The sequence below is a fragment of the Staurois parvus genome, unplaced genomic scaffold, assembly GCF_062004578.1.
Source record: "Staurois parvus isolate SC_StPar_1 unplaced genomic scaffold, SC_StPar_1.0 ptg000015l, whole genome shotgun sequence".
NCBI classification, from domain to species: domain Eukaryota; kingdom Metazoa; phylum Chordata; class Amphibia; order Anura; family Ranidae; genus Staurois; species Staurois parvus.
The window spans coordinates 6,419,023-6,563,201 of NW_028317811.1; the positions used below are offsets into that span (position 1 = coordinate 6,419,023).

The 144,179-nt window shown below is 41.7% G+C and overlaps 1 protein-coding gene across 1 annotated transcript; it reads right to left on the reverse strand.

The window, feature by feature from the left end:
• Positions 1–13,723: 13,723 nt before the first annotated feature.
• CLUL1 (clusterin like 1) lies at positions 13,724–60,897 on the reverse strand. Its single transcript, XM_089678572.1, has 8 exons — positions 60,791–60,897; positions 59,273–59,388; positions 52,588–52,736; positions 37,482–37,655; positions 35,075–35,504; positions 32,339–32,458; positions 19,732–19,946; positions 13,724–15,498 (listed from the first exon to the last, which is right to left on the reverse strand). The coding sequence occupies exons 1-8, from the start codon at positions 60,895–60,897 to the stop codon at positions 15,322–15,324; spliced, it is 1,488 nt and encodes a 495-aa protein (XP_089534698.1). The 3' UTR covers positions 13,724–15,321.
• Between the last annotated feature and the right edge of the window lie 83,282 nt (positions 60,898–144,179).

Sequence of the window (144,179 nt, forward strand, 5' to 3'; positions counted from 1 at the left end):
CATTCATTCCACTGGCCAGATTAAATTAATATTCTAGACAATCGAATGAATGAACACCCAGATGCTTGATGTGCCTAAATGCACCAAAATACGCTTGCAAAATACAGCTTTATCTGCAATTTTACTGCTGCTTTTTCCTCCCCTGAAGCAAAAGCGTCCAGTGGAGGAAAACAAAAGTCTCGTGTGCATGAGGCCTTAAACTAGACCACCAGTGATGCTACAGTCATTTTGAGTAGGTGCAACTAAAAGGGGAGGCCTGAAGAGGGAGACAAATACTCAGAATATGTTACAGTATCAAAAATGTGGAATGTTTCTTTTTAGCAGTGTGAGCATATTGTTAGAAATGTATCATTTTTAAAGAAACTGCTTTTTTTCAAAATAGTTTTTGCTATTTTCATATCTCACTATAAACCGTCACTTTCTCAATAGTTCCACTACTAGCAACTACATTTCTCATGCATTTTTCACAATATAATTGACAGGAAATGTTATTACGGAAAATGTTGCCATATACTTATCCTCAGTTTTCTTTCTTAGATTATCCCATGTCAGCATATAGCAGGTCAACCCTTAACCCCACTGGTCCGCTTCTTAATATAGTAACAGAAAGTAAGACCCCCCAAGAAGAATGCTCCATAACTAGCACACAATAATACAATGGAGAGGGCAATTATGTTGACATGAGATAGGAAAGGAAAATGATAGTAGGTATAAGGCAACCATTATCTATATGCTTTGCTAATCTTATATCAGCATACCTAGGATGTAAGTAGCTAAATCTTGGTGGGAAAAAGAAAGCATCCAAGTACATGCTGAATAAAAAAATGTAATTCTTCATCAAGGCTGCGGAGCCAAATCGAGCAAAGCTAGTCAAGGCTACATCCAACTTGTACTGGTGCACAAAGGTGGGAAAAGAACTGTCTGTTTTGCAGATGCATTTGCTGATATCTTGGCATAGGCCTTGACCAAGTAGCTGAGATCCCTCTAGTAGAATAAGCTCACACTTCAGTTAAAGGAGTAAAGCCCTGCTTTACATGCAAGCCACTTTTGAGATCCATGATGATGTCACTCTAGAGGGGGGCATCATGCCCATTTTTTGGACCGGCAAGCAAAACAAAGAGTCTGTTTTTTGAAAATTCTTAGACTGGCTTAGATAGACTGATAGCAACGTCAATGTATGCAAGACACTGAAGTCTTCCTGCATGAGGCAGAAGGTTCTGGACAGTGTCCCATATACCATAAATATACGAAGGTACTTTAAAATGGAATTCTGAAGAAAGGCACAGAACCACTTTATCTGGAAGTAGAATTTAAAAAAAATCCCTGCATGACAGGACAGTAATATCTGACTTGAGGGAGAAGGTAGGAACTTCCTTCTTGAGACAAAGAAAAGAATTTTGCATTCTAACCCAGCTTCTGAATCAATGGCTTCTTTAACAGAAATGATAAATGGGGCAATAAGCTCGAAATGACATGAATGAGGACTAGGTTCCTTGACTTTTGATCAATTAGTGAAGCAGCAGATGGTTCTGGCTTAGGTTCACATTTAGCTTGTCCCTTGCTTGCTTCTGACTCTGCTATAGAAGGTAGTACAAACTGCTACATTATTATTATTATACAGGATTTATATAGCGCCAACAGTTTGCTCAGCGCTTTACAATATAACGGGAGACAATACAGCAACTATACAGTTCAATACAAGAGAGTTAGGAGGGCCCTGCTCCTTGGAGCTTACAATCTAAGAGGGAATATGCTCTTGAATATAACTTGCTGAATTTATGACTTACAGTAACTTTAACTGCCTAAACTTTTCTCAAACAGTGTGCACAGTTTAGCTTGCTGGTAAGGAACTAGTCAAACAAGCCCAACAGAGCCCATGGGTTAGGTTGATGAAGCTGTCTGCAGGTGGAGAGCTTGCTCTGACATAAAACAGACTGAACCCAAAGATCAATGTCTTCTAGAATCTGGAGAGGCAGAATGGAGTTATTATTCCTGGATTGTTTGCATTTTGGGCTTTTACACCAAAAAAAAATACAAAAAGTTGATACCCCTATAAGAAAGATGCCCTCTTTTAACTAAAACTATCCCACGACACCTCCTCTGCCCTTCTTTAGTCTTCAGTGATTCCAGAATAGAATATGGTGAATGCTTATCTGGAAATAATGAAAGAAACCATCAGCTGAGGCCAGGCAAACAAACAGCCTGAAGAGACACATTTTGGAAATCCTGAAGCCAAGCATAAGAAAAGAATCCAAGCAAGAGAAGGACCCAAGGCACCCCAGTGTAGCATGAAGCAAAGTAGCTGTACCTATCTACAGGAACACAGGCTTCAGCACAGACAGCTGCACCAGTGTTGCACATGTCCAGTGCAGGGGAGAGACAGAGAGAGAGAGCCTCTTCCCATTTCTGGTTATAAGATTGGCATGCTGACAAGCACAATATCAGGGAGGAGGAATGGAGAAAATGGCCAAAAACCATGACAGTGGTCTACCCCTATACACAAATCAAACTCTGCTAACTGGAAGTGAAGAAACAAGAACTGTGAGTTGTAGCAACACCACATACGTTAAACCAGTAGCAGCCCAGTGCCTGCAATCTGGCACCTAAAGATATCCTGGATCAGAAGGATTTACCTTCAACAATAGTGTCTTCCAACTCCAGGAGAGGCTTGAACCTGGATGGGAGATGTAGCAGGGAAGGAGATTCATATTTATTCAAAAGAGACAAAAAAGGTAAAATAAAAATCAATAAAAATGAAGCAAGGACCAAAACGAGGACTCTCTCTAGGTACTTTGGTACGTAGTAGCTGACATGAGGTGAAAAAAAACAATTCTTTCATCCTGTTAACATGACAAGTATTTCTCCTAGACTGATTTGATGAAAATAAAAAAGACATAAGCGCCTCTAAGTGCAGTATGTAACAACATTTATTGGGAAGCAATGTAAAAGCACTCACATTGTGTAATAAATAAGAAGGCTCAGGTAAGTGGAGTAATAGCTGAGTCCTCTCCACAATAGATCCCCATCCGTCTGTTTTTAGTGGATCGGCTGTAAGCAGGTGTAAACACATGTCTGTTTACACCTACCGCTCCATAGAAGAGACGGGAGAGTCCAATCAGGTCTGCCTGAAAAACTGACAGGTGGACCAATGGGTCTGCTCATGTGAAAGGGGCCCTAAATATATTCTGTCTTAAATGGTCAATAATTAGGTGAAATAGACAGCATATTTGAAAAGTGAGTGTGCCTTTCTGAGAATGGTCTCTATGACAGTCCTGGCTGCACCTTGTACTACAACACACTATTGGAAATGTTTTTGTAAAAACACTGCAGTATGCAGTTGTAGGGCTAAGCTGTCTGAATTTGTAAATTCCTTTAAATATATTATGTATACATTTCTGCCCCTGCTTGTTGTCTTTTAAATTCCAGAAGGAAGTAGGGAGAGAAAAAAATTCTTAGCCACAAGTTCTGTTAATGCTCTAAGCCAGGAGAGACTGGTATGCAAGTATTCCTATGATCTAATATTTTAACTGCAGCTGCTCATTGTATATCTAAATCTTTATGACAGAGTATCTCTGCCCCATCTTTGCAATTATTTTACATGCACAGTATCAGATAGCTAGGTCCTGTGCTATTGTATGTAGCATTTACCTTGCTATACATTGTTAAGTGACCCTGTTTATTAAAATAGAGTGTATATACCACTCTTGTAATTTTTAGAAATTACTACGGAGGGACTCCAGCTGGTGAGGAGTTCCATTCTAGGCTGGTTGGACAACAGTTGGAGGATACCCCCGTGACCACTGATTGTGGCTTTGGGTCTCTATCATAAAGACAGATGCTGCATCATCCTCAGGGGCCCCTACAACTGGTTGTTTGCTGCAACATTCATTTGGAGGTATCTCAATTAATAACTGTATACTAATGTATATGTGCAAAATTCCACCAGGACTCCTATTGGGTCCTTTGCTGATAATACCTGTTTATACATTGGATGTATTTACTATTAATAATCTCTTTTTATATAAGGCTTGTATTATTTCTATTCTGGTGTGCAACTATATACTTATGACTAACGGTATATGCTGGCTGCAGTAGTTTTTCTCCTCTCAATTACTTTGATTAGATTGTTTAATTTACCAGAAGAGGAATTCCCTCTGTTTTGGGTGGAAGCACTTCTAACATTATTATCAATCCCACTCTTCCACTTAGTGGAGGTTCTGGTTCCCTTATTTACCCACAGGTTTAGCGCAATATCCTGTTTTGGGGAGGGCCATTTCTCATAAACCCCCCAAAGAGGTCTACACGGTATACTGTAATCATAACTTGGAGCATCCTCAGCTGTAGCGAGAAAATGGACACTTTGCTGGTTGAGAGACTTTAAATCATATGTGTGTGTATGTGTGTATATGTATGTGTGTGTATACAGTTGCAAGAAAAAGTATGTGAACCCCTTGGGATTACGTGGAGTTTTGCATGAATTGGGCATAAAATGTGCTCTGAATGTCATCTAAGTCACAACAATAGAAGAACACAGTCTGCTGAACATAATACTACACAAATATTAGATGTTGCCATGGTTTAATTGCACATAACATGTAAACATTCACAGTGCAGGGAGGAAAAAGTATGTGAAGCCCTAGCTTAATGACTTCTCCCAGAGCTAATTGGAGCCAGGAGTGAGCCAACTTTGACTCCAATCAGTGTGATGATATTGGATGTGTTGCTGACAGCTGTCCTGCCCTTAAAAAACACACACCTGTTTTGGGTTTACTGGTTTTAAGAAGCACTGTCTGATGTGAACCATGCCTCGCAGAAAAGAGCTCTCAGAAGACCTACAATCAAGAATTGTTGACTTGCATGAAGCTGGAAAGGGTTACAAAAGTATCTCCAAAAGCCTTGATGTTCATGTGTCCACGGTAAGACAGACTGTCTACAAATGGAGAAAGTTTAGCACTGTTGCTACTCTCCCTAGGCGTGGTCGTCCTGTAAAAATGACTGCAAGAGCACAGCGCAGAATGCTGCATGAGGTAAAGAAGAATCCCAGAGTGTCAGCTAAAGACCTACAGAAATCTCTGGCACATGCTAACATTTTTGTTGACACATCTACAATAAGGAAAACACTAAACAAGAATGGAGTACATGGGAGGACACCACGGAGGAAGCCATTGCTGTCCAAAAAGAATATTGCAGCACGTTTGAAGTTTGCAAAAGAACACCTGGATGTTCCACAGCACTACTGGCAAAATATACTGTGGACAGATGAAACCAAGATTGAGTTGTTTGGGAAGAACACACAACACTATGTGTGGAGAAAAAAAGGCACAGCACACCAACATCAAAACCTCATCTCCACTGTGAAACATGGCGGAGGGAGCATCATGGTTTGGGGCTGCTTTGCTGCCTCAGGGCCTGGACGGATTGTTGTCATTGATGGGAAAATGAATTCCAGAGTTTATCAAGACATTTTGCAGGAAAATGTACGACCATCTGTCCACCAACTGAAGCTCCGCAGAGGATGGGTGATGCAACAGGACAATGACCCAAAGCATACAAGTCATTCAACAAAACAATGGCTGCAACAGCACAGAATACGCCTTCTGGAGTGGCCCAGTCAGAGTCCTGACCTCAACCCCATTGAAATGCTGTGGCATGACCTTAAGAGAGAGATTCACACTAGACATCCCAAGAATATTGCTACACTGAAACAGTTTTGTGAAGAGGAGTGGTCCAAAATTACTCCAGATCATTGTGCAGGTCTGATCTGCAACTACAGGAAATGTTTGGTTGAGGTTATTGCTGCCAAAGGAGGGTCAACCAGTTATTAAGTCCAAAGGTTCACATACTTTTTCCTCCCTGCACTGTGAATGTTTACATGTTATGTGCAATTAAACCATGGCAACATCTAATGTTTGTATATTATTATGTTCAGCAGACTGTGTTCTTCTATTGTTGTGACTTAGATGACGTTCAGAGCACATTTTATGCCCAATTCATGCAAAACTCCACATAATCCCAAGGGGTTCACATACTTTTTCTTGCAACTGTATATATATATATATATATATATATATATATATACATACATACACACATACATACACTACTCAAAAAATTAAAGGAACACTTTTTAATCAGAGTGTGGCATCGTCAATTAAATTCCTGGGATATTGATCTGGTCAGTTAAGTAGCAGAGGGGGTTGATAATCAGTTTCAGCTGCTTTGCTGTTAATGAAATTAACAACAGGTACACTAGATGGGCAACATTGAGGTGACCCCCAAAAAAGGAATGGGTTTACAGGTGGAGGCCACAGACATTTTTTCCCCTATTCATCTTCTCTGATTGTTTTTCACTGGTTTTGCATTTGGCTAGGGTCAGTGTCACTCCGGGTAGCATGAGGTGATACCTGGATTCTACAGAGGTTGCATAGGAAGTCCAACTTCTCCAGGATGGCCCATCAATATGTGCCATTGGCAGAAGGTTTGTTGTGTCCCCCAGCACAGTCTCAAGAGCATGGAGGAGATTCCAGGAGACAGGCAGTTATTCTAGGAGAGCTGGACAGGGAGGTAGAAGGTAATTAACCCATCAGCAGGACCAGTATCTGCTCCTTTGTGCACAGGAACAGGATGAGCACTGCCAGAGCCTTACAAAATGACCTCCTGCAGGCACTGGTGTGAATGTCTCTGACCAAACAACCAGAAACAGACTTCATGAGGGTGGCCTGAGGGCCAATATCCTCTAGTGGGCCCTGTGCTCAGCACCATAGAGCTCGATTGGCATTTGCCATTGAACACCAGAATTGGCAAGGCCGCCACTGGCGCCCTGTGCTTTTCATAGATGAGAGCAGGTTCCCCATGAGCACATGTGAGAGACGTGAAAGGGTCTGGAGAAGCCATGGAGAACATCATGCTGCCTGTAACTTCATTCAGCATGACCGTTTTGGTGGTGGGTCAGTGATGGTCTGGGGAGGCATATCCATGGAGGGACACACAGACCTCTACAGGCTAGACAATGGCTCCCTGACTGCCATTAGGTATCAGGATGAAAACCTTGGATCCACTGTCAGACCCTACGGTGGTGCAGTGGGTCCTGGGTTCCTCCACTACAATGCCTGGCCTCATGTGGCGAGAGTATGCAGGCAGTTCCTGGAGGATGAAAGAATTTATACCATTGAATGGCCCCCATGCTCGCCTGACCTAAATCCAATAGAACATCTCTGGGATATCATGTTTTGGTCCATCCGATGCCACCAGGTTGCACCTCAGACTGTCCAGGAGCTCAGTGATGCCCTGGTCCAGATCTGGGAGGAAATACCCCAGGACAACATCTGTCATCTCAATAGGAGCATGAGCCTGACGTTGTCAGGCTTGCATACAAGCATGTGGGTGTCATAAAAACTACTGAGTATAATTTTGATTTGCTGCAATGAGTGGACTAGCCTGCTGTATCATGTGTTCACTTTGATTTTCAGGGTGTCTTTGAATTCAGGTTGATAATTTTCATTTCCATCAAACGATGGGGCATCCTTACATTCCTAACACATTACCCAGTCCATACTAGCATAGGTATCTAGCAGAAGATTTTTCCCTATTGAGATCTGATGTGTTTTCAAAGTGTTCCTTCAATTCTTTTGAGCAGTGTGTGTGTATTTATATATATATATATATATATACACTGTATTTAAGTATTTAGAGATCATCACTTTACTATTAAAAAGGGTAATTAGCATAAAAACACATATCCCTGACAAAATTGTTGGCAATAAGTTTGAAGCAGAGCACAAATAAGATATTATTAGAATCTTGTTGCCAAGGTAGGTCAAAGCATAATTTCAGGATGGGCCCTCCTCCATTTCCCTAACCCTAGCATTGCTGCTGGGCATCATTAACGGCTGGATCACAGAGTTCTGAGTCTGCGGAAGACAGAGCTGGAGATAAGAGGAGTGTTCCAGCAAAACCCACTTCTTTTTTTTTTTTTTAATTTAAAATGGTGTAGGACAATGGACATTTTTCTGAACCAGGAGTTAGTATTTAACAGAAGTTTTATATATAATATATTATATATACAGTGATGTTGGATTCCTATCGCCTGACGCCTGGGACATGTAGTTCCGGGCACTGGGCCAGTAATTTATTTCTACCTATAGCCCTGCTGCGGGCAAGCAGCAGGGCTCACCTGTGAGGTAAAGCAGTCATCGGCAGCTCTGCCGCCGATTGCTTCACTCCCCTTCTTGTGCTGACCCGGAAGTGAAGTTAAAATGTCACTTCCGGGTCCCCGCTGAGAGATGGTAATGCAATCCTCGGGAAAGAATGTAATATGGTGCGATATGCACCACATTACATTCAGTGGAGCAGAAGAGGGTCTGTTAGACCTTGGATGTCTCAAAGAGAACCTGTTGCAAAAAAATGAAAGTTACACCCAAGGATATATCATCCCCCCTAAAAAAAATATTGAGGCCCCACCCTCACATATATGCACGTACAAACGTAAAAGCACACACTGGGGCACCTACGCATGAAAACGTCGATTGCGATAAACATGTTACAGATCGCCAGGATGAGAGCAATAATTCTAGCACCAGACCTCCTCTGTAACACTAAACTGGTGACCTATAAGGAGCTTTAAAAGTGTCGACCTATAGAAAATATAGGGTACTGAAGTTCGTCGCCATGTCATGAGTGTGCACAAATTTAAGATTTTACAAGTTGGATATCTATTTACTCGCTGCAACCTCATCTTTTATATTTTACAAAAAAAGAAGGCAATTTATTGCTTTTTTGTGCCTTAAGATTAACTGTTTCTACCGAAATTTTGCAGTAATATCATGCAACATAAGTAATTGGAACTACCACTGTTTTATTCTCTAGTGTCTCTGCTTTCAGAAAATATATCATGTAGGGGGTTTTATGTAATCTTCAGGCCTAAACTGATTTCTTAAACGTGTGCAAAAAACGCAAAAACGGCTCTGGCAGCAGAAATGCAAAAACAACTCTGGCAGCGAAAGGGATAAAGTATAAGCCCTGACCCACCCTTTCCTGAGGAGCAGCCAATCGGTGCTGATTACACTGCAGTGTCTCCCCCCTCCCTGCTAGTCCCTGGGTGCAGTGCTGGAGAGAGGCAGGGAGGGGAGGAGGAGCTAAAAAGCGCAATGTTAAAAATATTACACATTTATGTCACCATAAAGCCTCTTTTGTTTTTAAAAGGCCCCCCAACATTCCTAAAATCACCTCTGATTTAAATACGGTTTTGGTTATATATATATTTTTTTATCTGGACAAGTAGATTGGGGCCCCAATTTAGTCCCTGGACAAGTGGTTTTTTAAAAAATTTCCACACCCCTGTGTGTGTGTGTATATATATATATATATATATATATATATATATATTTGTGTATATGTTTGTGTGTGATGGAGGTGTGGGTGGGACCGAACACAAATGGAGAGCAGTGGCACACAAGGCTTTTATTGAGTGATTTGGGGGCACTTAATAGGTATAGCTAGGGTTAAGTTCAGGGGCACACAGCAGAGGGCAGTTCAGGAAGGCAATGGGTAAAGTCCGGGCACACAGCAGAGGGCAGGCTGGCAGGCAATGGGTAAAGTCCGGGCACACAGCAGAGGGCAGTTCAGGCAGGCAATGGGTAAAGTCCGGGAACACAGCAGAGGGAAGGCTGGCAGGCAATGGGTAAAGTCCCGGCTCCTAGCAGAGGGCAGACTGGCAGGCAATGGGTAGGTCCGGGCACACAGCAGAGGGCAGTTCAGGCAGGCAATGGGTTAAGTCCGGGCACACAGCAGAAGGCAGGCTGGCAGGCAATTGGTAAAGTCAGGGCACACAGCAGAGGGCAGGCTGGCAGGAAATGGGTAAAGTATGGGAACACAGCAGAGGGCTGTTCACAGGGTAGCAATTCAGAGGCTCACCAGCCAGCAGTGGCCTCAGCATAGGAAGTCTAGCTAGATAGGCACCAACTTCTCACGGGTCTTCAGAGGGCTGTGTGTCTTGGCTACAGCTTCAAGACTACACAGGCAATGTAGAACCACAAGTCCCAGCAGTGCACAAAGCAAAGCACAGTTCAATGCATCTCTTAGCAAAAACCTGCAGCCATGAGCTGCTCTCTGCATCCTGACTCAAAATCTGCCCCTTCTCCCCCCATAGGGACAATATATGGCCCTTTCAATTGACCAAGCCCCAAGCTCCCGGTGAAGACAAGTCACAGCCACAAGACATCATGCTGTCTGCGCTCCCTACTGGAATAACTCTCACCTCCCACCCCCTGAGGGGCACAGGAACTTCAAATTATAAGCAAAGCAGACAAACTGACTGTTGGCCACACCTGTTAACAAAACAACACAAATATAATAGACTTCAGTGATATATATCAACATCTATCTAAAAGAGTGTAGTTAAATTCAAAAGGATGGCAATGGCTTCCTAATTGGGAGTACAAAACGCATAGTTCTAAAAATGAGTTCTAAACAAAGCTTGGCTTCGTGATGCTGGGCATTTATCAACTTTCTGTCACACAGGAAAATTGGCTCTGTACTCCAGCACAACTACCAATCCAAGTCCAATAATTTTTCCATTGACAATATAATAACTAGAAAATAGTTCTCTTCCCCTTGAGCATAACAGGAATGCTAGGAGAAAGCACAAAGTAACAGAAAACACATCCTATGGTAATCCTGTGGATACAAAGCAACATTGCCTTCAGTATAGGCTGTGAAGACTGATTGCTTATATACAGTATGTGTATGTGCCAAGTGATCAAGTTTTTATTTTTGTGTGAGATGTATTGGAGGCTGTTGAAAGGAACTATGTCTTCCCATGGTCTTCTCAAAGGGACTGACTCAGGACTGTTACAATATTTTTTGTGCATCCTACTGAAAGATGTACAGTAGAAAAAAACATGACTTTTAGCTTAAAGGAGAGGTACAGCCAAAGCTCTTTTGTCTGTACTTCTGTGGATCACAAGAATACAGTTCGTTCTGCACTCCTGTGACCCGTTTTTAGCCGACAGTCGACTGAAGCTCACTGTCAGCTGATGTCACTCAGCCAGTCCAGGCTGGGGAAAGATCCCGACTTCAAGGTCGGGATCTACTCTAGAGTCTGGAGCAGCACCTGGCTCAGCCTCTCAGCCATCCGCTGAGAGCCTGAGCCAGCTGCTCCCTCCCCAAAACAGCCTATGAAAGGTACCAGGAGCATCTCATGGGGCCCCATACTGATCCCGGGCAGTGCCCGAGTGCCAGAATGGTCAGTCCGCCCCTGACCCATCCAGATCACCAAGGCTCTTTGCACCATAGACCTCCCCAGGTAGAGAAGCACAACAGGTAAACAGACCCCTCTGGTTCTCTACTTACTCCTGTGGTTATTATACCAAACAGCCCGCTGTTCCTCCACTCCACATTTTCCCCATAGGATGAATGCTCAAAATTAGAATGCTGTAGAATTAGAATTAGAATTAGAATTAGCATAGTGTAATATTTTAAAAGAAAAGTGCTTTATTTAAAATGATTGTGCTCACAATTCAATATAAAGATATTAGCCTTAATTCCACAGTGCAACGCCAGAACTTCTAGGTGTCTCCTGAGTCTGACTTCACTTCCACTTGATGCATTTCATCATCAAAGTCTTCCTCAGGATATGATGTCAGGACAGAGAGCCCAATTAACTATTCCTCCTCTGGCAGCCTGGTTGTAAACAAGTCACCAAATTGATAAGAGGAACCCCGGAAGATATGCCCATCAATAATAACAAACACTGTCTACCTATGAAGAACCGCAGTAACTCTTTCTCCACACAACACACCAACCTATGACTGTATGCTACATTTTGTACATTTGGAATGTCCAAGAACACATCCCTTTGGATTGGCTGGCCTGGAAATGTCACAATGTGGTTTCAAAATGAACCTTCACAGGAACAGACACAAACTGATTTGCTCCTCTCTGACAAGATTCGAAAATAGGTGATAGGACTACAGAGACAATGCCTCCACAGTTGTAATCCAAGGAAGTGTGCAAGCTCTGTAGAGGCAAGCTGTTTAAGCATCCACCATATGAAGCACTGCTCCAAACTCCACTCATCCTCCCCAGTCTAGGATAGGAAGGTTGCTGGCCCTAGAAGCCCATTGATGCACTGTAGTATCTTAAGTAAGCCACGCACTAATGATGTCAGTTCCTGGGAATATGTTTATTTAGGAGCTGAAAATTCCCACCTGTAGCAACACCCCTCAGATGCATTTTGCCCTGGCTAGGTTTAGCTGTAGACATGGGAGTAATCAGGATGGGTAAATATTTATATTGCAACATATAAGTAGAACCATCCTAAATCTGGCCATACATAGGTCCACAGGCTGAACAAGTGAAATTCCCATCCACATTAAACAACATGGATGGACAAATCTGCAGTGCCAGCTATTGTAGCTAGTGGCGTAGTGTGGGTGGGGGGGGCAGCAGGAGCCGTCATGCAGGTGCAAAATTTAGAGGGGCACAGAAATTAGTCCTGCCGCCCACGCCGTCCAGAGTGTGCTGAGTCAGAGGCAGAAAAAGAAATCAACTTTACAACCTCTGGAGAAGAGCACTGCACTAAGTGTCATGGAACAGACACCAGTCTTGTCATTGCTTGGTGGTCAGCTGGTGTTACTGTGCCACGTGTGTGTATGAGGCCGGGGGTGGAGAGGGGCAGAGCTGTGAGGGCAGGGGAAAGGAGGAGAGGGTTGGACTGTGATGGGTGGGCTAGGAGAGGTGCAGGGCTGTGGGGAAGTAGAAGGGGCAGGTCAGAGGAGGAATGAAACTGACAGGGGCGGAGCGGAACCTCTGGCAAGAAATGTCCCCTGTGCGGCTCTCACATGGTGGTGTGGACTCAAGCCTCCCACTCTAGGCTCCTGGTCCTTGAGCTCCACCTGCAGGATCGCTGTGTGCGGGTCCAGGCTGAACTATCAAGGAAGACTCTCAGCCTCTATGATTATACCCCATAGGTGGAGCGAAGCATGTCAGAGGAGCATACTGAGGAGGAGTTCAGGCTGAAGCTGTATTTTTACCTCTCTATTTAGTGGCTGGGTTCTGGTGTGCAGCGTTTCCACCTCTTGTCTTCCAAAGTTGATGAGGTTATTATAATAGGTTGTCTGGACCTCAGTTCTTGAAGACCCATTTTTTTGTAATTCTGTATTCAGCAATTAATAATTGACTAATGTTGAAGCACTAAATGATGAATGGTTAGTCTACCTAAAGTGCATTAAATATCTGTAATGAAAGACAAAAATAACTATTTATTATTCAGTGTAGTATTTACTTAAATTGCAGTCTCTATACGAAACAATGGTTCATTCGTTGTTACTATACAAATAGAGAATTTAGCTGTAGTACTATGATAAGAAGTTTATGAACACCAGAAAAAATGTGGGAAAAGCTGTACCTTTATTCACAGAAACTACTGGTGTTGTGTAGAAAAACAGTTCTGTGCTTTTTTATGTTGGTTAGTATTTTACTGTAGACTCTAGACCTATCCCTTAAGCCCCTCCCATTTTGGTGCCCCTCCAACTATTATGTCACCCCCCCACCACCATTCTGCCACACTCCACCCCCTACCCTGCTCCCCCATTATCAGGGATGCTGATTTTCAAGTTCCCAGGAATCCAGGAATGCTTATTGGATTGTTAAACATGGCAACCACCCCAATTTACAACTAACTGGAAGAGTAAGGTGCACATGAAAAGGCTTTGCACAGAGCAAACCAAAACAAAATATTATTTATTTATTACAGGTACTAATCAGGTAAGCCATCAATTTATGCAGCGCTTTACACATATATATTGTACATTTCACATCAGTCCCTAAACCTCAAGGGGTGTACAATCTAAGGTCCCTCACTCACATTCATACATATTCATCCTAGGGCCAATTTAGACAGGAACCTATTAACCTACCAAAATATATTTCTTAGCACAGCTTCCAGCTAGCCAGCAAAAAAACAAAAAACAAAAAAAAAAAACAAAGCCCTGTCTAACAATTTGCATTAAAACAGAGGTTTTAGCTGCACAACATTTACAAAAATATATAGAAGCCTCCTCAAGTATCCTTGTCATGGTGCAGTCCTAACTCTAGACTATGAGAGTCTCCATGTTGGAGCATTTGGAAAGTATGCCTGGAGGCAGTCCCTTCCTCCTTAATGGCACAGGGCCCACCACATGCCCAGCATAGCACAATGGCAACTAGTCTAGTGTGTTACCGAATTGCCCTGCATACCTCTGTCTGACATTGATAAAACCAGCAAGAATTACCAAGCACTATAAATAGATACATTTTTTTCCTTAATAATTTTCTGGAAGCTCAGTCATAGGCTCCTCAACAGTTGGGCTCTATGTGCCACGTGCAAACAAATACAAAGCCATTGTCATTATTTCAGTGATTAGTTTTCTACTCTGTTGGGTATTTTTGCTTTCAACCACATGTAATATGCACATTTGGTTCTTATCACAACTGCTCAATGTCGTAATACTTTTTTGGACAACACCTTTCGCATCTTTATCCATTTCAATATAAATATATTGTATATATCTGTACATAGGTTTGTTTAGAACAGACATTGCAGTTTGAGAGTTCTTAACCATGTCCAAGTATTTCACTGGACAAAAATGATATATTACAACAAGCCATGAAGAAGTCCAATCAGTTGCAAAACTTCACGCTAAATTGTTTTGTTATCCAGTCTACCTTTATTTGACAAATATTTTGTTTTCTGGTTGTTTAGGGCTGGATCACACCAGATGCAGTCCAGTGTGTTTTTAATCTGCATAAAAAAGCTTGCACAGTGTCTTCCATGTATTCCAATGATCCTAGTTCACACCAGGGCAGTGTGTTCCAATGCAGTCAACAAAACTAGAACATGCTGCATTTTTCTCTGTATAGAAGACATTTGGAACATAGAAAAATACATCAAACTGCAATAGAGTATATAAAATGCACTGGAGTGCACTTTTCCTGAATTAAGATGAAGAAAAAAAGAGGGGAAAATACGCAGCGGAACTCATAAAAAAATGCATCACAAAGATGCAAGCAGAAATGCATCCAGAATGCAGAAATTGTGAGGTGAACATGCCTTAAAATAGGATCTGAGGATGACTGCAAACATATACTTCAACCTCCAATACCACAGCACAACACTGCATTTCTTAGTTTAAAAAAAAAAAAGCCAATAGAAATTCTGGAGGGAAAAGCTACCAACAGATTAACAGGGCAACAAATCATGAAAAAATATAATTTCTTTCTGAAATGCTGCAAAGCATCCTATACAACAAAGTCTGAAATATTTACGGATGATTATTATAGTGTTTAAAAATTGTGTTTGTAAAGTTCCAATGTTTGCTTTGCTACATAAGGTATGAATTCCTGGCTATCAAAATCTACAGTGGCTGGAAGCCTGATCGCCACATTTGGGGAAGCAAAGATTTTCACTTCAACAACGGTGTCATACACATTCTGGTCTTTTGTACTTGGAATAAATGAAACCTACAAAAAGAAGAGAAGATTTTGTCAAAATAATTAAAACATTGCAGCAATAAGCCCAAGTGTGAAAATTCAGTAAATGGCAGAGCTTTCCCAGACAGGTAAATTGTTCCCTGTTTATGGTCAGACCACTTTTAGTAGTGTAATATACCTGGTGATCCTGCCAGATATCCAGACTGCACCTAGCTTCCTTCTATGGGCTGACAAAGCTGAGAGTCTTGTTACGAAGTCTGCTGCTGGATTACAAGACATTCTACCCATAATCTTACTAAAATATATTTATATTTTACTTATATATTTTATGCAAACATTCTTTCAATATTGCATGGTTTATTGTTTATAGTGGTTCATTGTATGTGACTTAGCATGTTGTAAATTAGTTAACAGTGCCTTGAAATACCCCTTGACATTTGCAAACCTACCAAGATATGGCCATCCACCTAAACTGACAGGCCAGGCAAGGAGAGCATTAATCAGAGAAGTAGCCAAGAGGCCCATGGTAACTCTGGAGGAGCTGCAGAGATCCACAGCTCAGGTGGGAGAATGTGTCCACAGAACAACTACTAGTCATGCAAATCTGGCCTTTATGGAAGAGTGGCAAGAAGAAAGCCATTGTTGAAAGAAAGCCATAAGAAGTCCCGTTGTTAGAAGCCATGTGGAGGACACAGCAAACATGTGGAAGAAGGTGCTCTGGTCCAGGGGTGGACTGACCATTTGGAAACTCGGGCACTGCACGAGGGCCCGGGGTCAGTAGGGGGGCCCATGAGTAGCCCCTGGTACCTTTTTCATAGGCTTTTTTGAATTTGGGCAAGGACACAGGGGCCCCATGATTCCCTGTTGCCCGGGGGCCCCATGAGTTGTCAGTCCACCCTTGCTCTGGTCAGATGAGACCAAAATTGAACACTTTGGCCTAAAAGCAAAACACTATGTGTGGCGGAAAACTGACACTGCACATCACCCTGAACACAGCATCCCCACAATGAAACATGGTGGTGGCAGTATCATGTTGTGGGCATGCTTTTCTTCAGCAGGGACAGGAAAGCTGGTCAGAGTTGATAGGAAGATGGATGGAGCCAAATACAGGGCAATCTTAGAAGAAGACCTGTTAAGAGTCTGCAAAAGACTTGAGACTGGGGCAGATGTTCACCTTCCAGCAGGACAACGACCCAAAATATACAGCCAGAGGTACAGTGGAATGTATAGATCAAAGCATATCCATGTGTTAGAATGGCCCAGTCAAAGTCCAGACCAGGGGCAGGCTGACAACTCATGGGGCCCCTGGGCAATAGAGGATCATGGGGCCACTGTGTCCTTGCCTAAACTCAAAAAAGACTATGAAAAAGGTACCAGGGGCATCTCATGGGGCCCCCTACTGACCCCGTGTTCTCGGGCAGTGCCCGAGTTTCCAAATGGTCTGTCCGCCCCTGGTCCAGACCTAAATCCAATTGAGAATCTGTGGCAAGACTTGATTGCTGTTCAGACGCTCTCCATCCAACCTGACAGAGCTTGAGCTAGTTTGCAAAGAAGAATGGGCAAAAAGTTTACTCTCTAGCTGTGCAAAGCTGGTAGAGACATACCCAAAAAGACTTTCAGTTGTAATTGCAGTGAAAGGTGGTTCTACAAAGTATTGACTCAGGGGGGCTGAATACAAATGCACTCCACACTTTTTAGATATGTATTTGTAAACATTTTTGAAAACCATTTATCATTTTCCTTCCACTTCACAATTATGTGCCACTTTGTGTTGGATTATCACATAAAATCCTAATAAAATACATTTATGTATTTGGTTGTAACATGAAAAATGTGGAAAATTTCAAGGGGGTGAATACTTTTTCAAGGCACTGCATATAAAGTAGTTGTTTGTTCATATGTTTTTATATGATATTTTTTATTTTTTTCAGTGATTTTTTTTTTTATGGGATCAAGGTGGCTTAGGTTTCAGTAGCAGAACTTTAGCTAAATGCTAGAAGGGGCATAAGGTATTAAGAAACAAGTTTGAATGTGTAGATATGATGCTGAGATTAAGCACCTGTGTGCATGAAACGGGTTAGAAATTCCTTTAATTCCATTGTATCCAAGTTTGTAAAGGAATAAAGAAGGAATAACGAAGTTGCATGCACTATCCAGCGTGCGGTCATCATTTACCACGTGTGTGCATTTGTCAGTGATGAGCTGGATGGCATGTGGACTGACTTAGAGCAGCACTGTTCTTAAATTTGTGTACCTACAATATTACCTACATTGGCACAGTATCCTCTCCTTATCTAAGTGTTCATGGCGAGTGTAGGTCTATGGCTGCCTGCAATTAAAGGCAGCATATGAAGTGCCTGTAAAACCACTGATGGATTCCAGGCAGGAGAACTGATTTTGTACATTGACAGGGAACTTTGAAGGAAAGCAGACCTGGTGTTTGCACTTGTATTTTAGAAAACATGGTACATATAAAAATTGTCAGAGAGGGTTCTTATCTACCTTACATTATAAAGAAACAGCCATTTTAAATATCTAAAAAGGTTCATGATGTATAAGGTATAAATCCATGCATGTACCTCTTAGGTATTGGTCAATGTACAGAAAAAAACAAACGCAGGATGAGAAAGAGATCAGGTGTTTCATTCCATGTAACAATGTGCACAGCTGGCACATTTATGGGCATGTTTCAGCAGAAAAATGCCATTATAAATAATAGAACTGGTATGGATCCACATAATGGTACATATCTTACAGTATAGTACATGTGCACAAATGGTAGGACATGTTTAAAAACAACAATTACAGCTGTATATCATATGCAACCTTGGGACAAATAAGTATAAATCAGAAACTTGCTAAATTTGCAACAAGGGAAATAAAACATAGAAAAGAAGCTGATAAACACAGAATGGGGTTGATTTACTAAAACCGGAGAGTGCAAAATCTGGAGCAGCTATGCATGGTAGCCAATCAGCTTCTAACCTCAGCTTGTTCAATTAAGCTTGGACAAAACAAACCTGGAAGCTGATTGGTTTCTATGCAGAGTTGCACCAGATTTTGCACTCTCCAATTTTATTAAATCAACCCCATAGGGTATTATTAAAAGGTTAAATTCTCTAAATCCCCCCAGTACCTGTTTGCTTTAATACGCTTGTGAGCACTGAGATAGTTTGCTCAAGCCTGACAGCTCTCTCTGTTGTAGGAGAATTCTGGCAATCATTTGATGTGTTGGGATCACTTGTGCAGTTATGCTCAGATGGCTAGCTATAATCAATGACTGTTACCAACCATATCTATGGAGTAAGGCTGGGTTCACATCTGTGCAAGTGGTGCCGCTGCGGATCCGCACACAAATCCGTGCAGCCGCACCACCCACACAGAGGACTGCGGACCCACGAGCGAGTGCCATTAGTTCTAATAGCACGTCGCCCACACTGCAAAACACAACCGCATGGGGAACCGAGGTTCCCGCGTGGGCTGCATTTTCCAAAGAAGTGCAGAAACTTCTTCCTTGTGTGTCACGGGGCACGGGAATCCATTCAAATGAATGGGCTCTCGTGCCCTCGCAAAACGCAGCCCACATGGCCACATATATGTGAACCAGGGGTTACAAGCTGTCCTAAACAGCCTTGAAACAAATAGGTTGTCAGCCAGAGGTTCACATGCAGATTCTCAACTTTACAAAAGTGATAGACGAGTGGAATGTATACCCCCCCCCCCCCCACACACATCCTACATAAAGCAATGCACAATAACTAAATAAATTTCAGCTTTTTTTTTTTTTCATTATGTTGTATTTCCTGTAGCCTCATTGTAGCCACTTTGCAAATCATTGGCTGCAAATCATTGCTCTAGACAGGTTTCCTGATGGTAACATTGGCCAAACATGCCTGCCCAATGCGTCATCCCATTTACTTGTAGTCTCCACCAGGAGCAAGTGTGGCAGGGTGACAATATAGAAGCAAAACTGGGAAACATTTATCACCTTGTGACAGGAAAATGATAAACAAGGACATTAATAATGACAGCATCACCAGGTAGTCTTTAATGAAAGCTGCAGTAATAAATAGATTGAAAATTACTTCTGACATTACATTAACATTCTAAAGGTCATATGAGAACTTAGTGACTAGGTTCAGATCTGTTTTAGGGAGCTTTCAAAATTGAAATTCCAGATAAACTGTGCTATCAAAAAAACTGTTAGATGCATTTAACTTAATTAGCATTTGCTTATGTGTTAATATAGTTTTTATGGTTTACCTTTTCTATGCTGAATAATGCCTTTGTGTCAGACGTCGTGTTGGTATGATCAGCCACCCATCCATATTTTTCTTTCATTTGGCTTACTAAGTTAAGCATGTCATCACTGTACTGCTGTGAAAGCTGTACAACATCTTCATATTGCTGTGAAGATACATTTACCAACTTCAGTGCAGACTCAGATTTCATCTGTAGTTCTATCACATCAGGACAGTCTTGTTTTCCAATGAAGCGATAATGAGGGAGACATGATAGAAGAGAATGTCACACTTGGATAAATAAATGTTTGCCTGATGCTTTAATGGTTATTAAGTGGCTCCAGAAAAAAAGCAAAACCTTGTTCTGAAAAGCTTATTACATGATGATTTGCCATATACGCGGGTTAATTTTTAGTTTTTAGTTGACTATTTAGAAGGAAAAGTTCTGCTTCAAGAGACTTTAGTTCTTTAGCAGAAACAGGAGTCTTCTTGTAGGGGAATGCACGGCCCAGGGGCGGACTGACCATTTGGGCATTGCCCGAGGGCCCAGGGTCAGTAGGGGGTCCATGAGAGGATCACTGTCCAGTGACAGTGTGGAGAGCAGAGGAGGAGGCAGTGTCAGATCCCGACCCAGAAGTAGCTCACCTGTCACTTCACGTGGTGGCAGAGTGAGTCGGGTGAAGGGTCCGAACACTGTGCTGGTGATGGAACCAATGGGCAGTGGGAAGGTGAGAGGCATATCATCCATGGGTGCAAGGTGTACACCGCACACACCTTGCACACTCCCTCCCCCATGGATGATATGTATCCGGAACAAAGTTGGAGGTGATTGGTGCAGGGGAGGGACAGTGACATCACCGATCTCCCTGAATGGATTTCAATGAAGCAGCTGAAAGCTGTGGGAGGGAGAGACTTCCAGCCGACTCGTTAAAATCCATTCAGAGATTGGTGCTGTCACTGTCCCTCAACTGCACCGATCATCCCTGACTGTGCATCGGATTTCCCTCCTGGGCCCTCCCTCTGTGATCCTCAGCCCTCGCAGGTCTCTGATGCCTCGTCTTCTCTGACAGTGTCCAACCCCTGCCCCCATCCTCCACTGCAGAGCAGAGGAGAGAGGATCTGCTCTGCCTCTCCTGTCCAGATCAGTCGGCAGCTCTGTGATTCTCCCCCTCCCCCCCCTCTCTCTCTCTCTCTACCTCTCCCCCCCCTCTCTACCTCCCCCCCCTCTATATATATACCCCCCTCTCTCTCTCTCTCTCTCTACCTCTCCTCTCTCTCTCCCCTTCTTTTCCTTCCTTCCTTCTTTCATTCCTTCCCTCCCTTTTCTTCCTTCCTTCTTTCCCTCCCTTCTTTCCTTCCTTCCTTCCTTCCTCCACTCCCTCCCTCCCTTTTCTTTCTTCCTCCCTTCCTTCCCTCCCCTTCCTTCATTCCTTCCTCCATCCATTCCCTCCCTCCCTCCCTCCCTTTTCTTCCTTCTTCCATCCCCTCCCTTCAGTATTTCCTTCCTTCCCTCCCTCTCTCCCTTCCTTTCGCTCTCCCTCCCTCCCTTTCTTTCCTTCCTTCCTTCCTTCATCTATTTCATCCCTCCTTTTCCTTCCTTTCTTCCTTCCTCCCCTCCTTTCTTCCCTCCCCTTCCTTCATTCCGTCCTCCATCCATTTTCTTCCTTCATTCCTTCCTTCCTTCCTTCCTCCATTCCCTCCCTCCTTTTCTTCCTTACCTTCATTCCTTCCTCTATCCCCTCCCTTCATTTTTTTCCTTCCCTCCCTCCAATCCTTCAATCATTCCTTCCTTCCTTTCTCCCTTACTCCCTCCCTTCTTTCCTCCATCCCCTCCCTTCATTCTTTCCTCCCTCCCCTCCTTTCATACCCTTCTTTTCTTCCAGCCTCCTTCCCCTCCTTCCTTCCCTTTCCGTCATTCTTTTGTCCATCCATTTCTTTCCTTCCTCCATCTATTCCCTCCCTCCCTTTTCTTCCTTCCTCCATCCCCTCCCTTCATTCTTTCATTCCTTCCCTCCCTCTTCCCTTCCTTCCTTTCACTCTCCCTCCCTCCCCTTCTTTCCTTCCTTCCTTCATCTATTTCATCCCTCCTTTTTCTTCTTTCCTTCTTCCCTCCCCTTCTCCATCCATTTTCTTCTTTCCTTCCTTCCATCCTCAACTTTTCTTCCTTGCCTTCATTCCTTCCTCTATCCCCCCTCAAAAAACCAACCAAACCCACCACCCCACTAACCCACAACAACCAACAATACTTCCAACCCAACCAACCCAACAACCACCCTCCCCAACAAAAACAATCCACCTCCCTCCCCCCACAAAACCCACCCACCCAAACCACCCAACCAACAAAAACCAAAAACAACCCAAAACAAAAACAACCACTACCCACCCAACCAACCAACCCTACCTCCACCCATCCAACCAACCAACCACCCACCCCAATCCCACCCACCCACCAAAAACCAACCACCCACCACCCACCAACAAACAACCCACCACACCCACCAAACCAAACCAACCAAACCCAACCCAACCAACAAACCAAACAACCCAACACCAACCAACCCCATCCATCCATCCATTCCCTCCTTTCTTATCCTTCTCTCCTTTCTTCCTCATCCATTCCTCCTCTTTTTCCTTCCTTCATCCATTTCTTCCTCCTTTTATCCTCCCTCCATCCACCATCCATTCCACCCAAACAACCCAACCACCCCCCCTTCCTACAACACAACCCCCCTCTCTCTACCCCCTCCCCCCCCCCCTCTCTCTCTCTTCTTTTCTTCATTCCTTCCCTCCCTTTCCTTCCTTCTTCCCTCCCTTCTTTCCTTCCTTCCTTCCTTCCTCCCTTCCTTCCTTCCTCCAATTCCTCCCTTCATTTTTTCATTCTCTCCCTCATCATCCTTCAATCGTTCCTTCCTTCCTTTCTCCCTTCATTCCTCCCTTCCTCCCTCCCCTCTTTTCATTTCCTTCCCTCCTTCCTTCCTTCCTTCCTCCCCCCCCTCCTTCCTTCCCCCCCTTTCCTTCATTCCTTCCTCCATCCATTTCCTTCCTTCCTCCATCCATTCTGTCCCTCTCTTTTCTTCCTTCCTCCATCCCCTTCCTTCCTTCCTCCATTTCCTCCCTTTCTTTTCTTCCTTACCTTCATTCCTTCCTCTATCCCCTCCCTTCATTTTTTCATTCCCTCCCTCCTCGTCCTTCAATCATTCCCTCCTTTCATTTCCTTCCTTCCTTCCTTCCTTCCTCCCCTCCTTCCTTCCCTCCCTTTCCTTCATTCCATCCTCCATCCATTTCCTTCCTTCCTCCCTCCATCTAGTCCCTCCCTTTTCTTCCTTCCTTCCCTTCTCCCTTCCTTCCCTCCCCTTCCTTCCCTCCTTTACCTTCATTACTTCGTCCATCCATTTTCTTTCCTTCTTTAATTCCTTCCTTCTTCCATCCATTCCCTCCCTCCCTTTTCTTCCTTCTCTTACTTCCTCCCACCCCTCCTTCCTTCCCTCCCTTTCCTTCCTTCCTCCATCTATCCATTCTCTCCTTCCTTCCTTCCTTCCTCCATCCATCCATTCTCTCCTTCCTTCCTTCCTTCCTTCCTCCATCCATCCCTTCCTTCCTTCCTTCCTTCCTTCCTTCCTTCCTTCCTTCCTTCCTTCCTTCCTTCCTTCCTTCCTTCTTTCCTTCCTTCCATCCTTCCTAACATCCTCCCTTCTCTCCTTTTCCTTCATTTCTTCCTCCAGCCATTTTCTTTCCTTCCTTCCTCCATCCATTTCCTCCCTCCCTCCCTTTTCGTCTTTCCCTTCCTTCCTCCATCCCCAACCTTCATTCTTTCCTCCCACCCCTCCTTCCTTCCATCCTCTTTCTTCATTCCCTCTCTCCCTTTTTATTCCTTCCTTCCTTCCTTCCTCCCTTCCCTTCCTTCCTTTTCCTTCATTCCTTCCTCCATCCATTTTCTTTCTTTCCTTCATTTATTCCTTCCTTTCTCCATTCATTCCCTCCCTCCCTTTTCTTCCTTCCCTTCTTTCCTCCATCCCCTCCCTTCCTTCCGATATAAGGGGGTACAGGTTCTGTTTATTCATCCCAATCTAATGACAGCCCAACATATACTAGCGCTCCCTGTTCACTCCCTACTGACACTGTCCACTGTCCCCACAAAATCATTGTGAAAAAAATAATACAGAAATAAATTGTAAAAAATAATTTAAAAATTAGATAATAAAAATGAAAACATTATAACACCCACAACATTGCTCTACTGACACCATCCACTGGCCACCCAAAAGAATTTTGAAAATAAATGATAAAAATAATAAAACATTAATTTGTAAAAAAAAAATCATAAAATTGTAAGAAAAAATAAAATAATACTAATTTAAATAAAGAACTACTGACACCATCTACTGACACCATCCTACACATACTACCCACAGCCATACACTCCGCACTCCTCTCCTTGTACATACTACCCACTGTCATACACTCCCCAGTGTACATTCCCCATTTAACATTACCTCATTCTGCACTATATAAGTCATCTCAGACACTATTTTACCACACCCCTTTTAAGCCATACCCAATTTTTAGCACAATTTAAAACACACCCCTCCTCTCTCATCGCTTCCTCTCTCACTCCTCCTTCTCTCTCTCTCTCTCTCTCTCACACATACTCCTCCTCTTTTTCACCCTCTCACTCCCCTCTCTCTTTCACTTCCCTCACATGGCAGCCATCTTTAAACGTGAAAGTGTCCAGTGGCTTCTACGGAAAGAAGCCAGGAACATTCATGCAGTCTTTGCTGCAGTAAATATGTAAATGCTCCTTCTATGCAGCTGAGCTGAAATATGTAGGTAGGGTGTTGTGTGGGTGTGCTTGAGTGTAGGTGGGGTCACAGGGGGCCCCATTAGCTCTTACTGCCCGGGGGCCCCATGAGTTGTCAGTCCACCCCTGGCACGGCCTTTTAATTGGGAGTCCCAAATTTAGATTGGAGTAGATTCAGTTTTATTGTCATTACACATGTAAAAATACAAGGCAACAATATGCAGTTTAGTATCCAGCTAGAAATGCAATAAGCAGTACAAATTATACAGTCCCTGCAATATTTATGAATATTATGTACATGTGGAAGTACTATAGACTAATATGTGGATGGAAGTACTATGGAGATAATACACTGCTCAAAAAAAAAATTAAAGGAACACTTTGAAAACACATCAGATCTCAATGGGGAAAAATATCATGCTGGATATCTATACTAATATGGACTGGGTAATGTGTCAGGAACGTAAGGATGCCCCATCGTTTGATGGAAATGAAAATGAGCAACCTACGGAGGACTGAATTCAATAGACACCCTGAAAATCAAAGTGAAAACATGATGCATCAGGCTAGTCCTTATTGCTGAAATTTAATTGCAGCAACTCAAAATGGTACTCAGTAGTTTGTATGCCCCCAGGTGCTTGTATGCATGCCTGACAACATTGGGGCATGCTCCTATTGAGACGACAGATGGTGTCCTGGGGTATTTCTTCCCAGATCTGGACCAGGGATCACTGAGCTCCTGGACAGTCTGAGGTGCCACCTGGCAGTGTTGGATGGACCAAACCATGATATTCTAGTGGTGTTCTATTGGATTTAGGTCAGGAGAGTGTGGGGGTCATTCAATTGTATCAATTCCTTCATCCTCCAGAAACTGCCTGCATACTCTTTACACATGAGACCGAGCAGTGTCATGCACAAGGAAGAACCCAGGACCCACTGCACCAGTATACGGTCTGACAATGGGTCCAAGGATTTCATCCTGATACCTAATGGCAGTCAGGGTGCCCTTGTCTAGTCCAGTGTTTCTAAACTTTTTTCAGTCAAGGAACCCTTTAAAAATATGGACAGTCCCGAGATACCCTTTAAAATTATGGACAGTCTTGAGGGACCTGATTCTAAAATGGGGTGCCTCAAGGCTGTCCATAATTTTAAGGCACCCCATTCCAAAATGTGAAAAACTATTCTAATAGTTTTATTTAATGCAGCAACATCCACACATGTAGGACACCCAACATTAGAGTGGATTTATTCTTCCAAAGAAAATACACTTTTGCACACTGGTACTGACTAGTATTCCAGTGTTTCTCTTCTCACTCCTTCTCCATCACTCAGCTAATGTGACCCCAGCTTTGATGGAGAGGGGCAGGGGAGGGTCAAACTAGGATGCTGTGCAGGCAGCTGACATCCTCTTTATCAACTGATGAAGTCATTGGTTGTCAGGATGCCGTGGCTAGAAGGTCGTAATGGTGCACAAAGAATACCTGTGGCTTTGTGTAACTAAAAAGCAGGCTTGTTCCACCCACTGGCTTGTATACAAGTTTTAGGCAATTTTTACACATTTTGCCAGGGCATCCCTGAAGAAACCTCAAGGCACTCCAGGGTGCCTGGGCACCCTGGTTGAGAAAGGCTGGTCTAGCCTGTAGAGGTCTATGTGTCCCTCCATGGATATGCCTCCCCAGACCATCACTGATCCACCACCAAAACGGTCCTGCTGAAAATGTTACAAGCAGCATAACATTCCCCACAGCTTCTCTAGACCCTTTCACATCTGTCACGTGTGCTCAGGGTGAACCTGCTCTCATCTGTGAAAAGCACAGGGTGCCAGTGGCGGACCTGCCAATTCTGGTGTTCAATGGAAAATGCCAGTTGAGCTCTATGGGGCCGAGCACAGGGCTCACTAGAGGACGTCGGGCCCTCAGGTTACCCTCATGAAGTCTGCTTCTAATTGTTTGGTCAGAGACATGTACACCAGTGGCCTGATGGAGGTCATTTTGTAGGGCTCTGGAAGTGCTCATCCTGTTCCTCCTTGCACAAAGGAACATAGACTGATCCTGCTGATGGGTTAAGGACCTTCTACAGCCCTGTCCAGCTCTCCTAGAATAACAGCCTGTCTCCTGGAATCTCCTTCATACACATGAGACTGGGCTGGGGGACACAGCAAACCTTCTCGCAACGGCATCTATTGATGTGCCATCCTGGAAGACTTGGACTGCCTGTGCATCCTCTGTAAGGTCCAGGTATTGCGTCATGCTACCAGTAGTGACACTGACCCTAGGCAAATGCAAAACTAGTGAAAAACAGTCAGAAAAAATTAGTAGGGAAAAAAATGTCACTGGCCCCCATCTGTAAAACCATTCCTGTTTTGGGGGTTGTCAAATTGTTGCCCTTCTAGTGCACCTGTTGTTAATTTCATTAACACCAAAGCAGCTGAAACTGATCAACTACCTCCTCTGCTACTTAACTGACCAGATCAATATCCCAGGAGTTTAATTGACTTGATGCTATACTCTGATTAAAAAGCATTCCTTTATTCATAATCAGTATACACTGCTCAGAAAAATTCATTACGAATAATGAATGTAAAGCTTATGCCATTGTGTAAAATGAATACAATTCAATGTTTGTAATTACAGGGGAAACAAGAAGGAGAAATAAGTGTATAAGGGATCAACGAGAAGCAAAGTTCAGTAATGTAACAACTGTAGGAAAGAAGCTGCTCCTAAGTCTGGTAGTTTTAGTCCAAAGGCTCCTGAAGCGCCTCCTGGAAGACAGGAGATTAAACAATCTATGAAAGGATGAGAGGAATCCTTGAGAATACTGCAAGCTCGGTGCAAACAGCGTTTCCTCTGGACATCCTCTATGACTGGAAGTGGAATCCCTATAATGCATTGGGTAGTTTTCATTACCCGCTGCAGTGCCTTATGCTCAGCGACAGTGCAGTTCCCATATCAGACTGCATACTGCTGGTGAGTATACTCTCTATCACACAGTGGTAGAAGTTCACCAAGATAGCTGAACTGAGGACAGATGGTTCTTCTTCAATTTCCTCAAGAAGAGTAGCTGGTGAGCCTTCCTGACCAGACTGGATGTACTGGTAGAAATGTGGATCCCCAGGAACTTGAAACTGGTGACACGTTCAACTGTCATCCCATTAATGTGGATGGGGTCATGCATGCCTCCGTTCTCCCTCTTGAAGTCTACAATAAGCTCCCTAGTCTTGGCGGAGTTAAGGAGCAAGTTATTGTCCACACAACATGCAACCATTTGTTGTACTGCCTCCCTATAGGCTATCTAACCGTTGTTTCTGATTAGCTCAATCACCATAGTGTAATCTGCAAACTTGATGATGGAGTTGGAGCCATACACAGGTCTGCAGTCATGGGTGAAGAGGTAATAGAAGAACAGGCTGAGCACACAGTCCTGTGTTTCACCAGTGTTGATGGTGATGGTGGTGGAGCAGGTGTAGCCTGACCTGACATACTGAGGTCTGCTTGTGAAAAAGTTCAATATCCAGTTCCAAACGGAGGTGCTGATGCCAAAATCTCCAAGTTTAATGGTTAGCTTGGAGGGTATCACTGTATTAAATGCTGAACTGAAGTCAGCAAACAGTATTCTTGCATATGCGCTGTTATTGTCCAAATGTGTGAGCACAGAGTGCACTGCTATAGAGACTGCATCCTCTATGCTCCTATTGCTATGATATGCAAATTGGTAGGGATCCAATGTAGATGGAAGGCTATCCTTCAGGTGTGCCGGGACCAATCGCTCAAAGCACTTCATAACTATGGATGTGAGTGCTACAGGGCGATAGTCATTTAGGCACTTCGGGGTGGAGTTTTTTGGCATTGGCACAATGCAAGTCGATTTTAAGCATGTAGGCACAGCTGCTTGGGCAAGAGACAGGTTGAAAATGTCTGTAAAACACTCAGCGAGCTTACCAGCACATGCCCTAAGCACGTATCCAGGGATGCAATGCAGGTAGATTTTAAGCATGTAGGCACAGCGGCTTGGGCAGGAGACAGGTTGAAAATGTCTGTAAAAACCTCAGCGAGCAGACCAGCACATGCCCTGTGGGTCCTTGGGCCTGCCCTGAAGTCTAGGGGGAGGATGTGTGGCCTTTTGGTTCCTTCCTCCCCTGATCCCTAGGGGGTTTTCTCTTCGGGAGAGCCCCCTGACCAAGTACTGGGTGTCCGGCTCTGGCTGGACACAAGGAACAGTGGTCCACCAGGCCTTTTGGCCAGGAGGACCAAATGGGAACCTTGTCCCTGTCAGGAGCTTCGTGCCCCGGGGGATCAGGGTAGTGGTCCAGCCCCTTTAGGGGTAGGACAAAAGCACACCCCTAAGTGCACTTTTTTGTGTGGTGTTCGCACTTGCACTTTTTTTGTGATCACTTACGGGTTTTTCGTTCTAGTTTGCACGTTTGCGGACTTAAAAAAAAAAAATCTGTGGAAGTGAGTATGAGGGGCTGGTGGTCTGCAGAGAGTGATCTTGATTGCTGTTTCCTTGTTATCCCAGTCAAAGCGAGCATAAAAGTAATTTAGCTCGTTGAGGAAAGAGACACCTGTGGCTGTCAGGATGGAGTTATTAGGCTTGTAATCAGTGATGGCCTGAATACCCTGCCACATATGTTGGGAGTCAGAGTTAGAGAAGTATTCCTCTACCTTCAGCTTGTAAGTGGTGCTTGGCCCTTTTAATTATTCTCCTCAGAGTAAACTTGCTCTAGATGTACTATAGGCCTGTGCATCACCGGATCTAAAGGCAGTGTCATGAAGCCTCAACAGGAGCCACACCTCCTTATTCATCCATGGCCTCTGATTTGGGTACGTGGTTATCTGTTTGTGTTGTGACACTGTCAATAATGATGCTGATATAGTCCAGCACAGAGGAGGTATAGGTGTTAATATCCGTATGAGAGCCACAGGTAGCCTGAGAGGCAAATATACTCCAGTCTGTGTGTTGAAACATATCCTGAAGTATGGAGTCTGTCCCCGCTGTTGACACATTAATGATCTTCACTTATGGTTTCACCCTTCGGATAAGTGGTAAGTACTTGGGTATGCAAACCAAGGAGCAATGGTCTGACTGTCCCAAATGGGGGAGGGGGAGTCACAATGTAGTCTTCTGATATGTTTATATAAACATGGTCCAAAGTTGTGTTCCCTCTTTGTGTAGCAGGAAACACGCAGGTGAAATTTGGGGAGCACTGTCTAAGTTTGAGTGATTAAAATCACCTGAAACAATAAATGCAAGTCTCCGGTTATGCAGTCTGTTTGCTAATAGCTGCATGCAATTCATTCATAACTAGCTTAGCATTAACGTCTGGGGGAATATAAACTGTGGTTATAATGGTGGACATAAATTCTCTAGGCAGATAAAAAGACCTACACTTTACCATGAGTCCATACACCAAGCTTTGTTAACATAAATGCACAGTCCTCCGCCTCTAGCCGTACCAGAGTCATCTGCCGTCCTATCAGTCCAGAACGTACAACGTTCGGCTAGCTCAATAGCATTGTCAGGTACGCCACCAAGTAACCATGTTTCAGTGAAAATCTTGACATGCAGTCCATAAGTCTCTTACTGTTAGTGATATGGAGCCATAATTTGTCCATCTTATTCCCCATTGACCGTACATTAGACATTAAACACTCTAAACCATTTCAGCCAAGGAAGCTGCCATCTTAGCCTGTTTGATCTGCAACTGCCATGATGCTGCACATGTGATCAGTTGACACCAACCATTTGATGGTTTGACAGTTTGACTGAGAACACAAACAAATGTGACAGCATTCCCAACATTCTGGGAATGAAACTGTTTTTGAAACCGTTAAATTGTTGGATTTAGTTCTGCTTTAAGAAGTAATGCTACTTATTCAGAGCACACTGATAGAGCCAAAATGTGAGTAAAACAGAAACTAATTAATAGAAAATTGGGATTTTTAAAACACCATAGATGATACAAAACTCCATATAATAAAATCCACAATATTTATGTTTAAAAAAAGGAATGAAATATAAAATCATATTCTAGATAATGGAGTAACCTCATGGGTATGCAGGGGTCAACTTTTTATCCCTTAGTGCTTTTAACAAAAATGTATATTTTATTCTTTTTGTTTTTGAATAAATATTATGGATTTTATTATATGGGTTTTGTTTCATCTATGGTGCTTTAAAAATCCAAATTTTCAATTAATTAGTTTGGCTGTCAAACAGGGCCCACTTTACATCCAGAATGTGAAAACTTAAGAGTACTGGTCTGTGTTGTCCCCTTCAAGAGCACATTGGGACTGCTCTGTGCTGGAGATGGGAGGAAAACGTTAGCCTCCTTTTTGGGAGAAGGGTGTTATAGGGATGCCTAATTGAACTATGTGAACATTGGGCTGACATTTGAAACTGTAATTTTGGAAGAAATAAAGTGTACGACTGAAGAAACGGCAACTTTTGTCTGATGTTGGATTTTGCAAACTTTATTTTACTCATATAAAGAATGCACCTTCCTTTGAGAGGCCTTTTCCTATGGATATTGATTTATTTATTGGGGGAGTTCTCTTGATGGAAGAACTTGTGTAAGGAGTCAAGAGGAAAGACACCTGTGAAGAGTTTTGGGCTGTTTAGGGCTGCTGCCAGATTGGATCCTGTGCAGTGTCCCAGAGGAGGTGCTTATTGTCTGGGTGATTACCTTCACATCCACTGGTGTCAAACTGTTTTGTGTGAGACTTTAGGTCCTGGTGTCCAGGATCTTGGAGAGCCCCAGAAAGATTAACGCTAAGCCATTGTGTGGTCCTGGGGTTGAAGCTTCCCCAGTTGCTTGTGTGGACAAAATAACCTGATGCTCAGGTGGCAGATCTCAGACTGCCCTGAACTGGAAAGAACAGGTCATGTGTGCCTCAAGGAGTTAACTGCTTTATGTAACCCTGTGTCATATGCTTTCTTCATAATAGTGCTTTTGTGTGTTTTGACACATATATAGCTGATACACACATGGGTAATCCCACTGTACATCCTTGTAGATATCACATTTTGCAGATGAATGGGGGCCTGTCTGGAAATTTTTTTCCTAACTTTCATGCAGGTACTTTTGTCTAAATAGTGATACTAGTAAAATATGATTTAAAAAACATGGGGAATGAAATGTACATTGATAATGCACTGTGACTTGTAGGGTGTACCGCTAGAACTTTCCGTAATCTTAGACTATCAACAGGGGCGGACTGACAAATCATGGGGCCCCCGGGCAATAGGGGATCATGGGGCCCCTCTGTCCTTGCCCAAACTCAAAAAAGCCTATGAAAAAGGTACCAGGGGCATCTCATGGGGCCCCCTACTGACCCCGGGCCCTCGTGCAGTGCCCGAGTTTCCAAATGGTTGGTCTGCTCCTGACTATCGATCATGTGTATAAACTAAATGTGTAGATTAAGGGTCCATGCACATTGGTTTAAAAAAACACCAGTGCTCTTGGCACAAAAAAACGCTAATTTTGAGAGTTTTTTATACTAGCATTTAGGAATGTTTAGCAATTTTTTCTGCCAGAATACCATTCTCAAAAATGCAAAACAGAAGGGGTTGAGCTTAAAGTATGTCTCTAAACAACCTAACCTGCATGAATACATGGAATAACAGTTGCTTCTACAGACAAAACGCTAAACTCCTCTAGGAGCAGAGTTTTTTTAAGCCAGAGTGCATGGACCTTTAAAGTAGATGTACACAGGTGTTTCTGGACCTCCTTTTACACAACTAGTCACAAACTTAATATAAGATACATCCTTCAATATAATGCTTACAATGACAAACACAACACAAACACACACTGCCCATTAAGTGACTGTACCTTTTGTCACAGTTTCAAAACATAGCTGACACCTTTCTTGAAATAGTGAACATTCAGTAGCATTTTGAAGTTGGTTGCATTTTGCATTCTCTGGTGTGGGTTTCAAATTAGCAGGAACCTCTGCAAATCAATAAAACCTTTAATGAGAGCAACATTGAAAATGTATATATTCAGAAGCACAGCCAAACAAAAATGATCTTTTAGGCATTTTTCACACAAAGCCTATACTCACCGATCCTTCAATCTTCAGGAAAATGAAGCTCCCCCACGTCCGGTGGTGGACTGTTCCTGCCATCCTCACGACCAGAGCTGGTCTATGGACATGATAACTTCAGGAATAGTCCACCAAACAATGCCACTAGACCAGGGGTGGGCAAACTTTTTGACTTGAGGGCCGCAATGGGTTCATATATTGGACCCGGGGGCCGGACCAAGAGTAGATGAATGATGTGTATGTGTCATCCATAGTAAGTATAGTAATATTCCCCCATAGTAAGCATAGTAATTAATCCCCCATAGTAATTAATCCCCCATATAGTAATTCATCCCCCATATAGTAATTCATCCCCCATAGTAATTCATCCCCCATATAGTAATTCGTCCCCCATATAGTAATTCGTCCCCCATATAGTAATTCGTCCCCCATAGTAATTCATCCCCCCTATAGTAATTCATCCCCCATAGTAATTCATCCCCCATATAGTAATTCATCCCCCATAGTAATTCATCCCCCACATAGTAATTCATCCCCCACATAGTAATTCATCCCCCATATTAATTCATCCCCCATATTAATTCATCCCCCATATAGTAATTCATCCCCCATATAGTAAGTCCTCCATATAGTAATTCATTCCCCATATAGTAAGTCCTCCATATAGTAATTCATTCCCCATATAGTAAGTCCCCCATATAGTAATTCATTCCCCATATAGTAAGTCCTCCATATAGTAATTCATTCCCCATATAGTAAGTCCCCCATATAGTAATTCATTCCCCATATAGTAAGTCCTCCATATAGTAATTAATTCCCCATATAGTAAGTCCCCCATATAGTAATTCATCCCCCATATAGTAAGTCCTCCATATAGTAATTCATTCCCCATATAGTAAGTCCTCCATATAGTAATTCATTCCCCATATAGTAAGTCCCCCATATAGTAATTCATTCCCCATATAGTAAGTCCTCCATATAGTAATTAATTCCCCATATAGTAAGTCCCCCATATAGTAATTCATTCCCCATATAGTAAGTCCCCCCTATAGTAATTCATCCCCCATATAGTAAGTCCCCCATATAGTAAGTCCCCCCCGTGTCAATTCACTTACCTTTGGTCCGCGCGTTCCTCTCGTATTCCCGCGCCGTTCTGGTCTTCAGGGAGGACTGTGAGAGGAGTTCGTCACGCTGCCCCGCCTACATCCTGGCTGCCCCGCCTACATCCTGACAGCTGCAGAGTCCTGACGTCCGAGAGGAGGGAGGGGGGCGGCCATCCGAGAGGGGGGGCGGCCATCCGAGAGGAGAGGAGAGGAGGGAGGGGAGAGGAGGGAGGGGAGCGGGTGCCCGGCACACAGGAGAGCCGCATCTAAATTTGTAAAGAGCCGCGGCTTGCCGACCACTGGCCTTGCGGGAGCCTAGCTCCGCGGGCCGGATTAAAAGGTCCGCCGGGCAGTATACGGCCCGCGGGCCGTAGTTTGCCCATTGCTGCACTAGACCATAGGGGGCACAAGTGTCAGGGACTGGTCTTGCACTGGGAGGATCAGTGGATTAGGTGAGTATATCTCAGTTCTCCAATCCCAAAGACAAAAACAAGCAGTCAATCCATGTAGTGTGGGCACAGTCCCACTACATGGGGAAAAAAATTCCTAGTGTTCTTCTTTAAACAACGGAGACTTAAATAAGCATGTAGGTACTCTGGAAATATTTAAACAAACTCAATCTTTATGAGCCTTCTCTACCTTTGCTGAGGACTTTTCTACCAGAGAACGCTTATAACAAAATAGAAATTGCTAATGTGGATTATTTAGACATAGCTTAGTATGATTTCTGGTCTAGTTTGCCGAACATTATTATTTTCTGGATGAATGTAAGATGGTTACTCTTTCAGTTTATATTGATCTGCCATGTCATTACAAGTTACAGAGGCAGATAGGAGACTCATTTAGTGTAGCAGTAGAGATCATAAAGTTCCAGACAAATCATTTTAAAATTAAACTGTGGTTTAAAGGTTTGAAATGCAAATAACATGTTATTACTATAATAGCAATATTAAGACTCTCACTGAGAACAAGAGTAGAATGTATACCTAACAAACGTACTTGTTCAAACAATTAGTGAAAGGGCTGATACTGAGGTTCCTACACTTTGCATAAAATTCACACTTACAATCTCTGAAGTCATGCAAGTTGGCTGTTTAAGACCTATTATATCCTATCCTATCCTATCCTTTCCCATCCGCCAATATGTCCATATACATTGTAGTTACCAGAACAAAATGCATATATAAATCCTTTGTACATCTAGTTACAGACAAATGTATTGGTATGCCTATATACAAACACAGTAAAAATGTTCTGTAACATTAAAGCATGGGCAGCCTGCCCCATCAGACTTTGCCGCCATGGACTGAGCCCTGTGTAGCATTTCCTCATATTCTGATTTTGTTTCTTGGTTAAGTAACAATTGTATACAAATTTAATTTTTAATGTATCCAATACAGAGTATTAACATTGTTTTACCTTCCACTGGTATATACAAATCTTCGGAATCACTGCTGAGTTTCTTGAACATCATAACAAGAAAGTCGCTCATCACTTCAAAAAAAGTTTGTCCACATTCATATAAACCTTGAACAAAGCTAGAAAATTCCCAATGTTCAAAATTGTTGGAAATTATGACAGGGTCCTTCTCAGGCATAGTAGTGATGGTCTCTGGGCTATTAATATCCGAGAGAAAAAGTTTCTGAAATGACTGATCAAATGTCTTCTGGAAGTCTTTGAAAAATACAATGCTTTGATTAAAGATAACGCCAACTTCAAATATTAGCTGATTAAACATGCCCTCTGCCTGGCTCAGTTGGGTAGCCATGTAATATTCACCTGTAGTTTTTCCTTCAGTGCTTTCAGTATTTAGATTCACTGGTGGCCACTCTTTAAAGAGCTCATAGTCCTATTCAAAGAGAATACACCATTTGAATTACAGCTGTAAAAGAATTTTGTTCTACCTGATCAAAAGTCCTTAAAAATGTCAAATTCAGAATGTATCACTGTTATGCTAGCAATGTTCACAATCACATACGCTCGCCAGCCACTTTATTAGGTACACCTGTTCAATTGCTTAGTAACACAAATTGCTAATCAGCCAATCACATGACAGCAACTCAAAGCATTTAGGCATCTAGACATGATGAAGAGGACTTGCTGAAGTTCAAATCGAGCATCTTTTATTCACAGTTTGAATTTATAGACAGTTACTGTAAATTGTATCTGTAGCACAAACCTGTTATTTTTCATTTTTAACAGTGTATGAAGCAGTTATATTATTTGCTGGGTTTTTACTGTCTGTGTTCCCACTGGTGAGATTCATCCTGTCTACTTGTCCTGGCGACCATTTTCAGAAGATAGAAAGTAATTGGAATTCCAAAATTTGAAGGTTGACACTAGAACAATCTTCCAGTGGAGATGGTTGTTACAGAAGGAATATTTCCTCTTACTTGTTGTGCCTCCAAGACAGGAAGCAGGGGTGGACTGACCATTTGGAAACTCGGGCACTGCCCGAGGGCCCGGGGTCAGTAGGGGGCCCCATGAGATGCCCCTGGTACCTTTTTCATAGGCTTTTTTGAGTTTGGGCAAGGGCACAGGGGCCCCATGATCCCCTATTGCCCGGGGGCCCCATGAGTTATCAGTCCGCCCCTGACAGGAAGTAAAGAGAATTCTCTCCAATGTGATACAGACAGCAAATAAAATTGAAAGGGTTGTAACCTTTCTTTACTGTATCCAAAAAAAAAGTTTTGGTTCGTCCTCACCTGATTGCTGATGTCTGAACAAACTAATCAGGACAGATTAAACTCAGTAATCAGCTCAGTAAAAAGCATATATTCTATGTACATGCTTACAGCTAGTACTATTTGCCCCCCTGAGGATTTACTTCCCCTCCCTGACCAGGCCTTTTATTGCATTACGGCGCTGCGTTATTTTAACTGACAATTGTGTGGTCCCGCAACACTGCGCCCAAATGAAATTTACATCCTTTTTTTCCTACAAGTTGAGCTTTCTTTCATTAGTATTTGATCGCCTGTGCAGTTTTTTTTCGCGCTATAAAAAAAGAAAGACCGTCAATTTTGAGAAAAAAAACAATATTTTTTACTTTTTGCTATCAAACATGTCCAGTAAAAAATTTAAACAATCAAATTTCGTCATAAATTTAGACCAAAATGTATTCTGCTACATGTCTTTCCTAAAAAAAATCCCAATACATGTAAATTAATTGGTATATGTGAAAGTTATAGCATTTACAAATGGCAGTAGAGAAAATGTTTTTTTTTTATTTTTACTAGTAATGGCGGCGATCAGTGACTGTGGTGGAAATTCTGACACTGGGGGGAACTGACTTGGTGTCACTGACGACCAATACAGGGATCAGTGCTAAAAAAAAGCACTGACACTGTACTAATGGCACTGGGCAGGAAGGGGTTAACATGAGGGGTGATCAAAAGGTTAACTGTGTGCAGGGAGTGGTGTCTGTGTGCTTCACTGTAAGCACACTGCTTTGGATGGCTGTGCTGTGCACAGTCATCCAAAGCAGTGAGCCCAAGCTGACAGGGAGGAAAACTGTTAATAAACAAAACAGTCCTCCCCGTCAGAGATCCTTGGTAATCACCGGGCACCGGCGAGTAATCACTGTCCGGGACCTGGTGATTGACAGTCGCTGCCGCGAATGGCGGAGCGGGTAGGGCACGTGTGCAACTTGCGCACGCCCCCCTACCTGGAAATGCAAAATCACATGTATATATACACATGATTTTGTGCACCCGTGCCACCCTGTAGCAGTATTTCTGCTATAGGGCAGTCGGGAAGCGGTTAACATATAAGTGCTTAAATAGCCATGGTTAAATACACAGTCTTTAAAATAACAATTTTATTTTACCTTGACGATAAATGCCTGTAAACCCTGCTGGGAACAGCTGTTTGTATAGAATGTTATGCAGGACTGTTCAAGGCAAACTTGACATCCATCCCACTGAGTTTTCAGCAATTGTTTGCATTGCATTTCTACTTCGCTCAGCTTTTCGCTGATGTCCTGAAAGAGCCTGACAGCTTCCTGTGCAAAAATATGGCACATTATTCAGAGCATATCTATTATCAATCAGACATAAAACATGATAACATTATATTATAAGATGAGTTAACACTGTAATAGGTTCACTGTCTTAGAACCAATTATGCTCTAAGTGCTGGTTCACACTGATGCGGTGCAGGAAACCACATGTAATTCAGACAGAAATTGCACCGCATTCCTGTTCAAATCTCATGTGATTCTTTGCTGTGCGATTTGAGTCCATTCACTTTGTATGGCTCAAATTGCACAGCACCTTCACAGAAAAAAGTGCATATACATTTTTTTGCCGCACTGGCATTGGATCCAAGCAATCCAATTCAGCCAATAACACTGCGTTTTGCACCTGTTTTTAGGGTGTTGGTAACTTAACATGGACACAGCAGCAGTGCGATTGTAATGTGGTGCGGGAAACACACAGTATCATTACGGAGCAGTGCAAACTAGCAAGTAAAAAAAACGTAAAATGCAGCGCTATACAATATTACAGAACCAAAAATGCTAATGAATAAAGTGACAATACTCAAAGTGAAGGTGCTGAAATGGCGCTAAAGTGAATAATATTGCACGGGTGTCCTACAGAATATCAGCAAGTGAGTGATATTTGCAGATAAATATAAAGCAAACCAGCAAGTGTCAAGGGGATCTGGCTCCTTTTTCCATCTGCTCTGTTCCTGCCCACCTAAATACAGTAGGCTTAGAGTGGAGTTCCACCTAAAAAAATTAAATAAATAAAACTCAGCAGCTACAAAAACTGTAGCTGCTGACTTTTAAAATACAGCCACTTACCTGTCCCTTGGTCCAGTGGTGTCCTTACCACTGCTGGTTTCACCGACCGTCTTCTCACCCTGGCAACGGCATCTTCAATGTGGGCACCCGGCTGTGACAACGTGCACCTTCACAGCCGGGCACCCACTGTGCATGCCCGAGAAACGCTGCGCTTTGTGAATGGCCCGTAGTCTTCTGGGACCTGTCACATGTCCTAGAAGACTACAGGGAGGGAGGGGGGAGGACAACTTCCGCTTCCGATCACCTAGGCAATCGCAGCGGAAGTGGGTGCAGTTACCTGTCAAATTCGGGTACCCGCTCCCCAAAGGTGCCAAGCCTTAATAGGGAGCGGGGGACAAAGGCTTAAAGCAGAACTTCTCCTTTTGGGTGGAGCTCCGCTTTAATGAAAGCTAATTATATCTTTCAGCATGATGTCTTGGGTTCCCCGGTACAAATAGACCCTCAGCTACACCTGCTGGATCCTCCTGACTCTTATGAATTAAACATTTTTGTGCACACTTTTGAGGTATTGTCTGCTGCCAAGATGATGATAACTAAGCTATGTATTCAAGCTGTGGTTCCAACCTTACAACAAGCAAAGATTAATAAAATGCTCCCACATAAGAAACCAATCTATGACTACAGGGGTTGCCCGAAAAAGAATCAGAAAACGTTGACATGCTGTCCATTACTTTCATTGGCTCTTGTGTATTTACTGTAAGGTCCAATGTTACTCAGGCTGCAGTGCCACATTTGTGATCTATTATGTATGTGGACATGCTACTAACTTAAAGGGGTCGTAAAGGCTCAAGGTTTTTAACCTTCATGCATTCTATGCATGAAGGTAAAAACCCTGTGTGCAGCAGTGCCCCCAGCCCCCTCAATACTTACCTGAGTCCCATCGAGATCCAGCAATGTGCATGACAGCCTCAGCTGTACCGGGTCTCTGCCTCCTCATTGGCTGACACAGTAAACGGGAGCCATTGGCTCCCACTAATGTCAATCACAGCCAGTCAGCCAATGAGGACAGAGATGGGGTGGGGCCAAGCAACGGCTCCGTGTGTGAATGGACACATGGAGTAGCAGGTGCCCCCATAGCAAGCTGCTTGCTGTGGGGGCACCCAACAGAAAGGAGGAGCCAGGCTGCTCTGGGCAAAACCACTACACAGAGAAGGTAAGTATAGACGTCTTTTATATTACAACAAAAAAAAAATGAACCTTTAGTATCGCTTTAAAAAAAATCTCTATGTTTGAGACAGCACACAGCACTTTGGTTTTCATAGTTTCTCAACTGAATAAACTCTACATAAAGATAAATTTTACGGGCTTTGCTATATTAATTTGCAATTACTCCTGATTCAAACAGTCTGATTACTCATTTCATTTGTCTTCAGCAATTTGATAACTTGCCAATTGTCTGTATAATATATTCCTTCTGTGTATGAATATTACAGACATCATATTTATTTCTTTTGACTGAATATGTACAACGTAGGTGCATGTTTTTGTCAGTATTTATGACGTTAGTTTATGCCCATTTCAATACTAATAAAAATGCTTTGGATGAAAAAAAAACATTGTAATTAGCTCAGTTGTGAATAAAAACTGTTGGATTATGCCTTTATTTACTGTATATTGTACTTGCTCTGATGAAAAGTGTAGCCCAGCCAGCAGTGCCTGTACCTACAGCCACAGGGCCCTGAGCTACTCACAGGGCCACACACACTGTTGTGCCACTGCCATTTCTTCCTCTTTTCTGTCATGATCAGACTACGTGGCTATGAAGGAAGACAGGGAAGGAATTGCAGTAGGCTGCAGGTGCAGCCAAATTCCACCCTTGCTGAAATGCATGTAAAGCCCTCCAGGTTAGCTAGATAGCTGTTTGTTTCTTTTTAATTTTTTAGACAGAGGCTGAGTATCAGCCTGGGGAAGAGTCAGCCCGTGAGTGAAGCAGGAGTTCACCTCAGGGCAGGCTGGGAGGCTCTAACAGGTCAGGGCTTCTGGAGCCCTCCCACCCTTCGAGAAACTTAGAGAAATTTCTTGAAGAAGGGGGGGGGAGGGGAGGAGGCCCAGGAATGTATGTTTGAGAGACCCAGGCCAATCCCCTGGCAGGAGGCTGGGCATGGTGTCCAGGGCAACCCTCAAAAATGGCAGAACCTGTGCAGAGTCAGGAGAGTGTTTGGTGGAAGATGGAGTCAGGAGCAGGGGCATTCCTAGGGTTGGTGTCACCTGGTGCCAGAACACTTGGTGACACCGCCTCCGACGATCCCCGCAGGGTGGATCGGATCTGCGGATTGAGCATAATGGATTGGAGTCCGATCCATTATCCTCCCCAATCCTCAAATCTGATCCATCCTGTGGGGATCATCGGCTTGCAACCTATAGGGGGATAACTGATCTCTCCACGAGCTCCACAAAAAGGTACGTTTTAAAGCAAGCCCCCCCCCTCTCTCCCCCCTTTCTCTTTCTCTGCCTTCTCCCTTTTCTCCTCTCTCCCCTCTCTATCTCTCTGCCCTCTCTCTCTCTCTGCCCTCTCTCTCTCTCTTCCCTCTCTCTCTCTCTCTCTGCCCCCCTCTCTCTTCTCCTCTCTCTCTTCCCTCTCTCTCCCCCCCCTCTCTCTCTCTGCCCTCTTTCTCCCCCCTCTTTCTGCTCTCTTTCTCCATCCCCCCTCTCTCTCTCTGCCCTCTTTCTCCATCCCCCCTCTCTCTCTGCCCTCTTTCTCCATCCCCCCTCTCTCTCTGCCCTCTTTCTCCCCCCTCTCTCTCTGCCCTCTTTCTCCCCCCTCTCTCTCTCCCCCTACCTACTACATGAAGCTGCAGTGCTGTCACCAGGGTCCAGGGATTACACACTGACCTGCTGCATACTCTGCCCGTCCCTCCAGCTCTCCGACTTCAGCACCCATGGCAGGGATGTGGACCCGCCCCTCTGCTGAAACTCCGAGGAGGAGAGGTGTCCGAAGTGCCTGCCTCACTGTCCATCCCCTCAATGCTTGCTTATTTTAGCAGAAGCACATACAGGGATGGACTGAGCCTCTCATGGGGCCCTGTAGTGACCCCGGGCCCTCGGGTAGTGCCCGAATGGTCAGTCTGCCCCTGGTGGGGCGGGTCCGGTGTCACCCCGTGCAAAAGGTGTCACCACGTGCGGCGCGCACCCCCCGCACCTGCCTAGGGACGCCCCTGGTGAGGAGCTGGAGTGTGAAGCCTGTAAGGGGGCCTGGGGAGTGGGCCTATCTACAGGCAGGTACTGGAGAAGAGGATCTCCACTGTACCACAGTCTCCAAGGGAGGACAATCCTGAGTAGCAAGGAAGGAGCCAGATCAGCAAAAGGCCTGAAGGCAGTAACCAACCCATTAAGCTATCAGGAAGGACAGTGTGAGTACTCTTACACCCCCTGGCTCACATAAGGGGAGAGGGCAGTCAGTTGAAAAACCCAACTAGCTTCTCATCTGGAGCTGCTGTGGGTCCAGTTTCTGGGCCCCCTTGCTCAGGGAATACCCTCAGTGCAGCTGGGTGAAGAGGAGGATTCACCTGGGGTCTGAGGAGGTATACCAGAGCTGGTACACCAGTAGGAGGTACACCAGAGAATGCTCCTAAAGGAGAGACTATTTTTGTCCACATCTGTACATATTTGTTAAGGAGTTTCTCCTCAAGTTTGCAGTTTCCTTGGGCATCCCATACACCCCTCATCCTCATCCAGATTCTAAACCCCTTAATAGAATAACAAAACCAAGCTCAATGACTGTTTACTGACTCTGAGTGCAACGTGTGGAAGAAAATGTATGTTGCCTGGCTGTGCAGAGCTGTAGTGCTACAGTACATGCAGAAAGAGGGGACATGTCATTGGCTACAGCCAGAGGAGGAGAAACAAAAAAAGCTGGAATATGTAAATATAGGGGCTGCAGGGTTATGTAGTCCCCTAAAAGAAGACCGTGAATAGAGAAAGGTTGTGTGGGACTTCAAGTGCCAGGGGTAATGTGCAACTGTGGGGGAGGGATAGGACTGGAAAGCTGGGTTTTGAAAAGTCTCACTTAGAGAGCTATGAAGGATTGCTATGTTGTGGGAAGCTGTTGTGAGTAGTTCTGCTGTGAGTGTTGCTGCAGGGGGACTGAAGTATGGCACCTGCTCAGAGATTGCTGCTGCCAGAGGGACCTCTGTGTGAGTACAGAGCATCATATGCAGAAACAAAGGGATCCAAAATGCAATGGGCAGAGAAGCGCATGCTATGATTGGAGAGAGACAGTTTTCGCATTCCCCTGCCTGTGTGGGACTGCGCTGAAAGTGCTGGTGTTCATATGTGTTGCTGTGGGATCCCAATGCTCTTCATGCTGAAAGAGAGAATGTCTGTATCAAGAATGTCTACTGTTTCATCTGAGGTGGCTGTTAGTGTGTGTAGGACTGCCATCATCACCTTCAAAAACATCCAAGAGACTGTCTGAACCTTCTATCCAGTAGCACTGTTCCAGACACCCCAGGAGCAGGAGGAATGCTCATGATGGACTCATTGATTAAAGGCCTTTGGTCACCATCTTAATTACATTCCTGCTTAAAGGGATAGCGCTACCCCCTTTCTTGAACCCCCAGGGATTTGTTCTGAAAGTGTTTCCCCTTCTTGTTAAATTACAAAGTGCTCCAATTTAGACTTTGGGCTTCAACGCCAGCCACCAACAGACACTTACCACTGACCATTTGGATGGTGAGAAGGAGGGGCTGTGTTTTATAGTCTCAGTCAGAGAATCTGTGGCCTACAATCCTCCTTGAGTGGGAAGAAGTATGTGGAAGTGTAGCTTGCAGTGTCTGCAGTTTAACTATGTTGTTTATACAGTAATAAATATATGACAGGTGAACACTAAAGGTAGGAGAGGAAGTTGAATAAGAAAACCGTGCTTTGTAAAATTTGCCCATCTGATGAATACCCATCACCTTTTGTCCTTATATTGATTGCTCTGCACAATCCAAGTTCAAGTATAATTCTAATGATATAAAAACCCTAATAGAGAAAAAACTAATGGGGCTGTTATGATCCGCCAGGTGGTGCCTCAGGCTGCCAACTGACAGACCTACTCAGAGCGTGGGGTCTAAGCCCGGGCTGTGCTTTCACCAGAGCCCCTGATGGTGGGGATGGACTTGAAACAGTCCCGGGCCAGGTCACGACCTCCGAGCAGGCCCGCCAGTGGCTGAGGAGACCCTTGGGGACAGGTACCGGGAGAGCCAGATATGAAGAGGATGGCGGCCCCAGCAGGGTAGTAACGGATTGTGGGCCCGTGGGGGTAAGCGGGGTACAGAATCGGTAGGCGAGAGTAGTCGGGTCACACGCAGGGTCAGCAGGGAAGTCAATCCGTAGAATGGTCAGGGCAATCCGGGTCAAACGCAGGAGCAGGCAGAATAGTCAGGACAATCCGGGTCAAAACGCAGGAGCAGGCAGAGTAGTCAGGACAATCCGGGTCAAACGCAGGAGCAGGCAGAATAATCAGGGTCAATCAGGGTCACAGGATAGGTGCAGGAACTCAGGATCACAGAAGACCTTGCGGCAATCTGTGACAGTGCAGGGCATCTTTAAATAGTGCGCCCTGCACTGTCATTGGCCGGCTAGGACGCGCCCCCGGCTGTCATTGGACGCCTGAGGCGCTCCCGCGGCTCCTACTGCGCATGCGCGGCGTCCTGTCATCTGCGGCTCGCCGGGACCTAGTGCCCGTGTCCCGGCGCGAGCCGCCGCCACCGCGCATGCGCGAGGGACGGAGCCGCGATCGCGGACCCTGGAGCCGTGGTCCCTGACAGGGGCTTTTAAAGCACCGTACCATATGAAAGTATAAAGATCTGTCAAGGTCCTACCTTTTCCCTGAGGTTATGTTACTCCATGTGCTGGCGTTCATCTTGGATTCTGCTGTGCATGGTGGGAATCCTTTTATGCCTTCAGGTCTCTGTGGTCCATCCCCCAGAGGGGTGTAGCTGATGACATATAAGCCTGTGGCCCGCACATGCTCTTTGCACTTGTGTCTTGTGTCTTTGTGTTGCTATTACTCTGTTCTGACTCTCGTGACTCTCCTGGTATCTGATTCGGCTTGTGACTTGACTATTCTTTGTATTCTCCTTTTATATGACCCTCTGTTGCTGAACCCGGCTCGTGACCTGTGATTCTCGTCTGCTGTCCTGTACTGTTTTGTCCTGTTGTTGTTGACCCGGCTTGTCTGACTACTCTTTTGTCTCTTCCACCAGCTACACGCCATTGGCGGTGGCCATTACCGCAGCTGAGGTGTCTCAGGGGCCGCGACCTGGTTCCTGGCTGCGTCAAGTCCATCCCCACCATCAGGGGCCCTGGTGAAGGGCAGCCTGGGACTTAGACTCCGCTCCCTGAGGGACTTCGGTCTGTGGGTGGTGGTTGTCGTCAGCCAGTGCGTTACATTGTTAGGCCTGCCTGTCCGTTCCTCGGCCCCTGCCCTGACAAGATGCACAGGGTTTTTATATCTTTTTGATTAAATAGGGGTGTGGCACCTATAAAACCAATATACAAGGACAGGTGAGATTATGTGTCTCTCCAGCTCCCATCCTATTCTTTATCTAACAATATAATTCTAAACTCTGACCTGAACAGAGTGAGTGAACCAAGCATGAGATTTACATCTATTTCTTTGGTTCATGTGTACTTCATAGAAAAAATGTGAGCCTGCAGTACATTTCCAAATGGTTTCTATAACCAGCATTTTCATTTACATTTTATTTATCCTTATTTTCAGCATTAATATGTAATGTCAGCTAAGAATGCTGAAATAGAATGTACACATATTTTTCATTCCTCACCCTAGGGCCGCTCAGAGTGAGGCCATCAGAGGGACATGCAGTAAGCCATACGCTGCCTCCTGCAGCGAGCAGATGTAGTGGATACATAAAAAGTAAAGTGGATCATGAGGACAGTATAGTTAATTGAATGTTTTTATTTTGTAAAATCTCAGTAGGAATGTTCCTGTTCCATGGCTGTTTACTTTAAACGTCTGCACTGGAACTATAATCAAACTGTGATAGTTTAAAGCAGTCCGCTGTGATACCTATTTAAATAGAAATGATTCCAAGAAAACCATGTTGAAAGACTCAAGCACGGCTTGGTAGAAGAAAGCTCACAAGTGCAATGTCAGCAAGTGAATAAACATTCCATTTCCTTTGACATTTACATACAAATAAGTAAAAATCTTGCTAGGATCAAGGGTTACACAACCACTAACTATGTGTACTTATTGGACTGCATGGCACATTTAGAAAGATATTTCAGTTGTTCATGTTATTGATACAAATTCCAGATAATAAAGTTCTAAATGTTTTACTAATTACAGTTAAGTTGCTCTTGCTCCTTATTAGCTTTTGTTCCTTTCAGAGCTCACATTTCACTCTAGAGCCCACACACGCAACATTTGTTCCTGACTTTCAAAAGTAATGACTTGTCACACAGAGGTGTACGGCACAAAGAGCCAACCTGATTAATGGGAATAAATATATTAAACGCTAACGTACATATGCTTTCTACATATATCAAGGACCATGCATAGGAGGACAAGGGGTCTATTGGGTGCAGTTGATATAAAGAAGACTAATTAATCTGCTAAAACACTTTAGTAAAATAAGATACAGAATCCCTTATCACAATTAAAAATAGAAATACATTTTTTCAGGATATGTTGGCAGTGTATGTTGCTGTAGAGATGTATCATAGAGCAAGGGCTATTTTACTCATGTTTGAAGTCCAATTCACAATTAATTGTCCCCATACATGTAATTATTCATCACTCATTTACTAAAATACATATCAATATGGATGGCTCATCACTTCCTCAAACTAATTCTATCTGAAGGTGGACTCAAATATCCCCCCCGCCCCTCCCCCATGCCCATGCCAGGGTGATAGGTGTAACCCTGGACTCTGAACTTTTCTTTTGGTCCCACATCCAATCGCTGTCTAAGTCTTGCCTCCTCAACCCTTACGTCTCCAAAAACATGTTATTTCTTGACCAATGACACCACACAGCTTCTGATTCACTCCCTGGTCATCTCTCACCTTGACTACTGCAACTCTCTACTCATTGGCTTGTGTTTACATAGGCTATCTAACTTCAGTCAATCATTAATGCTGTTGCCATACTCATCCACCTTGCCAACTATTCAGTGTTTTCTACAAAGTCAAGCAAGATCAAGCGCTGGGTGAAAATTAATAAGAATAAAAGGCTAGCTGCTGGCATAAAAGGTAACCTCTAAAAATTTCAAATAATGAACCATAAATAATAAATGCAGCGCTAACTGCCATATAGGATTAAATGAATGAATCTGGGTGAAAAAATCACATCTGTATATAAAATGACAATAAAGAACGTAAGATACAATAAATATAGTCCCTGAGCTATAAGGTGCAAGATAAAGCATGAAGCAGAATATCCGTGACTCCTGTGATGGTGGAAGTGAGTATAGATTGCACTAACCAGATAGAAGTGCTTGCGCATGGAGTATATAAGACCTACTCCTGGTTCTCTGGATATGGAACACCGGAATAGGTAGTGGTCATCTATACTGCAGCCACCAGGTGTCATACATCGGGGATCCATAGAAGGCCTCCGTAAATGCCAGTAACAGCCACCGGGGGGGTCATCCCAAACATCAGATATCAGATAGGCGGGAGTCAGGCAAACCTTCAAGAAGTTGGGGCCCCCATACAAAAAAAGAGCCCCAGACAAAGCCTCTGATAATGTAGTAGCCTTTAATAATGGTAATGCACATATATGAGAATAGCACTTACAAAGTATTCCAAAATGGCCACCGGCCGTCCTTAACAGGCCATGCGGTGTAGTAAACCAGTTGCGGGGCACCTTAGGGAGGTGACCCCCCCTGGTGGCTGTTACTGACATTTCCAGAGGCCTTCTATGGATCCCTGATGTATGAGACCTCGTGACACCCCGTGGCTGCAGTATAGATGACCACTACCTATTCTAGCGTTCCATATCCAGAGAACCAGGAGTAGGTCTTATATACTCCATGCGCAAGCACTTCTTCTATCTAGTTAGTGCAATCTATACTCACTTCCACCATCACAGGAGTCACGGATATTCTGCTTCATGCTTTATCTTGCACCTTATAGCTCATGGACTATATTTATTGTATCTTACGTTCTTTATTGTCATTTTATATACATATGTGATTTTTTTCACCCAGATTCATTCATTTAATCCTATATGGCAATTAGCGCTGTATTTCTTATTTATGATTCAGTGTTTTCTATTCCTCTCTGCTGATCCCTCCCTTGGCTTCTGCTCACCCAATGAATAAGATACCAACAACCTAAAAAGCCATCAACAACTCTGCTCCCAGCTACATCACTAACTTTATCTCAAAATACTAACCCAACTGTTTTTGGTCTTCCTATACCCTCCTGCTCTCTGGAGCTCCTTACCCCAATCTGTCCAACTATTTCTTAGTCTATCTATCTTTAGACGATTCCTGAAAGCCCATATTTTTTATAGCAGTCTATCCTGCTTTTAAATAATAAACTGTACTTTTATCTTCTCCAGTGGCTTACCCCCCCCCCCCCCCCCCACACACACACACAGTTATTACATAGTTACAGACAGTTAGTCTGGCTGAAAAAAGACAAAAGTACATCCAGTTCAACCAAAAAAAAAACTGTTACAATCCTATACCCACAATTGATCCGGAGAAAGGCAAAAAAACACAGCAAAGCGTGATCCAATTTTCTCCTGCAGGGGAATAAAATCCTTCCTGATCCCCCAAGAGGCAATTGGATATTCCCTGGATCAACTCTACCTATAAATGTTAGTATCCAGTTATATTACGTGTATCTAGGAAATAATCCAGGTCTTTTATAAGGCAATCCACTGAGCTGGCCAGAACCAACTCTTGAGGGAGTCTGTTCCACATTTTCACAGCTCTTACTGTAAAGAAACTGTACTTGGAGATTAAGTCTCCTTTCCTCCAAATGTAAAGAGTGCCCCCTTGTCCTCTGTGATGACCTCAAGGTGAATAACTACACTGAGTTCACTATATGAACCACGGTTGATTATACCCCCCCCCCCTTAATCTCCTCTTCTCAAGAGAGAATACATTCAGTTCCTCTAATCTTTCCTCATAGCTGAGCTTTTCCATGCCTCTTATTAGTTTGGTTGTCCTTCTCTGTACTTTCTCCAGTTCCCAAATGTTCTTTTTGTGAATTGGTGCCCTAAACTGAATTGCATATTCCAGATGAGGTCTTACTAATGATTTGTACAGGGGAAATTATATCTCTCTCTCTGGAGTCTAAACCTCTTTTAATACAAGAGAGGATTTTGCTCGCTTTAAAAACCACAGCTTGGCATTGCATGCCATTATTAAGCTTATGATCTACCAGAATTCCCAGATCCTTCTCCACCATTGATTCCCTCAGTTGTACCCCCCCTAGTATGTATAATGCATGCATATGCTTAGCCCCCAAGTGCATACTTTTACATTTATCAATATTAAACCTCATTTGTCACATAGTTGCCCAATTAAACAGTGCATTGAGGTCGGCTTGTAAGTTGGAGACATCCTGTAAGGACGTTATTCCACTGCAAAGTTTGGTGTCATCTGCAAAGACTGAAATGGTATTTTTAATCCCAGACCATATATAGTTTATAAATGTAATAAAAAGTAAGGGTCCCAACACTGAACCTTGGGGTACACCACTAACAACCCTAGACCGTTCAGAGTATGAATCATTAACCACTACTGTCTGAATACGATATTTTAGCCAGTTTTCTATCCATTTACATAACAATTTATCCAAGCTTGTAGACTTTACCTTACACATTTGCCATGTGTGGGGAACTGGGTCATACATTTTTGCAAAATCCAAGTATACCACGTCCATAGCCACCCCTCTGTCCAAGGGGTGGCCTATTGTACCACTTAACTCTGAGATTCCTGTGTTCTCATGTGTAACCACAACATGGATACATTACAATGTTGCTTAGTGCAAGAAACCTAAGACAATACCTAAGCCACAGAACAGTCTACCAAGGTGTCACCAGTAGAGCCAATATTACTGTATAAAATAGCAACAGTGCTCTTCTAGAAATTCCTCAACAAGTAAATGTTAAAACATTTATATAGTAAATTACAATTATAAAATTCACATAGGATACATTAAAACAAAAAGGGCTGCATGTAATTTTTTCCCCATGTATCAGCTTTAACTCTAAGCAACTGTAAATACTGTCTGAGGCTGTCATGAAGTCTTTAGCCATCAATGGCTCAGAACTATTTCTCTGCAATATCTATCCATTGAATTTACAAAGAAGGTCACCTGAAATAGTACTTACAGTTTCCAGTAATAGTATGATTGTTGCATGGTTTTATATTGACCTGCTCGGTTATCTTCCCTGCTACCCCAATGGTCAGTAAGACCTAAATTTAGTCCAGATGCTGTGCATGAAAGGCTTTCCTAAATGCATCTTATTTGATATTCCCCAATGTACCCAGGAGTTTACAGACTACCAAAAAAGTACCTCTTTCTGTTTTCCTTCTTTTTCCCTGTTCTATCAGGACAAAAAAGTGATGGGAAATTTCTCTTAGTAGATTCAGGGTGGATTAGAACTTCTGATAATGTTTTTATTGCTGCTTGTGCCTTTGGGTCCTCAGTGTCAGAGGATTTCAAGGGGCCAGGAAGAGAGGGAAAAATAATCAATTTGGGTCACTGGCAGAAATCAAAATCTGATATCAAATCTTCTTATCTTTTCCCTCTATATATAAAAAATCCCATATACGTAGATGGGGTTAGGATTTAAGTGAAAAGCTACAAGAACCCATTAATGCACATAGTTCTATATATAAAATCCACACTCTCTTTTCGGCTGTGTTGTTAAAACCTGCATTGAATGAAATATAGTAGCTGCCCTAACTGATTTCACCTTTCTTTCTGAATGTGCTGGTTCTTTGAAAAGTTAATGAAACCTGTCAGCAGTCATTGTACAAAAATGACAAGAGTGCCAACCCCAGCCTCCATTTATTCAGAATCTAATACTTATTTAGTCTTCACTTCCACCTTGATATGTGAGTGGGCCCCTAACATCATCATGTACAATAATGGAGGAATTTTGTGTGACCTGTTATCAGTAGTACAACTGTCAGGCTGTATTCTGTGTTTGTATCTGTGTTTAATTCAGACTGGTCTGCTGACCACTGATACTTTATTTCACCTGTCTGGTCTTGGCAGACTGATTGTCATCAATTATCTTCCTGGCTTTGATTTAACTTTACTGACCTGGCTATTGTATCCTGTTGTCACTTGGATATGTTTTATGATGCCATATTTAAATATTAAGGGGTGGGATTGATTTCCTACAGACAAATATGTTGTATACTTTCAAGGGAAAAGTCATCAACATCAAAAGCCATCAATATGCACCGGTGGATGACACAAACTTCCATGCCCGGAGGGGTAAGGTGTAGTATGGCCGGTGACGCCAGGGAGATGGACATATTCAGAGCATCCAGTAGCTGCCAGGGTCCTCAATACAGCATACCTGCAGGCTGGAAGTGACACACTCAGAGGACCCTGAAATGACATAATGGTGCTGGTGGAAGACCCTAAAGGGGTTCCACAGTCCCCTTTCCACAGGAAAGGAGAGCCAATGAAGAGCTGCCTGAGCCGCCTGTGAAACGATCAAGTCTGGAGTGCCAGTTGCTATGACTATATGTTTCGGGGCATGCCCTTTTTGTCAGGTCATGTAATGCAACTGGCAAAGGCAATTTTATACAGGAGGAGCTGGGAGGATGGGTCATCCACAGACACCACCCTAAACCATTAACTCATTATATGCCCACTGTAAAGGAATCAAAACTTGTGACAGCATGATCCAGTTTAGAACATATACACAGATATACAAGTGCAGTATACAGTATATATAAAAAATGTAAATATACATGTAAAAGCATGTGCACAGCAAAAGTAAATGTCACCATAAAGATGTTGATCTAATAAATATGATAAGGTATAATAAAAATACACCTTTTTTAAAAAATTGGTTCTAGTAAAACAAGCAGATCATGGTAATCAGTGAGACAGTTTAAAAAAATGTGAAAAAAACAAAGCAAACAACAGAAGGGTTGCTAAATGCCAAAACCTGAGTACATAGGTAAAAGGAAAAATGAAGGTGGGAGGGAAAAGAAAAACGGACAGAAATCTAAAATAATAATGGGCATTAACACATGATCACATAACCATATAGATGTCAATTTCTTCTTTTAATCCACGAGGAGACAGCATGTCCATCCTGTAAATCCAAAAAGTCTCTCTCTTACACAACACTTTTGTTGTCGGTAAAAGATCCCTTTGGTATACCCCTGCGCCAGACATATAATTTTTTACGGTAGGTACATCGATGATGTACTTGTGATTTGGGATGGTAGCAGGGAATTCATAGCCTTTGTCACACATTGTAATGATAATAATCTGGGGCTTAGCTTCACTCATGTTATTACCCCGATGAGTCTGGTTTTCCTGGACTTGGAAATAACACGAGGAGGAATCCATCATCACTAAAAATTATTCTAAACCCACTTCTGGCAACTCATGTCCACACCATTTCCAATAAATTGTGTTATGATTTTATTCCTTTACTACTGGGTTCTGACTGTATAATTCCCTATACAGCATTGATAGTGCTTCTTTTGATAACTTTGCAGCTGGTTCTCATATAGTGCATACGAATTGTTGGAGCAGCCATTACTGTGTTGTCCTTTTATCAAACACTCCTTTTGATACCTGTCTGAGAGCCTAGTTTTTTGATCTTTTACTTTACAAGGGAAGGTGCTTTTTTTAATGGAATTTGGGTATTTTCCCCACAGTTCAGTGGAGCTTCACATCATTCACTAAGCCCTGGGGCAAAATCCTTTGCAAAGAGAGCTCCTAATTGCCTTTAGTAAATCAACCCCATTATTTCTGCACCTGAGATCGATGACATTAAATTTATGTTTTACATGGTCAGTAAACTAAACATTTATACAGTCTATATACCATAGTCTTGAAAGAAATGATCCACTTATTCCTGTCTTTTAGTTCATGTTGGTGGGAGGGATTCAGGTATATTAATTAAAAGTACTCTCTTTCATCTACATATAATTACTCAAAAAATATAGTTTACCTCTTTCTCTTCTGATGTTTTCCTGAGGGATTTTAGTATGTTTTTATGTTTTTCCTCATTTATCTCCATAGTTTTCTTCATTTGTTTTATTCCCAATAAGGCTTTCTTAACTTCATCCTCCACATAGTCCTCTCCAAGTTTTGAAAGTGCTAAAGGAAACAATAATTTAAAAATAAACATTTGCAAAAAAAATGTCTTCATAAAACTATTGTAAGCTAACCCCTGGCCTAAGAGGAAACATCATAAATTCTAACTGTAGAATGTATACATTATTGAAGCATGTCTGGACTTTAAAGAAGAAGGAGCCACAAATCGTGATGTATAACAAGTCATCCACATGCACCAATAATGTCATTTAGGGGTAATTGAATTCATTTTGAAATGGCACCATCTGCTTGGATTTGGTAGGTTGTTTTTGTGTTTTATAGGTTTTCACCTAATGCTCTGGGTTTGATTCTTTACTGGTAGGGTTAACAGATTCTTGTTGAATCACACCTACTTTATATTTGTCTTTTTGGGACTTCACAGTTTTTCCAAATCCTACCTATATGACAAAGGTGAGACCACTGAAAAACATCATGTACAAAGATATCTGGATGCACAGTACATATTAAAAAAAAATTCAAACTTTTAGTGTGGCACTGCTCAATACTTTAAGGTATGTGCTAAAAGTGTAAAGTGCTGTAAAGCTATAAACTACTACTTTATAGAGTGCCTACTTTCAGTCCGTGAAATGTAGGAGTGTCCTGGAAACACGAGCAAAGGTTTGAATGTTTCTAATGTAAGTGCATTTCTGCATATTTGCGTGAAGTTTTAAAAACAGTAATACACTATTGCAGTTCTGCTTTTTGGTTCTCTTGAAACTAAATTGGTGGAGTGGAGGAGGAAGGAGACATGGGGACCCAAGAGATATACTGAGAGGAGACATGGAAGAGCCAAGGAAACAGTGGAAGTTGTATCAAGCGCAAATGACTTGCCTGTAAAAAGGGATTCTTGGAGTTCTGTTGAGTGCAGAACATTAAAGGGGGGAGCACGAGTGTCACACAGAGGAACGCAGCACCGATTTATCATTTTAAGAGCACTTTAAGTGGACTGCCCTATAACAGCAATATTTTTCAAGGATTCCCATACTGAGATTGCATTAACTGTGGATGTCACACATGTTTATATTTGTATAGATTTTGCACAGGAGCATGTGCTGTGTTTTAGTGGAGGCAGGTGTTTTATAGTAGGTTGAATACTAGTTGCATTAATTTTGAGGAGGATGCACTTGTAATGCAATGCACATATATATTTTAAGTTTGAAGAGGATGCACTTGTAATGGAGTGAGGTGTTTTATAGTACTTTATAGCTTTACAGCACTTTCCACTTTTAGCACATATCTTAAAGTATTGAGTAGCGCCACACTAAAAGTTTGTAGTTTTGGTATCTATATCCATTGTAGGATATAAGAGGAGTGGGAGGCAGCTACACTTCTGTATTCACTGGTCCATAAGTGCAGATAATAGACTAGTATAATAAAAAAAAAAAACTTAGCAGCACTGGAAAATAATAGAATAGGAAAGAAGTTTCAATTAAAGGAGTAAGGTGGGGATAGGTGTAAACCTATTAAGGTAGACCTAACCCCTAACAGCATCCAATTTGCTGAAGCTCTGTGTATAATAAGCAATGTTATGTTTAAATTTGAATAAAACAATAATTTCACCATCTTTTTTCCTTTTTTTGCTTATCAGTACTGTAGTTGATATTCTCCAGCCAGGTCTACATGCTTTTGCTCCAACATGGACTGCTCATAATTTCCCTTGATCTCTTCACCACTACCTTCAAGTCATGGATCGCCAGGTATTATTTTAATGGAAGCTGCATATCTAAAAAGATTTTAAATCAACTTTTGGAATTAAAACATATATTACATATTCATCAGTGGGTTTAGATCTACTTGAAATGCCCCAAGGCTGATAGAACTGATATATTATCTCTCTATTATATAAAGAAATCAGTGCAACCTTTTTTTTAACTCTTGCTGTATTATTCTAAACTTTTGCTTTTAGTTACTTGTTTATCGTTAATTTATATAATGTGTCTACTGATTGTAGCAAAGTGTGGAAACAAAGTTTCTGGTGTATGAGTTTCAGGAATTTTAGTAACAGTCCTACTGCTGTAAAGGTAGACATGTAAAAGAATATGATGCTTGATGAAAAACTGAGCCTTCGATTCTGCCATGGATAACTGAGCCATTATTTTGGACATGCTGTGTACCGTCCGGTGTTGAATCAATTTACCACAGCAAAAAAAGAGAGTGAAAGAAACAAGTTTAGTCACTCTCAAAAAATCTATCATATTGAACTAATTTATGCTGTTGATAAAATTTTCTAGAAGTGGTGTAAGTTACCAAACTGGCACAATGCCCACATAACATAATATAACATCTGTGATAAGGGTATCTTCAACAAGTGATATGATCAATGCTATGATTGCCCCCAAAAATAGATTCCAAAACAAGTAAAAAAGAACGATGAGTAAAAAAAAGAAATACTAAGGGAGCAATACAATCATTTCTTCATCTAAAAGGAACTTAATTAATGGTAAAGAGAATGAATGAAAAAACTGGAGATGCAGGTAAATTATACTTACACTATATTGCTAAAAGTATTGGAGCACCTACCTTTACACGCACATGAACTTTAATGGCATCCCAGTCTTAGTCTGTAGGGTTCAATATTGAGTTGGCCCACCTTTTGTAGCCGTAACAGCTTCAACTCTTCTGGGAAAACTGCCCACAAGGTTTAGGAGTGTGTTTATGGGCATGTTTGACCATTCATCCAGAAGCACATTTGTGAGGTCAGGCATTGATGTCGACTGAGAAGGCCTGGCTCACAGTCTCTGCTCTAATTTATCCCAAAGGTGTTCTGTCGGGTTGAGGTCAGGATTCTGTGCAGGCCAGTCAAGTTCCTCCACCCCAAACTTACTAATATCTTTATGGACCTTGCTTTGTGCACTGGTGCGCTGTCATGTTGGAGCAGGAAGGGGCCATCCCCAAACTGTTCACACAAAGTTGGGAGCATGAAATTAGAAGAAAAGAAATGAAGCGCCTCAAAGTGCAGTAAAAAACACTATTTTCTTCTTTTCTTTTCTTTTCTTTTCTCTTCGCTTCTTTTCTTCTTCATTCATACATAGTTCTGCTACTACTACTATAGGAAGCTTGCCCTAGTACCTTAGTGCCCCATGGACCTTTTGCAGCCCTATTTACTGGACTTTATGGACAATTCTTTAACTAATTTGAATGGTGGCAGTTTTTGCTCTGCAGACAGTTGGCGATTTCTGGGCACTATGCACTTCAGCATGCGCTGACCCCTCTTTCATTTTACATGGTCCACCACTTTGTGGCTGAAATGCTGTTGTTTCCAGTTGCTTCCACTTTGTTATAACACCACTAACAGATGACCGTGGAACATTTAGTAGCAAGAAAATTTCACGGATAGACTAATTGCACGGGTGGCAACCTATCATAGTACCACGCTTGAATTTACTGAGCTCCTGAAAGCGACCCATTCTTTCACAAATGTTTGTAGAAGCGGTCTGCATGCCTAGGTGCTTGATTTTATACACCTGTGACCATGGAGGTGATTGGAACACCTGAATTCAATAATTTGGAGGGGTGTCCCAATAACTTTGGTAATATAGTGTAAATATCCTGAACTTGGATTCCCACTTCTCCTCTTGGAGGATTGTAGGAACAGAAGACTCCAGGTAGGTGATTGAGCAAGTTTTTGACTATGCAATGACAAAAAAGCATTGCTAGTTAAAAACAACAAATGCCATTTAAAAAAATCATGAAGCTCAGTAAGGCTCGCTTCACACTGGTGCGACTTGGGATTCGACTTGTGAGACCCCAAGTTGCATGAAATGTGAAATCCCATGTTAGTCAATGAGAGCTGTCTTAATTAGCACTACTGAAGTCTCTCTAAATTTAGAAAATGTTCCTGTACTACTTCAAGGTGACTTCTATCTGACTTGTGCCCATAGACTTTAATGGAAGTCTCTTCCAAGTCAGATCCTCATCTATATTGATGTGATATGGATCCGATATTACAGGAAGATTACCCAGGCATTCCGTGAAAGTCATTTCAAAGTCACCTCAAAGTTGCATCAAGTCGCATCAACGTAGTACTCGCATGGCAAAGATGCACTATAAGTTGCGCGACTTTCAGGCTGTAGTTATGTGAACCAAGACTTAATAAACCTAAGCAGGAAATGTGTACTATAATACTCCAAAAATTATATGAAGCAACTGTAAACATTTGCAAATATTTGTCCTGTGCTAGTACTTGGTGGTTATAATCCTGATGCTACTTCTGGTAAAACAATGTTGTGAGTAGATTAGTTTTTGGCTCACATTTATGAAATATCAGTGTTGTAGAATTTTAAGGATTTGGCTGCACATTATTACTTGTACATTAAAAAATCTAGTAGACACTTAATCCTAATCTAGAGTATCCCTTATGAGCGATAGGTGCTTGATCACATGTTCATTTGCCTGTGATGTAATACATGCTTTTTTACTGCAGAAAAATTCAGTGACAATCAAAAACAAATTCATTTTGTATAGAACAAAGGTCTCCAAGCTTTCTAAATGAAGGGCCAGTTTACTGTCCTTCTGACTTTAGGAGGGCCGAATTTTGGCCAGAGGGGGTAGACAATATCCGGGAGTCAGTGGGAATAAATAATGCCTGAGGCTTTGGTCAGTAGAAGGAATAGTGCCCCATCATTGGTATAAAGTTGAAAGAATAGTGCCCTATCATTGGTGTCAGTGACAGGAATTATACCCCACTCTTGGTGTCAGTAGGGAAGATTAGAGCCCCAAGGGCTGGATAAAGGCTAGCAAAGAGCCACATTTGGGCTGCATTTTGGAGACAGAGGTAGAGAAGGCGCCACTAAGTGCAGACTGTAGAACACTGTATTAAAAAATAGCTGTGAGGTGCAGCAAGGCAGCATTCGACGTGACCACGTGACCAGAAGTGACGCGACAACGTTTTGGAGCATGTGGGACACACTCCATTGTCAAGCTTGTGTTCCACCGCACTCTACAGCGGCAATCCAGCCTTGCTGCACCTCACAGCCAGCCCTGGACCCAGGTTTTGGACATCCTCCACCTGCAGCGTATCCACACCAGTCCTGTAAGATCCCTATAGACTTCAGATGTGCCTGTATATATCTTTCCAAATGTGAGTGTATTTTCAGCTCTTTAATAAAGTGTTCTACAGTCTGCACTCAGTGGCACCTTCTCTACCTTTCTTTCTACATGTTACATTGGAGATCTGATTCTGCTCTACCCTGAAGGCTAGCCTGTCCTGGACCGCTCGAGGATTCTCTGCTGGATTCAGCAATGGGTTTTCTCCCCTTCTCTTACCCCCCCCCCCCCCCAGAATGGGACTATGGACAAAGAGAGGACATTCATTTGCGCCAACCTATCTCCATGTATGCATTTTTTGGGACCACTGGTGTAGGACATTAACCAGGTAAAAAAAACACATTCCTTCAGAAAAGAATGCATAACATTAATTACAGGAGACCAAATCAATTGCAGCTGATGATAGCACATGTTAATGCTAGTTAACAAGCACTTTGACTATATGAAAACCTTTAAAATAAATGCATACAGAAAACAAACTAACACAAGTGAAATTTGGGCATTTATACTGTACATGAAACAGCACCTGTTATGAATTGACATACAGAACATACTGTATGTGTCCATAGATTTGAACAAGTGCTAAGTAATAATTGAAAGCAAACGTGGGTTCCAAAAAGAATGTGAACTGACACTCCAAATGGCATTCACCTTCAGGTTCTTGCATGCCACCTTTTATTGCTCATATAGCACTCAGATACCCCTGAAAACTGAGGTGCTTACATGGTCACTAGCTGTGGCCTACCCCCACCTACCTTTTTTGTGCTTTACTATTGGACCGTTATTATGACGGATAGCCACTTTAACGTTTAGGCTGGTTTCAAACTGCTCTGCTGGGGTTTGGTCACAGTGGGGGTGTACCTGTGTTTTTTTGTGAACAGTTAACCCCCAGTTCCCCATAGACTTTGTTAGGTTGTGTATTTTTGGCACGTTTTCTGAAAGCACACCAAAGATGCAGCATGCAGGATGCACCAGTGTAAAACTGGCTTTAGTAATGCAGGATTCAAAGAGGGTGGGCCAGAACCAGTGACAATAGAGGCAAGTGCCTATATAAAAATATAGCTTTACAAGTTTTTGGAGTCCCTGAGTGCTATACCAGTGATAAAAGCTGGCCCACTGACACCTATAGGTACCTGCCTTACATTCTTTTTAGCAACTGTAACATGTTACTCATTTTTGCCAAGACCATCCAACATTTCTATCAGAAACAGTAACAGGGAAGAAAGTAAAATAAATTACTTGTTATAAGGGTTTACAAAATACCCTGTTTGTATTTCACTATGTTTAACACTATTTTGCTATTACATTTTCTCCAATTTATAAAAATAAAAGCAATGACACGTGTGTGTGTGTGTGGGGGGGTCTTTTTTTTAGCTTCAAGGCTTCTGTTTTGTGTTCAGAAAAATTCCAGATGCCTTGAGAGATCAACATTTGTTTAGCTCTGTTTTCTGTGGAATGATATATTAAATAGTATGGATTTGTAATATAGTTACCTTTCAGCTTCTTGCCTAGGGCACCATCTTCTAATGCTGGGGGCATCGGTGCAGTTTGATGGGGTTTCAAACAGAGCAGAAATGTTGTTAGTCCAAATATGTATGTTATGTGCTTCCTAGAAAAGCAGAATATATTATCAGTCAAAAAAACCCTTAACAGATTGATGATATGTATGTTGTTTTATTATAACCTTTATTGTTATTACTGTTATTTTTCCTTTTAGGTCTGATTTATTACTACTGTAGATTGTTCTGTAACTGTCCCTTAGTCAATCATCCTATACCGTAGCTGCTTCTTTCAGTATTCCTCTTTGAATCCTTCGTCCTGCACCTCAGTAATACATTCCATTGTCAGACTTAAAGTGACTTTGTACTGTCTGGAATGTTTAATTTTTAATCAAACCCATAAACTGCTGCATATTATAAAGTATATATTACTATATTCCTAGATTGTAAGCGCTAACAAGCAGGACCCTCTGTTTCCTCTTGTACCAAATTGTATTGTAACTGTTATGTCTACCTTCATTTTGCAAAGCTTTGCACAAACTGTTGGCGCTATATAAATCCTGTATAATAATAATAATAAACTATATACGGTGTAATTTATACTATATAGTGTGTATTGGTTGCCGTGGAATACATTGTTCCCTCTAGTGGCTAATCTGTAGACCTCTGCCTTTTATGAACAATACAATCTGTGCGTAGCACAGCCTTCTGAAAACAGAAGGCATTGCCCTGTCTTATTCTACCACATATCCAAAAAAAAAAGAGGATTATTCCTCATTTCAGGACAGTGGGTAGAACCATGCAAAGCATTCCTTTACCCGAAAGAGCTTTTGAACTTCCATTGGTGGACAGTGCAAATATAGCCTAATACTATGCAGCCATTTACTCCAAACTGTATAAAGCTGTTTCAGGCTTTTTGGCCATCATCAGTGCAGTGTATGGAAACAATGACTTACATGGAAATGGAATTGGGATCCAATAAGACAATATAACTATACCGGCTATGGTAAGAAGGGACTAAACACGCCCTTAAACTAAATCAGTATATAGCACTGTAAAGCCCCCTTAGAACTGAAGATATTCACATATTTTGGGGATATGTGATGGAATGACACATGTGAGTACCTGCTGTTTAAAAAAGAATTTACTGTGCTATGCACCAATTTGACTGGAGGACTTTTTGATTCTGATAGTCCCTTCTTGCCATAACCTGTATGCTTACACTGTCTCTTTGAAACAATAGAGATATCTTGGAAATATAACCATGCCAGAGGGCAAGAATGTTATTATATTGATGGTGGAGAATGTTATAATTATTCTGGGTGTTATATGAATGTTGGCCCTTTAAAACCCAAATACAGGCAACTAAAAAATTATTCCTTGCAGTGGAGCTGTGCCCGCACTGCGAGGGTTAAATATTTGTTGAGTTCTAGGAGAGCAGTAAAGAAAGAGTTACTTACCTGATCCTCCAATCCTGCCTGCTGCTAGACTAGTCCCCGCAACTTCTTCTACCCCACATTCCAGAGGTCTAGGATCCTGACATCATCAAGACCAAAGCAGAGTCCATAGTTCTGTATTGGACTTGATGATGCCAAAGGGATGGCCCTCCACTGGCGCATGGGGTGCAGCACCTGCTGGAGGAGTGGAGGATCAGGTAAGCAAGTGTTTCTCCTCTCCCCCAGACAAACTGAGCTATTAGCCCTTGCAGTGCAGGCTCAGCCCCACTGCAAAGGATAATTAGAAACATTTTTTCCAGAGGATTTACCCCCCTTCCTGACCAGGCCATTTTTTGCAATACAGTGCTGCATTATTTTAACTGACAATTGTGCGGTCATGCAATGCTGCACCCAAATGAAATTTACGTCTTTTTTTTCATACAAATATAGCTTTCTTTCGGTGGTATTTGATCGCCTCTGTGTTTTTTATTTTTTGTGCTATAAACAAAAAAAGGCCAACAATTTTGAAAAAAAATCCCTTATATTATTGACTTTTTGCTATTAAACATGTCCAGTAAAAAAATTAAAAAAATCAAATGTAGTCATAAATGTAGGCCAAAATGTATTTTGCTACATGTCCTTGCTAAAAAAAAAAATCCCAATACATGTAAATTAATTGGTTTACGTGAAAGTTATAGCATTTACAAATGGGGGTATATATACTGGATTTTTTTTTATTTTACTAGTAATGGTGGCGATCAGCAACTTATAGCAGAACTGCAGGACTGTGACGGGCATTCTGACACTGGGGGAGAACTCACTTGGTGTCACTGACATCCCCAGTGACACCAATACAGTGATCAGTGCCAATAAAATGCACTGACACTGCACTAATGGCACTGGGCAGGAAGGGGTTAACATGCGGGGCAATCAAAGTACCATAAGGTATGTTCTCCTGCAATTTGTACTGGGACTTTTAAGGCAACTCAAAAACAGTGATATGAACATATAAATAATTTTATTACAAAAACATTGTCATCATTAATTTGACACATTGTGCAGACATTAAAATCATACATAGAAAAAATGGCGCAAGTGCCCCCTACCTGGAACTGCAAAATCACATATGATTTTGCGCACCCATGCCGCCCTGTAGCAGTGTTTCTGCTATAGGGCAGCACAGAATCGGTTAAAACAATATCCATTTTTATTCATGTTCATGATTTACAGTGTACTTTGAACAGTGCCATTTGACTAATGAATGGTGTCTGGGGGTATCCTGAGTCTTTAGGGATCCTAAAAATGGCCTTGTATTCTGTTTCTACAGTTGGCTGGACTGGATCTCATGGATGGAGAAGGAGCAGGGCATATCCAAATGTAGTTACACATTGAGTCAAACAGGTATTTGGAGTAGATGCCTCCTTACTGTTCTCAGTTCTGATCTATGAGAAGACAGGCTGGAAGTAAACAGTGGAATGTTTACACTGGCCTGAGCCTATGATGGCAGCTCAAATCATACGCAGAGGTTAAATGTTATATTTGCAAGATTGATTAGTACCTATGGCTATATTAAAAGAATACATGTATTCAAAAGTATAGTTATGCTTTAAAGATCCATTAGAGTGAAAAATATTGTATTCTGGTAAGGGGGTTCATTTCTGTAAGGATAGTTTTCATAGGCCTTTATTTATAATCTTCTCTATCTTTGTAAGCCAAGCTGTCAAGCAAAATGACAGTTATGAGGGATTGGAAAAATCATATAACATTGTTTACAAAAGTCACCTTAAATTCATATGTTTTTTGTTTTATTTTTGTTTTGTTTTTTTGCTGTTAAAACTGTTAAAGAAGTGGTAGCTTTTAAACAATTTTTTTGTCACTTAGGGGTTTATTTTCTAAATCTGGTTCACTCAGAATCTCATGCACGTCTGCATGGAAACCAATCAGCTTCCAGGTTTTATTGCTAAAGCTTAATTGAACAAGCCGAGGTTAGAAGCTGATTGGCTACCATGCACAGCTGCACCAGATTCTGAGTGAACCAGCTTTAATAAATCTCCCCCACAAAGTCCATCTTAAATAACATATTGTTCACACTGCAGAATAAACAGCATTGTCACCAAATTGAAAAAAAAATCAACAGATCTAATGGCCAGAGCAAAAGATAAAACTATGTTACAGGGGGAAAAAACATGCTGTATTATTACTATTGCAGACTGCGGGATCTATGTGATTTTACCCTTAATTCTGGTAAAAATAATCACATTTTAATTGTGTAACCAGATTTAAGACAAAGGACACACAGCATTGAATTCAATATGGATCATTTAGACATGGCCCAACAAGTTACACAGTTTGGGGAACATTCATCCATTTAACCAATCTGTACTTTTTTATACAGTATTTAGCTGTTAGATGCAGTGTTATAACTCATCACTATCACATCAAAAATCACAATAACAATATAATGAAAGTATACATTTAAAAGGCAACTTAGTTTTAACGCTTTTAAATAAAAATCTGTAAACGTTAACACAATGTCAAAAGATTGCTATCAGTTTCTAATTTTACCACCATTTGCACCTCCTGTGGTTCTGATTAGCTATTAGACACTTAGAGCAGTTGCATTGTCACCATGACAAATTATCAATTCATCTGTCAATTAACACTTACAGAATCTGTCTGCTTGTACTTTAGTATACAGTAAGTTGCTTTAGAATTCAGTGACTCCTGTGTCATTCAGTCCTGATCCTTGCAAACCTATGTCCTCTGACTTGGGTTTAGATCTTATTAAATCTTCTACTGTAGAACATTTGAAAAATGACATTGGAGTATTCTCTGACTACTGTGCAGTATGTCATTTTGGATTTCAACCGGTACAGAGCAGAGAGTATTGGAAATATATAAAGTTGTTAATGTGTACTCTGTTGACAGAGAGGTGTGACGATTTTTAAAACCTTTAATGTGTTGAAACTGGGCTGTTGCACGGAGCTATTAATCAGATGTCAGTCTCAGGTCTGCACTGGGAAAATGGAATAGGTACAGTATATATAGAACATTCCAAAAGATAGATAGATAGATAGATAGATAGATAGATAGATAGATAGATAGATACCGTAGATAGAACCTGTAGATAGATAGATAGATAGATAGATAGATAGATAGATAGATAGATAGATAGATAGATAGAGAGATAGATAGCAAATATTTAAATGTACTGCATAAACAATTTTATTTCAACCATTAGTTTTTTTTTTTCAAACCAACATTATAATAATCGCTTTTTTTTCAAATAAATAGCATCAAGTTACACACAAAATCCCCTGAAATACCTGGACAGATATATATAGCATGCTTTGAATACTTTTAACTCATTGGAAAGCACAAGAACTAATGCATACAGTCAACGTCTTAATACTTGTTCATAATAAAGTGATCTCAGTGGATACTACAGCATATGTTAAATAAGCAACTGCCCAAACCCTTACTGATAATAATGAGTGTTAAAAAAAAAAAACTTTAACCTTTCAGTTGCTAACACACAGCTTATAGAATAGTATAAACCATACTAACATATTTCTTGCTGAAAGAAGACAGTCGGAAGTCCACTTCAATGCTCTGACATGCCCAGGAATCTACACTGCTGTTTATCTGATGACTTGTTAGTTAATCTGTTTAACATATTAGTGATTAGGCGCATGTGCCCGGCTGTACTGAACCGCTAATCCTGCTTACCTTAAAGAGAAAAGACACTTGCTTGGAAGTACAGGCAGAGCCGCATGACCATTCTTTCAACTTGTCCATCGCTGGAGTGGTATGAGCACCAATTTTCGGCAGGATTCAGCTAGGTACTCCACTCTTATTTTGTACCTTCAGGGCCTTATATTCTTATTTAACATAAAACTAAACCCCCACATTAAAATATTTTACAAGTTTTAACATATTTAAGCTGTTGTTCATACAGTATGTGAATGTATACTGTTGCCCCTGCCTGGGCACAACGCAGCTTGTTATGCACTTTCAAACTTGAATAAATATATTGAAACAGAAAGCTGCTGTCCAAAGGTGCCCCCTATGCTCCTTCATCCAGAATGGTATCTGTAGTATACAAGAGGTGTGTTACTGGTCAGATCACCAGGGGAAAACATAACACATAAAAAATTAAAAAAAAAGCCTAAAAAAAGAAAACACTGATCATAAGTGCAAAGGCACATCCCAAGGGAGAAGATAAAAACTGTCATAAGTGATGAAAAACCACTGCAGCCATAGTAAGTCACATGAGTGAATCCTGGGAGTACTGAAATGAGCCAGGCACTGTGGGATGTGTAATCATATAAACACCTTTCAGTGAGGTGTACCTTTCATCGTGTGTACTCTCCAGCGCCTCAGGATATGCACAGCCAAAGGGGAAACCAAGGGAACCAGGACAGCGACAACCAAAGGAAATGCTTCAGGGGTGTAGCCCTCCTCAGATGGGGAGATCAGCCACTAGATAAAGAAAAAACAGGTGGCGCACACACCTAGTGCATTATCCAAGGTTTATTGAAAGGAGTGAAAGATAAAAACATACTCACAGACGAAGCTTATATCTAAAAAGCATTGCAAAATGACGATGGCCACAACGGCAGGCAAGCTATTCCCACTGTCAGTGCAGTCAAATGGCTAAAGCTATATGACCGCACTGACAGTGGGAACACCTTGCCTGCCGTTGTGGCCATTGTCATTTTGCAATGCTAAACTCTACTATCACGTTACTAAGACATCTCTAATGATAGAAAGATTGATCATTCTTTGGGTCTTATGGAAAATATTTGAGGAACACCAGTGAGTTTGTAGTGGTTTTAGGGAATATTTCTATCCCTCCGTAGACTTTATCATGCACAGCTCTAAATACAAGGATGCAAGCCTACTATGCTGGAGGCAGTTATTCCTTCTCTAAACAATAAACCAAATCTTACATTCAGCTGCACAGTCAATATTGAAGTGAGACTTGTCTTTTCACAAAGTGAAATAAGGATTGGAATCTGTCAGCTTTGTATTGCCGTCTCCAATATCTCCATTAGGGTTTTATGGTTATCTCTATAATGGTGGCTATACACACTTCAATTTTTATTACCCAACTGCTGGATCAACTGTGGGTATAGGATTGTGTATATCGGATTGTATTTTTTTCCCTTTTAAAGTATTACTAAACCCACAAGAGTAAAATCATTCTGTATATTCAGTAAAGCATGCTTGTTATACTCACTGTGGAGCATAAGGTGTTAATCCTCTGCATTGTGTAAAAATAATGTTTGATCCTGACTTCTCTGATCTTCCCCTTCTTCCAGTGTCCCCCTCTTACCACCTGATAAGACATATCGTGTGGAGGTGCTCTGCACATGCTCAGTTTAGTGTGTATTGCTAGGTAGGTTGTTTTTTTCTTCTTGGGAGAGTGTTTGTGATCAGCACAGGGCCAATCAGCACTGTCCAGACAGAGGTCAGGGGTTCTGCCTCCTCCTAGGGCAAAATGAAAACTCCTTCTACAAGCTTTAACCAGCGTTCAGCTGGACACTGTTAGAAGTCACAAGACTGTTCTAACTGCTGATGGGAAAAGGTATTAAGCAGTTTATATCTACTAAAATAATTGAATTTCCATGTTCTGTGTACTGTGAGAAATCAGATATAGTGAATGCAGGGTCCTGGGTTTAGTAACACTTTAGTGGTTGAACTAACTATGTAACTGTGATTTAATAAAAATAATCAAACCTGAAAACCATCAAAAAGAAATAATGTCCCTTATGAATGACTTAGAGTTGATTTTGATCCGATTTTTATATCAATTGGCAGCACAGAGCTACATTGTTCATGAATATAACCATATTTAAATTGATCAGATTATGAGACTGGCTTTGATCAAACCCAATCAACCATGGTGGAATATTATCTATCATTTTATATCAATTGGCAGCACTGAGATACATTGCTCATGAATGATAATATTTCCATTGATCAGATTATTTGATTATGAGATAATGGAAACAGAGATGTGATCGATAATTCATGATTGTAAGTCATGATCGTATGTTAACTATTGATTGAAATTCACTTCCCCATGTTTGGCATATCAAATGGGTTGTTGACTAGACATTGATTATTCCTTTTAGAAAATAAATCAGTTATCAAAGCATGTATGGCTGCCATAACAGGAGCACAGACAGCAAAATGAATACGTCTTATAGAATAGAGAAAGGCTTAGGACTTTTATCAGTTCTAGATCCCATTTGGGAGATTTTTCCTCATTTACTAGATGCTCAATAGGTGTCCCTACATTAGGAAGTGAAAAGAATCATCAGCAACACAGACACAAGCAGCAGCAAACACTTTACAGAACTTATAACTCTTTTCTTCTCAGAAAAGTAAAGCTCTGAACATTTCCCCTTCTCTTGAAAGTTCATAAAAATGCTTGTTGATTCTGCAAGAAATCCAGTACCTTTCATTACATGGAGATAAGAAAGGGGAGGTGTTTTGAAGTCCATCACAAAAAGAAATGGACAAGGTTGATAACACTGCTTAGGATTTCAGTGCAGCAGAGGTGTTGTGTTTTCAGCTCCTGACAAGAGGTTAGGCACACACTAGATTTCTAGCAGGATAAACAAATACTTTCAAAGCTACAACAGGGGGAATGTATTGCAGAGATATAATGCATATTTTTATATTTTGCCCAGACATATACTTTTAAAAATTGATGAAAATTACCTTTGCTACAATGTTATGGATAGGAATTTGCACTTTTTTAGTTTCTGTGTGTGTTCATTTTCATAACGTTACAGTTATACTTTGGCAATCTCCTTCTTGCAGTGTAGCCCATAACCTTTTCAAACACCTGGAACTGAAACTATCATGCTGAAGGCCCATAGTAACTATTACCTTGCCAGCCATAAACAAAATAATTCATTTTTAGCTCCTGATGGTGCTTTAACAAGACTAACAAAAGGGATCATGGAGCTAGCAAAGCTAGCAGGCCTGTAGCCCTTGAGGGCTCATCTCTGAACTACAGTATATTCAATAATGTTTCCCTTTCCTCTGTAAGAGCTTTGCTAAGCCCAGAGGCAGATGGTGCTGCAGGATTGATCATGCTATTGAAGAAAGATAAAGAAAACAAATGTAGCCAAAGAGCCAGCATTATAAGTCCCCATTGCAGACTGAGCTTTGATAATAAGATTTGTGTAAAGTATGAGTGTTTGTGGTAGGTGTTAATAACGAGGAAATGTCATATGATCTGTGATGGTTGTTTTCTAACTACATCAAGGACCAGAAGAGTCTAGCAATACTTCTGGTCCCCAATGTCTTCTACCCATTATTTGCAACTTAACACAACACGTCTGCAGCATGTTAGGAGAATTAAATAAATGGAAAAAGTCAACCCTTACTTATTGTGTCAGCTTACTTTTTGATTCAGTTCAAAACCTCTGTAGACATACAGACTATAGGTACAATATATTCTGATGGTAAAATAATGGTTTAAACCCAAGAATGCTTCTTCTTTATCAGCCATTTCTAAAAGGCAAACTCACTTGCATTCACAATACTCTTGCAGATATGTTTCAGGGACCAGTGTGTCTCTTTTGAGTTAAAATAGTTACAGATTATATTTATAAACTGTGGACAAGCCTCCTGTTATTTGCTTTCCTTAATTCCACAGTGTTTCTGTAGGAGATGATCAATCTTTTATATTTTGATCACTGCCCAAGTTTCAAGAATCAGGAGTCTTCATTTGGGGCTGGACATGTGCACCTTTTATCAGGAATTCCATGTTAGCTTCACCTATTTTTGCTTTCTAGTGTTAAAATATTATAGTAGGGAAGGCATTGGAATGCATAGGTGTTCCATCAATAGCATTCACAATATACAATTGCTGGCTATTTTATGAAGTGAATGTGATTGTTAAAGAGCCACACAGTAAATCAGGTTGCAACAGACATAGTCAAGAAGTCTACTAACTTTACCTAACATTAGACCAGGGAATATGATCTAAGTGACTTCAGCCATAGTATAACTACAAATTCTATCACCCCAAAGCAACATTTTTTATGCCCCCTCAGTATCCTCCCTCGGTGGCACCTAGCATTGTAAACTGTGATAACACTGTAATTGATCTTAACATCAAGTATGTCTAAATCAACTTCAGGTAGCAGAAGAGCTGCCAATGTAGTTAGTATACTATTAGGGACAGGCAATGTTGATATAAATTGGATATACCGTAAATAGTCAGGGAAGAAGAATTGCAACTTAGATTACAGGGCCTTAAGCTGAACCTATAGTATTTGATTTTTTAAAGGAAGTTCCCAGGAAAATTCCCAAAACAGTCAATGAGTTGATGAATGTCATTTAAAAGTACTTCAAAATTTCAGTTGCTTTTAACATTCAATTTTGGAATGAATGTAGGTTCCTGCATGAATACTGCATACACTGTTAGAAATTCATTTGCCAAAAATTTCCCTTTCCGTTCTTTGAATTTCTTCATCGCTGCAGTCAAACATGACCGTCAATTTGACCCCAATAACAATTAGAAAATGGAACGAAAATGAATGAAATTTTTTTTTCTTAATTTTACTAATATACGGCCAGCTTTAGTGCAAATTGTAAGTCCGTCCACTACCACAAATTCTGAAAGATGTTCTAGTAGTCAGTAAAAAAACAAAATAAAAAAAAACACAGGAGTTGCAGTAGCAATAAAAATAACTGTATTTGTTCATAATTACCAATACCTCTGCACCACACACTTACTCTATAATCCTCATACATATTTCTTTAAACAAGGTCCTTTTTTGCAGAACTTTAAACATCAGCTGTCTTATCAGTTTTTAGATGAGTAGACACTCTCTACAGCCCCAGGAAAATTGCATTAGATATACAGAGTTAATTTTGGACCAGACTAGGAGCTGCAGTGGAAATTCTGAAGGCAATAAATCTGCAGTGCTAGGACAGTTCAACAAATGCCGCTTAATGTAAGATATAATGGGGATCTGTGATTAGTGGTGAAGGCTCCTTCTGTAGCTCTGACTTCACCTCTTCTAAACTGAAGACTGCACAGGGCCACAGGGGCAGTGAAAATTTCAATTTCTCCAATGATTTAGAATACAGTTATAGATTTACATTATCCACATATGCACACACATTTTCACACTCTCAGGCTCCATAGCAGTGGCATGGGGCGCTATGGTTATTGATATGCTACTGATTTAAACCCACCCCAATGGAGGTACTCGAATACCAATTTACCCATTTTCATTTAGATTTAGGTGACCATATAGTTGTTAGGTATCAGGTAAATATAACAATCTACAATACCCTTGTCTCTGTTTGTACATTGTATTTTGTTTGAACTACACCCATGATCTGCCTGGTTTACGTGCAGATTGAATTGGAGTGGTGTTTGTGATGATTGCACTCTCATCCTAGGGCTGGCCATACATTATACAATTTTCCTGTACAATTTTCCTTTAGATTTATCAAAACCATACAATATAAAAGGTCAAACCTAAACACTTTCAATCAGACAGGCCCTTGCACTACATGGTTAATCTAAAGGAAATTAAAGAAGAATTTGTATAATGTATGGCCAACTTTATTCTGTGCAGAAGTTTTCCACCTCACAGGACAACAATTTAAGCACCAGCAGACAGAGCGATCACGGGGGCAGGTTAACTGAGCAGTTAACCCTTACACACTGTGACATGGGGGATCATTAACTCAGTGGTAGATGCGTTTTCAAGTAAGTTCACATCTGTCAGGAAGTATATTTAAGGGCCTGGTAGCCCACTTTTATTAAAAGAAAAATGGAAAGTCCATAACACAAGGATTCCCACACAGGGGTTCTTCTCCAGTAAATACAGCAAATGGAAAATACTAGCCCATCTGGCTCTTAAGCTCTCACTCAGCTTTAATTGTAGTACCTCTGCTCTTTATTCTGGTCACACAGACCGTAGGTTCATCAGTGCAGATGGCTTCACTCTAAAACCCACAGTTCCTCATACATTATCTGTCTCTTGCAGACAATCATGCTCTGGCTTCCACATGCAACCTCTGACTCCTGTAGGAGACCTCCTGCCTCTCTTGGGTGGAACCCTGAAGTATTCCCTATCCTTCATTATAAGGGCTGTGTGCACTCAAGCACACACTCTGATGATTCTCCACAAAACCAGAACACTGGGTTGAAGATTCCATCCCGCGAAAGACACTATGGAATCTCCAAACTACAGAGCCCCATCCAGGAATTTCCAAACCTGGAGAAAGCTGCCAAAGAAGTTTTCTACACTCAACATCTATGCTCTTTAGTCCTGCACTCGGCAAACACGCAAACCATGTATCCTTTTCTTGATCAATTCTACAGTGACAGTGCCTCATACCGTCACAACACACACACACACACAGTAGCTGTCATTACATGTTTTATCATAAACAAAAGTCTCAGCATTTGCTATTGCAATTTGGGCCTTGCTGCTGCCAAACCCAGGCAAAGCCTGAAACTTATTCAAAAATGTAAAGTTCTTAGTTTCTAGTTATAGAGCATTCAGAGATTTAGTTAAATGATTTTGGATATTGTTTTATTGAAAAACAAAATAAAAACTGTGCAAGAAATATTTAAAGAAAATATATTACAGACATGAGCAACAGTAAAATAAAAGAGTTGTAAAAGTGACTGTCAGGATCCTTAGCAACTTCTATTGTAAAATTAAAGCTCTATCTGCCAAATGCAGCATCTTTTTCTTGCTCCTGGAGATGGAGTCACAGAATTAGCTCCATCCAATCAAAGGGCCTAAAGGGGTTTATTGAAATGTTTTTTATTTTTCTCACCAGGCACAGTTTTACTGCCAGCTATCCTAGTTACATGTATATTTCTACATGACAAGGCTTCATAATCCAACAACCATCATACTATTTAGCCAAATTAAATTACGATTTGTTAGATACCAAATATGATATAGCTTGTATTTATCTTTCTCCTAGGGGTCTTTCTCTAATGGGTCTAAAGTCATGAATGTAGCATCACGGGTCACAATTGCGACCACGGTCCTAGCTCCAGAGGGCCCATATGGCTCCCTGCTGTCCTATTAGCATGCTGCATTTTCCCAACAAAATCCCAGATACAGAGTTCAGCTCTGATCCCTGGAGTAGTAAGAAGTGTTGAGCCAAGAAACGTGTTTAAAATGCTGCCTGTCTACTGGAAACTGCCAAAACAGCCTGGACATTTCTATCTGTGGGTAAAATCCTTGTGTGGCTGATATTCTTATTTTTATTTGTGATGGAAATAAGCTGACATTTGTTTTCTTGTTATGCTGGAGTTAAGCTAAAAAAAAGTCTAAAGTAACCATCTTTAAGGCTGCCTAGTTAAAAGGATGGGTTTAGAGGGATATGATAATACTTGGTACTTGTGGTCTGACTTACCGTAAAGTCATGAATGCAGCATCAGGGGTCGAGATTGTGACCCCTCTCGTAGCTCCAGGGGGCCCGTGTGGCTCCCTGCTGTCATATTAGCATGTTGCATTTCCCCCACAAAATCCCGAAGACAGAGTACAGCTCTGATCTGCCTTTATCCCAAGATTTTATGCGTCAACTTGAGCAGCACTAGAAGAGGGGAGGCAGGGGGGGGAATCTGGCATTACCAGCATGGGCCATGTCATTAATAGGATGGTGGGGGGGAGCATGTGTCATTACAAGGAGGAGGGGAGGCATGGCATGTGTAATTTTCAGGAGCAGGGCACCTATAATTAACCTGGAGGTGGGGGACATCTGTCATTACTTGGAGGGGGAGGGCATGTATCTTACCAGGAGGGGGGTGAATCACTATTAATTCTTTGGTGGGGGGAGGATTTGATTTGTTACAACTGGAGGGGAACATGTGTCATTACTAGGAGGGGGGGTACAGGGTTACCAACCACCCGTAAATTTATGGACAGTTTGTAAAAATCAGGCAATTTTTACCCTGTTCATAAATGTCTGGTAATGGCAACCTCGCATGCACAGTTATGAAGGCAGCTGAAGGATGCTTGGGTTCAGGATGGGTTCAAGGCGGAATGGGGCAGGCACGATGACATCATGGTGCTTGGCGACTTTTCCAAAATGCAAGTCTGAATGCTAGGAGTGGAGTGTGAGCTCTTCAGAGTCGGAAGAGGATCAAAGGCAAGGCCTACCCTCAGTGCCCTGTTAACAATTATGGAGGTTAGTATGAACAACACAACAGCTGCAGCCAAGAGGTCACACAGTCTGTTGGGGGGTAAGGTCAGTGATGTAAGAGGGGAGTAAATACACGAGGGTAAGGAGGGGGACACTGATATAAAGCTTACCCCTTATACCAGTAACCCCCCTATTTTAGTGTATTAACTGCAGAAGGTGGTCTGTGGTCAACAGTGTCCCTCCCCCCACATCAGAGTGCCAAGCTTACCCCCTTAAATTAGTATCCTCATACTTCACCTTTGCATCAGAGCTTGCAGAATTCACCTTTAGAGTGCAAGGAGAAACTATGTCAAAATTGGGCAGTTTCTACAAAATCTTTTGAATGACCCTGTCAATGTGTAAATAACTCTCTGAAATAACTCTTTAGTCACTTGGCGTATCTTGGCATGTGATGGGTGTGTCTTGGTGTGTGGTGGAAGTGCACCAAGTATAATGGGTTTCATAGTGGGGGGCCCCAGGTCAACGTCTGCATCGGGGACCACAAGCTTCAAGCTACACCTCTGCATATGGTCCTATTTAGCACCAGTACCACCATGTGCTCCAATGCTAGCTGCTACTGATCTATGTCCACATGGAGTATTTACAGAGTCTATATACTTGAGTCTTATCCAGGCAATGTCACAAATGATTGATGTTACCTAAATGGAAGCAGGGAGAAAAGTTTATGTCAAGTAGTGGTTTGAAAATAGGCTGCAGTCTACCATCTATGCCCCTGAGTTCAACTGTGGCTTTTTTGACTCTCATGATAATAGTTCCAAAACTGCACAAGCTTTTTTGACACAAAGAAACACCACTGATAGTAGCTATGCCATAGATCAGTCTTTTTTACCTAGGGTGCCCAGGCACCCTGGGGGCCTTCAGGTTTCTTCAGGGGTGCCTTGACAAAATGCCCAGAAATTGCCCAAAAATTGTGTACAAGCCAGTAGGGGGACCAAGCTTGCCTTTTAGTTACACAAAACCACAGGTTTTCATTGTGCACCATTACAATTTTCTAGCCACTGGTGACATAACAACCAATGACATCATCAGTTGATAAGAAGGAGATAGGGCACCACACAGCATCCTTACTTTCCCCTTCCCTGCCCCTCTCTGTAAGAACTGGGGTCACACTAGCTGTGTGAGAGAGAGAAACGGAGAGAGAAGAGAAACAATGGAATACTAGTCAGTACCAGTGTGCAAAAGTGTATTTGCTTTGGAAGAAAAAAATCACCTCTAACGTTTGGTGCCCTACATGTGCAGATATTGCTGTGTTCTGTAAAACTATTTGTTTCGTTTTTTAGACTTTGTAATGGGTGCCTCAAGATTGTGCAGAGTTTTAAAGGGTGCCTCGAGATTGTGCAGCATTTTAAAGGGTGCCTCGAGATTGTGCAGAATTGTCATGACTGAAAAAAGGTTGAGAAACACTGCCATAGATTATAGATTTTGACACTCACCTTTCAATTGCACAAAATACACAGTAAGGTTTGTTTAAAAATTAAAGACATGAATTTCCATCTATAAGCCAACGGTGTGTTGTGTATTACATGTAGCATGAAATTACTCCCCCCAGAAATAGAATGGTTTAGCTGTTTAAATAATTTTACAGCAGAGGTGATGTTCTGAAGCATTAATTTTGCAATAAGTCTGCTACACGAATCTCACAGAATACAGCTCAAACTGTGCCCAGATTTAATCCTCCTATGTGGCTTCTTCCTTGTTTCTTCTTTCTAGACCAGCAATGGGCAAACTACGGCCCGCGGGCCGTATACGGCCCGGCGGACCTTTTAATCCGGCCCGCGGAGCTAGGCTCCCGCAAGGCCAGTGGTCGGCAAGCCGCGGCTCTTTACAAATTTAGATGCGGCTCTCCTGTGTGCCGGGCGCCCGCTCCCCTCCCTCCTCTCCCCTCCTCTCCTCTCGGATGGCCGCCCCCCCTCTCGGATGGCCGCCCCCCTCCCTCCTCTCGGACGTCAGGACTCTGCAGCTGTCAGGATGTAGGCGGGGCAGCCAGGATGTAGGCGGGGCAGCGTGACGAACTCCTCTCACAGTCCTCCCTGAAGACCAGAACGGCGCGGGAATACGAGAGGAACGCGCGGACCAAAGGTAAGTGAATTGACACAGGGGGGGGACTTACTATATGGGGGACTTACTATATGGGGGATGAATTACTATAGGGGGGACTTACTATATGGGGAATGAATTACTATATGGGGGACTTACTATATGGGGAATTAATTACTATATGGAGGACTTACTATATGGGGAATGAATTACTATATGGGGGACTTACTATATGGGGAATGAATTACTATATGGAGGACTTACTATATGGGGAATGAATTACTATATGGAGGACTTACTATATGGGGAATGAATTACTATATGGAGGACTTACTATATGGGGGTTGAATTACTATATGGGGGACTTACTATATGGGGAATGAATTACTATATGGAGGACTTACTATATGGGGAATGAATTACTATATGGGGGACTTACTATATGGGGAATGAATTACTATATGGAGGACTTACTATATGGGGAATGAATTACTATATGGAGGACTTACTATATGGGGAATGAATTACTATATGGAGGACTTACTATATGGGGGATGAATTACTATATGGGGGATGAATTAATATGGGGGATGAATTAATATGGGGGATGAATTACTATGTGGGGGATGAATTACTATGTGGGGGATGAATTACTATGGGGGATGAATTACTATATGGGGGATGAATTACTATGGGGGATGAATTACTATAGGGGGGATGAATTACTATGGGGGACGAATTACTATATGGGGGACGAATTACTATATGGGGGACGAATTACTATATGGGGGATGAATTACTATGGGGGATGAATTACTATATGGGGGATGAATTACTATATGGGGGATGAATTACTATATGGGGGATTAATTACTATGGGGGATTAATTACTATGCTTACTATGGGGGAATATTACTATACTTACTATGGATGACACATACACATCATTCATCTACTCTTGGTCCGGCCCCCGGGTCCAATATATGAACCCATTGCGGCCCTCAAGTCAAAAAGTTTGCCCACCCCTGTTCTAGACCCTTGTCTATGGCTGTCCTTAGATGAGTATATCTCCCAAGAAGAACAATGTATGGTAAATTATTTTCCTGACCTCTTAGCAATCCCTGACTTGCCCCAACATTCCTGCCTGACTCAGGAGATGTTTGACTATGACATACATGTGGAGAAAGGAATGTTTCCTTTTATTTAATGAAAAGGGAATGATCCAGGATTTGTTATTGAGCAATGTTGGAAATTTTTTGAACATTATATCACTTACTGGCTGTTAGTCCTACACTGCCAAATTATTGAAAGTGATGTTCAGATCAGTACCATTGTTTGGAAATATGGGTCAGGTATGGGATGAGTTAGAAAGAGAGGGAGAGATGGATGTTAAGATAGATAGGATAGATAGATAGATAGATAGATAGATAGATAGATAGATAGATAGATAGATAGATAGATAGATAGATATAGATAGATAGAACAGTTGTGGGCAGTAGAAAAGAAGGCGACCTGAGGACCTGAAGTTAGGAAGAAGGACCCTGGTTCTACAGTAAGTCGACTGAGGGAAGCTGTCTGCCAAAGATCTGTCTGGTATCACTGGAGAGAGAGTCACTTGGAAGATTGGAAGGAGGTTGCCATTCTATCCTTAGGCTTGTTAGTACAGACACTGAGAGATCTTGGGGACTCTGTGTGTTTTGCTACCCTTCTGATGCCTAATAATGGGTCTGAGAAAAAGAGCCTATCCAACTGTTGCTACTGCAAAGGACTTTTCTCAGTTCTGTAACTTCTGGACTGCCACAGCCCTGTACCTGAGGAGCTCAGCCCTGCAACTACTACTACTACCGCAAAAGGGACTTTGCTTACTCCTAAACTACTTGTTACTAAACTTTAAAGAGAAGTCTGCTATCTGCTTTCAGCCAGGACTTCAACAGTACACAACTAAGATCAGCTAGATGTCCTCGGTTGTGAATAGTTCTAATTTTGCAGTATTTTACTGAATTCTCAATCCCTATCCCCAGTTCTACAATAAAACTTCAAAAACAAACATCCCCTAGACTGATCATTGAAGACAATGAGCAAAAGAGTGTGTGTGGAACCTTTATCTTATTCAACAAAATTTGGCAAAACATAAATATGCATAAGTGAGTACAATAAAAAAGAACAAGCGAGAGAATGAAAAGAAATAAAGAAAAGCAAGAAAATAAAATGTGAAGAGGTGAACCATACCACTACATCTGTCCCGCAGGTCCAGCATATAATGCTATTCATTATTCTCCTTAGATATAATGTATCCATGTAAGGTCCATATTTTTACTAATAAATGCATTTTTAATTCAGAGTGACAACTAATTTTTAGATTACAATTATTCATGAAAATTTTGTGTATATCAGTGTGAATGAGATAGAAGAAGACCTCCAAGATACAGCAATTGTTATGCTTGCCACTAGGAATAGAAATTAGATCAGATTTTGTATGTCTCGGTACCTTCTCAATTGGTCAACTGAATAAAGCTTTGATAATGGAGGTGTTAATAAATGACCTAGGGGCTCTAAGGGCCAATTTATTCCATTTATTAAGATCTAAATCTTCATCCAAATCTTGATTTATGGCTGTAAATCTTGTCAATGTTTTTGCATTGATGCAAAAAGATGCTCCAATAGCGTCATATACTAAATATGAATGATGGTCTAGAGCCTGTACGAAATTCATTATCTGTGTGTAACTATAATTTTTTGCAAGAGGTAGTTGAAGTTTTTCTTGCAATGTTTGACTCGACAAGATGCCCTGGTCATTACAAAAATCAGGAATTTGAAATACTTTATTCGTACACCACATACAATTTCTAGGGGTAAGACCCAAGGTGAAGCTGGGCTGTTTAATATAGGAGCTAAAGGGCTATGAGAAGATATACATTAATAGGCCAAACTCATTCAATCCCAAAAGCTTAATGAAAATGACAAAGATGGGCATAAGATTGGAGGCCTGTCTTTTTTTTGCATCAGAGCCTTAGGTAATTTCTGTAGCCATAAAAGAACTTGTGTGAGTGTTCAGTGAGATCTTGTGTAAAAAAAGGGAAATGAGTGTGATGAGCTCCCATCATTAATGAAATCTGAAAAGGACAGGGCAAGTAAAGCCTTGTATGCAAATGTCAGAACATGAACTTTTTTATATTAAACCTCTATTATGTGTCATGTTACCAACCTGTCAACTCGTACAGATGTTTTTCTTTTTGCCCTTGAACACTATGCATCTGTTTTAGGTTTGGGAAATAGTTCTTTAATCACCTGAAGTTAGTCTAATGAAATGATTTCAGATTTATTTTAGCTGATAATCCATCCAAGTTCAAAGATACAATGTAATGCTAAGAAGTGTATGTATTAAATCAATAAGGCAAGAGCTTTGAAGTTTCCATATCTGTATGAATATCATCAATGGTCAAGACAAGAGAAAGAACAGGAATTAGGAACCTAGAAACACACAACTGATAGATCATTAACATTAAATGACATTACTTAAGTATGCTTAGCTCAGCAAAAAATATGGATATGTGTTTGCTCAGAAGTAGCTAACAGGTCCTGTGCAGCAGCTTTTTTAAGCAATCCTGTTGGTAACAGAAAAAAAACAAACAAACAGGTCTACCTTCAAATGAAGAGAGTGATATCCACTGTCTCCAACATCAGAACATACACTATATTGCCAAATGTATTGGGACACCCCCACCCCTCCAAATCACTGGATTCAGGTGTTCCAATCACCTCCATGGCCACAGGTGTATAAAATCAAGCACCTAGGCATGCAGACTGCTTCTACAAACATTTGTGACAGAATGGGTCGCTCTCAGGAGCTCAGTGAATTCAAGCGTGGTACTGTGATAGGTTGCCACTTGTGCAATAAGTCCATCCAAAAAATTTCCATGCTACTAAATATTCCACGGTCAACTGTTAGTGGTATTATAACAAAATGGAAGCAACTGGGAACAACAGAAACTCATGAAGTTGTAGGCCACGTAAAATGACAGAGCGGGGTTAGCACATGCTGAAGAGCACAGTGCGCAGAAGTCTCCAACTGTCTGCAGAGTCAATAGCTGAAGGCCTCCAAACTTTGTGTGGCCTTCAGATTAGCACAACAACAGTGCATAGAGAGCTTTATGGAATGGGTTTCTATGGCCGAGCAGCTGCATCCAAACCTTGTGCCAAGTGTAAAGTTTGGTGGAGGGGAAATTATGGTGTGGGGTTGTTTTACAGGGGTTGGGCTTGGCCCTCAGTGAAGGGATCTCTTAACCTCCTTGGCGATATTCCCGAGTGTAGCTCGGGGTAAAGTTTCAGTACCACAAGTGGTAACCTTGAGCTACACTCGGGCTTACCATGCGGCGCTGCTCCGCGGTCCCTCGATCACTTACCTTGTCCTGCGCTCCCGCGATGTCCCTCCTGCAGTGTCCCCGGCAATGTAATCAGGCAGATACCGGCATCTGTCATCTGGGTTCAGTCCCCTGCGAGCGTCGGGACGTATGGGGGACGGAACAGCGGGAAATTTGAAAATGACAAAAAGTGACATTTACTAAAATCACTAAAATCACATAGTATTCCATTACTGTATCAAACCATTTCACATACTTTTTGTCCCGAGTGCTTTGTCCTGTGCCCTGCCTGCATTTTTACTGTTCTTTCTGCCTGAAACTGAGAAATGTCCATGGCATCCAAAAAACGTCCCTTTATGTCAAAAGCCATTTTAGACCAGCTAGAGAACAGCGATAGTAAATTAGAACCACTTGCAGAATTGAGTGATAATGATTTGTGGGGAAATTCGTCATCAGAAACGATTTTGCGACTTTGCTCAGTGATGTGCGAACTTGGCGCTATATTTCAAATGTCAGTTTTTTTGGTTTGATTATATTATTCAATTAAATTTAGTATTATTATATTATTATTTTTTATGATTATATATTGTATTATAATTTATGATTTTGTGTTTCAAATTTTATCATACCCGGGATGTTTACTAGACTCTTGTTCGTACAGATTTCAGTGAGTTATTCCTAAAAATTACAGGCCTACAATAAAAAAAAAATACATATTTCCATGCCAAAAAATGTACAGCTTTGAGCACAGAAATATGGACATAATCAGACCGCCTTTCCCACTTTGTGGGAACAGTTTGGGGATGGTCCCTTCCTGTTCCAACATGACTGTGCACCAGTGCACAAAGCAAGGTCCACAAAGACATGAACAATGGAGTTTGGGGTGGAAGAACTTCCTGATCTCAACCAGATAAAACACCCTTGGGATGAATTAGAGTAGAGACTGTGAGCCAGGCCTTTTCATCCAACATCAGTGCCTGACCTCACAAATGTGCTTCTGGAAGAGTGGTCTAACATTCCCATAGACACACTCCTAAACCTTGTGGACAGCTTTCCCAAAAGAGTTGAAGCTTTTATAGCTGCAAAGGGTGGGCCAACTCAATACTGAACCCTACATACTAAGACTGGGATGTCATTAATGTTTATGTGCGTGTAAAGGCAGGCGTCCCAATACTTTTGCAATGTAGTGTATCTCTCTGTTCAAAGGAAGTATTCCACTGACGTTCCAACAGTGTTGATCTCTTTGGTCATCTGCACGCTTAGTGGTTCCTCCCACTGAACTCCACATCACTGTTGTGTCTTCTGTTGACATAGGGGTCGGCAGGAGGCATCACAACAGCCAGCGGGGGACACTCTAATTGTATAGCCAGATGCTTGGCTAAGAATGGAGAGTGATAGAAACACTGGCTGCAGCTTATTTGGTTAACAGCTGTATCATTGAGAGAAGGGAGCAGCTGGGCAGGAAGAGTTTAATAGACTGAGGTAGGCAGCACTGTACTGTGGGAACTGTAGTCCAGAGGCGAGAGACTGTACTGTAATCAAAAATTTTTGAACTACATTCCTCAGAGAGAGATTTCTGGGAGGAGGGGAAAGAGCTACATTTTCTAGGCTGTACAGGACAGGATGTATCTTCCTCTTCCCATGAGTGTTCTGTATTCATATTGTGTTGAGTATGGAGGCCATCTATTGGGCGTTCACTGCAATTGCCCTCTTTGTATTTTTGACAATAAAGAACAGGGAGTGCCTCATGCCATCTACCACTGCAACCATTTTAGCTTCCTGAAGAACACCAGTGAAAATCTCCTCCATTCCCCCTTTGATACGCATATGTCTGTAAGTTCTTTCACTGTGTTTGTTAAAGGTATATATATATATATATATATATATATATATATATATATATATATATATCTAGGTTGCTTTTTAATTCATTTAATGTTATTTATAGATAGCCATTTGTAAGAAATGTGTTCATTGTAAGCATTTATAAGAGACATGTTTACAAGCATATTGTAATTTCCGTTTATGTAATTGTATTGCTGTTTTACAGAACTAGTCACAAAAGTAAATTCAGTTTTGGAATGAACCAAAGTGATGCTTCTGTTAGTTTTGGTAGCTAGCTGTTGGCTAAGCGTTAGGAGAATAGAATAATGAGGGAGACCAGAGAGTGCACATTGCTGTCCAATGTGAACCATTACTGCTGCATATTGGTGGCCTGAGCAGGATACAGAGTGCTGAGTTTGGGGGTGGCAACAGCCAGAATCAACTGAGTTCATAGCAGAGAGCGGACAAATTGCTGGGTGTGTCTGGATGATGAGCTGCAACATCGCGGGGACTGGTGAGCTGCTGCTGTGGGGATTTACTATCTGCTGCTAGAGGTAGACTGAGATCTTTAGGAAGTGAACATACAGCAATCTTTTAGCCTTATTTTCTCCCTGCAACATGTGATTGGGACTGTACTCATGTGCAGCAATAGTATAACTGGACCCCAGTGCTAGCCGGCTGAAAAGTTAGGACTTTAACTTCTTGCCGACCAGTCACTGTAGAAATACGGTGGCAGGTCGGCACTGCTGCGCAAAACCATATTTTAAAACGTGCGTTTGCAAAACAGGTAGGGGGCACGCGCGAGGTGCGTGCCTGCCCTACCCGTCCCGCCAATCGTGGCCGCGGGTGTCAGTTGCTGGGTCACGGCCGGTCATTACCTACCGTGTCCCCGTGATGTTTACACTGCAGCCATGCTTTCTGTCAGTCCCCTGTCAGCTCCTGACATGCTGATCCGGAGAGAAGAGTTTATCTCTCTGGATTAGAGTGTTCCCCTGCAGTAAACACCCCCGCCCCCTAGTAAAACACTCCCCTCACACAGTTAACCCTTTCAGTAAATAAAAAAGTTAACCCCTTCCTCCCCAGTGCCATTAGTACAGTGTCAGTGTTTTTTTTTGCACTGAGCAATATATTGGTGTCACTGGGGATGTCAGTGACCCCAAGTCAGTTCCCCACCAGTGTCAGAATGTCCGCCACAGTCCCGCCATAAGTCACTGATCGCTGCCATAAGTCGCTGCTTGCTGCCATTATTAGTATAAAAAAAAAATTAAAAATCCCAGTCTCTTTCCCGCCATTTGTAAACGCTATAACTTTCACGTAAACCAATTAATTTACACGTATTGGGGTTTTTTTTTAGCAAAGACATGTCACAGAATACATTTTGGCAGAAATTTATGACTAAATTTGTTTTTGCAATTTTTTTTTTGCTGGACTTGTTTTATAGCAAAAAGTCCAAAATATTGTTTTTTTCCTCAAAATTGTCAGCTTTTTTTTTATAGCGCAAAAAATAAAAACCACTCAGGCGATCAAATACCTCCGAAAGAAAGCTCAATTTGTGGGGAAAAAAGGATGTAAATTTCATTTATGTGCTGTATTGCATGACCGCACAATTGTCCTTTAAACTAGCGCAGCGCTGTATAGCAAAAAAATGACGTAAATTGCAGTATCTATACCATAGTTTGTAGACGCTATAACTTTTACACAAAGCAATCAATATACACTTATTTGGATTTTTTTTACCAAAAACATGTAGCAGAATACATTTTGGCCTAAATTTATAACCAACTTTGAGTTTACTATATATTTTTTATAGCTGAAAATATTTTTTTAAATTTTGGGTCTTTTTTTGTTTATAGCGTGAAAAATAAAAAGCGCACAGGTGATCAAATACCACCAAAAGAAAGCTCTATTTGTGTGAAAAAAAGGACGTAAATTTCATTTGGGTGCAGCATTGCATGACCGCGCAATTATCAGTTGAAGTAGCAAAAAGAGGCCTGGTCATTAAGGGGGGTAAATCCTCAGGAGGGCAAGTGGTTAAACACTGCCTTTTACAGCTGCTCTACAGAGACCTTTACTTATTGCCTTATGCTATGAGGTACCTCCCAGGGGACATTGCACTATATCCTAGCCAGGGGCGGACTGACAACTCATGGGGCCCCTGGGCAATAGAGGATCATAGGCCCCTGTGTCCTTGCCCAAACTCAAAAAAGCCTATGAAAAAGGTACCAGGGGCATCTCATGGGGCCCCCTACTGACCCTGGGCCCTCGGGCAGTGCCCTAGTTTCCAAATGGTCAGTCCACCCCTGATCCTAGCCATTCTATTCTATTTACTATTTTGGCATAGTGAACATACTGTCTAGTGGACTGTTTCTGAACCTACCTTCTGTATACTCATTTATGCTCCAACCACCATTTATTCTAACCCTCACCAATACATTAGGTTAATTTACTACTAAAACATGTATCTTATGTAACATGTAAGTTATTATGGGCATCCCCACAGCTGATCTTTTTATATATCAATTTACCCTTACTTGCAACTTCTTTGTTATCACATGATTTACTTAAAGTTTATGTAAACCTTAATAATAATTTTTTGTATTATGTTCATCTACCTCTCATAATGATAAGAGGTTAAATACTTAGTGATTTTGCCAGTCTCCTTGGATTCCTTTTGTTTGCAGATCTGTGCTAGCGTGGTCAACTTCCATCCTCCATCTGCTTTTAAGAGGGTGTTAGAAGCTTACAGGGAGTTAGGGGTCATGCCTGTTTCTGGTTCGTGGAGCCAGCTACATTTCCCCTATTCCCTGTAGGTGTTGCCCTTTCCTAGTATATAAAAAGATGGAGAGTGGAGGAATAGGCAGGTGCAGTGTGTGCTAGTATGGAATAAAGAAGAGGGATTTCCAGTGTGGCCCCTATGGGAACTTGTGGGGCCCTGTACTTTAGTAGTTAGACAACTTTCCCCAGATTGGGAATGCTACCCCACCCTGTTCCCTAAATTGGCTCAGCTAAGGAAATGAAAGGGAAGAACCCTCTGCAAGGGCAATCGCTACCTACAGTGACCGGAATTAGTGATTCTTGTGTGCCTGTTTTTGCAAGATGAAGTTCTTTTTTTTTAAATATGCTTTATTTATATATAAAATATTGTACATAAAAAAAAGAATACTTTTTCAGGGTACATTCTACCTTGTACTGCGACGCAGCGCATAAACACATCACATAACAATACAGTCCAATCATACAGTAAATTACATTCTCTAAGCAGTATGATGCCTAATGTGCAGTGCAGAGCAAAGTTCCCTGAACCATCACCTCATGCATGACACCGCTTTACCCAAAGCAATTTGGTCCCTAAGGTTCCCCCAATTTACCTAGCAGCACAATGCCAGATGTGCAGTGTCTGCAATGACCTCCTGCCTGCATGTTCTATATGGCACTGCAACAATAAGCCACTGTACAAAATATTTCAATAAGCATCAGATATGAAGGGGAAAAGTGAGGAGGGATAAGGGAGAGTAAAAGAGTTTACAGGCCCAAAGCTTTACCGAAGGACAAAGACACATAGGGAAGAGTGGGGGAAGAGGAAAATCTCCTCAGAAGTGAGGGAAGGGGGAGAATCCTCTCAGACGTCCTTTTCCTTCTTAACCACTTGAGCCCCAGAGGATTTACCCCCCTTAATGACCAGGCCTTTTTTTGCTGTTTGGCGCTGCACTAATTCAAATGATAATTGCGCGGTCATGCAATGCTGTACCCAAACGAAATTTACGTCCTTTTTTTCACACAAATAGAGATTTCTTTTGGTGGTATTTGATCACCTGTGCACTTTTTATTTTTTGCGCTATAAACAAAAAAACCACGAAAATTTTGAAAAAAAACAATATTTTCTAATTTCAGCTATAAAAAATATATCGTAAACTTAAAGTTAGTCATAAATTTAAGCCAAAATGTATTCTGCTACATGTTTTTGGCAAAAAAAATCCCAATAAGTGTATATTGATTGCTTTGTGTGAAAGTTATAGCGTCTACAAACTATGGTATAGATACTGTAATTTATGCCTTTTTTTGCTATACAGCGCTGCACTAACTCAAATGATAATTGCGCGGTCATGCAATGCTGCACCCAAACGAAAATTACGTCCTTTTTTTCACACAAATAGAGCTTTCTTTTGGTGGTATTTGTTCACCTGTGCGCTTTTTATTTTTTGCGCTATAAACAAAAAAACCACAAAAATTTTGAAAAAAAACTATATTTTCTACTTTCAGCTATAAAAAATATATCGTAAACTCAAAGTTAGTCATAAATTTAAGCCAAAATGTATTCTGCTACATGTTTTTGGTAAAACTGGCGCTATCTAGGAGGGGCGCTAACACTATCGGAAGTCACCAGGGACACTAATACAGTGATCAGTAAAAATCTGTTCACTGTAATCAATGACACTGGTGACAGGGCAGTGAAGGGGTTAACTGGGGGGGAGGGGGGCGATCAAGGGGTTAAATAGGATTTCTGGTGCACTAGCGGGCAAACTGGCACTATCTGGGAGGGGCGCTAACACTATCGGAAGTCGCCAGCGACACTGATACAGTGATCAGTAAAAATTGGTTCACTGATCAGTGACACTGGTGACAGGGCAGTGAAGGGGTTAACTGGAGGGGGGGTGATCAAGGGGTTAAACGGAATTACTGGTGTACTGGCGGGCAATCTGGCGCTATCTGGGAGGGGCGCTAACACTATCGGAAGTCGCCAGCGACACTGATACAGTGATCAGTAAAAATCGGTTCACTGATCGGTGACACTGGTGACAGGGCAGTGAATGGGTTAACTGGGGGGGGGGAGATTAAGGGGTTAAATGGGATTACTGGTGTACTAGCGGGCAATCTGGCGCTATCTGGGAGGGGCGCTAACACTATCGGAAGTCGCCAGCGACACTGATACAGTGATCAGTAAAAATTGGTTCACTGATCAGTGACACTGGTGACATGGCAGTGAAGGGGTTAACTGGGGGGGGGTGATCAAGGGGTTAAACGGGATTACTGGTGTACTGGTGGGCAAACTGGCCCTATCTGGGAGGGGGGGCGCTAACACTATCGGAAGTCGCCAGCGACACTGATACAGTGATCAGTAAAAATTGGTTCACTGATCAGTGACACTGGGTGACAGGGCAGTGAAGGGTTTAACTGGAGGGGGGGGGCGATCAAGGGGTTAAACGGGATTACTGGTGTACTGGCGAGCAATCTGGCGCTATCTGGGAGGGGCGCTAACTCTATCGGAAGTCACCAGCGACACTGATACAGTGATCAGTAAAAATTGGTTCACTGATCAGTGACACTGGGTGACAGGGCAGTGAAGGGGTTAACTGGAGGGGGGGGGGCGATCAAGGGGTTAAACGGGATTACTGGTGTACTGGCGGGCAAACTGGCGCTATCTGGGAGGGACGCTAACTCTATCGGAAGTCGCCAGCGACACTGATACAGTGATCAGTAAAAATTGGTTCACTGATCAGTGACACTGGGTGACAGGGCAGTGAAGGGGTTAACTGGAGGGGGGGGCGATCAAGGGGTTAAACGGGATTACTGGTGTACTGGCGGGCAATCTGGCGCTATCTGGGAGGGGCGCTAACTCTATCGGAAGTCGCCAGCGACACTGATCAGTAAAAATCGCTTCACTGATCAGTAACACTGGTGACAGGGCAGTGAAGGGTTAACTGGAGGGGGGGGGGGCGATCAGGGAGTTAAATGTGTCCTAGAGTGTTCTAACTGTAGTGTAGTGCTTGTGTACTCACTTTTTGGATGTCTTCTTCTCTGTCTGGAACGGAATGTGTCCAGGCAGAGAAGAATGACATCATATCCTGCCCTGTGTATGTCAACACAGGACAGGATAGGACAGGGACCGATCATGTGATTTCAGCCAGAAATCACTGGCTGAAATCTAATGATTGATCCCTCCTGGATCAAATCGTGTCACCCGCGGGTCGGCGGGAGCGCGCGCGCGCGCCCCCTGCCGGCGAAAGTGTCGGGAGCGCGGAACCCGTTTTAAAACGTGGTTTTGCGCTCCACTGCCGCCCTGCACACGTATATACACAGTGGCAGGGCGGCAAGCGGTTAAAATTCATTAGGTCATAGTCTCTGAGCAGACTGTGGACCAGTCATCAACAGTACTTGATGGACATCATCTCCATCTGATGGATGAGGCCCTTTCTAACACATCACAAAGCACCCTTAAAACAACACATCACCTGCCAAGCACCATCAAAATGAGTTTACTACCACTTTAACCATTGCACTGCAAGGAAGGATTTTTACTTTTCTTTGAGTTGGGATGAAAAGTTGATCTCTAGTTTACCATTAGCAAACCTCCCAAACATATTTCCTTTGATCTGCTTAGTATCATCAAATGTGAAATCACTGAAAAAAAGTACAACATATCTCTGGCATCATCAATCAGAATCTGATATCTTGATATGTGGTGCCAAGATTCTCTGTGGCACCACACATCATTTCCCCTGTCCCTTCCCGCACCACATGCTTTAAGATGGTAGGTATATGACATGCACGGGAGGAGAGAACGGTATGATGTAAGAGGGTGAACTGATAACGAGTGGGAGGAGCTGGGCCCAGAGAGCATTACATAACATAAGGGGATGATCAAAGATGAAAATAATGAGTGGAGCCAGGCAGAGATAAGGCCAGAGAGGATTAATTGACACAAGGTGTGGGCAGAGACAATCTAGGTGGAGTTGAGGAGATATGAGCCCAGAGAGGATTGCATCATGCAAGAAAAGGGGTGGAGCTTTTCTAAGTGGGTGGAGCTAGGCAGAGATGAGCACAGACAAGTAGGAATTTCCAGCTCAGTTATATTAGTGTCACTCACTGCTCATCCTATGCTGACGTAATGGAATGAGAACAATGGTTGATCAAACTACACAGGGGCGGTGAGGGGACCAGTCAACCTACTGCACATTGAGCAGCCACAAATGTCCAGTTCCTTGCACAGGAACTGGCAGATTAGAGGGCCTCTGAAGGATGCCTTTTATAGAAGATTGGCTGAGAATGCTGCTAAAAGGTAACATTATTACATGACATACTGTATATTTGCCTAACAGTCTACTGAATATAGATTTTGCCCAAAGTGGGGCTTTCAGATCTCTTAGGCTTTAAAGCAGAACTTCAGTCCTTCTTGTTAAATGGCTCTGGCCACCCATATGCCACCTATATGGCATGTGTGCATATGTGTCCACAGCCTTCGGATCCTGGCAGAGCCCATCAGCACATCTGCACAAGTGCTGTGAAAATGCTGCCCATGCGCAAAGAGAGGAAAGGTTTCCATCTTGGCCAATGTAGGCCTTTGCTCATGCGCAGTAAAAAGCACGCATGCATAAATACTGGTACCCCTGTGTGTGCGCAGATGTGTCACAGTGCTCTCTTGGAATCCAAGCCCTATGACAGCAGAGACCAACTTCACAGTAAAGTTGAAGGTCCTCTTGAAGAACTTTTACTATAATATATATATAATATAATATATATATATATATATATATATATATATATATATAACTATATATATCTGTGTGGCTGCCAAAAGCTCTTTCCTAATAACATTTTCCTAATATTTCCAGAGCAGGGTATTGAATTGCTTGAAATGGCACTGTATCCATTGTCCACAACCCAGATGCTTCCAGAGATGTCATTTCAATAGAATTCCAGTGAACGCAGTGCACATGGCAAAGCACGCTCATGCAGTGCATTTGTTATTGTTCTAGCCTAGGCATTCTTCTGGAGTACCGTATCCTTTGTTGTTCTACTCCACTAAGGGCCTTTCCCCACAGCTTCATTTTCTCCTCTGACTTAAGGAAAACAAATCAAAGATGGGATCCAGGTGTGAAAACAAAAACACATGGCAGATGTCCAGCTATTGTTATTAGAACTAGGCTCAAAGCACAGTACTGTCATGCAGTCCAAATTTCAAGGCTTTCAAGGAAATAATTCCAATGAGCATTTTACTCCAGAAGTCCACTCTTGTTACTTACACATTCATTGGTGCAGCTGGCCAGCTTGAACGTGTATTACAATATATGCAAACCAAGAATTCCTGTTTATTTTTGCAAAATATGCTTAAAGGAAAAGTGTGGGAATTGAAAAAAAAAAACAAACATACATACTCACCTATATAGCTGCAGCATCACTGTGATGCTGTAGATGTCCCCAGCTGGCTCTAAGATCGAGAACTGAATGTTCACATGACCACTGATTGCTCCCATCTCAGTTGTTCTGAGCAAAGAGCGGTGGCTGTCAGTCACATTTCTCTGCTTTGCCCCTCCACTGGAGCTCTGGGTTGGGGAGGAGGTGGGAGTGGCTGGTTCAGGCTCTCAGTGCCAAGAGCCTGAGCAAGCTGCCGATCTGGCATTTAGGTGGATCCCAATGGATACCAAAATTATTGTCAGGATCCTCCTGGACCAGCATTGTGACATACATCAGCTGACAGCCAGTTTTAGCCTGCTGTCGGCTGATTCTGGGTCTCAGGAGAGCACTCCTGTGAAGCACAAGGCTTTGTATATGTAAATACAGTCACTGGCCACTTTACTAGGTACACTTGTTCAATTCATTAGTAACATAAATTGCTAATCAGCCAATCACATGGCAGCAACTCAATGCATTTAGGCATCTAGATGTGGTGAAGACAACTTGCTGAAGTTCAAACCAAGTATCAGAATGGGAAATAAAGGGAATTTAAATGACTTTGAACGTGGCATGGTTGTTGGTGCCCAGACGGGCTGGTGTGAGTATTTCAGACACTGCTGATTTACTTTTCACACACACCCATCTCTAGTGTTTACAGAGAATGGTCCAAAAAAGAGAAAACATCCAGTGAGCAGCAGTTGTGTTGGACACAAATGCCTCGTTAATGTCAGAGGTCAAAGGAGAATGGGCAGACTAGTTCGAAATGATAGAAAGGCAACAGTAACTTATGTCAATATGGACCAAAATCTCTGAGGAATGCTTCCAACACCTTGTTGAATCTATGCCATGAAGAATTAAGGTAGGTCTGAAGCCAAAAGGGGGTCCAACCCAGTACTAGCAAGGTGTACCTAATAAAGTGGTAGAAGTGACATCCATCAACTTCTTTCTGTGAATCCAGTCTTCCCATACAATGATCTCCAAAAAAAGAAATATAATATAGTGTAGTATGCTCAATACACCATGCCTCAAATCCTGTCCAATGTGCTCACATTTATAATAAATAACCATTTGTGTATTTGTTCACCAGTGTTATTCTTTATCTACCCTTGCCTTCATATACTTGGTGTATATCCAATCAGTTATTCTCAGATTCACGTCAGCTTTGTGTCTCCTTCTGTCTGGAACTTCAATGATTACCTCACATGAAGATCCACATGATTTCACCCAAAAAACAAAATACCAGTATAGTGCAATACTGTTTTCTAAAAAATCTCTCCCAGATAGAAAGCCATATATGTAATATATTAACTGTGCATTTCCATTAATACCCATAGAAGGATCCATCAAGTGTATCACCTCACCAAGCTCCTTACCAAACTTCCAATAAACTGTGCTTTTAATAAACCATTCCACCTTCTTCTTGCTCTTTACTAGCATGACTTGTGTGACTGGTTCCCAAAAAAACAAAGATTAATATAGTGTGATATTACTTAAAAACAATGCATATAAATATTGGATTCACAGGAAGAAGTTGATGGATGTATGACGTCTGATCTTCGGTTATACAGAAACAATATTGAACTTATTATTTTGAGAGCACTGGTCACTTCTATCATTACTATTTCTTTTTGAGGGGAGCAGATTGACGCCAGCTGCTAAGGCTCTATGTGCACGAGCCTACCCTGACCATGGGAAAACACAAATTGCTGCAAACCTGCGGCAAACACGGTACTGTGGTTTTGCCAAGGTTTTGCCGCGTTTTGCGTTTTCCTGCGGTCAAAAGTTTCCTATCCTGAATGCAATTCTTCTGCGTTCAGGAGAGGGAATTGTAACCTCACCTAAACGTGGCAGCTCCTAAACCCTGCTAACAGTCTATGTGTACATGGACACACAGGCTTTTATGGAGTTGAGTTTAGGAGCTTTGGCAAAAAAATGCCAAAAGCTCCTAAACTTGAGTTTAGGAGCTGCTCGTGTACATGAGCCCTAAGGGAAGGATCATTGTTTACTATATTTTGTTTTTATAAAGAAAAAAGGTGGGGTTCCAGCACACTGTTTAAAAATATTTACCTAATAAAGTGGCTGGTGAGTGTATGTAAGTGTGTTTAGCAACGTGCATGGGGTTGAGACTCTGTGCATAGGGTTAATTGTGCATTGCAAGAATAGATGGTTGCCAGCATAGTTTCCCAATACATGTGTGGAATTAAAGGGGACCCAAACCATTTTTCTGCACAGGTAGCTGCTGAAGTCTTTGTATACCACTGCTACTTAGCCTCTCAGGTATAGGACATTAAAAAATTGGCATGCAATAATATTGAGAGGCTACTTTAGCATACCATAGATACGTTTAAAGGTGCCTTTAAGGTTTCGGCAGCTTGATGAATCATAATTAATCACTTGCTGACCGCTGATAGCCGAATGATGGCTTCACGGCGGCCGGCCAGTTCAGGGAGGGCATCATTTGACATCCTCCCAGAATGCGCCCTCCGGCTTGCCCCGGGGGGCGCGCACCCTGCGATCTCTGTGATCGCTGTGTCCTATGGATGTGGTAAAAGGCCAATCACAGCGGCCTTTACCACATGATAAGCTATGTCCGATGACACAGCAGATCACTGGTAAATACAGTTGCCGGTTATCGGCTGCACTTTCCTCACGCTGTCACAGGATGAGGAAAGTACTGCCGATAACCAGCAATTGTCAGAGGACGGATCAGCACCGATCATCAGGGCACTGATGATCAGTGCCCTGATGATCAGTGCCCAGCAATGCCACCCACCAGTGCCGCCCATCTGTGCCCAGCAGTGCCACCCACCTGTGCCCAACAGTGCCACCCACCTGTGCCCATCAGTGCCCAGCAGTGCCACCCACCAATGCCCAGCAGTGCCACCCACCAGTGTCACCCATCAGTGCTGCTCAGCAATGCGAAGTGGAATTCGTTTCGAATTTCAGGAAAAATTCGATTCGCGTCGAATCCGAATATTAGCATACTTCGGGTGCGCGAATCGGATTTTTCCCGATCAGCCGGCAAAAGTGTCCCTGCAGAGAGCTCCGCTATTTCTGACAGTTCTCTGACAGTTCCTTCACATGTACAGCGGTTGAAACATTGTATCTATTTGTTTCCATTTAGGATACAGATGTTTTTATTCGGAAACAGATACAATGTTTCAACCGCTGTAAATGTGAAGGAACTGTCAGAGAACTGTCAGAAATAGCGGAGCTCTCTGCAGATACACTTTTTGCTGTACTGGAATACTTCTTCTTTTCATTCTTCTTTTCATTCTTCTTTTCATTCTTCTCATTCTTCTTCATAAAAAGAAGAATGAGAAGAAGAATGAAAAGAAGAATGAGAAGAATGAAAAGAAGAATGAAAAGAAGAAGAATGAAAAGAAGAATGAGAAGAAGAATGAGAAGAAGAATGAGAAGAATGAAAAGAATGAGAAGAATGAAAAGAAGAATGAAAAGAAGAAGAAGAAGAATGAAAAGAAGAAGAAGAATGAAAAGAAGAATGAAAAGAAGAAGAAGGAGAATCTTTTCATTCTTCTCATTCTTCTTTTCATTCTTCTTTTCATTCTTCTTCTTCTTCTTTTCATTCTTCTTTTCATTCTTCTTTTCATTCTTCTTCTTCTTCTTTTCATTCTTCTTTTCATTCTTCTTTTCATTCTTCTTCTTTTCATTCTTCTTCTTCTTTTCATTCTTCTTTTCATTCTTCATTTCATTCTTCTTCTTTTCATTCTTCTTCTTTTCATTCTTCTTTTCATTCTTCTCATTCTTCTTTTCTTCTTCATGAAAAGAAGAATGAGAAGAAGAATGAAAAGAAGAATGAAAAGAAGAAGAAGAATGAAAAGAAGAATGAGAAGAAGAATGAAAAGAGGAATGAAAAAAAGAATGAGAAGAATGAAAAGAAGAATGAAAAGAAGAAGAAGAATGAAAAGAAGAATGAGAAGAAGAATGAAAAGAAGAATGAGAAGAAGAATGAGAAGAAGAATGAGAAGAATGAAAAGAAGAATGAGAAGAATGAAAAGAAGAAGAAGAATGAAAAGAAGAATGAAAAGAAGAAGAAGAAGAATCTTTTCATTCTTCTCATTCTTCTTTTCATTCTTCTTTTCATTCTTCTTCTTCTTCTTCTTTTCATTCTTCTTCTTCTTTTCATTCTTCTTTTCATTCTTCTTCTTCTTCTTTTCATTCTTCTTCTTCTTTTCATTCTTCTTTTCATTCTTCTTCTTCTTTTCATTCTTCTTCTTCTTTTCATTCTTCTTTTCATTCTTCTTCTTCTTCTTTTCATTCTTCTTCTTCTTCTTTTCATTCTTCTTTTCATTCTTCTTTTCATTCTTCTTCTTCTTCTTTTCATTCTTCTTCTTTTCATTCTTCTTCTTCTTCTTTTCATTCTTCTTTTCATTCTTCTTTTCATTCTTCTTCTTCTTTTCATTCTTCTTCTTCTTTTCATTCTTCTTCTCATTCTTCTTCTTCTTCTTCTTTTCATTCTTCTTTTCATTCTTCTTCTTTTCATTCTTCTTCTTCTTCTTTTCATTATTCTTCTTCTTCTTTTCATTCTTCTTCTTTTCATTCTTCTTCTTCTTCTTTTCATTCTTCTTCTTCTTCTTCTTTTCATTCTTCTTCTTCTTCTTCTTTTCATTCTTCTTTTCATTCTTCTTTTCATTCTTCTTCTTTTCATTCTTCTTCTTCTTCTTTTCATTCTTCTTTTCATTCTTCTTCTTCTTCTTTTCATTCTTCTTTTCATTCTTCTCATTCTTCTTTTCTTCTTCATGAAAAGAAGAATGAGAAGAAGAATGAGAAGAAGAATGAAAAGAAGAATGAAAAGAAGAAGAAGAAGAATGAAAAGAAGAATGAGAAGAATGAAAAGAAGAATGAAAAGAAGAAGAAGAATGAAAAGAAGAATGAGAAGAATGAAAAGAAGAATGAAAAGAAGAAGAAGAATGAAAAGAAGAATGAGAAGAAGAATGAAAAGAAGAATGAGAAGAAGAATGAGAAGAATGAAAAGAAGAATGAAAAGAAGAATGAAAAGAAGAAGAAGAAGAATGAAAAGAAGAAGAAGAAGAATGAAAAGAAGAAGAAGAATGAAAAGAAGAATGAAAAGAAGAAGAAGAAGAATCTTTTCATTCTTCTCATTCTTCTTTTCATTCTTCTTCTTTTCATTCTTCTTCTTCTTTTCATTCTTCTTTTCATTCTTCTTCTTCTTTTCATTCTTCTTCTTCTTCTGAGGATGAGGATGAAGAAGAAGAAGAAGAAGTAGGATGAAAATAAGAAGAATTCCAAGCCGGCAAAAAGTGTATCTGCAGAGCTCCGCTAAGTGTATCTGCAGAGCTCCGCTAAGTGTATCTGCAGAGCTCAGCGGTTGAAACATTGTATCTATTTGTTTCCATTTATGGAAACAAATAGATACAATGTTTCAACCGCTGTAAATGTGAATGTCAGAGAACTGTCAGAAATAGAGGAGCTCTGCAGATACACTTAGCGGAGCTCTGCAGATACACTTTTTGCCGGTTTGGAATTCTTCTTATTTTCATCCTACTTCTTCTTCTTCTTCTTCATCCTCATCCTCAGAAGAAGAGGATGAGGATGAAGAAGAAGAAGAAGAAGTAGGATGAAAATAAGAAGAATTCTAAGCCGGCAAAAAGTGTATCTGCAGAGCTCCGCTAAGTGTATCTGCAGAGCTCCGCTATTTTTGACAGTTCTCTGACATTCACTCCATACAGCGGTTGAAACATTGTATCTATTTGTTTCCATTTATGGAAACAAATAGATACAATGTTTCAACCGCTGTATGGAGTGAATGTCAGAGAACTGTCAGAAATAGCCTATTTCCGACAGTTCTCTGACATTCACTCCATACAGCGGTTGAAACATTGTATCTATTTGTTTCCATTTATGGAAACAAATAGATACAATGTTTCAACCGCTGTATGGAGTGAATGTCAGAGAACTGTCAGAAATAGCGGAGCTCTGCAGATACACTTCTTCTCCTTCTCCTTCTTCTCATCCTTATTCTTCTTCTCATCCTTCTTCTTCTCATCCTTCTCCTTCTTCTCATCCTTCTTCTCATCCTTCTCCTTCTTCTCATCCTTCTTCTCATCCTTCTCCTTCTTCTCATCCTTCTCCTTCTTCTCATCCTTCTTCTCATCCTTCTCCTTCTTCTCATCCTCCTCCTTCTCCTTCTTCTCATCCTTCTCCTTCTCCTTCTTCTCATCCTTCTCCTTCTCCTTCTCATCCTTCTCCTTCTTCTCATCCTTCTCCTTCTCCTCATCCTTCTCCTTCTCATCCTTCTCCTTCTTCTCATCCTTCTCCTTCTTCTCATCCTTCTCCTTCTCCTTCTTCTCATCCTTCTCCTTCTCAACAATAGGAAACAAATAGATACAATGTTTCAACCGCTGTAAATGTGAATGTCAGAGAACTGTCAGAAATAGAGGAGCTCTGCAGATACACTTAGCGGAGCTCTGCAGATACACTTTTTGCCGGTTTGGAATTCTTTTTATTTTCATCCTACTTCTTCTTCTTCTTCTTCATCCTCATCCTCAGAAGAAGAAGAAGAGGATGAGGATGAGGATGAAGAAGAAGAAGAAGAAGAAGTAGGATGAAAATAAGAAGAATTCCAAGCCGGCAAAAAGTGTATCTGCAGAGCTCCGCTAAGTGTATCTGCAGAGCTCCGCTAAGAAATAGCGGAGCTCTGCAGATACACTTTTTGCCGGCTTGGAATTCTTCTTCTCATCCTTCTTCTTCTTCTCATCCTTCTTCTTCTCATCCTTCTCCTTCTTCTCATCCTTCTTCTTCTTCTCATCCTTCTTCTTCTTCTCATCCTTCTCCTTCTTCTCATCCTTCTTCTTCTTCTCATCCTTCTTCTTCTTCTCATCCTTCTTCTTCTCATCCTTCTCCTTCTTCTCATCCTTATTCTTCTTCTCATCCTTCTTCTTCTCATCCTTCTCCTTCTTCTCATCCTTCTTCTCATCCTTCTCCTTCTTCTCATCCTTCTTCTCATCCTTCTCCTTCTTCTCATCCTTCTCCTTCTTCTCATCCTTCTTCTCATCCTTCTCCTTCTTCTCATCCTCCTCCTTCTCCTTCTTCTCATCCTTCTCCTTCTCCTTCTTCTCATCCTTCTCCTTCTCCTTCTCATCCTTCTCCTTCTTCTCATCCTTCTCCTTCTCCTCATCCTTCTCCTTCTCATCCTTCTCCTTCTTCTCATCCTTCTCCTTCTCCTTCTTCTCATCCTTCTCCTTCTCCTTCTCCTTCCTCATCTCCAAGGGCATTTAAATTAAAGGTACAGTGTTCTGCACTAATTTAAAGGCTCTCTGAAGCCTAGAAACCCTTTTTATAAGTTAAATTCGTAGCGAATAAATTCGCATCGAATCGAATTTCTTCCTCAAATTCGGCGAATCAGCCGAATCGAATTTTTGAATAATTCGCTCATCTCTAGAAACATAGAAAAACTTTTTTTTTCAAAATTTTTGCTCTTTTTTTGTTTATAGTGCAAAAAATAAAACACCCAGCGGTGAGTACATACCACCAAAAGAAAGCTCTATTTGTGTGAAAAAAAGTATACAAATATCATATGGGTACAGTGTTGCATGGCCGTGCAATTGTCACTCAAGTGCAACAGCACTGAAAGCTGAAAATTGGCCTGGGCAGGAAGGGGGTATAAGTGCCCGGTAGGCAAGGGGTAATATCCTCTGTGGGCTCATACTTTTGGTGCATATGTAGGAACGTCCATCAACCACTTTCCTAAAATACTACAGCATAACAGAAATATGCGGCATAATAAAAGACACACATCTTTATGGAAGTTAGAATAGGAGTTCCAAAGATAGATGAATCCTGGCCATTATTTACAAACATAAATAAATCCTGGGGAAGACAGATGATCTGTTTTGTCTTTAAAGTCAAATAGACCACACTAAACTTGTCATTAGAGGGATTACGTTCTTCTCACAAATGAAGTGCAATAGGATATACTCAAAAGGGCTATAAGGCTGCGTGTGATGGACATATGGCCACAGGTTGAAGTGAAGAAAGCTCACAGGATGTATCTATCCTACAATCATCATTCAAACAGTGACATGCAGGACACATAAAAGAAGTCAAATAAGAAGTTAGTTTTAGGTGAAGCAAGCGACTTGGAAGTATGTTTGTTAGGAAGGGAATGACTAGTTTGAGTTGAGTGATGCAATGTTTGATCCCCTGATGACATTACCAGGATGCATTCTCCAAGCATCTCTTTTCTGTACTTCTCTTTTCTGTTCCTTCATTCAATATGGACAAATACATCATTAGCCATATTCAGACTAACACCAATCAATCAGCAATGTCGAAGGCAACTCAGGGGCATTTAAAACTGTCCGAAATCTTCCTGGATACAGACAACATTATCTGCCATGTGGCGTCCAAAAAATTAATGAAAACCTTTTACCTGAACTTTAAATGATACTTTAAAAAGTTTTATTAAGGATTACAGACATAGTCCACCTTTCAGAAAAATACAATAGATACATACACATTTTTAAAACAAAAATGTGTATTTATAAAATTTTTGCATTCTAGCCTACAGAGCACTGCATCCACGATCACCGGTCATTGCGATTGCAATGCACAGATTTCTACTTTGTTTACCCCCGGGTCTATACAGAGGAATAGACCACTCTGGAGGAAGTAAACAATGGCCTACAGATATAGTGGTGTTGGCCATTGCCATAGGTCTCATGGCCATGCTAAATTAAAAAAAACAATAGGATGTCGTAGGAAGAAGCACCCCACAATTCAAGTAAGTGGGGGGGATGTCTGAAGGTAGATGGTTGGGGGAATGCAATCTTATATCATGTCACACCCTAAATTTAGGTGTGCCATGAAACATGGTTAGAAAGGTGAATTATGCCTTGAAGGTGTGTAGTGCTAGGGTTGAGGTTTAGGGCCTATTCATACCTGTCCCTAGACTCAGCGGTCCTGAATGTCCTGCCTGGTCACTGTGCAAGTCACACAGGCAGGAGCAACTGCCAAGCCCCTTCAGTGACTCAGACTCTATTAACCACTTCCAGTCTGGTCCATGGTCCATGTACATAAACGGCTGGACGGGAGCAGTACAGGAGCAGGCAGGGGCGGACTGACCATTTGGAAACTCGGGGAGCACGTGGCCATTTATAAATGCCCTCCAGCATTCCCTGCCTGTGCGCGCTCCCTGGGAGTGCGCAGCACCGTGATCCAGTGCCCACTGTGTCTGGACGGGAGCAGTGCAGAAGTAGGTTGCGGTTCGTAAATGTCATAAATGGCGCCCACCATTTTAGCCTGTGTGAGCTTCCTGGGAGCACACGACACCACGATCCAGTGCCTGCTGTGTCCTCAGAACACAGCGGAACACTGATAGCTGTACGGGACCTCTGTGTGAGGCCCCGATCATGTGATCACTGGTTGGCCAATCAGTGATCACATGAAGAGTAGTAAGCAAGATGTCACTTCTGACATCATTGCTTACTACTTGTGAAATCTGTGAATGATCACATAGGTCACATGGTACAAAGCTATTCACAACAGCCTTGTACCATGTGACAAGCTGTGACCAATCAAAGCTCTCGCAGTATTTCTAAATGGCTGCAAGAATGCAGCCAGAGAGAAGGAGAAATGATTGCTTTTACAGCCTTTATGGGTGCAAAAGCAATCAGTGTAAAAAAAAAAAAATCTTCATCACCCCCCACAAGTAGTACAGTGTCACTATGGTGACACTGTACTGCTAGGGTGACAGTATGTTAAAAAAAAACCAAATAATAATATAAAAAAATTATAATTTTTGGTTATAAACTAGTTTGGAGTTTTTTTTACTAAAAAGATAGCTGAATACATTTTGGCCAAGGTTTATGAAGAAAGATTATTTATTTGCAAAAGTTTATAAGAAAAACACTTTTTTTTCAAAATGTTTGGACTTTTTCATTTATATAGCAAAAAAATAAAAATCCCAGTGGTGAATAAATACCACCAAAATAAAGTTTTAACTGTCTCAAAAAAATGCTAAAAATTTCATATGGGTACAGTGTTGCATGACCGCGCAATTGTCATTCAAAGTGTGATAGCGCTGAAAGCTGAAAATTGGCCTAGACAGGAAGGGAGTGAAAGTGTCCGGACTTGAAGTGGTTAAAAGTTTAGGTTCAGAGTCACTGATCACAGCACTGCCAGCCATTGCACCTGCCTGAATGTGTGTGTGTGGGTAGTGCTACCTTCCGAGGTAGCCATCTTTGCTTCAGAGGGATGAGACACCCCTTGCAATGGACAGATGTGAATGGGCCCTTAGTGATAGTGTTAGGGTTCATGTTTAATTTTAAGTGTTACTGTTCAAATTAAAGGCTAAGTTCATCTTTAAAAAATAATAATAAATGCAGATTTTTTTTGCAGGTAAAATAATTGTGCAGATCATGGGTGCAATGCCAGGCTCCTGTCAGTTTAGCTGTGTGCCCGTACCTCTGATACAGGCAAGCAGTTACCGAAGTCCATTAAGATCAATGAACTACGAGAGTGCTCACCAGTGCCCTCTTAATTCACTGAGAACTACAAACCGTCTGCCATGATGGCTGATGGTAGTTGTATTTCATTCATTCACAGAACTCTGTGAATGAATGCCACAGCCGTGTGGGCAAGCTGTTTTTAAATTGTGACAGCGGGTACTAGGAGAGGATCCCCTGCCCGCTGTCACAGGGAAGGGGAAGATCAGAGAGTGAGGTGGTGGATGCTGAACATGTTACACCGTAAAAACGTGTGTAATATGTTCAGGAAGGTGAACTTATCCTTAAAAGATTTATCATATTTTACAGTTCAGGGTTATTTAGCTTCTATTTGTTTTGTGTCTTGAAAGCAAAAATGTAAAAAGTCGAATACCAATGTACGCACCTTAGATGCCTACTTTCATGCAGAGTATGGGGTACCCCAGGAGCCTTAAAACTGGGGCACCCTAGGCAAGCAAATCTCAAATTTTCCTTTGAAAGTTGATTGCTGACCCATCTCCTTTTACTTTCTGCAATACCCTGCAAGAGTAACTTCAGTGTCACATGGAGAATCATGGGAGAACACAAGGATTCAAATTTATATATAAAAAAAAACTTAATCTAGCTCTTGATTGGTTATTGTAAGTTTCCAAAGAACCATAACAAGTACCCTTGTCCTTTGGCAATCTACATGGCAGTGGGTTGCAAAGGGTGCTGGCAGACTCAACAAAAGCAGATATATCACTATGATAATAATGTGCAGCGCTAATAAAAATGTGTGTTATAATACATTGATTATAATCAATGATGACCAGTGTGATTGTGTAAGAGAACGGAAACATCATGAAAAAGAAATAGGGAATTGTGAATACTCCAATGAAGAAAAAAATGTGCTCTAAATATCATAATAGTCCCAAAAATAGTGATGTGATCAAATTAACAAAATGTAGTGACTTCTGTGACTTCCGCACTGCACCTCCACCATAATGCACTCACCAGAAGTAAGTAGCAAGCAAGCCCAGACCAGAATGACACTAAGGGGTGTTCCTGCTTGTTCCTCCTGCCGGAGACCCGGTTGAAGGTGGGATCTCTCCAGAAGCCAGTGATACACCAAATGAACAATCAAAAGTAGAGCAGCCAAGTCTCCATCTCCAGCCCACGGTGAACCAAAGAAAGGGATTCCTCCTAGAGGGCAAGCTCATAGACCGAGCCCAGAGACAGTATCATATAGTGTAATATGTTTTATTAAAAAGATAACAACCACGTTGAGCATAAAATCATCAATGGGTAAAAAACACTTACAAAGATGGCCACCAGACCATCATGTGGACGCGGCAGCATGACGTCAGTTCGTAGTCTCCCCTCTGACGCGTTTCGTGCGCATGCACACTCTCAAAGGGATCCACCTAGTGCGGACGCCATAACAGTGTATGCCATATATAGGCCTAAGGACATATCACTGCATGTCATCCTCAGTGAGGCTGGATTCACACTTGAGCGATTTGTAGCTTGAAGGTCGAAGCTCTCAAATGCTTAAGGAGAATAAATTAATTATTCGCATTGGAGATGGTTCACCTCTCCATTCCAAGTTGCCTGAAGTGAAACACCAAAGCTCAAACAAGTTATGGAGCTTTTTTTGTCCTTCAGTTTGGGCAGAATTTCACGTTTTTGAGTGTTTTTAATTCCATAGAAACTAATGGAAATGTGCAATTCATGGGTTTTTGCACGCACTTGTGCACAATTTTCTGCTCAAATGAAAAAATGTTTCAAAAAAATTGTAGAAATATATACAAAAATAAATGTAAAATACTGGAAATACACATATGAATTAAAATAATCATAAATAAATAAATTAAATTAATTAATAATATGTAATAATAAATAAATTAATAGTAACTAACTACTAAACTTAACCCCCAACCCTAAAATAAAATATTATTATTATTATTGTTATTATTGTTAATAATAATAATGTGTTTATTTATTTTATGCTTGGGTTAGTGGGTTAATTAGTTATTATTTAATTAGTATTACATATTATTCATTTATTTTCATTTATTTATTATTTATTTATGATTATTTTAATTTATTGTACATTTATTTATTCTTTTATTATTAGTGTTATCATTAACACCCTAATGGAAAAAAAATTATAAGTAGATAATACATAAAATATTAACCCCACTGTACCCTACTCTAACAAAAAAAAATTATAACAAATGAATAATAATTTTAAAAAAAGAAATTAAAGCTAATAGAAAAGCTAAAGAAGCTGAAAAACATAGCAACAAATGATGCAAAAGATTATATTTTTCTCTATTGGCTAATAAAAAAAATGGCAAGGCTCAAAAACGCCTGAAAAATGCTGTATGAAAACATGCAAAAAACATGCAAAAAACGTTCAAAGATGCTATGCTCAAGTATGAAGGCTCGATGCACACTGGCTTAAAAATCACTGCTTCTACAGGAGTTTTGTGTTTTGCCTATAGAAGCTTATCCTATGTGTCCATGCACATTAGAATGATTAGAGGCATATTAAGCTCAATGTTTAGGCCCCATGTACAGGGGACACTTCTGAACGATGGAAACTGAGTGCTTGAAAACGTAGTTTAAAAAATGTCTGTTTAGCCATTTTTGCATATCGTGTTTATGCACGTTTATGCGCGTTTGCGTATAGAAGCGTTTTTTAAAGATAAGCACAGGAGAACCACCCAAATGCCCAGAATGCACTGAAAAGTGGTATATTATTAACTATTTCAGACTGTTTCAGAGAAATACGGAGAGTAGAAGCAGAGACAGCAGTATGTGTTGAGATTAAGTGTGAGTTGCTCATTAACATTTCTTTTGTTTCCAAGGGTGGGAAAGGTGTCTGTTGGAGTGAGTCATTAAGGCCACCTGGCATGGGGTCTTCATGAGGAATTTGAGGTGTGAATGGTCATTAACATATCTTTTGTTTCCAAGGGTGGGAGAGGGCTGAGGTGTGAATGGTCATTAACATATCTTTTGTTTCCAAGGGTGGGAGAGGTCTGAGGTGTGAATTGGTCATTACAAAGTGTGACAAGCTTGGTAGGAACATCCTGTGTTCAGTGTTTTGTCCATGTGAGTACCTTGAAAACACTTTGCATGTATTTTTCATGATGAAAAAAGGCTCTGGACAGCATCGGGAACTGGAAGAGTTAAAAAAAAAACGTTCAAACGCAAACGCTTATAAACGCGATTTGCCACATTTAGCCACGTTTTGCGTTTGAAATGCTGATAAAATCGTCTGCTGAATGCAAGTTTTCTGCATTCAACAAAAAATGACTGTACATTCAAATGCCTGTAAACAATTGTAAATAAAGATATGTACATGGACATATAGGAAAACATTAGGGTGAGTTCAGGATCTGCTGAAAAAAACGCTGAACAGCTCCTGAACGTGAGTTTATCAGCTGCAGTGTACATGACCCATTAGAGGCAGGAAAAAAATCCTTCTGGTTTGCATTTTTGAATGGAGCTTTCTGGCAGAAAAAAATGCTAAACTCTCCTAAACTGTGCACAAAAATGCTCTATATCAGCATTTTTTTCTGCCAAGGGAACCGGAGGATTTTTTAAGCCCAGTGTATATGGAGCTTTAGACATCTGCCCATATACACTTATCAGCCTTTATTATGTACACCTTGCTAGTACCGGGTTGGACCCCATTTTTCCTTCAGAACTGCCTTAATTCTTTATGGCATGGATTCAACAGGGTGTTGGAAACATTCCTCAGAGATTTTGGTCCGTAGCGACATGAGTTACTGTTGCTGTTTCATCATCTTGAACCAGTCTGTCCCTTCTCCTCTGACATCAACAAGCTATTTTCGTCCAAAACAACTGCCGCTCACTAGATAGTTTCTCTTTTTCGGACCATTCTCTGTAAACCTTAGAGATGGTTGTGTGTGAAAATCCCAGTAGATCAGCAGTCTTTGAAATACTCAGACCAGCCCATCTGGCCCCAACAACCATGCCACGTGCAAAGTCACTTAAATTCCCTTTCTTCCCCATTCATCGTCACCATGTCTAAATTTTGTTGCTGCCATGTGATTTGCTGATTAGCAATTTGTGTTACCATGCAATTGAACAGGTGTACCTAATAAAGTTGCTGGTGAATGTACGTGATACCCTGTCGATTAGGTCTACTGCTTGTCCCTAACGGTTCATATTTTAATGCCATTCAGTTTAACTATGTATGTCATCTTTTATATGTGGCTGCACAAAATGTTGGCACTATATTAATCAATAGAAAAACAATATAGTTTAATTGGTTTCTGGTGCAGTTTATCATGATCCATAACTGAAGCCTTGGCATGAGCAGAATTGTCTTCAGAACTGAGGTTTATGCTCAAGAAACAAAGAATACTTGTGGGAGGAAATGGCTGGGAGAATGATAAAGGAAAATTACTAGCTTGCTATAAAAAAACACAGTGTCCTGTTTCAGACTTACAAACTGCAGCCCCTTCATAGACAGCAGAGCTGTGATTCAACGTAGTACATAAACGTACTTTACTGTCAGCTAACAATGTTGACTTGATAAAGATTAAAGAAACAATATGTGTAAGAGTTTCATGTCTTAGAGAGCATGCATAGTAATCATTGTCAGAAACATTTCATGAATTAAATAGACACAAACCAATATGCAAAATGTTTCCCCCCCCCGTAAAATGTGATTGCAATTTATAATCTCAGTAATTAGAAGACTAAATGGGAAAAAAATAATGTTTACTTGAATTTAACTGAATGTCAGATTGCAATTTTTTAAACGAGCTTAGAGTTTCTAGTTCATAACCATCATAGTAAATAACATCTGGAAGAAAATAAATCAGTTTACCAGAACAAGTAATAATTCCAGGATACATACGGAATGCACATGCAAATCGTAACATTTTTTTTGGCTACAGCACTCACATTAATATCCAAGAATATAGCTCACTGCCACAGTGTCAAAGTTACATGCATGTCCAAAATTCTCTACTTTACCAACAAAACCGATACAGTATTGCGTAATGAGAAAACTCAGCGGTCATTTAATAAAGAAGCACATTTTCAATTCAGGTCAGAAAAACTATTCTCGCCTCAATCATCTAGTCATTGACAAAATTATTCTGTATTTGGGTATCAAAAGTGAACATAGTTTTTTTATTTGATCAATAGATACATTCCAGGTGCACCAAAATGAAAGATGTTCAGTATTTTACAGTTTGTTTTTTTCTGAAGCAGCCACAGTCTGAGTTAAAAGTCTTTGTCCTGCCAGCAGCTGCAGAGTGGGGCCTTTGCTCTCTGTATGGAAGCAGTCTCATTGCATAGGTCTGATACGCCAAAGCTCATGCTCCCGCTGTTTGGAGAGCTCTGTCTCCAAACTGCTTCAAAGAGACCACCGCTTCCCCAAAGACAGCAACTCTGCAGCTGCTGACAAGGGACATGCTTTTCACTGAGGATGTGGCTGATTTAAAATAATGTAAGACTGCATCTGTTGGAGCGCTCAAATGGGTTTTGGACCCTAGTCGCAAAAGAAATCTTCAAGTCTGTAGATGCAGGTCCTCAGGAGTTGCCAGAAGCATCTGTTAGGCACCCCAGTGGGAACTCTTCATTTTCCAACACTGGGGTAACATAGAAAGTTAGAGATGAGATTAGTTGGTCCACAGACCAAGGGCTCAGAGCGTTGGGCCTATAAGAAGATGGCCTTTGATATCCAGGATAAGTGACAGGTGAATCCAGGGCAGGCAACATAATGGGATATCTGAACCAGATTGTTTCAATGATATCCATTGCTTGGAATCATAGTCCTTGCACCAGTATATCACTCTGGATAGGTGCATCACCTGGTAGTATTTCATAGGGACAGGGAATGCTATACCCCCTCCCCATGTAGTTTAAGCATGGTAAGATACATGTAAGATAAACATGGATTAGAGCATGACCAAACTAATAGAAGGAATCACCTGCATAACACTTTCAGAAATTGTGGGATTGCAATTAGCATGGTCTGAAACAGATATAATACTATGTCCATAATAGACATTTTCATTATGGCATTTCTGCCAAACCAGGTATACATGTGTTTGTGCCACTGCCAGGTCCTCTTTAATAGAATTTAGTATCAATGGGAAATTAGTCCCAAAAATCTTGTCTACATTCAAGGTAATTTTGGTACCCAGGTATGTGATTTGGGCTGTCACACAATGAAAACGGAATGCACACTGTAAAGTTTCTACACAAGATGAAGGCAAAGTCATTTTCAGGGCCTCTGATATATGAAAGTTGATCTTAAAGTTGGACAATTCCCCATATTTATGCAATTCACTTAGAATGTTTGGGAGGATCATGTCTGGGTAAGTGGCAAAAAACAAGCAGTCATCCGTAAAAGCAACTAATTTGTGATTTGTCTGTCTCATGGGAAAGTCTTTAATATCCAGGTTGCCGCATGCCATTAGTCAAGGAAACATAGGGGGATACAGCTTTGTTGCCACATACTGCAGCAGTAGGAGTAGAATTAGGAGCAGCAAACCATTTACACATGTTATCTCCTACCCCGGTTTGGGCCAGCATTACCCGCAGGAAGTGCCAGTCTATTTGATCAAATGCCTAGTTGGCAATGGTGAAGAGCAGGCCAAGAGTAACTCTGCGGGAGTGTGCTAAGAGTATCATGTCAAGGACTCTTGCTGTGTTATCTTTGGCCTCTGTCAATGGTACAAATCCCATTTTAAGTTGAAGGTGTCAACACATTTGTAGTCCAAAAGAGGGGCAAAGGCCTTGTAATCGCTTCTAGTAAACCCAACAGGTATGGGTTTCTTATGTGGCTTTAGTGACTTGGCCACTGCCAGTACCTCACCAACCAATGGTGTGTTATTGAGAGAGTCCACCATCTCTGCAGGGACAGATGGGATCCCTGGCTCAGCAAGGTACTCTGATCCACTGCAACTTTAAATTTAGTTATTAAAGGTCCAATGGACCTGGCAGATTATAAAGTTTACAGTAGTAATTTTGGAACACAGAGGCTATGGCCGATGAGGTGTCACATTGTTTGATCTTCCCAGTTCCCTCAAGGAGTGGGAAAGCAATCTACCTTGTTTGTTGCCATATGCGTAGTTGGCCTGTTGAAGTCTGGCAAGCAGTATCTTAGTTTTTTGAAGAAGAGTAGATGAAAGTTTCTGTCTATGAATCTTCATTGGTTACGGACCGTGATAGGGATTTCTTATGTGTTAGTTCAATACATGCAATTGCATATAACTGTGCCTGTGATTGTGTGTGTCTTGCTCCCTTTAGTTCTGTGGCATTACGGATAAGATGTCCTCTAATAACACATTTATGCCTTTCCCACTAGATAAGTAGAGTAGAATCCACAGTAGCATTATCTTAAAAACACTGGGAAAGTCCTTCTTAGAGATTTATTTAACTTCCAGTACCATGTTTTAGGTGAGGCAGTACCTAACTGAACGTCCATAGTGACTGGTGCATGGTCTGGGAGTCTCTTTAATTGTAATAATTCATACGATCATCAACCTGATCTTGTAGCCAAACATTAGTATATTTTCAGATTAAGGTATTTCAGAGAGCAGCATTTTGGCCACTAATTTATGAATAGACCCATTAGTGCAGGGGTCCTCAAATTGTTTAAACAGTTCACGGACCTTAACACTGTTGGGGTGCCGGACTATAGTTTGAAAAAAATATGAACAAATTCCTATGCACACCGCACATATCTTATTTGTACTGCAAAAAAAAAAACTGGAAAAAACAATACAATATTTAAAATGCACTGTACACTGTAATGCACTGGACACCGCAATGCACTGTACACTGTAATGCACTGGACACCGCAATGCACTGTACACTGTAACGCACTGGACACCACTATGCACTGTACTCTGTAACACACTTGGCACTGCAATGTACTGTACACTGTAACGCACTTGGCACCGCCATGCACTGTGCACTGTAATGCACTGGACACCACAATGCATTGAACACTGTAGCACACTGTACTCTGATACACTGGACACCGCAATACACTGTACACTGTAATGCACTGGACACCGCAATGTACTGTACAATGTAATGCACTGGACATTGCAATGCACTGTACACTGTAACACACTGGACACCACAATGCACTGTACTCTGTAACACACTTGGCACTGCAATGCACTGTACACTGTAATGCACTGGGCACCACAATGCATTGAACACTGTAGCACACTGTACTCTGATACACTGGACACTGCAATGCACTGTACACTGTAACGCACTTGACACCGCAATGCACAGTACTGTGTAATGCACTGGACACCGCAATGCACTGTACTCTGTAGCGCACTGGAAACTGCAATGCACTGTACTGTGTAACGCATTGGACACCACAATGCACTGTACTCTGTAATGCACTGTACTCTAATACACTGGACACCGTAATGCACTGTACACTGTAACGCACTGGACACTGCTATGCACTGTAATGCACTTGACATCTCAATGCACTGTACTCTGTAATGCACTGGACACTGCAATGCACTGTACTCTGTAACAAACTGGAAACTGCAATGCACTGTATACTGTAATGCACTGGACACCGCAATGCACTGTACTCTGTAATGCACTGGAAGTGTAATGAAGAAATAAAGCCCTTTAAAATCCTGAAGGTGCTTATTTGATTTTGGGGTCCTATACTTGGCTAGACTGCCAAAACGTCTCTCACAGGTGGTACCCCCATACTCAAGAGAAGTAGCAGAATGTATTTTGGGGAGTAATTCCACATATACCCATGGCATGTGTGAGCAATAAATCATTTAAGTGACAATTTTGTGCAAAAAACTTTTTTTTTGTCATCTTCCAAAAACTTGTGGTAAAAAAATAAATTCTTCTATTGACTCAATATGCCTCTCAGCAAATAGTTTGGGGTGTCTACTTTCCAAAAAGGGGTCATTTTGGGAGGTGGGGGCATTTTATGCCCAGCATTAGAAGTTTATGCCACAGATCTTTCACTCTTCTAACCACCTGAAGACCAAGCCTTTTCTGACACTTTTTGTTCACATGAAAAAAAATCTGTATTTTTGCTAGGAAATTACCTCCAAATATTATATATTTTTTTTAAAGCAGACACCCTAGTGAATAAAATGGTGGGTGCTGCAATTTTTTATGTCACATAGTACTAACGCAGCAATTTTTCAAACGCAAATGTTTTGAAAAAAATACACTTTTTTTAATTTCAATGCACAAAAACACAATATATTTGGTAAATTATAAAAGATGATGCTATGCTGAATAAATAGACAACAAACATGACATGCTTTAAACATCTTTCAAGACCCTGTGTAATTATGTACCCTGAACTGTGCTGTGCTGTACCCTATACTAATACTCCACTAGTGTGTGGTAGTGATGGAAGCAGTCCTTGAGGCAGAGACCAGGTTGGTCAGAACAGAAGGAACAAAAAAAGCGGGTGTCACGCCTAATTCCATGTCTGCTACTGACACATCATCTTTTTTGGGCTGCCTTTTGGGTTAGGGTACCAGGAATGGCATTGGGAAAATGCCTCTCATGCAGCCGGCTAACTGCATCTGGGTTGGGGGTTTGGGGCATAGCACCTTCTGGATACAAAACGGCTGTGATGATCTCTTCCTGGAATTTTAGGAAGGATCCATTTCATCCAATTGCTTTGTAAAGCACAAAAGCGTTATATAGAGCCAATATAAATAAATAAACAGACACTTTTTTGTACCAGCATCTGGCTTTTTGGGAAAGTACAGCTTCATCATCTGGTCATTGAAGTCCACCCCTCCCATGTTAAGGGTATAGTCGTGGACACAGAGGGGCTTCTCAACAACACCATTGCTGTGGTAATTTGGATGGTCGTATCTGCATTATTGGAAGACAGGATGAAAACATCCCGTTTGTCCTTCCACTTCACTGCAAGCAATTCCTCATTTCTCAAGCAGGCTTTTTCCTCCTTTCTAAGATGGGTATTTACAAGCCGTTGGGGGAAACCCCGGCGATTAGGTCGCACGGTGCCACATGCACCAATTCCAAGATTGATTGACAAATGTCTAAATAGTGGCATGCTTGAATAAAAATTGTCCACATATAAGTGGTACCCCATATGGAATAAGGATGACACCAAGTCCCAAACTATCTTGCCACTGCTCCCCATGTAGTCTGGGCATCTAGGGGGCTCCACTTTACTATCTTTTCCCTCGTAAATCCAAAACTTATATGTATAGACTGTTGCCCTTTCACAGGTCTTATACATCTTGACCCCATATCTGGCATGCTTGCTGGGGAGAAATTGTTTGAATGCAAGGCGGCCAGACAAATTAATGAGGGACTCATCAACGGAGATGTTTTGCTGGGGAGTATAGACATCTACAAATTTTTGGTTAAGGTGATTTATGAGGGGCCGAATTTTGTGGAGCTGGTCAAATTCAGGGTCTCCCTGAGGATGAAAGAGTGTGTTGTCATTGAAGTGCATAAAATGCATTATACTCTCATATCTATGTTTTTTGGCTGCCAGCTACTGCGCATGTGCTGAGTAGCCAGGCTCGTTTATGTGATTGCTGTTATGCTGTTGATGCTGGTGTCGGCTGGGACACCTCTTGAGTAAGTGCAATGAGTACCTAATAAAGGAATTGGTTATTATAATATTGCACCATGAAGTCTTTCTGTTTCTCTCGAGTGCTTGGCATTTCCCCCCATGGATACGTTTGAAGGTGGTCCTTTATCTATTGGAGAAGTGGATTTTCGATTAACTACAAAGTTTTTCATCCTGTTATTTCGATCGATGAGGATCGGTGTGTTGCAGAGTTTCCGTTTCTGAAGATATATTTATGGATGATCTGCCATTATATTATCAAGGTTTTTTGGTGAAATTTTTCATATTTAGACACTTTTTTTGCACAAAAGTTTTTTGCACAAAAGTTTTTTGTACTTAAAAGTTTTTTTATATTTTTTTTTTTGTGGTATTGGCATATATATATATTTTTTTCTGGACTTATGATTTGATATATATTTATATATTTATACACATTTACTAGCGCAAATTATTTATTTATTGGTACACTTTATATATGGTGATTTTTTTGCAGCTGGTACACTATTAGTAAGTTATATAATTTTGACCATAGGCGCTATTATTAATTTTTCTTACTCTCATATCTATGCCTGTCTATGGCAGCAGAGAACATGTGCATATGATGAATTGGGTCTGTGAACCAATACAACTGCAATTGACTTTGTTTAGTGATGCCCATGTTGAACGTTTGTCCCAAAAAAACTTTTAATTTTTAAACCGTAAAGAGTTTCCATGCGAATGGTCTGGCAAGTATTTAATCTGGGTTGGCAGCGATAAACTATTGTGCATATAAATTGCTTTGATCTACAATCAATGCATACAGATCTTCTGTTAAAAACAGCTCCAAAAAATCAAGGAGAGTATTTAAATTTGCTGTTTTTACCTGAATTCCGGGTTGGGCAGTGAATGAGGGAAGTACGGGTGCTGCAGAATTTGTGGGCTGCCAATCGGGATTTGCAAGCATGTCTGGAAGGACACTAGCGGCTCTACAGGCCTGTGTGCAAATTCCTGGTGGCTGCGGGACACTACTTTTGCTCGCCACCGCACCAGCTTGTACTGTACTTATGGGAATCGCCACATCACCAAGTGATACTGCAGTGCTGGTATAAAAAAGACCAGGATATACAAGGCCGCTGGTGCTCGCCAGTTCACCAAAAGGTAGTGCGGCACTAGTACTGGCACTCTGCTGCATATGAGAGTCATCATGTGTTTAGAACATCTCAGCAACCTGGGAATGGGGCCAGGTACGCCTGATCTTAGCAGGGACCTCTTTTCCATCATCTGAGCTATCTGTCAGGGTGCTGCTGCTGTCTACAGGTTTGCATTCTGAGCTTGATTCTGTCAGTGAGTCTTCCCCTTTGCTCTCACCTGACATGCTCAGAATCCTGTAGGTCTCTTCACTAGAGTACCTTTCGTTGGACATTTTGGCCACTAAATTTATAGATACCTAGTGCGACTCATGGGAAAAAGAGCACCTGGCTGTCAGGGACTGCTTGAACTGCTACAAAAAATTTACCGGCAAGTGCTAACAGAGATCAGGCCTGATTCTGCGAACACTGTGGTTTTGTGTGCAATGTATCAATTGACACTGCACTTGCTGAGGGAGAAGGGGGGGAGTAAGCGTAGGGGCTAAACGCAGGGGCTGATCCCGCTAACGCTGTGTTTTTGGGGACGCTATACTAATGTGAACACTGGTATAGTGCTGATCTGATCAAAGATATTCATCCGTTCAGACACTATATCAATGGAGGTTTATTGTGTATGTGAGCATGTTCCTGGCAATCAAGGGGTTAAATGTGATTACTGATATACTGACGGGCAATCTGACGCTATCTGGGAGGGGTGCTGACGCTAACTCTATCTGAAGTCACCAGTGACACTAATACAGTGATCAGCAAAAAATCTGTACACTGTACTAATGACACTGGTGACAGGGCAGTGAATTTAATTGTGTGCTGATTTACTCATGTTTTGTGTGAATTCTTCTCTCTCTGGGACAGAATGTGCCCAAAGAGAGAAGATTTCATCACTTACTATCCTATGTAGCTCAACACAGGACAGGATAGGACAGGGATTGATCATCCAACTTGGGACGGACATCACTGGCCTAAATTGGATGATTGATCCCTCGGGGATCAAATTGGCACACCCACAAAATCTGCAGGAGCACAAATCACGTATATATATATGTGTGATTTTGTGCACAGACCCTGCCCTGCAGCAGTAAATGTACTGTGGGCGGGCCCTCAGCGGCTAAGGTAATAACATTCTCTGCCAGGCTGATATTGACATCAGTTTTCTCATGTGTGTATACACTAACCTGCTACTACTTGTATTTCAATGCCTGTTAATTTCCCATTTATATATAACAATGTCTTACTGGTTACAATGTACAACAAGCTCTCTGCTAAATTATTACTGTCATCTATGTCATAACATTATCACTGCCAGACTGATACTAATTGATACAGACTGTCATCAACGTTCTTATCCTAGTACTGTATACACTGGAAGCTGCTACTACATTCATTCTTCATACTCTGTCAATTTCCTCTTTGTATGTAACAATGTGTTACATCTAACACTTTGCAACAAACTGTACTTGCTATATGGCCACTAATACAAGCTATCATTGCCTTTATACACTATTCACTAGAGAAACTTTGTAACTACTGATTCCTAATCGCTGTCCTTTCTTTCTAGCGTAGTTAGTGTTACTACTGTAAACCCATGACCCTGTATTCACTATATCCAGTAAATATAGTTTAGTAATTATAAACTGCTAAATACCTTTTCTCGTCAGCAATATATAGCAGTCTTGTGACTTCTATCAGTGTCCAGCCGAGCAATTTTTCATCTTGTAGGAGGGGTTTTCATTCTCCTCTGACTGTCCAATGAGGCTGCATAACTCCTGACCCTCTGTCTGGACAGCGCTGACTACCACAAGTGCACCCTCCCAAAGCAGAGCATGTGCAGACTTGCCACAGCTGCTCTATGGCAAATGGATTGGGGACAGCAAAAGAAAGGGAGGATCAGAGAAGACAGGATCAAACAGCCTTTTTACACAATGCAGAGGGTTAACCCCTTATGTCCCACAGTGAGTATAACAAGCACGCTCTACTACATATAAAGACTGATTGTACTGTTGTGGGTTTAGTAGCACTTTAAACCCCAGGATTACTTTTGATATGGTGCTTCCCATCATCCTTTCTATATGATCCCTACACGCAAATCTGGCATGTTCTAATGCAACACACAAGCCTAATCAAATAACTTGTTCATTCAACACATTCGAACAATTGCATATTTTATTTGTGCATTGATTATTAATTCATGGAATAGTAGGTGATTTTTTTATCTTTTATTATAATCTTTTCATTATTTTATGTTATGTCAGTTGATCATTACTGCAAAGTTAAAGTAATTTTAAACCCAGAAGAAAACATTTAGTATAGTGCAACTTACCATTTCTTAGATGTGATTGATGCATTTATTTTCCTTTTTAGGCTTTCTTCTGTATTCATCTGACGATCTAATCTGTTGTTTTTCCAAAGAACAAGCTCTCCAGCAGAATGTATCAGTTACAGAGATGAGACAAACAAGGGATGCTTACAATGGTCAGCGTTTATTTCTGTCAAACCTTTATCCGAAGAGAAAAAAAATGGTTTGCTGTAAGTACTTGTGTAACTGCTGTGGGAGCTGGAGTTTGTCTTTAATTTTTTAGTGTAGTCTAAATATGCTAGCATGTTGAACATCTAACACTCCCCTCCCCCCAGACTGACCATGCTGCTGTCCAAAGGTAACCCTGTGCTCATTCAACCAAAGTGGACGCACTGTAATACAGGAGGTGTATTACTGGCCAGATTGACAGGTGAAAACATAGGGAAAAGCCCAAGAAAAGCAAACTAATGCAGCCACCACATCTAATGATTGGTAATCTGCAATATATTCATTTTTTTGGTTTTTGGTTTAATATTTCTTTAAATGTTCCACTATGTGGCATTACAAATAAGCATGTCTGTTTCCCCACTGTATAAATATTGATTATTTTGTAAATCTTATATATCTATTAATTTAAAATGATACATTTTATACATCCATTAGACTCTCTATTAATCCTTTTACACAAGGTTTATTTATCCTATAGTTATATGTTGTTTATTTATATTGGCTTACGCTTTTTACCCAGGGGTATATTTCTCAAAGCTTTTGCTTGATACTTGTCCAAAATGTGATGGTGAATATTCACCTTATGTAACAAACCAAATTAGTGTAAGTTAGCCCAAGTTTCACCTAAGATTTATTGTATAAGTACAGATGGTGCTGTACTGCTCTCACATCACTCCATTCTTATAGTAAACATTAAAATAAAATACATATATTGCCCCCAAAAAAATACAATACAAGACAATACAAAAACAAGAAGAAAACAACATGCACAAAAGACTAACACCAAACCTACCAAAATATATGACTACACATATGGTGCACCACATATATACATAAATTCAAAATCCACAAAGTTGCTCTTTTGTTTAAAATGTGAGGTTCACAGTGAAAGTGTCCCTCAAAAATTCATTTGGTGCCTTGTGTGTGACAAGCCTCTCACCTTAATGTATAAACCTATGAGAGATATAGGTCTCACAAGGCTTTTCCCTCTATAGGGTTGAGTTACAGCCAGCTCTCCTTCACTCCTGTGCTTCAATTTATAGACAGCAGTATGTTCCCCTCTTACAATCACACCTGCAAAAACAGTGCTGAAAGTGAACAACAGAAATACTTCCATTGCGTAATACTTTTTTTTGCCTAAAATGTATCACAATTCACAATAACACTCAAAATAAATTTTTCACATAGCCAGTGCACTGCAGAGAAATAGCTGACACTATCACATCAAATGCGGGGCACTACAAGATTTGCTTTCTGATTGTGACATCACTTGATTACACCCCACGTGTACCGTCACTGTCACTTTCAGTGGCTGTCATTTTTCCACTACAGTTTAAGTCATTAAAGGGAGACTATGGTTTCTATGACCAACACAGAGTTTTATTTCACAATTTTTTGACATATAAGTAGATATTTTTATTTATTTATTTATTACAGGTACTTAAATAGCGCCATCAATTTCAACATCAACACCATCAACATCAATCACACACACACACACAAACATATATATATTTTTACATATACAATATATATATATTGTACATTCACAGCAGTCCATAACCCTCAAGGGGCATACAATCTATGGTCCCTAACTTATATTCATACATACACATACAGTACTAGGACCAATTTAGACAAGATCCAATTAACCTACCAGCATGTCTTTGGAGTGTGGGAGGAAACTGGAGTACTCAGAGGAAACCCACGCAGGCACAGGGAGAACATGCAAACTCCAGGCAGGTGGTGCTGTGGTTGGAATTTGAACCAATGACCTTAGTACTGCCAGGTGGAAGTGCTAACCATTTAGCCACTCTGCTGCCCTATATAATAAAGGATAGGGTAAAAATAATACCATGGAAAATACAATTTATCATTTGTAACTGTTTATGCCTTGGGATGCTTTGTCTGAGGAGTGCTCACATCTGTGTCCCTCCTCTCTTCCTGCCTTTAGGGCTCATTCACACCAAAGTCAGCTGAATCTTATTAAAAGATTCATCTTTCTTTTTTTCAGGTTACAAAGTGTAGAGTTTTTGTGCCTTTGTAGATTAGCCACAAGAGATAGTATATTAAACTTTCTGGCTCTATGTTTAACAATTGTTAAAACATAGGAATTATTGTCTGAAGATTCTTAAGTCCTTTAGTAATTCAGCCTCATTGCAAGAAGGGGCTTTTTTTATTTTCACGCACCTCTTGGGTATTTCTAAAACCCAATCATTGAAAAGACCTCACATCATTCACTAAGATAAATTAACTTCCACTTTGTGAAAGTGAATTTTCCCTTGGCTTAGGGAATGAGGCAAAACTGTAATGACTTTATTCATCAAATGTAAAAGCAAACAGTTTATTATTTAAAATTTTCCTTGCATGTGATTGGGTATTCTTTGCAAAGTGACTTTTCATGTAGCTTCACCTCATTCACTAACCTCTGCTCCGTGAAAAGACACTTTGTAAAGTGAACTTACTCTACATCTTTGGCAAATCAACAGCTCATCAGGGTTTGAATCTATCTCTTAGATTGTAAGCTCCCAGGAGCAGGGCCCCCCTAACCCTCTTGTATTGAACAGTATTGTTGCTGTATTGTCTCCCTTTATATTGTAATAGCACTGAGCAAACTGTTGGCGCTATATAAATCCTGAATAATAATAATATAATAATTTTAACCTGGACATGTAACTGTGGGGGGGATTTACTAAGGCTGGTTCACTCAGAACCTGGTGCAGCTGTGCATGGTAGCCAATCAGCTTCTAACCTCACCTTGTTCAGTTAAGCTTTAGCAATAAAACCTTGAAGCTGATTGGTTTCCATGCATAAGTGCACAATATTCTGAGTGAACCAGCTTTAGTAAATAAACCCCTATGTGTATTTGGTAACATTTTAATGTCCAAGCACTTTTTCTTGGTGACATTACGATCAAACTGGATGAAAACTGTCAAGCAGAAATAACTTCCATATGGGATGGTCTTTAAAAACAGTCATCAGCAGCATTTTAATAAAGATATGCTAGGATAAAGTGATTTCCGCTGATGGCCCTGACATTTAATATATAGGAGTGAAGTGATTTATTTGCTGCTGCAGAATTTACTATACATTTTGCTCTGTTTTTTTTAGGAGTTTTGGCAGTCTCTAGGTAGTGGCAAAACAGCAAAAAAAAATTGCAGTACAAAATAATACTTACATACATAAACAACTCGTCTTTCTCAATAACAATTCATTAGCTATATATTTGCTGAAAATAATGCTTAAGTCATGTGGGGATTAAGAAGACGAAGAATATTACATAGCTTGTTTGTTTCATTTATATTAGGAAATGTTCCAGTTTAATCCATCTGGAGGGAAGTGAGCCAGGGAATGAACACTTTGCATTATTTAAGCATGTCACAATTTTACAAAATAAAAATGTACCGCCTGAAAGAAAGTTAGGTTTGTGTTTTAAGGGAAGATTGCGTAATGCCTTCTTTTTTTTGTCCTTTATTTTTTTTGTTTTAGTTAATTTATGACAAGTTCTTCAGTGTCTACACAGTCCATGGTGACATTCACATCATGGAAGAAAACTGCAGAAAATCAATACACATATGGGAAGAATGTATAATATCTATGCAAAAGGTTCTCTAAGTGGGAATTGTCTCAAAAACCTTGGACATGGAAGGGGCTTGGGTCATCCACTCTACCTCCCCCAAAATCTGAAATATTTGGTGATTGGTGTTTATCTTCTCATGCGTTGCATGCGTTAGGCACCATGTTTGAATTCCTTCCTGATGTACAGTGTTATATTTTTTGGGAACATTAAAAATAAAGAATTTATTAAGCCACCTTAACTAACAATTATAGGTAAAGTTGATCCAAGGAATATCCGATTGCCTCTCGGGGGATCAGGAAGGAATTTTTTGCCCAGCAGGAGCAAATTGGATCATGCTTTGTTGGGTTTTCTTTGCCTTTCTCTGGATCAACTGTGGGTATAGATTTATAATTTTTTTTTTTTTTATGGTTGAACTGGATGGACTTTTGTCTTTTTTCAGCCAGACTAACTATGTAACTATGTTTCATCACTGCGATCTGTGTTTTCATTTTGTGGTATGTTTTACATACAATAAAACACCGAAGCCTATTTACTGTGGTCTTGTGATATACAGTATTGCTGGTTGTTATGGTTTTATTTACGTATTTTATTCATTCAATGGTAATAAAAGAAAAGTCCATGGCAAATACATAAAAATACCAATCCTTTTTGTGCTGCTGTAAGACCTCCTTGCGGTTTCTCAGATACAAAGTCAGACATTTCTCCTAACCACCAGTCAGATGTAACACTGCCTACCTTTATGGAAGCAAAGAGAGAAGAATTATACCACAACTAAACATTACATTCTTATTGCCCTTATTGACCTGCTGAGGTGCACTCAGTGTACTGTTATGCAGTGGATTACATAGAAGTTAAATTAAAGTAAACTAGTTGAACTTTGTGATTCAAAGCTACAGTTTGCATTAGTAACTCAGTGATTTCACTTGTGGAGTACCTCTTTAAGGAACAACTTTACTTTTAGTGACGTTGTCCTAAAGCTGAACTTTACTCTCTCTATCATCATTAACTATTTGTAACCCTTGTGCTGCTAGCTTTAGTAAATATATAGGAAGGCATTTATTTGTTTTAAACTTTTTTTTTTTTAATTTCTTCAGTTCCTTCCTGGTTTCCTTCCTGATAAGACCAAAATGATATCATATAGGAGCCTTCATGGACATTTTTTAATTTCATCTGGTGATCAAATACAGTTAAAGTGGTTGTAAAGGCTCAAAGGTTTTTTACCTTCATGCATTCTATGCATGAAGGTAAAAAACCTTGTGTGCAGCAGTGCACCCAGCCCCCTGAATACTTACCTGAGCCCCATCGAGATCCAGTGATGTGCACGACAGTCTCAGCCATCCCGGGTCTCTGCCTCCTCAATGGCTGAGACAGCAAGTGGGCGCCATTGGCTCCCGCTGCTGTCACTCACAGCCAGTTGGCCAATGAGGAGAGGGGGGCAGGACCAAGACATGGCTCCGTGTGTGAATGGACACACGGAGCAGAGGGTGCCCCCATAGCAAGGTGCTTGCTATTGGGGCAGCCAACAAAAAGGAGGAGCCAGGAGAGCCTGCAGGGGGACCCCAGAAGAGGAGAATCCATGCTGCTCTGTGCAAAACCACTACACAGAGCAGGTAAATATAGACAAGTTTGTTATTCAAAAAAAAGAAAAATTAACCTTTACTATCACTTTAAGTTCAGTTTATACTCCCTACCTTCATAGGTGTACCTCACACACTAAAATATTGTTTTGCCATCCCCACTCCCAAGTTATTCACTGTGTGGCCCCTTGCTGGCACCACACATTCTTTGCAAGAAAGACATCCCCACCTGGCTTGTGCCTAGTGCATATATGTGCTATTGCCCCATTCATTTATTAAAAGCAAAGTTGTTCTTTAACTTATATAGTTCTTTAAACTCAGAATGTTTATACATATATACACTGCTCAAAGAAATTAAAGGAACACTTTAATAACACATCAGATCTCAATGGGGAAAAATATCATTCTTGATATCTATACCAATATGGACTGGAAAATGTGATAGGAACATAAGGATGCCCCATCGTTTGATGGAAATGAAAATTATCAACCTACAGAGGACTGAATTCAAAGACACCCCGAAAACCAAAGTGAAAAATGATGCAGCAGGCTAGTCCACTTTGCTGAAATTTCATTGCAGCAACTCAAAATGGTATTCAGTAGTTTGTATGGCTGCTACGTGCCTGTATGCATGCCAGACAACATCGGGGCATGCTCCTAATGATACGATGGATTTGCCTGCGGTATTTCCTCCCATATCTGGACCAGGGCATCGCTGAGCTATTGGACAGTCTGAGGCAGGGGCGGACTGACAACTCATGGGGCCCCCGGGCAATAGGGGATCATAGGCCCCTATGTCCTTGCCCACACTCAAAAAAAGCCTATAAAAAGTACCAGGGGCATTTCATGGAGCCCCCTACTGACTCTGGGCCCTCGGGCAGTGCCCGTGTGTTCGAATGGTCAGTCCGCCCCTGGTCTGAGGTGCAACCTGGCAGTGTCAGATGGACCGAAACATAATATCCCAGAGGTGTTCTATTGGATTTAAGTCAGGCAAGCTTGGAGGCCATTCAATGATATTGATTCTATCATACTCCAGGAACTGCCTGCATACTCTTGCCACATGAGGTCAGGCATTGTGTCAGGGCGGGAGCTGAGGAACGGACAGGCAGGCCTAAACAATGTAACGCACTGGCTGACGACAACCACCACCCACAGACCGAAGTCCCTCAGGGCGTGGAGTCTAAGTCCCAGGCTGCCCTTCACCAGGGCCCCTGATGGTGGGGATGGACTTGACGCAGCCAGGAACCAGGTCGCGGCCCCCGAGACACCTCAGTTGCGGTAATGGCCGCCGCCAATGGCGTGTAGCTGGTGGAAAAGACAATAGAGTAGTCAGGCAGGCCGGGTCGACAACAACGGGACAAAATGGTACAGGACAGCAGACGAGAATCACAGGTCATGAGTCAGGTTCAGCAACAGAGGGTCAAATCAAAGGAGAACACAAAGAATAGTCAAGTTACAAGCCAGAGTCCAGGAGAGTCACGAGAGTCAGAACAGAGTAGTAGCAACACAAAGACACAAGTGCAAAGAGCATGTGCGGACCACAGGCTTATATGTCATCAGCCACACCCCTCTGGGGGATGGACCTCAGAGACCTGAAGGCATAAAGGATTCCCACCATGCTCAGCAGAAATCCAAGATGGATACCAGCACATGGAGTAACATAACCTCTGGGAAAAGGTAGGACCTTGACACATTGTCATGCACCAGGAGGAACCCAGGACCCACTGCACCAATGTAGGGTCTGACAATTGATCCAAGGATTTCATCCTGATATCCTAATGGCAGTCAGGGTACCATTGTCTAGTCTGTAGAGGTCTAACCACTAACCCAGCACCAAAACGTTCATGCTGAATGATGTTACAGGCAGCATAACGTTTTCCACAGCTTCTCAAGACCCTTTCACATCTGTCACATGTGCTCAGGGTGAACCTGCTCTCATCTGAGAAAAGCACAGGGTGCCAATGGTGGACCTGCCAATTCTGGTATTCAATGGCAAATGCCAATCAAGTTCTATGGTGCTGGGCAGTGAGCACAGGGCCCACTAGTGACTGTCAAGCCCTCAGGTCACCCTCATGAAGTATGTTTCTGATTGTTTGGTCAGAGACATTCACACCAGTGGCCTGCTGGAAGTCATTTTGTAGGGCTCTGGCAGTGTTCATCTTGTTCCTCCTTGCACAAAGGAGCAGATACTGGTCCTGCTGATGGGTTAAGGATGTTCTACGGCCTTGTCCAGCTCTCTTAGAGTAACTGCCTGTCTCCTGGAATGTCCTCCATGCTCTCGAGACTGTGCTGGGAGACACAGCAAACCTTCTGGCAATGGCACGTTTTGATGTGCCATCCTGGAGGAGTTGGACTGCTTGTGCAACCTCTGTAGAGTCCAGGCTATGCCACATACTACTAGTAGTGACACTGACCCTAGCCAAATGCAAAACTAGTGAAAAACAGTCAGAAAAGATGAGTAAGGAAAAAAATGTCACCTGTAAAACCATTCCCATTTTGGGGGTCGTCTCATTATTGCCCATCTAGTGCACCTGTTGTTAATTTCATTAACACCAAAGCAGCTGAAACTGATTAACAACCCCTCTGCTACTTAACTGACCAGATCAATATCCCAGGATTTAAACTGACTTGATGCTATAATCTGATTAAAAAGTGTTCCTTTCATTTTTTTGAGCAGTGTATATATACTCACCGGCCACTTTATTAGGTACACCTGTTCAATTGCTTAGTAACACAAATTGCCAATCAGCCAATCAAATGGCAGCAACTCAGTGCATTTAGGCATCTAGACATGGTGAAGACGACTTGCTGAAGCTCAAACCAAGCATCAGAATGGGGTAATAAGGGATTTTAGGTGACAACATGGTTGTTGGTGCTAGACGGGCTGGTCTGAGTATTTCAAAAACTGTTGATCTACTGGGATTTTCACGCACAACCATCTGTAGGGTTTACAAAGAATGGTGTGATAAAGAGAAAATAACCAGTGAGCGGCAGTTGTATAGACAAAAATGCCTTGTTGATGTCAGAGGTCAGAGGAGAATGAGCAGCCCGGTTCGAGATGATAGAAAGGCAACAGCATGCAAAATACCATTTCTGAATGCACAACGCTTTGAACCTTGAAGCAGATTGGCTACAGCAGCAGAAGACAACACTGGGTGCCACTCCTGTCAGATAAGAACAGGAAACAGAGGCTGCAATTCGCACAGGCTCACAAAATTGGACAATAGAAGATTGGAAAATGTTGCCTGGTCTGATGAGTTGCGACATTCAGATGGTAGGGTCAGAATTTGGCATAAATAACATGAAAGCATGGATTAATCCTGCCTTTTATCAACAGTTCAGGCTGGTGGTGATGGTGTAATGGTGTGGGGGTTATTTTCTTGGCACACTTAGTACCAACTGAGCATCGTTTAAATGCCATGGCCTATCTGAGTATTGTTGCTGACAATGTCCATCCCTTTATGACTATAGTGTACCCATCTTCTGATGGCTACTTCCAGCAGGATAATGCACCATGTCACAAAGCTCAAATAATCTCAAACTGGTTTCTTGAACAATATATTCACTTTACTCCAATGGCCTCCACAGCCATCAGATCTCAATCGAATAGAGAACCTTTGGGATGTGGAGGAATGGTAGATTTGCATCATGGATATGCAGCCAACAAATCTGCAGCAACTGCGTGATGCAATCATGTCAATATGGACCAAAATCTCTGAGGAATGTTTCCAACACCTTGTTGAATCTATACCACTAGGAATTAAGGCAGTTTTGAAGGCAAAAGGGGGTCAAACCCAGTACTAGCAAGGTGTACCTATTGCAGTTTTGGACTGGACCAGGATGAAAGTATAGAAAATGTGATGAAGAAGAGACTGTCAAGCAGAACACCACACATAAAGAGATGCTTTGGGAGACCTTTCTGCTGCAGGAGCGCTGAGTTGCACCCATCACAGCTGCATTTTCAAGTAAAGCAGCGCATCCAGAGGGTGGTGATAAATAGTGCATGTTCTGAATGGTCTGGAGTTGTAGGTGGGGTAGCCCAAGGCTCTGTCCTTGGACCAATTTTGTTTAACTGTCTTAAATGATATTGAAGTTGGTATAAATAGTTACATTTCAGTGTTTGCTGATGATATAAAGCTAAGCAGGGTAATAACCTCACAACAGGATATAGAAATGTTACAGGAAGACCTAGTTAAAATAATGGGGTGGGCAACTACATAGCAACTACAGAGGATTAATATTGAAAAAAACGTGAAGTAATGCACTTGGGGCTAAAAATATGAATGCAAGTTACTCGCTAGGGGGAAAATCTCTGGTGGATTCTAGGATGGAAAAGGATCTGGGGGTCCTAGAAGATCACAGGCTCAATAGCATGGAATGCCAATCTGCAGTAAGCAAGGGTGTCAGACTATTACCATGCATTAAAACAGGTATTTACTCAAAAGGTAAAACTATAATTTTACCACTCTACAAAACTTCTACATCTTGAGTATGCTGTCCGAATTCTGGTCATCAGTTCCTAACAAGGATGTGCTGAAACTGGGAGAGTCCAGTGAAGGGCAACAAAGCTAAAAAAAAAGGGGCTCGGGGGTCCTCGGTAATAAAGAACAACTACAAACATTTAACTTATTCTACTGTAGAAGAGACTCTTAAGAGTAGATGTGATCACATTATACAATACAAATATCTAAATGGTGATTGTAGCATAGGGGGGAACTATTCAATCTTAGGTATCTTAAGAAGACACACAGTCATTCAATGAAATTGGATAAGAAGTGTCAGCACCTGTAGTAGTGAGCTCTTAATCCACAGCTTGGGGTTCCCCAGGACGCGGAGTCTAAGCCCCAGCCTGCTTGTTCACCAGAGCCCCTGATGGTGGGGATGGACTTGCAGCAGGCTGGGACCAGGTTGCGGCCCCCAGGTACACCCAGCTGAGGTAGAAGAGACTGCTAGCAGGTGCAGAGTACAATGGGAGTAGACTCAGGAGATCCAGTAGGTAAGCCGAGGTCAGGACAGGCGGAAAACAGGCAATGTCAGGAACGAAGCCGAGGTTGGTACACAGATAGACAATATGGGAGGAATGTTGGTACACAGATATACTTGAATGGATTCTCAGAGGAACACAGGGGAGCTCAGACAACAAACGTTGCTCAGGCAAAGTGAGACAGACTGAGCATGTCTTAAATAGACAGGCTAGCCAAGAGGCGGGCCAGGAAGTGATGAAAGAGAAACACATAAAACCCAGGGAATAGCAGACGACTCCCATAGGTGAGCATAGAGACACACACATGTGAAGGAACAGCACGGAGGTAAGACAAACAAACAAGAGGCTGCAGGCTAACTTGTGACAGTACCCCCCCTCTTACGAGGTCTCCCCACTTTTTTAGGGCCAGGCTTAAGGGGAAACTTCTGATGAAAAATTTCCACCAGACGGGGAACAGAAACATCAGCAGAAGGAATCCAACACCTCTCCTCAGGACCATATCTCTTCCAGTCAATAAGATATAAAAGCTTCCCTCTGATGAACTTAGAATCTAAGATTTGCTTGACTTCATACTGATCCGAAGTACTCGCTATTGGGGAAGGATGACGATGAGGACGGGAAAACCTGTTGATAATATAGGGTCTCAGAAGAGAAACATGGAAAACATTAGGGATTCTCAGATGTGAGGGAGGCGAAGTTTGAAAACAACAGGATTGACCTGGCGGAGAATGGTAAATGGACCAATGAAACGAGGAGCAAATTTCATAGAGGGTACTCGTAGACGGATATTCTTGGTAGAGAGCCAAGCCTTGTCACCAGGGAGGAATTTTGGACTTATGCGGTGATGATGATCTGCAGCCGTTTTGTACTTGGAGGCTGCCAGATGTAAATTCTTGGAAACCTCTGCCCAGATGGAATTGAAGGATCGTTGTTTATCTGCAGCCGCGGGAACCGTAGAAGAGATAGGACCAGAATATGGCACCGAAGGATAATGACCATACACCGTGAAAAAGGGGGACTCACCAGTACTGGCACTGGCATGATTATTAAGGGCAAACTCAGCCCATGGTAGAAGGTCTACCCAATCATCCTGATGGGCCGAAATGAAGGCACAAATATAGCGTTCCATGTTTTGGTTGACCCTTTCGGTTTGGCCATTAGACTGCGGATGGAAGGCTGAAGAGAAGTCCAACTCGACTCTGAAGGACATGGCTAGAGCCCTCCAGAAGCGAGCTGTAAATTGAACCCCTCTATCTGAAATGATCTGAGAGGGCATACCGTGAAGACGGAAGATCTCCTTAATGAAGGTGGAGGCCAACGTGACGGCCGAAGGAAGTCCCAGAAGTGGAGTTAGGTGACACATTTTAGAAAACCTGTCCACCACCACCCAGATAACAGTGGAACCAGCAGAAGGGGGTAGTTCAGAAATAAAGTCCATGGAAATGCAACGCCAAGGCTCATCTGGAACTGGTAGAGGTAAAAGGAGACCTGCTGGAGCAGACGTGGAGGACTTAGATTGCACACAAATGGCGCAAGCCTGGACATATTCTTCAACATCCTTTCGCAGCAAGGGCCACCAGTAATGATGCTGCAGGAAGGTACAGGTGCGTAGTACCCCAGGATGTCCAGAAAGTTTAGAGTCGTGTGCCCATTTGAGTAGCTTTGGACGAAGGGCGGGGACCAGCCGGATTGGTACACAGATATACTTGAACGGATTCTCAGAGGAACACAGGGGAGCTCAGACAACAAATGTTGCTCAGGCAAAGTGAGACAGACTGAGCATGTCTTAAATAGACAGGCCAGCTAGGAGGCGGGCCAGGAAGTGATGAAAGAGAAACACATAAAACCCAGGGAATAGCAGACAACGCCCATAGGTAAGCACAGAGACACACACATGTGAAGGAACAGCATGGAGGTAAGCCAAACAAACAAGAGGCTGCAGGCTAATTTGTGACAAGAAGCAGTTTAACGTTGAACTGCGTAAGGGGTTCTTTACTGTTAGAGCAGGTAAGATGTGAAACATCCTTTCACAATTGGGGATGTCAGCAGGGTTTTTTAAAAAAAAAACAAACTTATCTTGTCTTAGCTAATGCTAAAGCAATATACAGGGATATGGGAAATAGTAGTGACATAAACACACACACATACATACACAGGTTGAACTTGATGGACTGGTGTCTTTATTCAACCTAAGCAGTTATGTAAATATGAAACTCTAGTGGAATCTGTTGGATCAAATGCAGAAGGCGATCATAATATGTACTGTTGTTGCATTCACCTTACTACTTCTTCCTTTAAACCCTGTGAGGAGTCACTTCAAGGAGACTATAGACAGCTTCAAAATACATTTCCTTTTGAACAGAGCATAAATGTCAGAACCTCTGTCAGGTTTGTGACCCTGCTAGTGCAATTATCCTCATTTCATGGCTCAAAGACAGCACTTATTTGTCACTAAACATTTCCCACTAGGGCTTCAGACAGTTAAAGCTTGACAAATGTTTCTCAGCCTTCCCTAATTGTTCCAGGACAAAAAATAGTTTTAGCTAGAGTTTCACTTTAATCAGAAGATGCCTCCTATCATTTATTCTAATATCCCAAGCCACATGCACACCCACGTACACACCAAGTTCAGTTTTGGGAGGAAGTCATTGTAGCTACCAGTATATTATTGGATGGTGGAGGAAAACTCACATAAACATGAGGAGAACATATAAATGCCATGTAGTGTGGCAGGTGCAGCACCCTTTGGTGCCTAGTGTGCTGTGGCATTAGAAAAATTATGCAATTGCTGTTTCTGTTTGATTAGACTGACTTTACTCTGTAATTCCTCCAATGCCGCTCTATGGATGCAGTAGGTTTAAAGAGTACACCGAATACTTTAGTTAACTTCTTTAATAACTTCAATCTTCTTCATATAACACTGCTTACAATGGCTTGTTTCTTTCATATTACAATGGTTTAATTCGTATTACATTGGGTTGATTCGATAGCTTGATAAATTCATTAGATTTGGTAAATTCGTTTTATTATGATTACTCTACAGTGACTTGATTCGTAAGTTCATAAATTCGATAAGTTCGGTGGAACTACAAGTAAACACATACAACAGTTTTTACATACAGATCTACCTGCATTACTAAACAATAGAGGAACACACAAGTGCATTAAATACCTATTTGGCCTTCTCTGCTTCCATAAAGCTTTTCTGATTGGAACTGTCTGTTTCCTCTTCTGTCTGGTGAGCATGTGTCTCTAGAAAATCCTAGCAGGGAGTTTTACACAGGCATAAATGTGAAACTGGCTGGGATTGGTTAAGGCTCTGTACAGTATGAGGCTGTCTGTGATTGGCTCATCTTTAACTAACTCTTAAAGGCATATTTTACTTTTCTGCTTCTGCTAACACAATGAATATATAAATGTCATATAACAATCAAAGACATAAATTACAGCAATTATTTTGCTTTTGGCTTGCTTTAACATATACACATATATACTGTACTGAGGTTATTGGCAGGTTTGGTATACACATATATGTGAACCATATTAGCAACCTAGGACTGGTCTTAGCTGGCCAGCTACACTCCCACCAAAATTACCTATAATTCTATGTTCTCAGTAATAGGATTCGAACATGAATTTGAGGAATTTTCCATCAGTTTCTCAACTCTCAAGTGTCTTTGTTACTCTCAAGCAGAACAACTAACTTTTGTATTGGACGTTCCAACTTGAGTGGAATTGTGAGACGTTTTCCCTTTTTGTCCAGTTTTGAGTCTCCCATTTGTAACAAAACTCTTCTTACTAGTCCTCCTTCATCCTTTCGAGCTTCTAGGACTTTGGCCAATTTCCATTGACTTCTAGGTAAGTCGTCTTCCTTTACTAACACTATGTCATCAACATGAACATTTCTTCTAGGCGTTTGCCATTTACTTCTTAGTATGAGATGAGCTAAGTACTCCTTGTTCCATCTATTCCAAAACTGCTCTGATAGATATTGAACTCTTCGCCATCTTTTCCTTGCGTATAAATCCTCTTTGGTGAAGTTGCCAGGCGGTGGCTGTATGTAATCAGCTTTAAGGTGAAGTAGATGGTTGGGAGTTAGAGGTTCCAAACTTGTTTGGTCGTTGATGTTGTTGACTGTAAGTGTACGACTGTTAACAATAGACATTACTTCATAGAATAGTGTCCTAAGTGAAGCATCATCTAATCTTCCGGCGTTCTTCTTCAACACTGAACTTAGTACGTTTCTTACAGTTCTGATTTGCCTCTCCCAGACTCCGCCTGTATGGCTTGCATGTGGAGCATTCATGTGAAAATCACACTGTTTCTCTAACAAGTACTCAGTTACTTTTTCTTTATCAATCTCTTTTAGAGCCTTGTTCAATTCGTTCTTTGCTCCAACAAAATTAGATCCTTGGTCAGATCTAAGTTCTCTGACAGTACCTCTAATGGCTATGAAACATCTTAAGGCGTTGATAAAGGCGTCGGTTGACATATCTTCCAACATTTCCAGGTGAATTGCTCTGGAGCTTAGACACGTAAATATCAGTCCGTATCTCTTGTACTCCTTGCGGTTTTGTTTGGTGATAAATGGGCCGAAGCAATCCATTCCGCTATAAAGAAATGGTGGAGATGGGTTTACACGATCAGCTGGTAGATCAGCCATTCTTTGTTCTTCTGTAGATCTACGTGCCTTTCTACAGATTACACATTTACTTATGTACTTCGCTATAACTTTGCTTCCTTTCACTATCCAGTAACCACCTTCTCTCAAACAGCTTTGAGTAAAGCTTCTTCCTTGATGCAAGGATTTGTTGTGGTAGTGATTGATAATCAATCTTGTGAAGGTAGAATTTTTGGGTAGAATTGCTGGATGCTTAACTCTGTTAGGTAGTGACGCATTTTCCAGCCTCCCTCCCACCTTCAGTATACCATCCTCCAGAATAAGATTAAGCTTGTACAATGGGTGGTTGTTTGGAAGTCTCTTAGGTTCTTGACTAAGTCTCTTCAAATCTTCACTGTAGAATCTTTGATGAATGAGTCTTATAACCTCTACCTCCCCTGCTGCACTCTCCTACGGAGGTCTCACCTGGACCCACTCACCCAGGCCTAACGGTCGTAAAGGTGGTGGGGTTGGTCTGCTCCTGTCACCGCAGAGCACCTTCCGAGTCCTCCCAAACCCCCCCCCCCTCCCTATCCTTCTCCTCCTTCGAGGCCCACTCCGTCCGACTATTCTCCCCAACCCCCCTGAAGATTGCTGTGATATACCGGCCTCCTGGATCCATACCCCGCTTCCTGGATGACTTCTCCTCCTGGCTACCCTTCTTCCTCTCCTCTGAGCTACCCACCATCATCCTTGGGGATTTCAACATCCCTGTCAACCTCGACAACCAAGACACAGCCCGTCTCCTCCACCTAACCTCCTCCTTTGCACTTGCACAGTGCATACAATCCACCACCCACTCCGACGGAAATATCCTCGACCTTGTCTTCTCCAACCGCTGCGCTCCCCACAACCTCACTAACACCCCCTTCCCTCTCTCTGACCACAACCTGATCACCTTCTCTATCTCCTCGTCCTCCAACGCCTACCCCTCCAAATGTCACACTACTACCAGCCGTAACCTCCGCAACCTTAACCCTGCCTCCCTCCACTCTGCAGCTGATCAACTCCACGACCGCATCCTCCCCCTGTCCTGCCCCGACTTGGCTTTGACCGCCTACAACAATGCGCTCTCAACAGCCCTTGACTCACTAGCGTCTTTAACCACACGCAACATCAGACCCCGACCGCTCCAGCCCTGGCAGACTGATCACACCAAAACCCTCAAACGACAAAGTCGTGCCCTGGAGCGACTATGGCGCAAAACCAAATCCCAACAAGCCTTCACCCGCTACAAATCTGCCTTCCACACCTACACCTCCTCCCTCCATGCTGCCAAACAGGCCTACTTCTTGACCCTCATCAAGGCCCTCTCCTCCAATCCTCACCGACTCTTCTCTGCCTTCAACTCTCTACTCTCTCCACCCCCACCTCCACCCAGCACATCACTCACTGCCCTTGAGATTGCCAATCACTTCAAAAACAAGATTGACACAATTCGCAAGAACATTGCCGCAACTCACACGCCCTCTCAACCTGTCCCCTCTCACACAGCTACCCCCTCATCCCCCCTCCCCCTCGACATAACCCGCAGGGACTTCGTCGCTGCTCAAACTCTCTCCAACCCCCTTCACCCTCACTCAGCTACCCCCTCATCACCCCTCTCCCATGGCCCCACCACTGCTCTGACCTCCTCTTCCACCCCACCCTACATTCCTCATGCTGAAGCTCCCCCCACACTCCGCACCTTTGACCTTACTACCATCGAGGAAGTCTCCAAGATCCTCTCTGATGCCCGCCTCACCACCTGCCCCCTCGACCCTATCCCCTCACAACTCCTACGACCTTCCTCCTCCTCCATCCTATGCTCCCTCACCCACATCTTCAATCTCTCCCTCTCCTCAGGCACTTTCCCCTCCCCTCTGAAACATGCACACATCACCCCCATACTTAAAAAGCCCTCCCTGGACCCCAATGACCCGAACAACCTCAGACCCATCTCCCTGCTCCCATTTACATCTAAACTCCTCGAGCGCCTAGTCTACACCCGCCTATGCTCTCAACGTGAGAGAAAGAGACCTCAACGACAACAACCTCCTCGATCCCCTACAGTCTGGCTTCCGTCCCCTACACTCCACCGAAACCGCCTTACTCAAACTCTCCAACGACCTGCTAACCGCCAAAGCTAATGGCCACTATTCAGTGCTCCTACTCCTTGACCTCTCTGCGGCCTTCGACACAGTCGACCACCCCCTCCTCCTCAAAAAACTACACTCCCTCGGCCTCAGAGACTCTGCTCTCTCATGGCTCTCATCCTACCTGTCACAACGCTCCTTCAGTGTTACCTATAATGCTACCACCTCCCCCTCACTCCCCCTCTCTGTTGGGGTCCCTCAAGGCTCTGTCCTTGGGCCCCTTCTCTTCTCCATCTATACCTCCTCCCTTGGCCAACTCATACACTCTCACGGCTTCAACTACCACCTCTATGCCGACGACACACAAATCTATCTCTCAACCCCCCACCTCACCCCCTTGGTCTCAGCCCGAATCACACACCTACTGAGCGACATATCAGACTGGACGTCGCTCCACTTCCTTAAATTGAACCTCTCCAAAACCGAGTTTCTTGTCTTCCCCCCAGCCAGGACACCACCCCCCATTGACTTCTCCGTCACATCCAACAACGCTACCATCAAACCCGCCCTGCAGGCCAGAGTACTGGGTGTCATTCTGGACTCCAACCTATCCTTCCAGCCCCAAGTCCACTCTTTAACAAACTCGTGCAGACTCCACCTCCGCAACATCGCCAAAATCCGCACGTTCCTAACCCCAGAAACCACTAAACAGCTCATCCACTCTCTCATCATATCACGACTCGACTACTGCAACTCCCTCCTCACTGGCCTGCCTCGCCGCTGGCTATCCCCGCTTCAGTCCATCCTGAATACGGCTGCCAGACTCATTCACCTTTCTAACCGCTCTGTCTCCGCCACCCCCCTCTGCCAATCCCTCCACTGGCTTCCGATTGCGCAACGGATCAAATTCAAAATCCTAACGCTGAGGTACAAAGCTGTCCACCATACTGCCCCGAACTACATCACTGACCTAATATCCAAGTACCACCCAGCACGCACACTCCGCTCCTCACAAGACCTCCTTCTCTCTAGTTCCCTGGTCTCCTCCTCCCATGCCCGCCTCCAGGACTTCTCCAGGGTGTCACCCATCCTCTGGAACTCCCTGCCCCAACCCATCAGATTATCACCTACTCTTCTCTCCTTTAGGCGCACCCTGAAAACCCATCTCTTCAGGGAAGCCTACCCCACCCCCTGCTAACTTGCAGACCTCCTCCACTCCTCCTACCACCCCATCCCCCACAGCTATCTCCTCCTGTGCCACCACCCCCTCCCTCCTAGATTGTAAGCTCGAAAGAGCAGGGCCCTCGAACCCCTCGTGTATCACATTGTATTGGTATTGTTCTGTCACATGTTCTGTCCCCCTTTGTAATGTACAGCGCTGAGCGAACTATTGGCGCTTTATAAATACTGTATAATAATAATAATAATAATAATAACCGTTTCTTCAGCTTTCACTCTTTCCTCTACATTCAAAGATTCTTTCTTTCTGATTCCTTTAGCTAAGCGTTGAATTTGAGCTACTATGTTTATGACTGTATTCCACTTTGAACATCTGGCTAGTCGTTCAAGTATGTCATCTTGACACCTGGCGGCAGTGCTCAATGTTTGAACTACCTTTACTTCTGGATCACCCATAGACAGTTCTATATAACCTTCACTAGGTATGATTTCCTTTTCCCAAAGGAACTCTGGACCGGTGAACCAGTTTGAATTCTTCAATTCTGTTACATTTAGGCCTCTTGAAGCATGATCTGCTGGATTGTGGTTTGTGTCAACATAGTGCCAATGTTCTGGATTTGTTGCTTTCCGAATTTTCTGAACTCTGTTAGCGACAAAAGTGTGGAATCTTCGAGCTTCATTGTTTATGTAACCTAGGACAACTTGTGAGTCTGTCCAAAAATGCTCTTCATCTATTTTAAATTCCAATTCTTCACTCAGAAACTGACTTACTGAGGCTGAAACGACGGCTGCCGTTAGTTCGAGTCTTGGTATTGTCTGAATATTGTTGGGTGCTACTCTGGCCTTTCCCATATCTAGGGCACAGTGTATCTTTTCTTCTCCTATTACTCTGATGTAGGAGCACTGACCATAACCATAACTACTGGCATCTGATAAGTGATGAAGTTCTATTTTCTTGTACTTTCCGAAATCAGGAGGTACAAAACATCTGGGTATCCGAATTTCTTTCAAATTTTGCAAGTCTCTTATCCAACTCTCCCACCTTGGCCTCAAGCCTGCAGGTATGGGTTCGTCCCATCCCAACTTCTGTCTGCATAATTCTTGCAGTATTTGTTTTGCTCTGAGGATTACTGGTGATAGGAATCCCAACGGATCATATATTGAGGCTACTATGGGAAGAATGGTACGTCTAGTTGGAACTTTCTCTTCCATGGATATTTCAAAGAAAAAATTGTCATTTTCTACATTCCATCCCAATCCGAGTACATTCTGAACTGGAAGAGGATCATAGTTAAGATCCACATTCTTTATTGTTGATGCACGTTCGGAGTCACTGATGGATTCTAGTACCTCTCTGTCGTTTGAGATGAATTTGTGAAGACGCAGGTTTGCCTTTGCGCATAACTCTTGGCTCTCTCTCACCAACTGAATTGCCGATTCTGAGGGTTCTAGGCTTATAAGACCATCATCTACATAAAAGTTTTTCTTCAAAAAATGTGCTGCTGATGGACAATCCTTTTCATTCTGATTGGCCAGATACTTCATACCATAATTAGCACAACCTGGGGATGATGCTGCTCCAAACAAGTGTACTTTCATCCTGTATTCTGCTGGCTCTGTATCTGTATCTCCGTCTTCCCACCATAGGAACCTCAGGAAGTCTCTATCTTCTTCCTTCACATGAAATTGGTGGAACATCTTTTCAATGTCGCACATGACTGCTATGGGATACTTTCTGAATCTACAGAGTACTCCAGGTACAGTGTTTGTAAGATCTGGTCCCTTTAGTAGATGATCGTTCAATGCAACATCATTGTACCTTGCTGAGCAATCAAAAACTACTCTGATCTTATCTGGTTTCTTTGGGTGATAGACACCTTGATGTGGAATGTACCACACTTCTCCATTTTTAGGCTGACCATCAACTTTCTCTGCATGCCCTTCTTTGAGGATTTCTTTCATAAAATTCAAATAATCGTCTTTGAGTTTGGGATCTCTTCCCATCCTTTTCTTTAAGCTTTTCAATCTTGCCAGGGCAAGATCTCTGTTATTTGGCAGATGAGGTCGTTCTCTAAAAGGTAGGGGCATTTCAAGATGACCTTGTTGATTTTGCTGAATATTATCTTCTAGGACTTGTACAAACTTTATGTCCTCTTGAGATACACTCTTTTCATTATAACTTACGTCTGCAAAGTCGGATTCTAGGATTTTGAGTACTTTCTCTGGACTTACAGTTGGTAACTCTTGGACAGATATTCTATGACACAATCCTGTCACCTGTCCTGAATCTGCAATCTGTCGTTTTCCTCCAACAACACCCCATCCTAGATCAGTCTGGACTGCGTAGGGTTCACCCTTTCCTCCTGCGATTATCTTTCGTGGCACCAAGGCCTCGGGACAGTCGTAGCCTATCAAGAGTCCAACACCAAATTCCTTCAGCGGGGACATTTCATGAGATATGACAGATAGGTGTTCCCATTTGTTGGCTGTTTCACAGGTAGGTATGCGATCTCGATCCAGAGGTATGTCGTCTTTTGTATAAGCTGGAGGTAGATCTAATACGCAGTTTGAGTGGAGTCCTCTAACTCTCAGTCCTTTGACTCTTTGACTGTTCACCAATGTGTCTCTTCCTGTCATTGTAGTGAGTTTGAGTTTCACTGGTTCTGTGGCCACTTGTAATTTCTTGCAGATTTCTTGATCAATGAAGGTGACGTCACTCTGGGCATCCAGTAGCGCATAGGCGTATACCTTCTTGTTCTTCCTTTTAGGATTTGAAATACACACTGGTACAACCATTGACGTGCCATTGATTTCTCTTTCTCTCACTCTGCAAGAGAATACTGTTGCTTTATTTTCTTCCTCAGTGTCCTTGGGCATTAAGGATTTCTCTTTCTTTGGCCATTCTTCATGTAGTGGGGTAGGATGACGTCCTTTAGAAACGCTGCAAGTGGCCTTTTTCTTACATTCTTTAGTAATATGGCCTTTTTTTAAACATCCAAAACACAGCTGATTATCAAACACAAACTTCTTCTTTTCGTCTGGAGACCTTTCCTTCAATCGTTGGCACTTATGTATGGAGTGATTTTCTTCACAGAACATACACTTGAAGGTAGTCTGAAAACTCTTTACTGATCCCAGTAATGACATTGAACTTGCTCTCATGGGCATCTGGACCTTTAGTAGCTGTGTTGGTTGCAAAGCTAGTTGCTCTTGCGCATCTTATCTCTCTTGTAGGCCTTTCTTCTAAGGGTTTTAAGACATGAGATGCTGTTACTGGATTACACGCTATTCGTGCTTCCTCATTGACAAATTCAGAGAACTCTTTGAAACTTGGGAAGATTTTGCCTTGATCTAACTGTTTAGTCACATAGCGATTCCATCCAGAAGCCACTTGTTCTGGTAGCTTGGCTAGCATCCTGTGGTTTTCTAGATAGTCGTTCAATACTTCTAGTCCTTGAACATGTGGGATAGCATTGCTGCATGTTTGCAGGAAGTCGCCATACTCTTGGAGCTAGAAGTGTTCTTTAGGACCTATTTTAGGCCAGTTTATCAACTTCTCTCTGAAAGCTCTTTGTACTAAGAAAGGATGACCATATCTTGCATTTAATTTTTCCCAAGCTTGCTTGTAGGCTTCTTCATCTTTCCTATAGAAGTTACCTTCAAGAATCTTTTTTGCTTCTCCACCAGTATACCGCTGGAGGTAGAATAACTTGTCCACTGGACGGGAGCAATTATGTTCAATGATCATTTCAAAACTTGCCTTCCATTCTATAAACTTCAGTACGTCTCCGGAGAATACAGTAGGTTCCGGAACAGGAAGTCTAGTGAGAAATATTCTCTGAGGTTTCGCCGGGTCAACAGTTGTAACATCCTCGTGACCACTGCCATGACATATGGGAGTTGAATTATCTGGTTCTCTTTTTCCACTTTGTTCTGAATCAGGTGAGTCTCTCTTCTTTTCTCTCTGAGCAGGGATGAAAGGACTATGACTTATTTCTTCACTACATGCTGGAGATTTCCTTCCATTTTCCTGGACGTAAGGAAGAACGTAGGAGTCAGCTTCTCTACTTAGCACTGATTTGGATCTATGACTACCCTGATTCGTATCCTCTTCGTGCACTCTGAGTCTGGCTTCTATAATCTTAACTTCCTTCTGCCTTTCCAGACTTTCCATTTTATGGCGCTGAGCTTCCAGTTCGGCTTTCATTTTATGGCTCTGAGCTTCCATTTTATGTCGCTGAGCTTCCATTTCGGCTTCCATTTTATGGCGCTGAGCCTCCATTTCAGCCATCCGTAGACGCTGAGCCTCAATGGCAGATTCCATCTCAACTTCTGCTCTTTTGGCAGCGAGTTGTTCAGTTAATTCCTTTCTTTTGGCTGACCTACTTGAGAACTACTTGTTATGTGGCTGGCACTTCTGCTAGTGATGGAAGTCACACTTGAGATTGTGGTTCCTCCTAAGGACCTAGCATAGTCTTTCATGAAGAGCTCATTCATTCCCTTTCGTGCCTTGACTTCATCATACTTTGCTGCAGATGATAGTTCTCTCATAAGCTTCACTAAATCCCTAGTGACTGCGGTACATGTATCCATGTTTCTTACAGTATCCTGGGAGGGTGTCAAGGACGACCGCAAGTTGACATATGCTGTCATAAGCTCTGACTCAGAATCTTCTACTGTCTCTATCATTTCACTCAAATTCTCCTTTATGCTTTCTTGTTTTAGCTTTCTGCGAATGTCTATGGTGTATACTTTCCACCTCTCATACATTCGGGCGAACCTTTTTTCTTTCAGTGATGCCTCTTGCTCCAAATTTTCTAGCACCTTTTGGGTCGGTTTTCTGTCCCGTGATGAATGTCTTAATTCACCTGTTTGAGCTATATTTGTTTGGGGCGAGACTACCGTTACATTGCACCTTTCAGATTCAGATAGGTTCTCTTGCTCTTCACCTTCTACCATATCTATCATTGCATCCGCTAACAGTGGGGTGGCAATGCTAGGCTCAGCCATTTCTGAATGCTATAACAATTAATATGAATAATAAGGACCTGTCACTTTAAATGCAATACTAACAAATGCAAGAATAAATTACTTTCACTTTACATGTAATAGCACCAAAATGCAGGCAATAAATGACTTTCACTTTAAATACATCAGAATCATATACTATAACTGTCTCTTTTTATTAAAAGTCTGTATTCTCTTGAGCACAAAAATGTATAGTGCAGAAACCTATGTGCATAAGTGAGTAATAAAGGAAAGCTCTGACCTTAATTGAAGAGCAGGATATCGTGATCTGAGGGTTGCAGAAACAAACGTCAGTCTTATAAGGAGACTTTTCTTTTCTTGATGCGGTGACTTGCGATGCTCTGCGGTTACTTGCGATGCTCTGCGGTGACTTTGCGATGCTCTGCGATGACTTTGCGATGCTCTGCGGGTAATAGTTCCACTGTGGCAGACGCAGCACCCTTTGGTGCCTAGTGCGCTGTGGCATTAGAAAAATTATGCAATTGCTGTTTCTTTGTTTGATTAGACTGACTTTACTCTGTAATTCCTCCAATGCCGCTCTATGGATGCAGTAGGTTTAAAGAGTACACCGAATACTTTAGTTAACTTCTTTAATAACTTCAATCTTCTTCATATAACACTGCTTACAATGGCTTGTTTCTTTCATATTACAATGGTTTAATTCGTATTACATTGGGTTGATTCGATAGCTTGATAAATTCGTTAGATTTGGTAAATTTGTTTGATTATGATTACTCTACAGTGACTTGATTCGTAAGTTCGTAAATTTGATAAGTTCGGTGGAACTACAAGTAAACACATACAACAGTTTTTACATACAGATCTACCTGCATTGCTAAACAATAGAGGAACACACAAGTGCATTAAATACCTATTTGGCCTTCTCTGCTTCCATAAAGCTTTTCTGATTGGAACTGTCTGTTTCCTCTTCTGTCTGGTGAGCATGTGTCTCTAGAAAATCCTAGCAGGGAGTTTTACACAGGCATAGATGTGAAACTGGCTGGGATTGGTTAAGGCTCTGTACAGTATGAGGCTGTCTGTGATTGGCTCATCTTTAACTAACTCTTAAAGGCATATTTTCCTTTTCTGCTTCTGCTAACACAATGAATATATAAATGTCATATAACAATCAAAGACATAAATTACAGCAATGATTTTGCTTTTGGCTTTAACATATGCACATATATACTGTACTGAGGTTATTGGCAGGTTTGGTATACACATATATGTGAACCATATTAACAACCTAGGACTGGTCTTAGCTGGCCAGCTACATGTAGTGTTTCAAGTAAAATATAAATGCGTTAAAAACTTATAGCCACAATGCTGCCCAGCAGCATTAGTATTGGCTTTATATATTATTAATACTTATTTGGTCATTGCATATCATACTATATCATCAAACCCCGAATCTCAAATTAACAAATCAAACAACAATCAAATTATCTCAAGTTAACTTACACCCTGGTCACATCAAACCCGACTTTGAAATCATGGGACTTACAGTGAAGTGCGGACAATAGGGTGCGACTTGGCATGCGATTTGCAAATCGAATGGTATGCAAATCACATGCCAATTCACATCCAGTGTGACTGGAGTCTAAAAGAATCAAACAAAAGGTAGCTGAAAATGCATGTAAAGAAATCTTTGATGTTTATTTGATACACTTACAAACTCGGGTAACTGTTCAGCACATTTTGTTTTGCATACCAAAGAAAGTTAAAATTAGTTCTTTAAATGAAGTCCAGATCAAGACCTTTTTAATGTTCACATGAATATTAGGCCTGTGGATATATCATAACCATGTGATATATGTCAGAAAGCTTTAATCTGGGCAAAAAAAACTTATGATGCAATAAAACAGAGCTGACAATTACATGAACTCACTAAAGGCTTGCATGGTTTTCATCTATAACTTAGGTCATTTCCTACAACAGAGTTTACACAGTTTAAAGGCATCACACTGAAATTAGTTTTTTTTAAATAAATCATAATATTCTGTATTAATATAATTGTAAGCTTTTCCAAAAAATGGCTAGAGCAACTATTATTTGGAAAAGTGTTTTAGCTGTTTTAGCATTTTTGTGAGCTGCTTTAAAGCAATCCTAAATTCAGATTTTCCTCTGCTCCTTGCTTTTCCCATCCCAAAATATACATAAAGACCTGAAATATTTATTGGTTTACTGGATCTAAAATGTTGCAGTTTTGTTACATTTCTTTTTCATTTTGGGGAAGAGGAGGGGTTCTGTGTAAGGCAGAGGCACTGATTGGCTAGTCAGGGACAGACAGCCAATCACCGCCTCAGACTAACATAATACCCACACTTGGCTGTGGCAGAAAAGTGGCGATGTCACAGAAGCATTGGCTGGTTGCTCCTGGAAATCGGTAAAATGTCAATGCCCTTAAATGTATGTTTTGGATTTAAAGCTGAAGTCCAGCTTTTGGTTCACTTCATAAAGTTTGTTTGGGCCAAGCTGGCCCAAACAAACTATGTCCCTCACTAACATGTGAGCCATAAACTATATGTAGCTGAGGCTACAAACATATACAGCACTGTGTTCAGGTGGAGGCCAAGACTTTCCTGTCTCAGACCCGGAACACAATAGCATCTGTCTGAGCAACGCTCAGCCACACATAGAATGCAATGTATTCTATCAATGAATACAAAATTTCCTCTGAGTCAGAGAGGTGGGCTAATGATGTCACAACTTGACATGTTAGCGAGGGACATAGTTAGTTCGGGCCAGCTTGACCCAAACCAACTATGTAAAGTGTAACAAAAGCTGGAGTTAAGCTTTAAGCTGTAAAAGAGAGAGACAGACCCAAAGACATACAGTCGAAAAAATACCAACATTTTTCTTTAACATTTTTATATAGATATATAAATATGAATATTTAAATTTAATGCAGCTATTTTTAAATCATTCTTGGCAGCCATCTTTCCGTTGACTAACATGGTGGGACTTAAAATGTATGTAAAGGCAATACTTCCATTTCTAGATTTGGACAGTGGAGAAGAGTTAAAACCGTTGCCAACTTTCCATTGCTGTCTGTCTCCTTGCTGAGATTCACCCCTCTATTTATTGCTGGTAACCTGATAGTCATACTCAATGAGAAAGAAAATAAAGGGTAATGTCAAATTTTAATATTTTGTAAAGGCAAAGGTAAATTAACAAATGGGGACAAATGTTCTGGTGACAACTGTCTAAGATGGACATTTCTCTCACTTTAGGGAGATTTTTTTCCATTTCCTGTTGTTCCCTTACCTACTACTTGAAATTAAAAAGGTTTTGGCTATACATACACTTTAATCACGTGTTAGTTTCTACTATGCTGATTAGGTAGTGTTTTTTTCCCATGATGTAATATGTCCACTCCTGGTAGCAAAAGACCATGTGACCTTTTTCCTAAGTTTTGGGTTACACATTGGAGCTCAGAGATATTTGTTTTGTACTCAAGGCAAGAGAAAAATACTTCAATATAATAGCTATTTGTAATGATGTGCTGATTTGTCCTAAACGTACATTTTAACAATGGGTCCACATTGAGGTACATTTAGCCAAGTGGTCTATGTTATCAACCATTTTAGGCTTACAGAGGCATACCAGAAGCTACACAAATTGTCTTTCAGGAAGTCTGCTTCTGGATTTTGTCTCTGCCATAACTACACTTCACTTACCCTAATACCTTGTAACTTTCTGTTACATTTATATATGTGCAGCCGAGTGGCAGAGAGCAACATCAGTGGGCAGTCTGTGCATGTGTGAAAGCCTTCCTCCCCTCCTTGTTCTGTAGCAGCCATTGCTCAGACCAATCTGCAGCAGGGGGAGGACACAGATGCCGCAATGATCCCATTGGACTAAGGGATTCAGGAGAAGTGGGGAATGATTCTTACTTTCCTGCCCAGGAAAGTTTAAGGCTTTGTAGCGCCAGGGCCAGAGAACAGAGGACTTCTGTATACCTGCTCCTGAACATTGGGGAGTTCAGCCAGAGGGAACTGGTCCTGTGACTGGGGGTTGAGGAAGCTGGTTGCAGCACATCATCAAATGCACTAGCAGCACCTATGCCACTGCTACAAGGAGGTTGGAGTGTCCTTCTGCCATCCGCTCACATTGCTGCTCATTGGAGGTTTTGTGGAGAGCCTGTGGGAGCCCCTTTTGCCGAATCCATCTACAGCAGTACCCTATGATCTGTGAGTGGCCCATTGCTTATACTGCAAGCAGAGATTGAGTTACTGAGAGCAGGATGCCAACTACACATCTCAAGTGCTGCATTCACACTAGCCTTCCACAGCACTTGTACCAGACCTACAGTAAATTGCACCTACTGTATACTAACTCTATACCGCAGTTCTACTGAACTGTCACTGTTTATGACCTGTATCCTGTATCTGTTCTATATCTGCTCAAGAACTACACTACCTCTACAGCCTACACTAACTGCTTAGTCAGAACTGTTGTTATCTTCCTAAAGGGCCCCAACGTTAGCCGGCAGAAGAAGCATCTTAAGCCCCTGCCATATAACCTGTTCACAAATCCCATTCCACCACTTCTCGCCTATTCCTCACACCTTAAACTTTGGCAGTGCCTATTAGAAGGTCTTAGGCCTAGCATAGCCACAGTCAGTGAACTCTGCCAGTATAGCTCCAGTGGTTTTTTTAGTTCAAGTCTTTTAACTGTTCACTGGTATACTTCAGGTGGCATTGTGCTGATCTGGATGGCAAGTGTCATTTTATGCCTTGTCCCTACTAATAATTATTCTGTATACTAAGTGTATTATTACCATTATTATTCATTTTGTCCTTTATCTCTGCCTGCCTGTTATTAGCTTTATTTGACAAAAATATATTAGGTTTGATTTATTAATTGATTTGGTGCTTGCTTTCTTTGAAATGGCATTATTGCTGGGTAACTAATGTTACTGTTGGTAATTTTCTGTAATACTTTGTGTACTCAGCTTGGTCTGTCAGAGGGGCTGAGGTCTTTTAGAAGATCGAGGCCACGATCAGAGGACCCAATTTAACCAGTGGCTCCTTAGGGGGTAGTACTACATATATTGACGATTGCTCATTTTTATAACCTAGGCACTATTTCATATGTGCCTATTGTGATCACTGTTCATGTATGCATTATTGTAGAAAACATAGCATGTACAAGTGTATTTAAAACATCTGCATGTAGGTTGACTTTTTTCTACACCTGCTATTAGTATTACACCTTACGTTTAGTGTACACTGTTTTTAGCTCATGACAAGCAGACACATTAAAGAGCTAAAAATTTCTGCAGAATAAATGTCCTCTGTCAGAGTTTGTTTCCCTTGGCTGGGATTGGTAATGTTATGCAGTCATAAGCTTTAAAAAATAACTTGCCTTGGAAAATTGGCATCATAATCCTGACATTTGTGAATCAAAGCTGATGCTGGCGAAATGTTGTTCTGGACAAGTATACAAATAAAAGCTGGGATCCACATTGAAAATGTGTATGTCTGCGATACAGAGGATATTCCATTAACACTGGGGATTCCAGACAGTCTTGAAATGTCACCTAAGAGAAGATCTGCTCTTCATTTAAAATCCTTGCAAACAGTCGTAAGCAGGCAAAGATGTGATCATCCTGTCGATGTGTGAAAGCAGCAGTGTAGGCCAGAATTTTATGCATAAACTAAGGACGTAAGGGGTGGCATCCCACATCTTTAAAATTAATTCATTTTGGATTGCTGACTGTAGCTCTGAATTCTATCCAGCTGGCCAAGTGGAGATGGTACCACCCATTGCTTTGTAGTTTGCTGAAAACTGTATGTTGTTCAAATATATTTATAAGAAATTAAACAGTATAGGTGGAACATGAGGTCCATTGGCAGAACACACTGGTTCATTAACCCATATGGCATACATTTATCAATCTTGAAGTGTTTTCAATGTAAATCTTCCCAAATTCGACAAATGTTTATGTTTGTGGTACCGTATGTATGAATGCCATAACCCCTTAAATTGGTGCACTCTTGCCATGTTATTTCAGAAGTTTTACAGTCTTTTACCACATCATTATTTATATAGGATTTCTGAAAGTATTAAAATGTAAAAACTGTGTGATCAGTACTTAGAAGTTTTAGTTCACCATGTGAATGTAATAAAAACTACGTAAGTATACATATATATATTGTGGGATCTCAGGATAACATACACTAGAAGAGTTGTCACTTCAGAACCGTATATAGGTAAGGAAGTTCTGCTGAATTAGAATTGTCATGTCAGGTTTAGGTTTACCCTATTAGGCTCAGACAGCCTCATATTTCATCTGAATGTACCCTCCTGCAATCCTGGAACTCTTGTTGGTGAGGACTTGAAGCTGCACACACAGAGAAGCCAAGTATTGCCTAGGTTGTGTACAAGCTGCTTGTAGTTTTGCATTTGGTGGGCAATAACACATTCTGGTTAATTTAGTGCCCTTTCACTGGCAACATTTTGGCCACTGTTTTCTTACATGCTGAAGTAAGTTGTGTAGGTGCCTCTTATACACTCTTGGACTCATGAACAATAAGCAGCAAAATAAAACTTTTCTTTCTTACCTAATTTTAGGGAGCCATACATTGGACTCGTACTGCGGCTGCACCATCTGATGATGAAAGGGAACTGTTCCACATTAGGAAACATTTCCATTCCCACAACATATAGGTGGTGTTGTAATATTCCAACCTGTGTGTTAGTTCAAATGCTGCATTTTCTAGAAGTTGCCATAACTTCTAGATTCTTGTCAGAACTATTCAATGGCACAAAGGGTTCCCCTTCACCAGTGCTTGGTATTGCTGAAAATGACAAGAGAATTATGAGCATTCCTGCAGTATAAGACAGGTTAGAGCAGGCTCTGATTAAATTAGAAATGCAAGGTAAAATGTTTGTATATACTGTATATGGAAAACATTTTAAAATATCTTCTTTTCATAAGTGATCACATTACTTTCTGTTCTCAGCTACATAAGGGGCTTAGAGAGATGGGGGTGGAGACTACAGGGGGGTGTGACTGCAGGAGGCAAAGAACCAGCAGTACACTAATCTTC

What these genes read in the sequence shown, in the direction of transcription:
- CLUL1 (XM_089678572.1), bottom strand. Translation starts at nt 60,897, where the DNA reads ATGCGCCAGTGGAGGGCCATCCCTTTGGCATCATCAAGTCCAATACAG. An exon ending in CCTAGGCAAGAAGCTGAAAG is followed by an intron (nt 52,737 to 59,272) that starts GTAACTATATTA and finishes TGTTTCCTTTAG; the next exon opens with CACTTTCAAAACTTGGAGAG. An exon ending in TTTGTATATACCAGTGGAAG is followed by an intron (nt 32,459 to 35,074) that starts GTAAAACAATGT and finishes ATTGATTTGCAG; the next exon opens with AGGTTCCTGCTAATTTGAAA.